The sequence below is a fragment of the Bufo gargarizans genome, chromosome 4 (assembly GCF_014858855.1).
Source record: "Bufo gargarizans isolate SCDJY-AF-19 chromosome 4, ASM1485885v1, whole genome shotgun sequence".
Classification (NCBI taxonomy): Eukaryota; Metazoa; Chordata; class Amphibia; order Anura; family Bufonidae; genus Bufo; species Bufo gargarizans.
Window position 1 is genome coordinate 270243001 of NC_058083.1, and position 144179 is coordinate 270387179.

The window sequence follows — 144179 nt, forward strand, 5'->3', positions numbered from 1 at the left end:
CCAGTAACTCAGGCAAATTGGAGTAAGTTTTGAGAAAACGCTGAACCACAAGGTTGAACACGTGGGCTAGGCATGGGATGTGTCTGAGCTTGCCGAGCTCCTAAGCCACCACCTAGTTAAAGCCATTATCAGACACAACCATGCTTGGTTCTAGGTTGAGTGGCGAGAGCCACAGCTCAGTCTGGTCTCTTTTTCCCTGCCACAGCTATGCGGCGGTGTGCCGTTTGTCCCCCAAGCATATCAGCTTCAGCACGGCCTGTTTCCGCTTCCCCACTGCAGTGCTACACTGCTTCCAGCTACCAACTGATGACTGACTGCATGCAGAAAATTCAGAGGTGAATTTGGTGGAGGAGGAGAAGTGGGGGTTAGAGCCACTAACGTAGGTGCTGGCGGAAACCATTGATCGACATAGGGCCCACAATCCTTGACGTTGTTAGCACCTGTGCCATCCCAGGGTACGACTCACTCCCGGTCTCCACAAAGTTCACCCAGTGTGCCGTCAGGGAAATGTAGCGTCCCTGGCCGAATGCACTTGTCCATGTGTCCGTGGTTAAGTGGACCTTCCCAGTAACTGCATTGGTCAGGGCACGTGTGATGTTACAGGACACATGTTGGTGTAAGGCCACGAGGGACTGCACACCATGAAAAATAGTGGCGTCTGGGGACTGCGTAACGAGGGACGGCCGCAGACATCAGGTCCACAAGCCTAAATGGCAACATTTCAGGGCCAGTAATTTGGAAAGTTGCGCATTTAGTGCTATGGCCTGTGGGTGAGTGGCTCGGGATTTGCGATTGCGTTCAAAAGCCTCGGGTAAGGACATTTGTACGCTGCGCTGGGACACAGAAGTGGATGTGGTCACTGATGGTTCTTGCAAAGGTCCAGGTGCAAGGCAGGATGCATCCGGTCCTGCGCCTTCGACAGGCGATTGGCCAGCACGTAAAATAGGGGAAGAGGAGGCAGTGGTGTGACCTGCAGACACAGATTGTGGACCCAGGCGTTCGTCCCACTTATTACAGTGCTTGGATGCCATGTGGCGGATCATGCTGGTGATGGTGAGGTTACTAGTGTTCGCGCCCCGGCTCATTTTCGTACGGCACAGGTTGCAAACTACTATTCTTGTGTCGTCTGCACTTTCCTCAAAAAAGCGCCATACTCTGGAACATCTACCTCTTGGCAAGGGAGATTTACGCAAGGGGTTGCTCCTTGGAACAGTTGCGGTTCTGTGTGGTATGGCCTGGCTTCTCCCTTTGCAATCCCACTGCCTCTTCCAGCCTGTTGCGGTGCTGCAGATCCCTCCCCCTCTGTACTGCTGTCCTTGCTCGGCTTGCCACCTTCCCAGGTTGGGTCAGTGACCTCTTCCACTTCCTCACTCTGATCATCCTCCTGATTTGTTGACCTAACCACAACCTCAGTGATTGACAACTGTGCCTCATCCTCTTCATCAACCCCTCGAGACAGTAATTGTGGTTGACTTATTGACAACTGTGTCTCATCATCATCCACCTCATTAAACACTAATTGCCTTTCCCCACAGTCATGTTCTTGTGACTGTGGATGTTCAAGAGGTTGGGAATCAGGGCACAAGATCTCATGTCTCTCTTCAAGCGTGCTTGGCGAGAGGGCCAAATCAAGTAATAGCGATGAAAAGAGGTCCTCGGAATATCTAAGTGTGGGATCACTTGTTTTTGCCAGACTGTAAATGGTGGGAGGTAGGAGGATCACGGTGAGGATTGTGTTGACCACACTCCTGGCTACTGAGACTGGACTTGGTGGAAGACAGGGTGGTGCTTAACCGACTAGAAGCATTAGCTGCGGCAATCCAACCAACCACCTAGTTGCACTGGTCTGACTTCAAGAGTGGTGTCCTGCACCGCCCTGCAAACTGGGACATGAAGCTAGGTATCTTGGATGATTGTTTTTCTTGTGCTCTGGCAGCAGGCACTGTTCTCTGCGCCCAGGGCCACGGCCTCTGTGTGCACCATCAGCATCATGGCCACTTTCCTGTCCCTTACTGCTCCCCTTCTTAATTTTAAATGTGTTATATGCTTGAAAGTATGTGACATGTACAGTAGCGTAGGATTTGGAAGTGTATGTGCAAAAAAAAAAATTTACAAAGGTATTTGTGATGAGTAAACGTTATACAGGACAGGTAATGTCACAGTTCGCAGTGTCTAGGGAAAAAGTGTACTGATGTCACTAAGTGTAATGTCACTGATATTTTAGGGATGCGCACACTTTAAACAGGAGATGTGGCGCGGATAATAACTGTTTGCAGCGGACCTCATCTACGGAAAAAGTGCACTGGATGTCACTGATATTTTAGAAATGCGCACAATTTACACAGGAGATGTGGCACGGATAATTTAACTGTCCACAGCAGCCTATTATGCGGGATTTTGTGCAGGATGCACTCAAAATATACACTCACCTAAAGAATTATTAGGAACACCATACTAATACGGTGTTGGACCCCATTTTGCCTTCAGAACTGCCTTAATTCTACGTGGCATTGATTCAACAAGGTGCTGATAGCATTCTTTAGAAATGTTGACCCATATTGATAGGATAGCATCCAGGAGTTGATGGAGATTTGAGGGATGCACATCCAGGGCATGAAGCTCCCGTTCCACCACATCCCAAAGATGCTCTATTGGGTTAAGATCTGGTGACTGTGGGGGCCATTTTAGTACAGTGAACTCATTGTCATGTTCAAGAAACCAATTTGAAATGATTTGAGCTTTGTGACATGGTGCATTATCCTGCTGCAAGTAGCCATCAGTGGATGGGTACATGGTGGTCATGAAGGGATGGACTTGGTCAGAAACAATGCTCAGGTAGCCCGTGGCATTTAAACGATGGCCAATTGGCACTAAGGGGCATAAAGTGTGCCCAGAAAACATCCCCCACACCATTATATCACCACCACCAGCCTGCACAGTGGTAACAAGGCATGATGGATACATGTTCTCATTCTGTTTACGCCAAATTCGGACCATTTGAATGTCTCAACAAAAATCGAGACTCAGACTAGGCAACATTTTTCCAGTCTTCAACAGTCCAATTTTGGTGAGCTCGTGCAAATTGTAGCCTCTTTTTCCTATTTGTAGTGGAGATGAGTGGTACCCGGTGGGGTCTTCTGCTGTTGTAGCCCATCCGCCTCAAGGTTGTGCGTGTTGTGGCTTCACAAATGCTTTGCTGCATACCTCTGTTGTAACGATTGGTTATTTCAGTCAACGTTGCTCTTCTATCAGCTTGAATCAGTCGGCCCATTCTCCTCTGACCTCTAGCATCAACAAGGCATTTTCGCCCACAGGACTGCCGCATACTGGATGTTTTTCCCTTTTCACACCATTCTTTGTAAACCCTAGAAATGGTTGTGCGTGAAAATCACAGTAACTGAGCAGATTGTGAAATACACAGACCGGCCCGTCTGGCACCAACAACCATGCCACTCTCAAAATTGCTTAAATCACCTTTCTTTCCCTCTCTGACAATCAGTTTGGAGTTCAGGAGATTGTCTTGACCAGGACCACAACCCTACATGCATTGAAGCAACTGCCATGTGATTGGTTGACTAGATAATCGCATTATTGAGAAATAGAACAGGTGTTCCTAATAATTCTTTAGGTGAGTGTATATTGCTGCTGTCACATACAATAGTCCTTAAAAGGACTTTTGGGTCTCTGAAAAGTTTTTTGTATAAAAATCTTCCTATTACACTCCCTACACTGTCTTTCCCTTCCTATGCACTGCTCTCTCTAACACTGAGCAATTTAGCGCAAGTTGCACTAGAAACATATTGTAACAATCCTACAGGCTCACCTGAGTCAGAGGACAGCTGGCTGGAGGTAGGAGCCCAGTGGCAAGGACCGCCGGCAGGTAGTAGGTGCAGAAAGTCGGGCAGAGGCGTAGTCGGTTGGCAGGCGGTGGGTCAGGGCAGGCGGCAGTAAGCATAGTCAGACAATCCGGATAGGGAACGGTGGTAGCAGTTAAGTAGGTAGGGACAAGCAGAAGAGTAGTCGGTAGTCAATTCCTGGTCAGCAGTGGACATATGGTAGTAGCAAGAGCAGCAGATGAGGAGAAGCTTGATCAAGGCTCAGGAGCTCAATAATCAGTAAGCTGGAGTGCAAGGGGCTGGACTTATATAGGGAAGTACCAGGTGTGGGGAATCAAGGGTGATGAGCAAGGCTTGGCAAGACTAAGGTTAAATAATAGGCTTCAGGGTGGAATGTCCAGAGAGGACGGTAGCCTAGTAAGCAGGGCTACCGCCTGGGATATGGCTGGTCACGGGTTCGAATCCTGACAGTACTCCCCCTGTTCCAAGGTGACCTCCGGGCACCGCAGGGGCAGGCTTACTGGGGTGCCGTTGGTGGAACTCTTTTACCAGTCTGGGGGCGTGGACGTTTTCTTCTGGCTACCAGGAGTTATCCTCGGGAGGGTAGCCCTCCCACCCAATTAGGTATTGTAGTCTTCCCCGGTGGATCCTGGAGTCGAGGATCTTTGCGACATCGTATTCTTCTTCACCCTATACCCTCATGAGTGGTGGAGGGGGCGAGTGGCAGCCTGTGAAGGTGTTCTCCACGTATGGCTTGAGGAGGGAGCAATGGAAGACAGGGTGCACCCTAATGGAGTCCGGAAGGTCGAGCCGGAACGGGACCTCATTGATTTGTGCGGTGATCCGGAACGGACCCATGTATCTTTGGGCCAACTTTTTGGAGGGGACCTTCAATCTGAGGTTCTGTCACGGAAGGTGTTACAGAAAACTAGAAGACACAAATGAAGATCCGACTGACTTGATCCAAAACTAAGGAACCAAAGGGTAAGCCCTGTAACAGCCCTAGCTCTCTCCCTTACTGCTCAGCCTATGCAAAAATCTCTATGGAAGATAATTGCATACCCTCATTCCTCAACTGTATGACACCTGAACACCCTATAATAGTAAGGGGACACGACCACCGGCTCCCTACACTTAATACGGAGGGAGTCAGGGTCACCTAGGATCAAGCAAACAGGAAAACACAAATAAATGAACAGACTTATCTGTAGAAGCATCAGTTGTAGCATCCAGCATGCACACACTCCAGGAAGATGTATAAACCGCAAAGTGATGCAGTATGGGAGGGGATTTAAAGGGATGCAATCAGTGCAACTAGATGACAGCTGAGAGAGGGAAACGAGATGACAAAACGAAAGCAAAACAAAAGAACCTCAAGCAGGAGGTTCTGAAGAACGTCTGTCAGAGCTTCTCAGATGTCTGGCGGTGACAGGTTCCTGGTGGACAGCCACACCTTGTCTCCCACATGGAAGCCCGGGGTAGGTTTGCGGCGTCTGTCTGCTCCCTGTTTAAAGCGCCTCTGGGCGAGCTGGAGGTTGTCTATAATGTTCTTTTGTGCCTCCTGTAGGGTTGTTAGGCGTTCGGCCACTGCTGGCAGGGTGGAGGCGACGGGTAGGTGGGGAATGAACACCGGGTGCGAGCCTGTGTTAGCAAAGAAGGGGCTGTGCTTGGTTGAGCTGTGCTCAGCATTGTTGTAGGCGAACTCGGCCGTGGGGAGATGGTCAAACCAGTCATCCTGCAGGTGGGAGCTGAAACAGCGTAGGTACTGCTCTAGGGTCTGATTAGTTCTCTCCTTCTGCCCATTTGACTGAGGGTGGAAAGCGGAGGACAGGTCCACTTTAACCCCGAGCGCTAGGCAGAAGTTCTTCCAGAACTTTGAGGCAAATTGTACACCTCGGTCGGAGACCACGTCGTCCGGGATCCCATGCAGCCTGAAGACCTCTTTGAGAATAAGATCATCCGTCTGTTTGGCGGTGGGTAGGTCTTTGTAGGGGATGAAATGGGCCATCTTGGTGAGGCGGTCGACCACAACCAGGATGGTGTTCATCCCTTTAGAAGGAGGAAGGTCTACCACAAAGTCCATGGAGATCGAGCCCCAGGGGCAGGAGGGAATCGGGAGCGGTTGTAACAGACCCACGGGAGAGGAACCAGGAGTCTTATTGCGGGCACAGACCGTGCACAAGGAGATGTACCTCTTGATGTCCTCCTTGTATGTTGGCCACCAGAAGGAGCGGGAGAAAAGCTCCTGGGTCTTTCTAGTGCCCAAATGGCCGGCCAGCTTAGAGTCATGGTTGAGTTTGAGCACTTCGAGCCGTGCGATTTGTGGTACATATAGTTGTAGGTCCTGATGAAACCAATGACTGTTCTAAAACGTAAGGTTGACATTCCTTGTGGGGTGGGCGAGGAAGGGGTCATTTTCGTATCCTTCTTTGATTGTGCCCAGGAGTTCTTTAGAGTAGGTGGCCCCTACGACCCTTCTCTCGGGTAGGATGTTGTTTTGGCCCTTGTTACTCTGTGAGAGCTCGGAAAACGTTCTGGAGAGGGCGTTAGCCTTGCTGTTTTTTGATCCGGGGCAATAGGTAATGAGAAAGTGGAAGCAGGAAAAAAATAGGCTCCATCTGGCCTGTCTGACTGAGAGTCTCTTAACGCTGTGGATGAACTCGAGGTTCTTGTGGTCAGTTAGTACGATTATGGGGTTGGTGTCTCCACTTAGGGAAGGCATCCTTGATCGCCAGTAGTTCTTTGTTCCCAATGTCATAGTTCTTCTCGGAGGGGGACATCTGGCGGGAGAAATATGCGCATGGGTGTAGTAGCATCTTCTCCCCTGTCCATTGTGACAGAACTGCCCCCACCGCGGAGTCTGATGCATCCACTTCGACTGTAAATGGCAGCTCGGGGTTCGGGTGGATTAGGATTGGAGCAGAAGTGAAGAGGAGTTTCAACTTGGTGAAGGCCTCCTGGGCCTCGGGTGTCCAGGAGAAGGGGACTGCCTTCTTGGTGAGTTGGGTGATTGGTGCTATGACCTTGGAGAAGTTCCGGATAAACTTCCGATAGAAGTTGACGAAGCCAATGAATCTTTGTATCTCCTTCTCGTTTCTCGGAATGGACCAGTTCATCACGGCTTGGACCTTCCCCGGCTCCATACTTAGGAGATGATGTATCCAAGGAACTGAGTGGTGGTTCGCTCAAACTCGCATTTCTCTAGCTTGATATAGAGAGAGTTCTGTCTGAGTCTCTGCAGTACCCTGCGGACATGTTCGCGGTGCTGCTCGAGGTCTTCAGAGAAGATCAAGATGTCGTCCAGATAAACGACTACAAACAGATCCAGCATGTCCCTAAGGACGTCGTTAATGAAGTGCTGGAAGGTGGCGGGAGCATTGCAGAGTCCGAAAGGCATGACCAGGTACTCAAAGTGACCATAACATGTCCGGAAGGCGGTCTTCCATTCGTCCCCAGGGCGGATTAGGACGCGGTTTTAGGCCCCTCGAAGGTCGAGTTTAGTGAATATCTTCGCTGCCCGGAGTCTCTCGAGGAGTTCCGAAATCAGTGGGCGCGGGTACCGGTTCTTTACGGTTATGTTGTTAAGCTTTCTGTAGTTTATGCAAGGACGCAGGGAGGAGTCTTTTTTCTCTATGAAGAAAAAGGGGGATCCCTCGGGGGAGGTAGAGGGCCGGATGAACCCCTTCCTCAGGTCCTCGTCCAGGTACTCTTTCAGAGCCTTGAGTTCAGGCTCTGAGAGGGGGTAGATACTGCCAAAGGGTATTTCGGCCCCGGGCAACAGTTCTATAGGGCAGTCGTAGGGTCGGTGTGGTGGCGTTTTTCTTGTCGCAGACATCCTGGAACTCGCGGTATTGAGGTGGTAGCAAATCCTTGACGGATAGTTTTGAGATGGTGGTGTCTTCGGGTGGAAGGACGGGTTTGTGGGAGCAATTTAGCGAGCAGAACTCGGACGGGAACCGTATGCAGCGGTTTTCCCAGTCTACTGAGGGGTTGTGGGTGGCCAACCATGGGATGCCCAAGATCACCGGGAACTTCAGGGAGGCGATCAGCGAGAAGTGGATCTTTTCGCGGTGATCGGGTTTTATGAGGAGTTGTAATTTGGTGGTCTCGTGAGTGGCCGGCCCCGAGGAGAGTGGGGATCCATCGACGGTTTCCAGGTCAACGGGGGCTGCCTTGATTGTCAGTTAAATGTTCTTTTCGCGGGCGAAGGTTAGGTCCATGAAGTTGCCTCCCGCTCCAGAGTCTAACATTGCTGAACAGGGGAGTTGTAGCCCCTCAATGTCGATGAGGATGGGGACGAAGAATTGGGATCCATGAGCCGCCATGTAGTTATTTTCAGGGGCTGCTGGCGGGGTTGGAGTCTGTGGTTGCTCCTTTAGTCCCGTGACGGCAATAGTTTTTCGGATCGTATTAGGACATTTGATGGCAAAATGACCCGGCTCCCCACAGTAGATGCAGAGGTTTTCGGCCAACCGTCTCTCCTTCTCAGCTGTGGATAGTGACCTACGTAGTGCGTCAACCTGCATAGGTTCAGTTGCTGACTGGGGGTCGCGCTGGGCGGTAGAGGAAAAGGAGCAAGTGGGTCTGTTGTCTTTGATCTATCCAGATGCATAACTGAATGAAGTCATCCAGACCGTCCGGGGCCTCAACTCTGGCAAGTTCGTCTTTTATTCATTCGGACAGGCCTCGCCAGAATTGGCTCCTCTGTGCTGCTGGGTTCCAGATAGTGTCGGTGACCCAACGGCGAAATTTGGCGGTGTATTCGGTGACGGAGCGTCTCCCTTGCCGCAGACTATGTATTCACGCCTCGGCTGTCGCACAGCAGTTGGGGTCATCGAAGACTTGGCTCATGGCGGTGATGAAGTTGTTTAAGTCGTCCAGGAGCTGACTGTTAGTCTCCACGTATAGTGATGCCCATGCTAATGCTTCATCCGTCAGGAGATTGACCATGAATAGCACCTTCTTTTTCTCGGTGGTGAAGGGGGCCGGGTACATCTGAAAATAGATGCGGCATTGGTTTAGAAACCCCCGATACTGGCGTCTGTCGCCGCCGAATCTTGATGGGAGTGGCGTGTGGGTGTCTGCGGCCGCGCCGCGAACGTCCAGGAGTTGCCTCTGAAGTTCAATAATCTCCCCCTGTTAGCTTTGGAGCCTTGGAGTTGGGCAAATTTCTCCTAATACGTAGTACCAAATTCTTGAAGTTCGGTGACCTGCTTACGCAGAGTGGCCATTGCGGACTCCATAGTGATGCTGATTATTCTGTAACAATCCTACAGGCTTACCTGAGTCAGAGGACAGCTGGCTGGAGGTAGGAGCCCAGTGGCAAGGACCACAGGCAGGTAGTAGGTGCAGAAGGTCTGGCAGAGGCGTAGTCGGTTGGCAGGCGGTGGGTCAGGGCAGGTGGCAGTAAGCGTGGTCAGACAATCCGGATCGGGAGCGGTGGTAACAGTTCAGTAGGTAGGGACAAGCAGAAGAGTAGTCGGCAGTGACGTCCCAAGCTTTCAAATTTTGGGGGGGCACACTGGGGGCCAGGACAAAAGTAGGGGGGGCAGCTATAACAACAATACATTTACACAAGTACGCTTAGAAATGCTGCGATACTTTACCCGATACCTAAAACCGCAACAGGGAAGAAAAGTCCTGCTGTCCGTGGTTTAAAAAAAAAAAAATCACTCAGATTTCAACATGTCCTAGCTGCCTGTGGATGACATTTTTATAGGGAGGGGGATCTGTGGATGACACTGCTATGGGGGGGGAATCTGTGGATGCCACATACCGTATATAGCATCTTATGCTATATGTGTCATCCACAGATCCCCCTCCATAACAGTGTCATCCACAGATCTCCCTCCCCGCCTCTCACAGGAGTGTACATTTGACATTTCCAAACTGTGGCGGATCCAGAGCCTGGTCTCGGGAGGGGCACTTCCATATTACTTTCTGTCCGCCGCCACAGAACAAGGGTGCTTATAGAACAGACTACACAGTGTAGAGGTATACTGTACATTGTGTGGCACAGTGTAGAGGTATACTGTACATTGTGGGGCACAGTGTAGAGGTATACTGTATATTGTGTGGCACAGTGTAGAGGTATACTGTATATTGTGTGGCACAGTGTAGAGGTATACTGTATATTGTGTGGCACAGTGTAGCGGTATACTGTATATTGTGTGGCACAGTGTATGTTATATGTGTATAACAAACATATTTCACATGAAAACTTCACAGTTGGCTTGGCCCTTGGGGATCTCGGACGCCACTTCAACACTTTGGCCGGGGGCTCTGCGGAGCTGATGTTGTGCTTTATCCTAATGAGAAAGATTTCATAAGAAGAAGAAGGGGCAGAGGGAGAGCAGAGCAGGGAAAGGCTGGTGCTGCTACTAGGGGGTCATACCATGGGGGAGTAATAAAGCCCACCATTATGCCCCCCCCCCAGTAGAAATAATTCTCCTTATAATGTGACAATGCAAAAAATACCCCCTTGTAATGCCCCCAATTGAGCTAATGTCCCCATAGTGCCCCCATAATTTGCAAGTATAAAATACCCCTTCTTAGTGCCCCCCATAGATGACTCCATAGTACTCCTCTCCCCGTTCCCCATTGTACCCACCATGTGTCCCAGTATAAAATGCTACTGTACAGAGCCCCCCATATAAAATACCCCTTCTTAGTGCCCCCCGTAGATGACTCCATAGTACTCCTCTCCCCCCTCCCCATAGTACCCACCATGTGTCCCAGTACAAAATGCTTCTGTACAAAGCCCCCCATATAAAATACCCATTCTTTGTGGCCTCAGTAGATGCCCCTATAGTGCCCACCAATAACGTGCCAGTAACAAGAGCCCCCATCACGTGCCAGTAATAAGAGCCCCCCAATGTTCTAGTAACAAGAGCCCCCATCATGTGCCAGTATTGTAATTAGCCCCCCATCATGTGCCAGTAATAAGCCCCCAAATGTGCCAGTAATAAGCCCCCCCAATGTGCCAATAATAAGCCCCCCCAATGTGCCAGTAATAAGCCCCCCCAATGTGCCAGTAATAAGACCCCCAAAATGTGCCAGTAATAAGCCCCCCCAAAATGTGCCAGTAATAAGCCCCCCCAAAATGTACCAGTAATAAGCCCCCCCAATGTGCCAGTAATAAGCCCCCCCAATGTGCCAGTAATAAGCCCCCCCAATGTGCCAGTAATAAGCCCCCCTAATGTGCCAGTAATAAGCCCCCCAACATGCCAGTAATAAGCCCCCCAATGTGCCAGTAACAAGAGCCCCCCTTATTGTGCCTGTAAATATATTGTAAAAAAAAAAAAAAACACTTATACTTACCTCCATGTCAGCGATGCGATGCAGGCCTCTTCCGGCCTGTGTCCCGCTCTGTATGGCTCAGGCGGCGCGATGACGTCATCGCACTGTCTGCGCCGGCCTCTGATAGGCTGCCGGCCTAGTGCCTGCAGCCTATCAGAGGAAGGGGAAGGGACACACCTCTCCCTCCCCTGCACCGCCGCTGGCACAGGCAGATTACTATGGAGATGAGCGCAATGGAAGCGATCATCTCCCTGTGCCCGGCTGCAGCAGTGCGGCGGCAATGGTGGTGGCTCACTTGGGAGGGGGGCATTTTAGTTGGGGGGGCACATAGGGGGGCACAGCGTGATGTAGGGGGGGCCATGGCCCCCTCTGTCCCCCCCCCCCCCGCGACGCCACTGGTATTAGGTAGTCAATTCCTGGTCAGCAGTGGACATACGGTAGTAGCAAGAGCAGCAGATGAGGAGAAGCTTGATCAAGGCTCAGGAGCTCAATAATCAGCAAGCTGGAGTGCAAGGGGCTGGACTTATATAGGGAAGTACCAGGTGTGGGGAATCAAGGGTGATGAGCAAGGCTTGGCAAGACTAAGGTTAAATAATAGGCTTCAGGGTGGAATGTCCAGAGAGGATGGTAGCCTAGTAAGCAGGGCTACTGCCTGGGATATGGCTGGTCACGGGTTCGAATCCTGACACATATATTGCTGCTGTCACACACAATAGTCCTTACAAGGATTTGTACAGAAATAATATTCACACTCCCTACATTCTCTGTCCCTTCCTATGCTCAGCTCTCCCTGACTTAGAATAAGCCGAACACGAGTCATCGGGTGCTATATAGCACTCTATGACGCGTTTTGGCCAGCCAATCACTGTAATGCCAGTAGCCAACACGGCTACTGGCATTACAGTGAGGGCAGTACTTGCCTGCACGTTTATTGGCTACTTAGCCGTCGCGAAACGTGTGGGAAGGAGATTCGAGCATTTCGCTCGAGCACATGCGGTACTCGGCCGAATTCCGCCATGTGCTGAGCATAGCGATGCTCGAGTCGAACTGGTATTCGTCCAAGCATGCTCGCTCAACACTAGTTAGTACTAAAATGCAATCACTTAACTCACAAGGACCTTTGCTATAAACTATATGCAGCTATTTGCAATCACTCCCGCAAAATCACACTCAGCACCAGCACTCCGGTTCTTTAAACTCCACTTATTCACAAGCCCACTTAGTACAGCAAGCCCAGGTAGAGCGGGTACAGCAAGTCCATGGTCACCATAACTTGAGTTCCAGAGCACAAAAGATAGACAATACTTTTTGGTGGAGTAGTTGTAAGATGTAACATGTCACAGTGTGATAACAGTCACTCTAACACTTCATGCTTGCAAGGAACACCTCCTAGATCCTCCTCTGTGGAGTGCCCGCCTTCTGTAAATGAAATGAATTTTATGTTAGTCAACTCGAGCAGTGCAGAAGAAGGCTTCAGACGTGCACTTGCTAGCCTGTGGTAATGCAGCTTGTGCCTGTGCTGTGGCTGCTCTGCAGTGAGCTTTTCACTCTTTCAGCATCCTTCGAGATTACTATCCTGCACACCAACGATGTCCATGCTCGTATAGAGCAGACCAACAGGGACTCTGGTAAATGTGGCGACCCTACGAACTGCTACGGAGGGGTGGCCAGGAGACTCACCAAGATCAAGGAGATCCGCGCCAGCCATAAGAATGTTCTTCTATTGGATGGAGGCGACCAGTTTCAGGGGACTATTTGGTTCAATGTTTATAAAGGAGAGGAGGCTGCATATTTCATGAACCACCTAAAGTACGATGCCATGGTGAGTGACGGACGTTCATCTCTAATCACCAAGCGAACGCAGCTTAAGGATTTATACTACTTTTACCTTTGGAACTGCATGCAAAAGCTGTGTCCATATAGCAGATATGAAGTTGTGTACGTGTATGTCTCTGGAAAGAACATACAGGTGAAACTCGAAAAATTTGAATATCGTGAAAAGTTAATTTATTTCAGTAATGCAACTTATAAGGTAAACTAATATATGAGATAGACTCATTACATGCAAAGCGAGATATTTCAAGCCTTTATGTGTTATAATTTGGATGATTATGGTTTACAGCTTATGAAAACCCCAAAGTCACCATTTTGAGGTCCCCTTTGCTCAGGGGATATGGATTAATTCGCTGACTAGAGTGTGACCCTAGAATATTAAACCTTTTCACAAAATTCGAATTTTAAGCTGCATTAATGCAATTCCTTTTCATTTGCATTACTGAAATAAATGGACTTTTGCACGATATTCTAATTTTTCGAGTTTCACCTGTAGTTTGACCCTGGGGCCAGTGCATTGCTTTCCAAATTTCCTCTTACAGAACAATATCTGTGTTAAGACGGTGTGTGCTCCTACTGTATGCAGTCACAAAAAGTATACATTTCCAGACAGGCTTAAATAAACAAGAGTAGCACAAAATTTCTTGTAACGTAAGCCAGATGTGCAAGTAGAGGTATGTGTATTTGTAACAAGTAGTATAAAATCTTCCTATAGTGCACAACGGACCCCATGTAAGCAGTGTACAGAGATGACTTCTTGTGGTCAGCTGCTAGCCACATGGCAAACTCAGCTCTGCTGCATTCAGCCTGCTTCATCTGTATAAAGTCACACTGAGCACATGCATGGTGCTACTCCTTTCAGCGAAACAGCATTCCTTTGTAAGTGTGATGTACAGAAGGACTTCAGCCTCCCATATCACTTTAGTCTCTACATACATTCATTAAGCTGTGGCATTTGCGCTTGATAACAAATGACAATGGCTGGACTGTTTCACAGGATCAAAGATGATAGACCCTGAGTTGAAAGATACAGATGTAGTAAAGCTGAGTTTGCCATGTAGCACAGATTACATTTGCTAACATTTTGACATCGGTTTTTGGCATTAAAAAGTTGCATGACTCCTTTTTGCGACTTCTGAAACGTCTGTAAGAGAATATTTTGTTGCCTGAGGGTTTTTAGGCTGTCCTCTCCTCGCCACTTGGGAGTGGTGGTCGGGGGTTTCAGCTCCTGCAAATTTACTATCCTTTATGCCTGAAAACAGGCGTAAAAGAGGAGTGAGAACTAATCCAGTCAGGAGCTGGAGAAGCTTTTACTCCAGGTACACGAACTGCTGGAGCTGCGCCTATTTTAGGATAAGGCACACGCCTCATCATAAATTAGGCGAATCCTCTGGCAGTGCAGGGGGGTAACACAGACCGTCTTTGTAAATGACCCCCAATGTTTTCTCTGTAGTTCCACATAGGAAAATGGGTAAATCTTACAAAGTACAAACGAAAATGAATTTCTGCTTCAGTACAGCAGTGTGGGGACCTCATGCATGGAGGCAGCATGCCTTGCCTGTTCCCTACTTTGCTTCCGAATAGTAAATTTCTAAGGCATCCATAACCCTGTAATACCACAGAGAGCAGCCTTATGGTCATCTAGAGCTGTGATGGCTAACCTCCGGCACTCCAGCTGTGGCAAAACTACAACTCCCAAGATGCACACTTGCTGGGCTGTTCTCACAACTCCATAGAAAGGAATGGAGTATGCTGGGAGTCGTAGTTTCACCAAAGCTGGAGTGCCGGAGGTTAGTCATCACTGATTTCTATATAGTCTAGATCAGGCACGCCCAACCTGTGGACCTCCAGCTATTGCAAAACTACAACTCTACAACTCCCAGCATGCCTGGATAGCCTACAGCTATTAGGGCATGCTGGGAGTTGAGCATCCCTGGTCAAGATAATACGACTGTGTGCCCATGAAGGAGCAGCGCTATGACTTATGTTGGGGTCCCTTCACATACACCCAGCGATCCGGATCACTTTCCCTTAGACCTGAGCATACTTGAACGTACGCTCTGTATGCGCGATTGTACGGGCGTTTGCAATCGCACATACAGAGACAAGCGAATGCCCATTGTCGCGCGTTCCCACTGAAGTCTATGTACGGGAACGCGCGACAAGATGCCCCAAAGAAGCTCATGTACTTCTTGGGGGCGTCGGGCGTTTTACAGCGAGATCGTACGCGCTGTAAAACGCCTTAGGTGAGAACCATTCCCATAGGGAATCATTGGTTCTTGCCTGTTGAGCGTTTTACAGCGCGTAGGAACGCGCTGTAAAACGCTCAGGTGTGAACCCAGCCTTAGGCGTGGTGTAGAGAACTCCAGAGGAAAACTGAAGCTAGAACTGACCCCCTAGTTTTCTATGGGATCATTCACATACATATGATGTATTGTATCTGATGTTGGATGTCATATAGCCCAGGGCAGAAAAATGCTGCATGTGCAACTTGAATGGGTCCATGATCCCTCCGCACCACCACAAAATAGAGCATGTTCTATTTTTTTGCAGTGCGGAGGCACAGACCGAAATGCCACGGAAGCACTCTGGATTGCAGACCCATTCAAGGGACCGCAATACAGGCAGGGCTGGCACACGGTTATTTGCATGAGGCCTTAGTAAGGGTATGACTGCAGTACGCCGACCTGCAGGGTATTGCGATGTGAGGTCACGGTTAATGGGAAAACGAGGGTTACTCACAGTTTGTAGGGGGACCCTGGGCAGGCATACATCAGTGATGGAGAGGCTGGCACAGAAGTCCTCTGGGGCACTCTCTGTATGTAGGGACCAGGCCTGATGGTGGATGAGGTGCCCTGGATGTTGCAGGTGTTTAATGTGCCTGGGGCAAGGTCTCTTTAAGATTTGTGACGCCAGTGCCTGTAACGGTGGCACACTGATTTATAGTAATAAGAAGTGAGGAACACGGTGTAGTGGTGAACCAAACTTTCTTTACTGGAAACAGTTCAACTTTATACAGTTTGAGTTCAGTTCTACTTTGCAGCAGCAATCAATAGCAGATTTTTATATCAATGGCAGGTACACTGTTCTTTGCAAGATACTCAGAGGGTAAGAACAACACTCACAGACCAGGCTGCACTCTTCCTTAGAAATCCTGTGCACTATTCCTCAGAACTCCTGGCTGTCTCAATCCCAAGGCCCGTATGCCCTAATGCTTGTTTTTTTCCTTGGTAACAAACTTCCTCAGGTATATATCCCTTAATGATCCTTCTGCCCTTCAACTTACTTGTCTGGCTAGAATACTCTTCTGCTCTGCTCTTTGCACTGTGGGAACTGCAGGTATCTCCCAGGAGGCAACCCCTTCTCCTGGGGTGAATCTTCTGAGCTAACTCTGGCTCAAGAACTTCAGGCAGGCTAGACTGCACTTACTAGCCTCCTGGACTACACTGACTCCTTCCTGTCTGGGCCTAACTATATATACTAAGGGTTCCCTAGCTCCCTCTAGTGTCTAGGAGGCTGAACTACACCGTAATAGGCCTGCTACCCAGATAACACAGGGAAATGAACATAAAACATCATATCAATACAATAGACATATTAACCCTTGTGTAGTGCCCACATTTACCTAGTGGGAGACTACATGACCACTTGCAACATGACCCTGCTGCCTTCGATTACTGTGCAGCTGTGGCGGGTTCTAATTAAACTAATTATGACCGCACTGTTTAGCCGGTCTATATTGGCAGTGGTCACGTAGTATTGTGGGTGCCGTTCGGTCATGAACAATACAGACCGACTAAATAGTGCAGTCATAATTAGTTAATTAGACCTGGCTGTGGCTCATAAGGCTGCACAGTACTTGAACACAGCATTGCCGTGTGACAACAGTGACATGACCACCCTGTGTGGTCGTACCGTAAGTGACAACCCGCCCAGTTCTCCACTACTGCTTTGTATGTATGTGTCAGTTCTGAGTTCTGCCATTGTATTCATGAATCAATATACTGCTAAAGAGCAGAGTCGTACGGTAGTTTCCTTCACCTAGTATACTGTAGATAACTGCATGCATACTATACTGAGCCATAGATTAGGTTTTAGTTATAGGCAAGGCTGGGTAGATTTTTGCTGTCATTCGCCTCTTCTAATCTGTATGCATCTCATGCCTTTGGCTGACTGGAATGTATGTCAGTATATTTTCTTTGTATGTGAATACTGTACAAAGTGCTGCATGAAAGCATCCTAGTGTATCATATAAGACTGGCTAATAAAGGGAAGGCATATTACTAGTAAATAGGCTCATCATATTTAAAGTGACATGATAGAATTTTTCACACAGGAGGCATCTTGAGAATAACTGAGCTGGCAAATGAACATAGATTTGTACAGACATTTTTTTCAAAACTGATTGCCCATAAGTGGGACCATCCAATGACTTCTCCCCTTCACTCACGTATCTGTAAAAGGGACCCGTCAGACATGTCTATTATAGTACCTATTTATGCTCTTCTTAAAAAAAAAAAAAAGCATATTTTTTTTCTTAGATCTCTAGATCTCTGCATTGTACCCTTCCTCTGTTATTCCTCCCAGAAATGTATGAATAAATTGAAAACTGTGTGTACTAGTTGGAGGTGTGTCCCTTCACACGAGTGAGTCCCATGCATTGGACTCCAAGGAAAATTCCAAGGAAAATCATAATTTTATCAGAATTTGATTCATCACTCCTTGTAAATCACATATTTCACATTCCTTTACCCTTAGGCCCCTTGCAGGTGAGCGTTCCTCCCGCAGCGAGTCCGCATCGCAGCACGCGGCCTGAATTCCCAGCACTGATGGGATTCACATAGCATTATATTGATTTATGATGCAATGTAACCCTTACAGTTCTGTAATGTATTAGATGACACTGACATAATGCTGCCAGTGTTATCCAATACATTCCAGAACTGTAAGGGTTACATAGCATCATAAATCAATATAATGCCAAGTGAATCCCGTCAGTACTGGGAGGTCAGGCCGGTGCGGACTCGCTGCAGGAGGAACGCTTGTCTGCAAGGGGCCTTAGAGGTGCTTATCCCCTCCATTAAAGAGGTATTCCCATCTTGCTATTTCATCCTCACCTGCAGCCAGCTCTGCCGTTCACTTCCTGGTTTCCTGCTGCTAAGGCTGGGCGGGCTTAGGCAGTTTGAGTGAAGGCCTGCCACGCCTCCTTATGACATCACTCTGAGAACTCAATCCTTGCGTAGTCGTTCATGGGGATTGTATGAGTCATCAGCAACCTGCAGACTGCTTTTCCATGTGCCCCTCAAATGTACAATGTCCTCCTATTCCCTAAATGTGGACCCTTTGTTCTATCCACTCCATATTTGTCTTCCCCCTATGTTCCTATATTCCATAATGGAGTTCCTCAATTCCTGTTGATTCCCTTTATCATCATATATTGTTATATCGTTGGGGTATTTGGTAGTGCATATAGTATTTTAAAATTAATACTTCTTTTGAACTTGCCTCCGGTCCTCCGATCCTTCTTCGGCAAGTCCTCCCGCTCCTCTGTAGTTTCGGCAGTCTTCGGGCAGCCGCGCATGCGCAGATATATATTCTTTTGTGCCGCTGCTAAAATTGAGCTCTGTTTAAGCTGCGGCACTAAGGAATAAACATCAGCGCATGCGCGACCGCCCTGCGCCGTGCTCATTCGCGATGAGAAGCCGGGCACTGGATGGAGATAGTTCTTCTGCGCAAGCGTGGCCCATGGATGCGGCAGCCAAGAGGTGGCCATATCCATGGGATACCAAACATATACAATGAAGTAGGAGGCAACAAATTTTAGGGGAAATGCTTGGAAATTTTTAATAAGATAGATTTACAAAAATGCTCAATGGAACATATTTATTAACTTAAACTATGATCACTGAGATGGGAATACCCCTTTAATTTTCTCAAAATCCTCACAGAATTGTAATGATGTTGGGTCAATCATTACAGACAAATTTGTCAATGCAAATCAGTGAATGATCTGCAAAACCTAAGAGAGATCTGAGCACTCTATAATTTCACTGGAGTATGTGGTAAGCCCTAAGGATAGAATCACAACAGAAATTGGTGTCAATTGTCGTGCACATCCGTGCCTGCTTATATCTGGTGTATATTTGCTTTTATGACATATAGACAACCAAACAACATGTCACATTTAGGCGCCCTGCACATGACCATATCCATTTTGCAGTCCACAAAATACCGGTCTGGTCCGTGTGCATCCCACAATTTTCGTGGGACCTACTGTAAAAAAGCCTATTCTTGTCTGGAAAATGGACAGGAATAGGACAGGTTCTATAATTTGAGGAACAGCCGCACAGATGCAGATGGCACACGGATGACAAAGGACCTTTGGTGACGTCACTGCGCTCATCACATTGTCATGTGATGGACCATGTGATGAGCGCAGTGACGTCACCAAAGATCCTTTTCCTCCAGGTCATCAAAGAAGAAGACAGAAGAGAAGTCAGGCTGCGCGAACAAGTGGATGAGGTGAGTTAAATTATTTTTAATTTTTTTTTAACCTCTCCATCCCTATTTTACTAAGCATTCTGTATTAAGAATGCTATTATTTTCCCTTATAACCATGTTATAAGGGAAAATAATAATGATCGGGTCCCCATCTCGATCATCTTCTAGCAACCGTGCGTTAAAATCGCACCGCACTTGCTTGCGGATGCTTGCGATTTTCACGCAGCCCCATTCACTTCTATGGGGCCTGCGTGAAAAACACACAATATAGAGCATGCTGCCATTTTCACACAACGCACAAGTGATGTGTTAAAATCACCGCTCATGTGCACAGCCCCATAGAAATTAATAGGTCCGGATTCAGTGCAGGTGCAATGCGTTCACCTCACGCATTGCACCTGCGTGGAAAACTCGTCTGTGTGAAAGGAGCCTAAATGCTGACTACGTGAAAGTGGCCTAATTAAGAAGGGTATGCTAGGGTGTGTAAGTTTGGTACATTTTACTGTAGCTTACTTTTGATTAAGACCGATGTATGAAATGCTGGTCTTAGTAAATTGCCTCCTGTAGTCCTTGCAGATACCTAAACACTGTTAAATGAACTGAGTAAATAAAAACCATCAAATATAAGAGTTGACATCAGCATGAGCTTTAGTGAAGTCCACATGCCTAAAAAAGCCTGCAGTCCTATGTCACAAACTCATCAGCCTAGATTGGGGTTGAAACAGTAAGGCCTCTTTCACACGGGCGTCACGTGTGAGGGCTGGATAGGATGCGGATGCGTCACGGGCAAATGCACGATTTTTCCACATGAGTGCAAAGCGTTTTAATGTGTTTTGCACTCGCGGGAGAAAAATCGGCATGTTTGGTACCCAGACTCGAACCTGGACTTCTTCACAGAAGTTCGGGTTTGGGTTAGGTGTTCAGTAGATTTTATTATTTTCCCTTATAACATGATTTGAGCCATTATTGAAGATGCCGGCTGCACGAACAAGTGGATGAGGTGAGTTAATTATTATTATTATTTTTAACCCCTTATGCCACATTTTAGTAAGCATTGCACTCGCGCGGAAAAAACTGAGCAACGCAACGCAATCGCAGTCAAAACTGACTGAAATTGCGTACGCACATGGTTATAAGGGAAAAAAATAGCATTCTTAATACAGAATGCTTAGTAAAATGTCCATTGAGAGGTTAAAAATAATAAACAAATTTAACTCACCCCATCCACTTGGTCGCGTAGCAGATCTCCTCTTCTTTCTTAAGGACCTGGCTAAAAAACTAGCCTGTGCCAGTCACTTCACTGGTTGCCCATCCACCACAGAATACAGTTCAAACTTCTCACCCACAAAGCTCTCCACAGTGCCGCACCTCCATATATCTCATCCCTCATCTCCATCTACCATACTACTCGTACTCTCCGTTCTGTTAGCGACCTAAAATTAATAACCTCTATAATTCGTACCTCTCACTCTCGTCTTCAAGACTTTTCTCGAGCTGCACCTACTCTCTGGAATACTCTGCCCCGGAATATTAGGTCAATTCACAACTTCTCCACCTTCAAACGTGCCTTAAAAACACATTTTTTCAGGCAGGCTTATCAAGCTACCTAAACTGACTATTCCCCGACTAAACCTCCCCCACAAACTGCTCTGGCCTAAACACGATCCTCTAGTAGTCCCAAACCCGAAGCAGATCAGCCAGCACCATTCCTTTAATAATGGCTTGAATCCTACTTATCACAATCAACTACCTTATGTGTCACCCCCAATTCTCATAGCTTGTAAGCTCTTTGCGAGCAGGGCCCTGACTCCTAGTGTTTCAGTTGCATATTATCCAGTTATTTTTGTTTTGTATATGAACCCTATGAACTTTTTAAGCGCTGCGGAATATGGTGGTGCTATAAAAAATGTTTTTATTATTATTAAAGGACCTTTGATGACGTCACTGGGCTCATCACATGGTCCATCACCATGGTGATGGACCATGTGATGGATTATGTAATGGATCATGTTATTCTATCTTCATTCAGCGGGACCTGCACTGACGCCACCCCACTCACCACGTGGTGAGCGCGACTACGTCATCAAAGGTCCTTTGGCAGGTCCTGAAAGAAGAAGAAAGTAGAAGATGGCGGCTGCACGAACAAGTGGATGAGGTGAGTTAATTTTTTTTATTTTTTAACTCCTCATGCCACATTTTAGTAAGCATTGCACTGGCGTGGAAAAAACTGAGCATTGCAATTGCAGTCAAAACTGACTGAAATTGCGTACGCACTCGCACGATTTTCCCTGATCGCAGACGCAATGCATCCGGACCTAATCCGGACACGCTCGTCTGCAAGGGGCCTAAACCTTCTGTCTCTGTGCATCACTGAGGTGTTTCTGACACACGATTTTTGTCAGTGTCGAAGGCTCCATTAGGATATATATTGGCACAGGCGCGGGAATTGGTACTCGATACTGAGAAGTTTCAGGTCAATCAACAGGAGCGGGGCGGGCTGGAGGGACGCAATGGGCGGCTGAAATGGTTAGTGAACGGAGCCCTCTAGGTGCTAATGACGCCCACATAGCACCTAGAGGCTCATTAGCATATCTATAAAAGTACGTTTTTAACAAAAACGGCTGCAGGAACTACTGTTAGAAACATACTGTTATGTAGTGCTGACATTAGCGCATCGCTAATGTCAGTCAGCTACATAACAGTATTTCTGGTGGTAGAAACCCTTTAACAGTTGTTCTAGAGATGTGTCTGCTGCTAGAACTCTGTGTGGCATTGACCTGGTCTCTAATCTGAGCTGCTGTTAACCTGCGATTTCTGAGGCTGGTGACTTGGATGAACTTATCCTCCTCCGCAGAGGTCACTCTTGGTCTTCCTTTCCTGGGGTGGTCCGCATGTGAGACAGTTTCTTTATAGCGCTTGATGGTTTCTGTGACTGCACTTGGGGACACTTTCAAAGTTTTCCCAATTTTTCAGACTGACTGACCTTCATTTCTTAAAGTAATGATGGCCACTAGTTCTTCTTTACTTAGCTGCTTTTTTCTTGCCATAATACAAATTCTAACAGTCTATTCAGTAGGACTATCAGCAGTGTATCCACCTGACTTCTCCACAACGCAACTGATGGCCCCAACCCCATTTATAAGGCAAGAAATCCCACTTATTAAACCTGACAGGGCACACCTGTGAAGTGAAAACCATTTCAGGTGACTACCTCTTGAAGCTCATCAAGAGAATGCCAAGAGTGTGCAAAGCAGTAATCAAAGCAAAAGGTGGCTACTTTGAAGAACCTAGAATATGACATATTTTCAGTTGTTTCACACTTTTTTGTTATGTATATAATTCCACATGTGTTAATTCATAGTTTTGATGCCTTCAGTGTGAATCTACAATTTTCATAGTCATGAAAATCAAGAAAACTCTTTGAATGAGAAGGTCTGTCCAAACTTTTGGTCTGTACTGTATGTATAGAACATAGAAACATAGAATGTGTCGGCAGATAAGAACCATTTGGCCCATCTAGTCTGCCCAATATATCTGAATCCTATGAATAGTCCCTGGCCCTATCTTATATGAAGGATAGCCTTATGCCTATCCCATGCATGCTTAAACTCCTTCACTGTATTTGCAGCTACCACTTCTGCAGGAAGGCTATTCCATGCATCCACTACTCTCTCAGTAAAGTAATACTTCCTTATATTACTTTTAAACCTTTGCCCCTCTAATTTAAAACTGTGTCCTCTTGTGGTAGTTTTTCTTCTTTTAAATATGCTCTCCTCCTTTACCGAGTTGATTCCCTTTATGTATTTAAAAGTTTCTATCATATGTTGTAGTAAAATGAAAGCTGTGTTGTGACTGTTCTATATGGTCAAAAAATGAAAGCTGTGGTGTCATTGGACACTATGGGCAGCAAACAGATTGTATTTTAGATGGTACATGCAGTGAGATGAGGGGCAGAGTGAAATGCTGGGAAAATGTAATCTCCAACAGGTTCTACACATAGGGGCACTCCCAAAACAGGTGCAAAGATGTTTCATCCTTGAATGAGCACCTGAGGCACTAGCACATTTTGCAAAGTTTTCAGACATGACCAAAGTGTTAAGTTGGCCATACACATTTAATAGCTGTTGGCCGAACAATAATCTGTCTCTCATTTCTCCCTCCCAGCTCCCCCATACACATCGGCTTGGCTGAACATGTACAGGTCCTTCTCAGAAAATTAGCATATTGTGATAAAGTTCATTATTATCTGTAATGTACTGATAAACATTAGACTTTCATATATTTTAGATTCATTACACACCAACTGAAGTAGTTCAAGCCTTTTATTGTTTTAATATTGATGATTTTGGCATACAGCTCATGAAAACCTAAAATTCCTATCTAAAAAATTAGCATATCATGAAAAGGTTCTCTAAACGAGCTATTAACCTAATCATCTGAATCAACTAATTAACTCTAAACACCTGCAAAAGATTCCTGAGGCTTTTAAAAACTCCCAGCCTGGTTCATTACTCAAAACCGCAATCATGGGTAAGACTGCCGACCTGACTGCTGTCCAGAAGGCCATCATTGACACCCTCAAGCAAGAGGGTAAGACACAGAAAGAAATTTCTGAACGAATAGGCTGTTCCCAGAGTGCTGTATCAAGGCACCTCAGTGGGAAGTAGAAACATCCAGAGCCACCGTGTACAGGCGTGTGCAGGAAATGGGCTACAGGTGCCGCATTCCCCAGGTCAAGCCACTTTTGAACCAGAAACAGCGGCAGAAGCACCTGACCTGGGCTACAGAGAAGCAGCACTGGACTGTCTGCTCAGTGGTCATTCGGAAATCAAGGTGCCAGAGTCTGGAGGAAGACTGGGGAGAGGGAAATGCCAAAATGCCTGAAGTCCAGTGTCAAGTACCCACAGTCAGTGATGGTCTGGGGTGCCATGTCAGCTGCTGGTGTTGGTCCACTGTGTTTTATCAAGGGCAGGGTCAATGCAGCTAGCTATCAGGAGATTTTGGAGCACTTCATGCCTCCATCTGCTGAAAAGCTTTATGGAGATGAAGATTTCATTTTTCAGCACGACCTGGCACCTGCTCACAGTGCCAAAACCACTGGTAAATGGTTTACTGACCATGGTATTATTGTGCTCAATTGGCCTGCCAACTCTCCTGACCTGAACCCCATAGAGAATCTGTGGGATATTGGGAAGAGAAAGTTGAGAGACGCAAGACCCAACACTCTGGATGAGCTTAAGGCCGCTATCGAAGCCTCCTGGGCCTCCATAACACCTCAGCAGTGCCACAGGCTGATTGCCTCCATGCCACGCCGCATTGAAGCAGTCATTTCTGCAAAAGGATTCCCGACCAAGTATTGAGTGCATAACTGAACATCATTTTTTGAAGGTTGACTTTTTTTGTATTAAAAACACTTTTCTTTTATTGGTCGGATGAAATATGCTAATTTTTTGAGATAGGAAATTTGGGTTTTCATCAGCTGTATGCCAAAATCATCAATATTAAAACAATAAAAGGCTTGAACTACTTTAGTTGGTGTGTAATGAATCTAAAATATATGAAAGTCTAATGTTTATCAGTACATTACAGAAAATAATGAACTTTATCACAATATGCTAATTTTTTGAGAAGGACCTGTATGTGTATTTAATGGGGGAGAGGAAAAACTTGGTGCCAGAGACTTCTGGCAGTGGCTTATCTCCCAGGGGGACATAAGGATTGGGAGCTCCCCATAAACATTAAACTATTGGGCATACCCGCCAAGAGCAGCAGGTACAGCCAACATTACTCTAATGTGTATGGGGCCCTATGAAGAAAAAAATAAATGATCTAAAAAAACATAAATTAATTATTTAAAAAATTGTGATATTTCCTGAACTCTAATTGCGCCAAAGGCTAAAAACCAAAATAAGGTCTATCAGGCACCGCTGACATATCACGGCTGCGGCATGAATGGCAGAGCAAAATGGGAAAGATATGCAGATGTGAACGTAGCCTAATTCTTGCAAAGTTTGGCATCTGCCAACAGTCTGTCTTTTGAACCTGTCAGCTTTGCTCCTGAAGGATTTGGGCATGGGAAATTAATTTCTGCTTTGTTTCTCTCAGGATTCTATTAGATTTACATGCTATGTTAACAGGTCATGGGGGATACGTGGCTGCCAGACATGCATGTTAAAGAGAGAATCAGAACTGAATGTGTCTTTGTCTATGGTCATCTTGTCTGGTATAAATCTCGGGTATAGCATATTCCCTATAGACCTATGTAAAGGAGTTGTGAGGATTCACTGTAAAAGAACCCCAAATCTTCCTGTTCCTTTTTGTGTTTAATTTTTACAAATATTCCATTTCATTAATATTACATTTATTTCTTGATGAATGCTGCACCCATTTACAATAAATTATCATTAAGCTGGCCATACGCAGGAGAATTGCCTTTCGAGTAGAAGCTTTATTCATTAAGGAGTCTCTTCATGATGCCACTTGTATTATTGAACTCATAACTCCATTAGGCCTCTTGCACACGAACGTTGTGCATCCGTTCTGTGCATTGGGGACTGCAATTTGCAGTCCATGCGGCGGCCGGGATGGATCAAGATTCATTCGACTTCAATGAGTCCGTGATCCACCTGCACCACAAAAAAAATAGAAAGTTCTATTTATTTTTTTTGCGATGCAGAGGCAACGACATAAAGACCACGGAAGCACTCCAAAGTGCTTCTGTGGGGCTCCTATCCGTGCTTCCGTTCTGCATCTCCATGATGCAGAGTGCACACAACGTTTGTGTGCAAGAGGCCTAATAACAAGGATCTGCAATTTCTGGAGATATATTGTATCAATGGACAAACGGTCCAAGAGATCTGAGACCAGTGATGAGAACAGGGGTCTACAGTCCAAGGCAGTGAGACATTTAATCTAAGATACAACCAAACACTGGGGCAGAAGTCTCCAATATTTTATTTTATTTTTTAAATAGTTAAAACATCCTGTCTCTGCTGTTCAGCTGCTTCAGTGTCTGCTTCTCTCCACTTCCTGGTCTCAGATTCAACCCACAAGAAAGGGTGTTGACTGCCCTTTCAGCCAATAACTAACTGAGGTGGATTACCATTGTTGGAACCAAAACTGATCACAAAAACAAGTCCTCCCTGACCTACAGTACATCTTGGTTTAAGGGAGAGGTTTCTGAAACTCCCATGCATTTTAATTAAGACAAAATGTGCACCATGTTCACATCCCCACTGCAAAGTGCAATGGAATAAGTACATTAGTGGAATTTGAGGTCAAGCTACTGAGCTCCACACATCCTATTTTTGGGTAAATTTCTTTTTTTTACATGTCATTAAAGAGTTTTCTGGGACTACCCTTTTAAGATGGACTGTAGTCCATTTTCTAGATCATGAACACATGTTATAAGTAAGTTAAGTAAAACAAACTGTCAGTGTACACACAGCCTGTATGGTGTCAAATAAAGGTCCTGTAGCTCTACTTAATGAAGCCATAGGCACTTTGGGGGTCATTTATCAAACCAATCAGATTCCAACTTTCATTTTGGAAAGCTACTTTTGAAAATGAAAGGAGTTTTACTTTACACCAGTTTGATAAATGACCCCCTGTGTGTTCTGGACATATGGTGTCACTTTACTGCACCATATAACGTAGATGCTCTACCTTCCTCTTCCTGTGCAGAACGACCCTGTAATACGACCGTACAGAAGGGACTCATTGACTTCTATGGGTGCTGCATTACTGCTCTAAAAGATGGTTATTTATACAATTACAACTATTATACATATAGGTTAATATACAGGGACACCTATAGTGTTATGGTAGATTTAGACACAAAAATAACAGCAAACAAAAAATTCAAGATGGGGAAAATACTTCCAACAGTCTAACTGAATATATCAAGGAACCCCAGCCAGGGCAGATAAAGGAAGTATAAACTACGATATAACTTTTATTGTGATCGTTAAAAAGTCTGGGAATACCCGCTATCAAAAGGACAAACATACAAAAACTAAACAAAAACTAAAAACTAAAACACTAAAGTCCCAGGGGGACAAAATAGTACCAGAGGTTCTAATCAAGAACAGGTAAGATAATAAGTAATTCTAAAACAAAGGAATAGTTATACTAATTGATGCACTTGAGGACCATCCTGTAACTGTACAGCCCGAGGGATGAATGGCAATTGATTGTAAGTCACTCTGTGCGAGGCAGCTATGGCAAGTATCTATCCCTAAAATAAACCCTGAAAAACTAAAGCCAGGGGAGGGTAACTGTGAAAGGCATGTCTTACTGCACAAAGAAATGCCCCAAACAGGGCAACACTATCTGTATGTCTGACCCTATTAGGTGCAATATCCCTCAAAATGCCTTATTATCTAGTTTGCAGTCACTTGGGGACCATAAGAGCAATAGAATATTATAGAGGATGCGTAGGTAGTGGTCGGGGACAGCTGTCCCTAGACACCCCTATATAGCGGGATGGGGGATAATTTGACCCTACCTATCTGTCCCTAGTCCGGACGGAATCCCTGAAAGACCCTATTGGAAGGTTCCCAACGTGCCACGTTTCATATAATACTCATCAGGAGAAATATACCAAGGGCTTGGTGTACAAATCCCCTGTGCCCCATCATATGCAAATCTGTTCCTTGGCTGGCGGGAGGCTACACATGTTTTTGGTGATGACTGCATGGGACCTCTGGATTCGATTGGGCTGTGGGCGCGGTACATTGATGATATCTTCATCATCTAGCATGGGACCAAGAACACCTTTGAAACATTTGTTAAGGGGCTCAATCACAACCAGATAGGGCTACGTTTCACTTTTGAGTCTGACTCCATATCTCTACCCTTTCTGAACGTCTTTATCACTAAAAATGAGAAGGGTGAACTGGACACTACTGTATATAGGAAACCAAATTCTACCAATTCCCTTCCGAGGTGGGAGAGTGGACATCCGCTCCCACTCAAAAGAGGTATCCCTAAATGGCAGTATCTGTGCCTCAGAAGGAATTGTTCCTCAAAAAAATAATTCCTTTCTCAGGCTGCAGACCTACGGTAAAGGTTTCAACAGAGAGGTTACCCTGATAAGGTCCTCAGAACGGCCTTTAGGTCAGCCTTACAGGCTGATCGAACTTCTCTGCTTACACCAAAACCTAAATGTGCACAAACAAATCAAACTATTCGTCTCATAACGACCTATGGCGAAGTTGCCAAGCCAATACGTGATATTGTGGGGAAAATACTGGCGGATCCTCACGATGGATCCTGATCTTAAGGAAGTTGTAGGTGATCACCCACATATCACATATAGACGAGGCAGGAGCCTGCAGGACAGACTTGTGCATAGCCAGTTTACTCCCGTGCTCAAGTCCGTTAGTACATGGCTCCGTAGTATCATTCAGGGATGCTACAGATGTAGTGGGTGCATCGCCTGCAAGTATATCCAAACTGTTAAGATGTTCTGGAGTAATGTGACTGGGAAGAGGTATACCATCCGTGATTTTATCAATTGTAGATCTCATGGGGAGAGGAGGCGATTGGGACAGAAGGATCTTGCAAAGGGAAGCTCACTGGATTTACTATCTAAAAATGGTGGCTCCATTAGGACTTAATGAGCAGCTGAATTTCAGTTGCTACGTATAAGCCATGGAATTCCACTGTCACATACGTTTCCCTGTTGCATTTTGGCACGCTCGTCTCCCCCACACCCCTTCGCTTGAGGGCGGTACCCAACTCACTGCTTGAACCCATTGTTTATCCATTTATTAAAATTGTAGCCTATTGACTCCTTATTGAGTCTACCGAATCCATATATGTGCACCCCTCTGAACCCCACTTCTTCCCCTCCTTTTTATATAATAGGTGTCCGCCAGCCATTGTCTTGCTTATTTATACTTTGATTTCCTTGTGTTCCTGCCAATAAGCCCTTCATTCCCCTTGATAGCTGGGTCTGTTTACACTTACAGCCCTCGCTGCAACCTATCTGGAGCGTCCTCTGTTGCTAGGTACCGCACGATCCTTCTTCCTATGGTTATCCTTTGTACACCAAGCCCTTGGTATATTTCTCCTGATGAGTATTTGAAACGTGGCATGTCGGGAACTTTCCTATAGGGTCTTTCAGGTATTCCGTCCGGACTAGGGACAGGCATCCGGACGGGGTCGCCCCTTTTGGGGAGGGTGCTCTGTGTAGATATGTAGGGTCAACTTACCGTAGCCCCCTTCCCGCTATATAGGGGTGCCTGAAGACAGCTGTCCATCATCAGGATCCGACAGTATTTCCCCACAATATCACGTATCAGCTTGGCAGCTTCGTCATAGGTCGTTATGAGACAAAAAGTTTGATTCGTTTGTGCACATTTAGGTTTTGATCTAAGCAGAGAAATTCGATCAGCCTGTAAGGTTGACCTAAAGGCCGCTCTGAGGACCTTATCAGGGTAACCTCTCTGTTGAAACCTTTGCCGTAGGTCTGCAGCCTGAGAAAGGAATTCTTTTTTGGAGGAACAATTCCTTCTGAGGCACAGATACTGTCCTTTAGGGATACCTCTTCTGAGTGGGAGCGGATGTCCACTCTCCCACTTCAGAAGGGAATTGGTAGAATTTGGTTTCCTATATACAGTAGTGTCCAGTTCACCCTTCTCATTTTTTGTGATAAAGACGTTCAGAAAGGGTAGAGATGTGGAGTCAGACTCAAAAGTGAAACATAGCCCTATCTGGTTGTGATTGAGCCCCATAACAAATGTTACAAAGGTGTTCTTGGTCCCATGCTAGATGATGAAGATATCATCAATGTACCGCGCCCACAGCCCAATCAAATCCAGAGGTCCCATGCAGTCATCACCAAAAACATGTGTAGCCTCCCACCAGTCAAGGAACAGATTTGCATACGATGGGGCACAGGGGATTTGCACACCAAGCCCTTGGTATATTTCTCCCGATTAGTATTATATGAAATGTGGCACATCGGGAACTTTCCAATAGGGTCTTTCAGGGATTCCGCCCAGACTAGGGACAGGCATCCGGATGGGGTTGCCCCTTTTCAGGGCAGATGCTCTCTGTAGATAGGTAGGGTCAAATTATCCCCCTTCCCGCTATATAGGGGTGTCTAGGGACAGCTGTCCCCAACCGCTACCTACGCACAGCATCCTCTATAATATTTTGGAAGTACGATTACTATTACCCTTATGGTCCCCAAGTGACTGCAAACAAGGTTATAGGCATTTTGAGGGATAGTGCACCTAATTGGGTCAGACATCCAGATAGTGTGGCCCTGTTTGGGGCATTTCTTTGTGCAGTAAGGCATGGCTTTCACAGTTTCCCTCCCCTGGCTTTAGTTTTTCAGGGTTTATTTTAGGGATAGATACTTGCCATAGCTGCCTCGCACAGAGTGACTTACAATCAATTTCCATTCATCCCTCGGGCTGTACGGTTCCAGGATGGTCCTCAAGTGCATCAATTGGTATGACTATTCCTTTGTTTTAGACTTGCTTATTATCTTACCTGTTCTTGATTGGAACCTCTGGTACTATTTTGTCCCCCCTGGGACTTTAGTGTTTTAGTTGTTTTTGTATGTTTGTCCTTTTATTAGCTGGTACTCCCAGACTTTTTAACGATCACAATAAAAGTTATATCTTAGTTTAAACTTCCTTTATCTGCCCTGGCTGGGGTTCCTGGCTTTAGACACACCAATAATCGTTTAGATTATCGGACCGACCGTGAACGGTCATTCTCGATCATCCAGACGTCTTTATGAGCCACTGATCACCACATGAACCAGCAAAATGCACATTCAACGGGAATCCTGTCATTCATGCAGGCACTACCGATCATGGCTTCTGAACAGCAGATTGTGTGGTCTAAACAGTAATCTGGTGCTCAGAAGCCGTGATTCTGTATGAGGATGAGGGATCACTATAGATATTCCCCCGTCCTCATACACTGAAGGAGATTGCCACATGTAAATGCGCTGTCTCCTTCACTTCATTGGCCGCTCAGTCGGCCCATCTAAATCCCCCTTTAGACATGATTTAAAGTTTATATACTATAGTCTCTCTTACTTCTCATCTATGGCCCGTTAGTGCTTGCAGTATTTTGATAATGGTCTCTGCCACTGCAGCCTGATATACAATATTAGGAGTTAGAATATGACCCAATAACAGCAGCTAAAAAGCTTGGGTAGCAGTCTGAGATAAATTTATGGGGGCATCTTAGATTTCTATCAGTGAGCAGTGGTGTAACTACTGGTGTAAAAATGGCAGCATTGTGCACTAGAATGGCTGCTAATTGAGCTCAATGCGCTTTTATGCCCCTGGTATATGGAGCATGTCATCAGGAGTGCATATACATATATTAAGCTACCTAGAGCTCCAAGAAAAATACCTGAAATAAGGTGGCCTAAATGGGAGGAAATGCTCAAAAAATCCCAAACACTGTGTCGTGTTTATAACCAAGGGAGCAATTCCTCCGCATGTGATCCGTTGCTAATGCCAATCCACAGCAAAAATGCATACAATGGAGGATGTCAGCAGTGGACCACATGCACCACAATGGCATCCTACACACGATGGGATAATGTGTGGATGCAAATATAAAAATATATAAATCACTGCGAAAGGTGCACCACAATTATATGCAACTGACAACACTGGTTAATCCCTCAAGCTGATATTAAGAACTGAGAATTTAGCCAATGTATTCCTGTCATCGGAGCCCTTTTGAACCACTGTCAAGGTATCTCAGTGTGGCATGGGTTCCTACCACTAGACTACCTACGGTGTGTGAACACGGTCTGAGAGGTGCTAAGATACAACTTACAGCCAAGCTCCAACATACCTCCATAGTGAAATCACTCAGGTAGTGGGAGGAATTTCTCCCCGGTTATAAACACGCCACAGTGTTTGTTTTTTTTTGAGCATTTCCTCCCATTTAGGCCACTTTATTTCAGTTATTTTTCTTGATATGTTCAGAATGTGCCATTGCGTATTGCTGGTAGTATTCTGTTGCACCTAGTAGCCTGTGTTACATGGCCTGTTATAGGTGAGTGATATCACTATGGAGGTATGTAGGAGCTTGGCTGTAATTTGTATCTTAGCACCTCTCAAACCGTGTTCACACACCGTAGGTAGTCTAGTGGTAGGAACCCATGCCACACTGAGATACCTTGACGGTGGTGCAAAAGGGCTCTGATGTGTTCCTGACAGTAATACATTGGCTAAAGTCTCAGTTCCTAACATCAGCTTGAGGGATTAGCCAGTGTTGTCAGTTGCATATCATTGTGGTGCACCTTTCGCAGTGATTTATGTACCTAGAGCTCCAACCTGTAATAGCTGCAGGTAATGGTTACTATTTTCTACCTAAAGCCTCCTACCACCTAGGTTGAACAGAAGGTTTGAAATATGCTAGCTAGATGACAAGCTAAAATGGTGTTTGACGTCTGACTTTCCCCATGGGTCAAAGTAAGAATGAGTTTCAGATACATTGTGTTAGCTAAATCACATAGACAAAGAAAATCACCCCTCAGTAACAGATCAGCTGTTGGCTCAATGGTACGTTTCATGTCTCACACATTGTAAGTTCTGGGTTCACGACCTGCTAGCAGACAAAAAAGGAAGGAAATGTTTCAAATAAGTAGATGACAAATTCAAATGATGTTTGACTTTGATTTCTGACTTTCGTCACCTGTCATGGTCAGAATGAGTTTCAGATACACTATCTATTTGCATGTTAAATCATACAGCCTAAGAAAACCCCAACTAGCAATGTCTGAGCCTATGGCTCAATGATAAGGTCTCGTATCAGAGACGGCAGATTTTAGGCTGAAGACCTGGTAGGAAACAAGAAGAGCAGTAAAGCTTTTTTTAATACCCTAGCTAGACGACATGTAAATGAATGTGTGACTTTCCTCTCTGGTCAGGATTAAGATCAGAATGAGTTTCAAATATACTGCATATGTGCTAGGGAGAAGATATAACCAAAGAAAATCTAACAGTTGAGCCTGTGGCTCAATGGTAAGGTGTCTGTCGCATATGTTGTAAGTTTTGGTTCCAAGACTCGCTAGCAGACAAAAAAATTTTTTTTTTAATAAGCTAGGTAGATGGGAAATTCAAATGATGTTTGACTTTGATATCTGACTTCCCTCACCGATCAGGGTCAAATGAGTTTCAGATACACTGTATATTTGCATAAATCACATAGCCAAAGAAAACCCCTAAAGTATGTAAACCCATTTTATACCCTTAAGTATCTGAACCCCTTATTGCACCCTAATGTAAGTGAACTCCCTATTCCAACCTAAAGTGAACCCCTTATTGCACCCTAATGTAAGTGAACCCCCTATTCCAACCTAAAGCGAACCCCTTATTGCACCCTAATGTAAGTGAACCCCCTATTCCAACCTAAAGCAAATCCCTTATTGCATCCTAAAGTAAATGAACATCTTATTGCATTGTAAATTAAGCAAATTTCTCTTTTTTGTTTGCTAGTGGGTCTTAAACACAAAACTTAGAACATATAAGACAGAGGCTATATAATTGAGCTACAGACTAAGGCTACTTTCACCCTGGCGTTTCTGGGTCCGCTTGTGGGATCTGTTTCAGGGCTCTCACAAGCAGCCCAAAACGGATCAGTTCAGCCCCAATGCATTCTGAATGGATAAGGATCCGTCCGCTCAGAATGCATCATATTGGCTCAGTTGTGCCTCCATTCCGCTCTTGAAGCGTTTTGGTGTCCGCCTGACGATGCAGAGCCAAATGGATCTGTCCTGACTTACAATGTAAGTCAATGGGGACGGATCTGTTTTCACTGACACAATATGGTGCAATTGAAAACTGATCCGTCCCCCATTGAGTTTCAATGTAAGTCAGGACGGATCCGTTTTGACTTAGACTTGTTTTTTAAAGAATAATGCAAACGGATCCGTTCTGAATGGATACAAGTGTTTGCTTCATAGGTGCGGATCTGTCTGTGCAGATACAAGACGGATCCACACCGAACGCAGGTGTGAAAGTAGCCTAATCTGCTACTGCACTGGGATTCCCTAGCACATACACAGTGTATGTGAAACTCATTCTGATCTTAATCTTGACCAGAGAGGAAAGTCACACATCATTTGCATTGGTTGTCTAGCTAGGCTATTTAAAAAGGCTTTAAAGCTCTTCTTGTTTGCTATCCTGCTGTCTGTGATACAGAGACCTTACCTTTGAACCATAGGCTCAGCCATAGCTTGGTTTTGGCTATATAATTTAGCATACAAATAGATAGGGTATCTGAAACTCATGCTGACCTTGACAGGTGAGGAAAGTCAGACATCAAAGTCAAACATCATTTGAATTTGTCATCTACTAAGCTTATTTAAAAAATCTCCCTTCCTTATTTTCTGCTAGCAGGTCATGAACCCAGAACTTACATGTGTGAGACATAACACTTACCATTGAGCCAACAGCTCATCTGTTACTGAGAGGTGATTTTCCTTGTCTATGTGATTCAGATAGCACATACACAATGGGCCAGATTTATCATTAGCTCAAGTCAGAATAATGGAGTGAAAAAGTCACAAATTTTTGCGCAATCACTAAAACTGCGCAAAAATTTGCGACTTTTTTCTGCTCTGCACTATGTTCGCCAGTTTTCTGAAAGTGGGCGTGTTTTCTTATGTAAATTAATCTCTAGACAGATTTACTATTGTGACTATTTAAAAAGTCGCAAAAAAGTCGCAAAAAATTGCGCAATTTCACTCCAGTGAGGACCTGTCACAACCAGACAGCTGAGAAGCTCTGACAGAGGCCTTTCAGAACCTCCTCCTTGAGTTCTCTTTGTTGTGCTGTTCAGTTCCTCATCTCGTTAGCCTCTCTCAGCTGTCATGGAGTTGGACTGATTGCTTCCCTTTAAATCCCTCCCCATGGTGCATTGCTGGGCGGCTTATACTTCCTCCTGGAGTGTGTGTGCATGCTGATCTTGTTTTCCAGTCTGCTACAAAGTTAAGTGCTGAACATTTATCTGTTATTTTCTGTTTGCTGGATCCCAGGTGACCCTGACTCCCTCCGTGTCTGGTGTAGGGAGCCGGTGGTCGTGTCCCCTCACTATTGTAGGGTGTTCAGGGGTTATATAGTCGAGGTACGTGGCTATGCAACCTTCCACCTCTGGGATCTTTGCATAGGCTGAGCAGCCAGGGAAAGTCTCAGGTCTTGTGCAGGGGTCTCCCTTTTGGTTCATTAGCTTTGGATCCACTCAGTCATATATGCATGTTGCTTTGTCTTGTTTCCTGTACACCGTCCGTGACATTATAAGCCGCCAAAACCGTCTCAAGCATGGATCCGGTTTCACTTTTGGCTGAACGCTTCCAGGGTCTTTCATTGGAGGTAGCTGATCTCCGTAAGACTTTTTCTCAGCTTCAAGTGACCGGTTCAGCTTGCGTTCATGGAGTTTGTTCTGAGCCTAAGATCTCGCTCCCGGATACGTTCTCCGGGGGTAGTGAGAATTTTGTGCGTTTTAAAGAGGCTTGCAAACTCCATTTTCGCCTTCTTCCCCATTCCTCTGGTGATGAGGAACGGAGGGTGGGGATCATTATATCGCTGCTCAGGGGTAACGCTCAGTCCTGGGCCTTTTCGCTGCCGGAGGGGGCACGGCCTCTCCGTTCAGTGGATGAATTCTTTTTAGCCCTGGGTCAGATATATGATGATCCGGATCGTATTGCTCTGGCTGAGTCTAGACTACGTCTATTATGCCAGGGTAAACAATCCGCAGAAATATACTGCTCAGAATTTCGGAGATGGGCAGTTGATACTGGTTGGAATGATGCTGCACTCCGAAGTCAATTTTGCCATGGTCTTTCAGAGGGATTGAAAGATGCATTTGCCTTTCATGAGAGGCCTATTTCTTTGGACTCTGCTATGTCTCAGGCCGTTCGTATTGACAGGCGTCTTAGAGAGAGAGGAGAGATGTCCCCTTCCTGTCATACTCAGTCCCAGGACAGTGCAGCGGTCCCATTCTGTGCGCAGGGGTCTCAGTCACTGTCAGCCCCTTCTGAGCAGGAGCCCATGCAGCTGGGGTTGATTGCTTCTGACAATAGAAGATTCAGCTCGCATGGGAGGGTTTGTTTTTGTTGTGGAGGTATAAATAATTTGGCAAATATTTGTACCTCTAGGAGATTCAGGCAGTTTTCTGGGAGTAATAAAGAAACAAACAGGAAAAAATCTTTTAAAAATGTTCCGTCTGTTACTATTGGTAGGGTTGAGGCGGAAATTGAAGGTTTTCCGTTTGCTTGTAGTTCCTGTTTTGTCCTGCCGGCTAGGGTGGCGCTAGAGAGCAAGAACATTTTTTGTGAGATTTTTGTGGATAGTGGAGCAGCGGTCAATCTCATTGATAATCAATTTGCGATAACTCATGGTTTCTAGGTGCGCACTTTGGGAAAGGATATTCCGGTTTCTGCTATTGATTCCGCTCCACTTTCTCAGAAATCATTAAAGGGCATAGTTCACAATATCCGTTTAATTGTGAGTGATGGTCATGTTGAGGATGTGTCATGTTTCGTCCTTAGCGGTTTGCCTACTCCTCTAGTGTTGGGGCTACCCTGGCTCACTAAACATAACCCCACCATTGATTGGCAAGCGAGGCAAATAAATGGTTGGAGTGACTTTTGCAAAGAGAATTGCCTCATGACATCTGTTTCTGAGGTTGCTACTAAGATTGTACCATCTTTTCTCTCTGAATTTTCGGATGTCTTCTCTGAGAGTGGAGTTCAGGATTTGCCCCCGCACAGGGCGTACGATTGCCCTCGTTTATACAACCTCTCCCAACCTGAAACGGTCGCTATGCGTGCTTATATCTCGGAGAGTCTGAGAAAAGGACACATACGACCCTCGAAGTCACCTGTTGCCGCTGGTTTTTTCTTTGTTAAGAAAAAAGATGGTTCTTTAAGACCTTGTCTGGATTTCAGGGAGCTGAACAGTATCACTATTCGTGACCCTTATCCGCTTCCTCTGATCCCGGACCTGTTTAACCAGGTTGTTGGGGCTAAAGTCTTTTCCAAATTAGATCTAAGAGGGGCATACAACCTGGTCAGGGTCAGAGAAGGAGACGAATGGAAGACGGCCTTCAATACCCCTGAGGGCCATTTTGAGAATTTGGTTATGCCTTTTGGTTTGATGAATGCCCCAGCCGTTTTTCAGCATTTTGTGAAGAGCATTTTTTATCATTTGATGGGAAAATTTGTATTAGTGTATTTGGATGACATTTTGATTTTTTCTCCTGATTTCAAAACTCATAAGGAACATTTACGTCAAGTCTTGCTCATCCTACGGGAGAATAAATTATATGCGAAACTGGAAAAATGTGTGTTTGCGGTTCCAGAAATTCAATTTCTGGGGTTTCTTCTCTCCGCTTCTGGTTTTCGCATGGACCCCGAGAAGGTCCGCACTGTGCTTGAGTGGGAGCTTCCTGAGAATCAGAAGGCGCTGATGTGGTTTTTGGGCTTTGCCAATTATTACAGGAAGTTTATTTTGAATTATTCCTCTATTGTTAAACCACTCACTGATATGACCAGAAAGGGGGTAGATTTTTCTTCTTGGTCAGTAGAGGCGCGTAAGGCTTTTTCTAATATCAAGGAGAGTTTTGCTTCCGCTCCCATCTTGGTGCAACCTGATATTTCTTTACCCTTCATAGTCGAGGTTGATGCTTCTGAAGTGGGTGTGGGGGCGGTCTTGTCTCAGGGTTCCTCTCCTGCCAAATGGCGACCGTGTGCCTTTTTCTCGAAAAAACTCTCCTCCGCAGAGAGAAATTACGATGTGGGAGATAGGGAATTGTTGGCCATCAAGTTGGCTTTTGAGGAATGGCGCCATTGGCTAGAGGGAGCCAGACACCCTATTACCGTATTTACTGACCATAAAAATCTGGCCTACTTGGAGTCAGCCAAGCGTCTGAACCCGAGACAGGCCAGATGGTCTTTGTTCTTTTCTAGGTTTAATTTTGTGGTCACGTTCCGCCCTGGAGTTAAGAATGTGAAGGCAGATGCCCTGTCACGTTGTTTTCCGGGAGGCGGGAATTTTGAAGACCCGGGTCCCATTTTGGCTGAAGGTGTGGTGGTCTCTGCTCTCTTTTCTGAATTGGAGGCAGAGGTGCAGGCAGCCCAGTCAGAGGCTCCTGATCTTTGTCCTCCTGGGAGGTTGTTTGTGCCTCTCGCTTTAAGACAAGATTTTTAAGGAACACCACAATATGGTCCTTGCTGGGCACCCGGGGGCAAGAGCCACACTGGATCTCATCACTCTGAGATTCTGGTGGCCTGCGCTTCGTAAGTCGGTTGAGGGTTTTGTGGCAGCCTGCGAGACTTGCGCTCGTGCCAAAGTCCCTCATTCACGGCCATCAGGTCCTCTCCTTCCCTTACCCATTCCTTCCCGTCCTTGGACACATCTGTCCATGGACTTTATAACGGACCTGCCTCGTTCCTCGGGGAAGACTGTGATTCTGGTGGTGGTGGACCGTTTTAGCAAAATGGTGCATTTCATCCCTTTTCCTGGTTTGCCCAATGCTAAGACGCTGGCGCAGGCATTTATTGATCACATTGTCAAATTGCACGGTATTCCTTCAGACATAGTCTCTGATAGGGGCACGCAGTTTGTTTCCAGATTCTGGAAGGCTTTCTGTTCTCGCTTGGGGGGTTCGGTTGTCATTCTCTTCTGCTTTCCACCCGCAGTCGAATGGCCAGACAGAACGCGTCAATCAGAATCTGGAGACATATCTGCGCTGTTTTGTGGCAGAGAATCAAGAGGATTGGTGTTCTTTTTTGTCCCTTGCTGAGTTTGCTTTAAATAACCGTCGTCAGGAGTCCTCTGATAAGTCACCATTTTTTGGTGCATATGGGTTTCATCCGCAGTTTGGGACTTTCTCGGGAGAGGGGTCTTCTGGTTTACCTGATGAGGACAGATTCTCCTCGTCTTTGTCATCTATTTGGCAAAAGATTCAGGATAATCTAAAGAGCATGAGTGAGAGATATAAGCGTGTAGCAGATAAGAGACGTGTGCTTGGTCCGGACCTGAATGTTGGTGATCTGGTGTGGTTGTCTACCAAGAATATCAAATTGAAGGTTCCCTCCTGGAAGTTGGGTCCTAGGTTTATTGGGCCTTACAAAATCCTGTCTGTCATCAATCCTGTTGCCTACCGTCTTGATCTTCCTCAGACTTGGAAGATCCATAATGTTTTTCATAAGTCCTTATTGAAACCTTATGTTCAACCCATTGTACCCTCACCTTTGCCTCCTCCTCCGATTATGGTTGATGGGAATCTTGAATTTCAGGTCTCTAGGATTGTGGATTCTCGTCTTGTCCGCGGTTCTCTTCAGTACCTTGTTCATTGGGAGGATTATGGTCCTGAGGAGAGGATGTGGGTCCCAGTGACGGACATTAAGGCCTCTCGTCTCATCAGGGCTTTCCATAGGTCCCATCCTGAGAAGGTGGGCTCTGAGTGTCCGGAGTCCACTCGTAGAGGGAGGGGTACTGTCACAACCAGACACCTGAGAAGCTCTGACAGAGGCCTTTCAGAACCTCCTCCTTGAGTTCTCTTTGTTGTGCTGTTCAGTTCCTCATCTTGTTAGCCTCTCTCAGCTGTCATGGAGTTGGACTGATTGCATCCCTTTAAATTCCGCCCCATAATGCATTACTGGGCGGCTTATACTACTTCCTGGAGTGTGTGTGCATGCTGATCTTGTTTTCCAGTCTGCTACAAAGAACCTTTATCTGTTATTTTCTGTTTGCTGGATCCCAGGTAACCCTGACTCCCTCCGTGTCTGGTGTAGGGAGCAGGTGGTCGTGTCCCCTCACTATTGTAGGGTGTTCAGGGGTTATATAGTCGAGGTACGTGGATATGCAGCCTTCCACCTCTGGGATCTTTGCATAGGCTGAGCAGTCAGGGAAAGTCTCAGGTCTTGTGCAGGGGTCTCCCTTTTGGTTCCCTAGCTTTGGATCCACTCAGTCATATATGCATGTTGCTTTGTCTTGTTTCCTGTACACCGTCCGTGACAGGACCATGTTTATCTTATGAGACTTTTTAATAGAACATGCGACTTTTTCGTAAAGATGTGCGACTTTTGTAAAGCTGCTTACTGACGGATAAACTTCTACCGTCAAACTACATTTATTACAGTCTTAAAGGGCCGATCATAAATCTGACTTGGCTAAAACTGACTTTAGCCATATGTGAAAGTGGAGTGAGCTGTCAGAGTCGTGATAAATCTGGCCCAATGTATCTGAAACTCATTCCCGCTTTCACCCATGAGGAAAGTCAGACGTCAATCACCATTTGAGCTTGTCATCCAGCTAGCATATTTCAAACCTTCTATTCAACGTTTACTGCTTATTTGATTAGATATTCAGGCAAAAAAACATATGTTTGGGTATTGAGCAGTCAGATTTCAAAGTGAGATATCAAAGTCAGAGTCAGATATCAATGTCAGATATCAAAGTCAGATGTCAGTCAGATATCAAGGTATTACGTCAAATATTAAAGTCAGGTGTCAGAGTCAGATATCAAAGTCAAACGTCAGTGAGCAAAGTCAGACATCACAGTCAGATGTCAGGTGTCATAGTCAGATATCAGTCAGATTTAAGTCAGTTATCAGGAGGAGTATTTTGCCTCAAACTGACATTATTCTTATATTTGAGTCTGATATCTGATCATGTTCTTAAATAAGCACTGTAAGCCAGTAAATGATCAAATTTACTAGTCAATGATCAACTTTCTGTAACTTTAACTCATACCTCTCATTTGTGATTGATTGTTTTGTGCATTTACACATAGTAATTATCATTAATAATGAAACCTTTAAACTCATAATGATAATTGCTGTGTATAAACTGGCTTCAACTCAATGTCAAAGTTGATATTTTCAAGGGTGTTGTTAAAGTACACAAGGTTTCCTGTATTCTGAGAAGACTGCAACTGTTTTCCATGATGAAATGGGCAGTTATCAGAAATTTGATGACAAATGGATTTTATTTCCTGCCTCTTGCCATAAACAAAATGAGCAGAAGAATATCCTACATAAAGATTTCCTTAAATAGAAAAAGTCTACAAGAAAATCGTAAGTATCATGGCTAACCTGAAGTATGTCTAAACACACGTCTACATAATCCAGTGATAACAATAAATCATTTTTTGTTTAGTGTTCCTAATTCCATTTACATTCACTTATTTATGCTATATAATCCAGTTAATAACTCAGAACATATATACAGGTTTATCAGTTCAAGCCACAGAAAAGGCTCATAAAACATCTAGGATGGCCCAAAATATTTGTCAAGAAGTACACTCGCATTTATGTGCACTATCCTACAATAATGATTCCAAATTCACATGACAAAAAATTTCTTATGTACTTTTTGGGTGCAAGTCTACTTTTGTTAAATCAATTGTCATTTTATTAAAGTTTATATGTCACCAGTGACCACCCTGATTAAAAAATGTTTTTTCTATTGCCGATCTGAGGCTGTTCCTGAGTTATGATATTTTTTCTTTAAAAAAAAAACATACTTCTTTCCCACTGCCTGGCCCTATCGATCAAAGCAGCAAGAGAGGATCTGGCCAAGCAAAGGAGCAGATTTTTGGTGCAGAGAGAGCAATGATGCCCTCGTTGCAACAAAGGCCTAATTTGCTTTTTTTTAAAAAAATATAATTGTGTTTTTATTAAAGTATTTTTGAAAAGCATAATACAATAGTATCATTATACTGAGTATTTTTAATTATATTTCTGCAAATAATGCAAATATCTATACATTAAGGAAGAAGAGAAAAGATGCGAACAACTAGATGCTGGTAGCAATGTCATCGAAACAGTAACAAAGGATCTAAACGATAGAACAACAACTATCTGGCACATTAAAATATTACATCATATCTCTTGACCAGTATATAAATGGCATTGCGACGTTTTATCCACAAGGCAATGAGAAACACATACTAGTGAAATACAACAAGACTGGACACAAAAGGGATAGACACGTAGGGGGAGGGATAAGAAAAAACTTCTAGAGAAGTGTGTCAGCATAATCATCCCAGAGTTGCCATATTCGGTTACAATTTTCAATCTGATCAGTTATGGAAGCTGTAAGATATTCCATTCTTCTGACCTCTAATATACTGGCCAATATACACTGGCCAGTAAGTCTAAGTGAGTAGGTGAGTCTGTCCTCTTCCAGAAACTAGCTATCAGGTATCTAGCTGCATTAATATATGTAAAATCAATGTCAAAACGTGTTTTTTCAGAAGTGTAGGAGGCATATTCAATAGGTAGAATAAGGGATCTAAGGGGAACCTAATGTCCAATAGCTGGAATAAGAGATTCTGAGTCGATTTCCAAAATGGAACCAGTAGTGCACATTCCCAAAAAATATGTATATGGGAGCCCACCCCTATTTCACATCTCCAGCACCTATCCGAAATATTGGAGTCAAAGTGTCTCAGTAATTGTGGAGTATGATACCAAAACATTAGTATCTTGTACGAATTTGTGGGTAGTGCAAGTGGAGGATAGTGCAGCTCTCCTCCAAATCAGCCCCCATTCTTTTAAGGAAATAGGACAGTCTAAAATCGACTCCCACCTGGACATATATGAATGTTTATTGGTTGTGGAAGGAGAGGATGAAGACAGTATTACACAGATCTCAGAAATGAGTCCTCTAGTTGAATTTGAAAGTTTGCATAGTTTTTCAAATGCCGTCGGTGTGGAGACCTGTGATGAGCCAAATAGGCTAGTAAGCAAATGTCGTATTTGCAGGTATTGATAGTTGGCAGAATCTGGCAACTGAAATGAGGACCTGAGTGTTTCAAATGGCAGCATTTGCAGGTTTCCATAATCTACCACATCGGCAAATCTGAACAACTTATTATAGAACCATGGTTTGAAAAAAGATGCACGCATACCTGTCGGAAATAAGGGGTTAAACAAAAAAGAGGTCATGGAGGAGTTATCAGAGGCTAAGTGAAACCGTGTTTTGCACCTGCACCATAAATCATGTGTAAAAGACATTGTCCCTAACAACTGTGGTAGTAAAGTAGATGGGATAGGTGACCACAAAACAGAGTTGGGATGTATAGGCACCATCCACAGCTTCTCTATCTCCATCCACCTAGAATATGCATATAAAGCTGACCATGCCGGCAACCGATGAGTAGCCCAATAATAACGAATGATATCTGATGCTGCCAGCCCCCCTTGTGTCTTACTACATGCTATTCTGTGTCTTTTCCCATTCCATATAAATTTTAATATTGCGGACTGAAGTGCACTCAATTCCTTCCTAGGTACTGGGACTGGAAGGGTTTCAAATAAATATAGTATCTTGGGCAAAATAGACATTTTGACAGTGGCTATAAGACCTAAAAGGGAAATAGGCAAAGACATCCACTTATTTAAAAGGGCCTTAAGTTCTCTAAAAAGGGCCAGGAAATTTTGAGTGTATGAAGTAGAGTAGGAGGGAGTCAGCTGCACTCCTAAATAGCGTAAAACCTTATCATTCCATCTGAAGTGAAAGTTAGTCTGAAAAGTAGACAGCCTTTCCGGAGGGACGTTAAGTTGGAGTGCTTCTGTTTGTGTGGTGTTTATTTTATATCCTGACAATTTACTATAGGAATCTAGTAGTTTAAATATGTCTGTGAAGGTTCTCATTTATCCAGGTCATGGTATATCTGTAAAGAATAAATCAAGGCAACTGGACTTACTGTAGATTTCTTGAAAACATTTCACTTGTTCTTCCAACGAGCTTTCTCAATTCTGAGTGTTTAGAGTCTAGAAGTTTAAAGAGATTAGGAAAAGTGACATGTAGGTCATTCAAAGTGAGCAAAATGACATCTGCGAATAGGGATATTTTAAATTCTACCTGATTGACCTTAACTCCATGTATATCAGGGTGGGATCTAATGGCAGCTGCCAGAGGTTCAATGCACAACATGAAAAGAAGAGGTGAAAGTGGGCATCCCTGACGTGTACCATTGTAGATAGAAAACGGCTGAGATTGGATATGTGGCATTTTAATGGTAGCCGTTGGCTGAGTATACAGAGTGTGCAGAGCAGTAATAAAGGGTCCTGAGATACCATAAGCTCCTAATGCAGAGAACAAAAAAGGCCAGCTCAGGCGATCAAATGCCTTCTCAGCGTCAAGGCTAAACAAAAGAGCCTGGTGGTTATGTTTATTGATAACACCTATAAGGTCTATAGTTCTCCTCATGTTATCCCCACCCTGACGACCCATCACTAACCCCACCTGATCTTTATGCACTAGTTGCAGTAGCCAATACGCTAGCCTAATGGCCAGGATCTTGGTGAATATTTTCAAATCTGAGTTGAGAAGGGCTATAGGCCTATAATTTGAACAGTCTAATGGGTCTTTACTCTGTTTTGGGATAAGGGTAATATATGAATGTAAAATAGAAGTAAGAATTGGCAAACCCTGCAGAAAAGAATTAAAAAGCGATAGCATATGTGGAAAAAGGATAGAGGAGAAGGTCTTATAATAGGGCAGACCATGTGGACCAGGGGATTTGATGTTGGGTAATTGGCTTACTACCTCTTGGATTTCTTCTATCGTTATCTGAGCATTGAGTGATTAATTTGTTACCTTTGGGAGATTGCATTTATTCAAAAATGAGGCAAGGGTGCTATTTCTTCCCACCTGGTCAAATGACACTTGTTGTGGAAGGGAATATAAAAAGGCATAGAAATCCTAGAAGATCCTCGATATTTCTCCAGGGTCATAAACCTTAGTCCCATCAGGACGACTCAGGACTGTAGGGGATCCCAAAATGTTAGAATCCCGGAGTTAACTTTCTAACATAGTGTGAGGTTTATTGCCCCAAGCATAAAAACGTTGTCTCGAGTATAATAAGAGTTTTTCTGTTTTTGCAAAGGCTATGTCACGTAATCTAGCTCAAAGGAGCACTATGCGGCGTAGCATGTGATAAGAACGCCGCTTCTGTAACTGGGACTCTAGTCTAGCTCTTTCAACTGAGTTTTATTTGTTTCGTGGAGTAAAGCACGATCTTTCTTCAGCCTCGAACCCAAAGCAATACAGCTACCCCTAAACACTGCCTTATGCGCTTCCCATAACACAGAAACAGAGGAGACAGAAGGCTGATTAATAGAAAAGTATTTAGAAAGAGTAGTTTGAAGTTCTTGTCTGAATATTGGCCTAGTGAGTAAAGTCTCATTTAACCTCCAGTGACATACCCTAGTGCGCATTTCAGATGTTTTTATGGAGATTGAGATTGGGGCATGATCTGACCAAGTGATATCATTGACTTTTGCGTCACCTAGCAACCTAAGGTTTGGGATATTACCCAAAAAATAATCAATACGGGTATGCGTGCAATGCGGATGAGAATAAAAAGTATATGTTCTGGCCGTGGTATAATTTACTCTCCACAGATCATATAGTGCAAACTTCCGGATAAACTGTCTGAATAATCGTGAAAGTCTACGTTGAGAGTGTGGGACTGTATTTCCACTAAGGGAGTTTCTATCCATATGATCTAAAAAAGCGAGGTTAAAATCCCCCCCTACGATTAACACAGCAGGAAGATAATAAGGCAGCTTTAGTAATACTTTGTTTAGGAAGGGTATTTGAGCCGAGTTAGGAGCATAGATATTGCACTATATGAGTGGACTACCATTAAGAGTTGTTTTAAGTATAACATATCTGCCATTTACATCTGAAACTGATTATTCAACTTGCAAAGGGCAGTTTGTAGATAAAAGAATAGCTACTCCTGCTTTCTTTTTGTCAGTTGATGACTAGTATATTCGAGGGTACAACCTGGAAGCAAACTTAAAGGAGCCATTTTGATCAAAGTGAGTCTCCTGAAGGAAAACCACATCTGCCTTTTGAGAACGGCATTCGTTAAGGGCTAATCTTCGTTTGACATTGGAGTTAAGACCCTTTACATTCAGTGAAACGCATTTAATCATTTATGTGTGTGTATAGAGAACCATACTTGCTGTTTAGGACATGCATAGAGTAATCCTCCAGAAGAACCCAAATCCAGAAATTTGATCCAGAGCTGTCACCTCGACTACAATATGGCCAGGATATCTGAAAGTAGAAATACAGAAGAAAAGACACAGAAGGAAGTAGGGAAACACACAGTACAATACACATAAGAGAATTTAACTGTATTATCGTTGGGTATAAATACCCAGATAGGGGTTTGAAGGGTATAAAAAACAACCCCAACTTTCCCTCATACCTCTCCCCATCCATCAACAACCGTAACGAAGGGGGAGGGGCAAGAGAGTAAACCCCATCCGTTGGAGCGTGACTGAACGCCCACAAAGGCTGAGGTTGCAACAACAAAAGAGATGAAATAGCAAAAAAAAACACAGAATGATGAATAAAACCATCATACAGTTTCTTCAGGTGTTGTAACTGCTGCTTAGTAATAAAGCATCAAGCGGGGGACTTGTAATAGATGCATTCCCAATGGTGATCATTTTCACTGAGGCGCATCCCGAATTCCAGGCCTGGATAAATCTCCCTGTGGAGGGGAACGATGTCGTTTCTGATGAGCGGAGTGCCATACCGGGGCAACTTCTGGAATCTCCCAATCATCAATAGGCGGAATAGGAATGTCCAAAGCAGAACAAAAAAGTTGCAAATCCGCATGACTGCTTAAGACTTAAGAATGTTCTGCCATTCTTAGAGGCCAGCAAGGTGAACGGAAATCCCCAGCGGTATAGTATTTTCTTATCACGCAGACATGCTAGTAGGGGTTGCAGGGCTCTCCTTTTCTGAAGTGTTAGTCGGGAACTGTCTTGGTAAAGCTGGATGACAGTACCCTGGAATTTAATAGAGCGCAGGGAACGAGCCTTAGTCATAATGGATTCCCTTAAGTTGAAAGTCATGTAGGCAACAAATCACATCACGTGGTAATGCTGAGATACCTTTATATATCCAATTTAATAGCTATTGGCGGTTGAGAGCCTAAAATCATATTAAAAAGTTCTCCTAGTAAGTTCTCCGTTTCTGGTAGGCCCTTAATACTGATATTGTTCCTGCGCCCCCTGGTATCTAATTCTTCTAAATGGCGAGAGTGATCTTTAACAGCCTGAGATTGACTAGTAACAATTAACTGCAAGTGAGTCACATAGCGACCTGTATAGTCATGATCAGATTCTATAGAGTCAATGCGAGCAGACATTTGTTTAAAATCTTGACGCAATGAAGATATTTCGGATTTACAAGCACTTCTTGCTGTGCTCGCAACATGGCGGTACTCTGCCGAGTACCGCATGTGCTCGAGCGCATTGCTCGAGTCTCCTCCCCGCTTGTTTTACAGCTGCTAAGCAGCCAATAAACGTGCAGGTAAGTACTGCAGATTCTATAGAGTCAATGCGAGAAGACATTTGTTTAAAATCTTGACGCAATGAAGATATTTCTGATTTACAAGCACTCCTCACCTCGGCTATCAGTGCCTTGAAGTCTTTTTTGGTAGGCAAATGTTTCAGAGACTGGTGAAGTAGCAAGGAGGACTGTGTGGACGGTACAGTATTCTCTTCCCCCTCATCCACAGACTCTGAGAGTTGATCCCAGCATACATTTGCACCCTCGCTTCTCCCCAGGGTCCGTGCTAGCTCTGTAAGGTCTCCTGCAGCATCACCCCAATCTCTCCTTCTCTGAGACGGGGTTGCTGCTTGCCTCGTCTGCTTCTGTGCCGTTTTAGGTGGCAATTCAAGTGTTAAAAGGGCCTTAGCGGAGGGCTCTGCCGTTATATATGCCGGCTTATCAGCCCAGTATTCACCTTGACCGGGCACAAACTCCCCTGCTGCAGGCGAGAGGACGGACCGCCTAATCTGTGGCCTGATGGTGCGCTCCTGTCTTTGTGGCAGGCAGAGTGTCGGAGTGGTCACACTGTTGTACTCCACAGAGGCCTCGGGCTGAGGTAGGCCGTAAATCGGAGCCGCGAGTGTTGGGCCCCCTGTAAAGTAATTATCCAGCGTGTAGCCGGCCGGGATGGTGATGGGAGCGTTACCTGCGTTCTTAGGGGGTAATTTTTTTCCCCCATCGGATGCATTGTTTCCGCTTCAAAGTCCCCCTTTGCTTCTTTCAGCGGTAAAGCTCAGTGTTTACACCGCCATCTGCTTAGACGCCCAGGCCATGCCCCCCTAATTTGCATATTAATAAAAAAGTATCAGAACTTGAGAATGGAGCTTTGGGATCAACAAAAGAAAAACTGTGTTTATATCAGGTAAACCACAGCTATGTATCTTTGCAAACTGTTTGATATGTAGATCGTTGTTGACAGATTCTCTTTAAAGGGGTATTCCGGTTACATTAAGTTATCCCCTATCCACAGGATAAGAGATGACTATAAGATCGGTGGGGGTCCTGGGTGAAGGGGGCACTGTACCCCCTGCAATCCGCTGAAATTAACAGAGTTCCTGGTCAGGCATGCGTGTGGCAGCTCCATTCATTTTCATAGGAGTTCCGAAGATAGCCAAGTGCTGTTCTCGACTATCTCCTGAATTCCCATAGAAATGAATGGAGTAATAGTACGCATGCCCAATTGGATGCCCTGTTCATTTCAAGGGTCTGCAGGAACTACCTGACCCCCACTTATGATCCCCTATCCACAGGATAAGGGATAACAATAAGATCGGTGGGGGTCCCGGCAGTAGGGGGCACTCTACCCTCTGCAATCCCCTGAAATTAAGAGTGGCCGGTCTGGAATGGTGGTATGCATTAGTGTTGATTGCGAATATTCGAATCGCAAATTTTCATTGCGAATATTGGCACTTCGAGAATTCGCGAAGGTGTAGAATATAGTGCTATATCTTCGTAATCGCAAATATTCTAGATTTTTTTTTCATCAGTACCCTCACTGCTTCTTGCTTGTAGGTCAATGAGAAGGCTGCAATATCTTTGTCTGAGCTTAGCAACATCCCTAGCAACCAATAGGAAAGTTGCCTACCTCTTACTATTTCAGAAACTCCCCAGCAGCCATTTTCTGCAGTTTTTTTGCAGTTCTGAGAGAGAGAGCAGTGTCATTACTGTGCTCTGTGCTTTCATCTGGATCCTATTCCTTATCCAATTACATTAGATAGTTAGCTCATATATATTATACAGATAGTTGGTGGGAGTCAGTGTAGGTTAAATAGTGATATAGTGTAGCTGATAGGTAACAGTGCAGGGTGTTAGGTAGTGTGATAGGAATTAGTGTTGAGTAAGCATGATTGGCCGAATACCAGTTTGGCTCGAGCATCGCTATGTTCGGCACATGGCGGTACTCGGCCGAGTACCGCATGTGCTCGAGCGCATTGCTCGAGTCTCCTCCCCACACGTTTTACAGCTGCTAAGCAGCTAATAAACATGCAGGTAAGTACTGCCTTCAATGTAATGCCAGTACTGGCATTACAGTGATTGGCTGGCCGGAATGCATCATCGGGTGCTATATAGCACCCGATGACCTGTGTTCGGGTCATTCTAAGTCAGGGAGAGCTGAGCATAAGAAGGGACAGACAGTGTAGGGAGTGTAATTGAATATTATTTTATGTACAAAAACGTTTCAGAGACCCAAAAGTCCTTGTAAGGACTATTGTGTGTGACAGCAGCAATATATGTTTGTAGCGCAACCTGCGCTAAATTGCTTAGTGTTAGGGAGAGCTGTGCATAGGAAGGGACAGTGTAGGGAGTGTAATAGGAAGATTTTATACAAAAAACTTTTCAGAGACCCAAAAGTCCTTTTAAGGACTATTGTGTGTGACAGCAGCAATATATATTTTTAGCGCATCATTCGCAAAATACTGTGTGATAGGCTGCTGCGGACAGTTAAATTATTTGCGCCACATCTCCTGTGTAAATTGTGCGCATCCCTAAGGCTGAGTTCACACGAGCGTGACAGATTTGGTCCGGATGTGTTCAGGGTGCGTTCAGTTAAACTCGCACCATTTTGCAAGCAAGTTCAGTCAGTTTTGGCTGCAATTGCGTTTAGTTGTTTAGTTTTTTCCGCGCGGGTGCAATGCGTTTTGATGCTTTTTTCACGCGCGTGATAAAAAACTGAAGGTTTACAAACAACATCTCCTAGCAACCATCAGTGAAAAACGCATTGCATCCGCACTTGCTTGCAGATGCAATGCGTTATTAACGCAGCCCCATTCACTTCTATGGAGCCAGGGCTGCGTGAAAAACACAGAATATAGAACATGCTGCGATTTTAAAGCATTGCAGAAGTGATGCATGAAAAAAAAATGCTCATGTGCACAGCCCCATTGAAATGAATGGGTCAGGATTCAGTGCAGGTGCAGGTGCAATGCGTTCACCTACTGCATTGCACCCGCGCGGAAATCTCGCCCGTGTGAACTCAGCCTAAAATATCAGTGACATCCAGTGTAGTTTTTCCATACACGCGTCCACTGCGGACAGTTAAATTATTTGCGCCACATCTCCTGTGTAAATTTTGCACATCCCTAAAATATTAGTAACATCCAGTGCACTTTTTTCGTAGACACTGCGAACAGTGACATTACCTGCGGGATATCACCTGTATAACGTTTCCTCATCACAAATATCTTTGTAAATTTTTTTTGCACATACACTTCCTAATCCTACGCTACTGTACGTGTGACATACTTTTAAGCATATATAACATTTAAAATGAAGAAGGCGAGCAGTAAAGGACGGGGAAGTAGCCGTGATGCTGACGGTGCACGCAGAGGCCATGGCGAAAATGCGCCTGCTGCTAGAGCACAAGAAAAACAATCATCCAAGATACCTAGCTTCATGTCCCAGTTTGCAGGGCGGCGCAGGACACCACTCTTGATGTCAGCCCAGTGCGAGCAGGTGGTCGGTTGGATTGCAGCAGATAATGCTTCCAGTCGGTTAAGCACCACCCTGTCTTCCACTAAGTCCAGTCTCAGTAGCCAGGAGTCTGGTCAACACAATCCTCACCCTGATCCTCCTTCCTCCCACCATTTACAGTCTGGCCAAACAAGTGATCCCACACACGGATATTCTGACCTCTTTGTATCGCTATTACTTGATTTAGCCCTCTCCCCAATCACGCTTGAAGAGGGACATGAGATCGTGTGCCCCAATTCTCAAACTCTTGAGCATCCACAGTCACAAGAACATGATGGTGGGGAACAGCAATTAGTGTTTAATGAGGTGGATGATGATGAGACACAGTTGCCAATGAGTCAACTGCAATTTCTGTCTCAAGAGGTTGATAAAGAGAATGAAACACAGTTGTCAATCACTGAGGTTGTGGTTAGGTCAACAAATCAGGAGGATGATCAGAGTGAGGAAGTGGAGAAGGAGCTGGTGGACAATGAGGTCACTGACCCAACCTGGTAAGGTGGCAAGCCGAGCGAGGACAGTAGTACAGAGGGGGAGGGATTTGCAGCATCGCAACAGGCTGGAAGAGGCAGTGGGGTGCCAAAGGGAGAAGGCGGGCCACATCAAACAGGCCCACAACTGTTCCACGGAGCACCCCCTTGCGTAAATCTCCCTTTTTTTTTTTTATAAAGCAAGGTGCGGACTAGTTGAACTATCTATACTCAGTTTTGGGTGATATATCGATTTTTCATCTTGTACATCTAAGACTTATAGTTATTTTAACCACTTCCCATCTGGGCCATTTGCCCCCTTCCTGACCAGGGCTAATTTTGCAAATCTGACATATCTCACTTTATGTGGTAATAACTTTGGAACGCCTTTAATTATCCAAGTCATTTAGATATTGTTTTCTCGTGACACATTGTACTTCATGATAGTCATAAATTTGAGTCAATATATTTCACCTTTATTTATGAAAAAATCCCAAATTTACAAAAAATTTAGAAAAATGTGCAATTTTCTAAATTTCCATTTCTCTGCTTTTAAAACAGAAAGTGATACCTCATAAAATATTTATTACTTAACATTCCTCATATGTCTACTTTATGTTGGGATCATTTTGGAAATATCATTTTATTTTTTTAGGATGTTAGAAAGTTTAGAAGTTTAGAAGCAATTCTTTAAGAAAATTGCCAAACACCTTTTTTTAAAGTATAAATATATATATAGAGAGAGAGAGAGAGAGAGAGTATTGGATTGTGGTGATTAATATCACCTTGGTGGCCCTATTTCAACTTTTCACTGTGCATTCAATTACCCCTTAATTCCATATTTTTGTTCCCTGTACTGCCTACTTTTACCTGTGCTTAAAATAGGGTTGCTAGGCATGGTTGGTCTATCTGTTGAAGGACGGAGCATGCAGAAGCAGGCTGCGTGCAGGCTCACATTACTGACAGCCAGGGACTGTAAGTAAATGATTAAAGCCAGGTCCTCCCCAGCAGCTGATAACAGTGCCTGGCCTGTGTGCACTTCTCCTTGTCCCTGCGCTTGGCAGATGCTCCCTCACTCAGCAGAGCTGGAGGATGCACAGTTGAACCAGCGCACAACAGGGAAGGGAGATCTGCCATCTTCTCAGTGTATAAGTGAAAGCAACATGTGGTAAGAGGACCCCTTTGTGCTGCAGGAGATTAACCCTTTAGGGGGGAGGGCTCTGGTTACTGAAACTTTTGGGGGGCTATTGTTACTGGCAGTGGCGGCCATCTTAACTGAATAGTGAAATTGCAGTTTTATGCAGACTGGTTGCTAAGGGCTGAATCTTATTAAATATGGGGTAAGTCAGTCTAATAGTAACTGATTCTGGAATATCATGTTATTAGTAACTACAGATATGAAAATTGAAATTAGGGTCTAAATGTGACAGTTATCCTTTAAGGACCAGTTCAGGACTGAAGTCACTTTGTGACGACACCCCTCAGTTACTTAAAACCGATTTTACAAACTTTGTTAACCCTTTAGGCGTTCCACAAGAATTAAAGGAAAATGGAGATCAAATTTTAAATTTCACTTTTTGGGCAGATTTTCCATTTTAATCCAATTATTTCTTTAACACATCAATGGTTAACAGCCAAACAAAACTTAATAATTATTACCCAGATTCTGTGGTTTACAGAAACACCCCACATGTGGTCATAAACTGCTGTATGGGCACACGGCAGGGCACAGAAGAAAAGGAACTCCACATGGTTTTTAGATGCCATGTCCCATTTAAAGCCCCCCTGATGCACCCTTATAGTAGAAACTCCTAAAAGTGACCTTATTTTGGAAACTAAAAGGTGGGATGAGGTGCCAGTTTTATTGGTACTTTTTTTGGGTACATATGATTTTTTTTTATCATTCATTATAACACTTTATGGGGCAAGGTGACCAAAAAATTGGTTGTTTTAGCACAGTTTTTATTTATTTATTTTTACAGCGTTCACCTGAGGGGTTAGGTCATGTGACATTTTTATAGAGCAGATCGTTACAGATGCGGCGATACCTAATATGTATACTTTTTCTTATTTATTTAAGTTTTACACAATAATAGCATTTTTGAAACAAAAAAATATGTTTTAATGTGTCCATGTTCTGAGAGCTATAGTTTGTTTGTTTTTTAGAGATTTTCTTATGTAGGGGCTCATTTTTTGCGTGATGAGGTGATGGTTTTATTGGTACCATTTTGTGTGACATATGCCTTTTTGATCACTTGGTGTTGCACTTTTTTGTGATGTAAGGTGACAAAAATAGCTTGTTTTGACACCCTTTTTTTTTATTTTTTTTGGTGTTCACCCGAGGGGTTAGGGCATGTGATATGTATACTTTTTTAATTTATTTCACTTTATTTCACACAATAATAGCATTTTTTAAACCCCAAAAAATTATGTTTTAGTGTCTCCATGTTCTGAGAGCTATAGTTTTTTTTTTTTTGGAGAGATTTTCTTATGTAGAGGCTAATTTTTTGCAGGATGAGGTGACAGCTTTATTGGCACCATTTCATGGGACATACGCCTTTTTGATCACTTGGTGTTGCACTTTTTTTTGACAGTTATATATATTTTTATGGCGTTTATCGGACTGGGTTGATCATGTGATATATTTATAGAGCCGACCGTTACAGACGCGACAATACCAAATATGTCTATTTTATTTTTTCTATTAAAAATTTTTTTTTATTCCTTACTTGGGGATTTTTAATATTTTTTTACATGTGAAACCTTTTTTTTTATTTTTTTTAACACTTTATTTAGCTCATACAAGACCTCTGGGGGACATTTACTTCACTTTTTCTTTTTTTCACTGTTGATTTCTCCTATAACTGGGGCTGACATAGTAATACAGCGCTGTACAGCCTCAGTGCAGGGCTGATAGTGGTCTTTAAAAGACCTGACACAGCTCCTGCACTCTCTGGTCCCGGCGATCACATGACCGCCGAAACAGGAAGCGCATAGCGCTTCCTGCTTTGCATACACAGCGCTCGGTGAGCACTGTGTATGCAGCAATCCAGAAGGTAGGGACATCCCGGACGTTTTTAGTCTATATGCGGACGGGAGGTGGTTAAGTTGTGTTTTGTTTCTTTACCCATTATCTCTCCCCTAATGCGTTGGGCGGTTTTAGTTTTTTAGGGAAAGTTAGGGCAGGTACGAGACCACAGGCCATCCATCAGGGTGTTCCCGTGGGTTGAGGCATTAGTGAGGGTCCTTGTAGGGATGGTGTGGCCCCTCACGTGTCTTTTCTATCAGCCTTTCCCCTCAGATTTCATCAAGGTGATAAAAAGCTATGATGTCATGAAAATATTTGTCTATATCTATTTTTTGAAGTGGTTGGATTTATTAACATTAAATATTAAAAGTTACGTTTTATTCATGCCTACTGTGATCCAATCAGCTCACCAGCCGACCCGCTTCTCAAATCTTTTACAGGGTTAGCTCACCAGCATGCCTTCACCTACAATCTTTTACTGGGTCAGCTCACCAGCAGGCCCGCACCTCAAATTTTTTACAGGGTCAACTCACCAGCAGGCCATCGCATATAATCTTTTACTGGGTCAGCTCACCAGCAGACCCGCATGTAAAAACTTCTACAGGGTCAGCTCACCAGCAGGCCCGCATGTAAAATCTTTTACAGGGTCAGCTCACCTGCAGGCCCTCACCTAATTATACCTAATAGGTAATTTGCACGTATGATGCCTTGCTTGGATGCGGTAGAAATAGCCGTTTCTCCAGAATCAAACCCAGATTCCCTGCTACGAGTAGTCACCATGGTTTGCGCTGACAATAACATCAAAAGTTTATAGGCCATACATCCAAATGGATCATCGAGGTCACGGGGACGTGCGATCGGCCCCAGGTTAACTAGAGTCAACAAAGCGGCAGCAGGCCCTCACCCATAATGTTTTAGATGGTCGGATCAGCAGGCCAAATGTTTTTAAGGGGTCACCAGCAGGCCATCAATCATAATTTTTCAAGGCTGCGTATGATGTCCTCCTTGTAATTTTTGGCAACCCTTTCACTTAGTGCATAGGCTTTATGAGTGTAGGAGTCCCATTACATAAACAATTGTACCACAATGTGAATGAGGCCCTCCTTTATGTGATATACAGGTTGTATCGGAGTGCCTTTTCCTTGTAATTTTTGGGCAGCACTTGCACTTTATAAGTAAATATACATGAAAGAATGTTTCCGAACAATTGTTCCTGCGAATTATTGTCAGTCTATAATAGTGGCATACTATTCGGACAACATTGTTCCCAGCAGCGACCTGGGAGTTCAAGATGCATCCAGACATCCTCCCCATGCTGTTCCTGAACCATTTCAGTGGTGTTTCCATCAATTTCTGACTTTTTACTATGAACCAGGCACCCTCCCCTCTTCAGAGCAGGGGGTGCCTGGTTTAATGCTCGGGTTCTCCCATTGAGTTCCATTATACTCTACCGAGCACCCGAGCATCCCAATGTATTCGGCCCAAGCAACTGCAGTGCTCGATCAACACTAGGGCTGCACGATATGGGAATTTTGTGCGATTGGGATTAGGGCTCTAAAAATTGAGATAACGATATGCGATGCAATATTTTAAGGGAATTGTGCTAGAGGTCTATTTGCTTGGATTTTCAAGGCAAAAGCACACACAAATTACTGATAATGCCGAAATGTAGTTATGCTCAACTCAAGAACTGAAATGCACAGTGTTTTTCAAAATAAATTATCTTTTACTAAAGTAAATAACATATTTGCATTACTGCAAAAGTACAAAATACAAAACTTGCCATTTTCTTAATAGCACTGCACAGAACAGATAAATAAAATAGATATAAGAACATGTGTTCATTAAAATAAGATTTTCCGAATACTGAACAAACAGGAACTTTTTAAAGAACACCATAGTCAGCAGCAGCAATATAAGGTAATATACAGTATTTTTTGCCCTCCCATCCCCCATCATTGGTGGCAGCGGAGTTCCGATCGGAGTCCCAGTTTAATCGCTGGGGCTCCCATCGGTAACCATGGCAACCAGGACGCTACTGCAGTCCTGGTTGCCATGGTTACTTAGCAATAGTACAATAGTAGAAGATTCATAGTTACCTGCTTGCTGCTGCGATGTCTGTGTCCGGCCGGGAGCTCCACCTACTGGTGACAGGTCTGTGCGGCGCATTGCTAAAGAACTGTCACTTACCAGTAGGAGGAGCTCCCGGCCGGTCACAGACATCGCAGCAGCAAGCAGGTAAGTATGATTCTTCTACTGTTGTACTATTGCTAAGTAACCATGGCAACCAGGACTGCAGTAGCTTCCTGGTTGCCATGGTTACCGATCGGAGCCCCAGTGATTAAACTGGGACTCCGATCGGAACTCCGCTGCCACCAATGATCGGGGGGGGGGGGGAGATGGGAGGCCGCACACTGCCACCAATGTTGTTACTGCTATAGAGGGAGGGGGGCCGATGGGGGTGCACACTGTGCCACCAACGATTTATAACAATAGAGGGAGGAAGGGGGGGCCCGATGGGGGGCGCACACTGTGCCACCAACGATTTATAACAATAGAGGGAGGAAGGGGGGGCCCGATGGGGGGCGCACACTGTGCCACCAACGATTTATTACACTAGAGGGAGGAAGGGGGGCCCGATGGGGGCGCACACTGTGCCACCAACGATATTCAAACTGGGGAGGGGGGGTCTGCCCCCTGCTGCCTGGCAGCCCTGATCTCTTACAGGGGGATATGATAGTACAATTAACCCCTTCAGGTGCCGCACCTGAAGGGGTTAATTGTGCTATCATATCCCCCTGTAAGAGATCGGGTGCTGCCAGGCAGCAGGGGGCAGTCTTGTACAAAGTTTGTAGTGTATTCTAACTAGAAGCGTCCCCATCACCATGGGAACGCCTCTGTGTTAGAATATACTGTCGGATATGAGTTTTCACGAAGTGAAAACTTAGATCTGAAAAAGCTTTTATGCAGACGGATCTTCGGATCCGTCTGTATGAAAGCAACCTACGGCCACGGATCACTGACACGGATGCCAATCTTGTGTGCATCCGTGTTCTTTCACGGACCTATTGACTTGAATGGGTCCGTGAACCGTTGTCCGTCACAAAAATAGGACAGGTCATATTTTTTTGACGGACAGGATACACGGATCACGGCCTCGGCTGCAAAACGGTGTATTTTCCGATTTTTCCACGGACCCATTGAAAGTCAATGGGTCCGCGAAAAAAAACGGAAAACGGCACAACGGCCACGGATGCACACAACGGTCGTGTGCATGAGGCCTAAGGAGAACTCGCCGCCTGTCCACCCAAAATGTGGAGAAACTGACCTTTGTCAAGATGAATCAGGCATGGATCAGCCAGGATTTCCACCCACCAATGCCCGATGCATCAGATTAGATCATCCATGCTGCCTCACCCAAACCTTGACAAAAGAGACCGTTTTCTTCTGGCTACCTGCCTCAGCTACTATTCTGATGCTGCCACCCTCCTGATGCCACACATCTGATGCCAAGTGCTCCTTCTTACACGCACCATCGTCAGTGGGTACTGTTATTTCCACCCACCTCCCCCACTCTGTCACTGGGTCATTCTGTGGTCTCCTGATGCTGCTGCTGCCACTTCCTCACGATGTGATTGTGCCACTCTGTGGCCTCCTCATGCTGCTGATGTGACCTCCACATTATTTAATTGTGCCACTATGTGGCCTCCTCATGCTGCTGCCACCTCATCACTATGTCATTGTACCACTCTATGGCCTCCTCATGCTGTTTCCACCTCAACACTATGTCATCTTGCCACTCTGTGGCTTTCTCATGCTGCTGCTGCCACCTCCACACTTTTTCATTGTGCCACTCTGTGGCCTCCTCATGCTGTTGCCACCTCAACGCTATATCGCCTTGCCACCATGTGGCCTCCTCATTCTGCTGATGCCTACCTCAACACTACAGTTGCAAGTAAAAGTATGTGAACCCTTTGGAATGATATGGATTTCTGCACAAATTGGTCATAAAATGTGATCTGCTTTTCATCTAAGTCACAACAATAGACAATCAGTCTGCTTAAATTAATAACACAAATAATTAAATGTTACCATGTTTTTATTGAACACACCATGTAAACATTCACAGTGCAGGTGGAAAAAGTATGTGAACCCCTAGACTAATGACATCTCCAAGAGCTAATTGGAGTGAGGTGTCAGCCAACTGGAGTCCAATCAATGAGATGAGATTGGAGGTGTTGGTTACAGCTGCCCTATAAAAAACACACACCAGTTCTGGGTTTGCTTTTCACAAGAAGCATTGCCTGATGTGAATTATGCCTCGCACAAAAGAGCTCTCAGAAGATCTACGATAAAAAATTGTTGACTTTGATAAGGCTGAAAATGGTTATAAAGGTATCTCCAAAAGCCTTGCTGTTCATCAGTCCACAGTAAGACAAATTGTTTATAAATGGAGTAAGTTCACCACTGCTGCTACTCTCCCTAGGAGTGGCCGTCTGGTAAAGATGACTGCAAGAGCACAGCGCAGACTGCTCAATGAGGTGAAGAAGAATCCTAGAGTGTCAGCTAAAGACTTACAAAAGTCTCTGGCATATGCTAACATCCCTGTTAGCGAAGCTACGATACGCAAAACACAACAAGAATGGATTTCATGGGAGGATACCACAGAGTAAGCCACAGATGCGTCGCGTGTGCATTGCGGGAAACCCATGCGAGTGAGTGCACACGTAATTTCAGTCAGTTTTGACTGCAATTGCATTGCATTCAGTTTTTATCACGCGGGTGCAATGCGTGATAAGAAACTGAATGTGGTACCCAGACCCGAACACGGACTTCTTCACTGAAGTTTGGGTGAGATGTTCTGTAGATTTTATTATTTTCCCTTATAACACGGTTATAAGGGAAAATAATAGCATTCTTAATACAGAATGCTTACTAAAATGTCAATTGAGGGGTTAAATAATGAAAAAAAAAATTACTCACCTCATCCACTTGTTCGCACAGCCGGCATCTTCTTCTTTCTTCTTTTTTCAGGTCCTGCAAAAGGACTTTTGATGATGTAATCTACTATCTTCATTCAGCAGGACCTGCGCTGACGTCAACGCGCTCACCACGTGGTGAGCCTGATTACGTCATCAAAGTTCCTTTTGCTGGACCTGAAAGAAGATGAAAGAAGACAATGCCGGCTGCACGATCAAGTGGATGAGGTGAGTTATTTATTTATTTATTTAACCCCTCAAGCAACATTTTAGTAAGCATTCTGTATTAAGAATGCTATTATTTTCACTTATAACCATGTTATAAGGGAAAATAATACAGTAAATATTATTAATTTACTAACATCATCTCCTAGCAACCATGTGTGAAAATCGCATTGCATCCACACTTGCTTGCAGATGCTATCCGATTTTCACGCAGCCCCATTCATTTCTATGGGCCTGCATTGTGTGAAAAACGCAGAATATAGAACATGCTGCGATTATCACACAACGCACAAGTGATGAAACACTGGAGAAATGAAATGAAACACTGGAAGAATTGCTAATACAGTTACCTAAATTCTCATTTTTGACCAACAGATTGTGCTGCCCAGAAATGATTATTCTCTATAGTGACAAGTGATCACTCTAGCATACCTCACAATCATCCCAGATCCTGCGGGACAGTCCCGGATTTTAGTGGCTGTCCTGCTGTCCCGGTATGGGGGAGGTATGTCCCGCTTTATGGCAGCTGTCTCTGCGTCCATAGGAAGCAGAGACAGTTGCCTGTATTATCATGAAGCAGAGAGACGGCAACGGCTCCCTGCTTTATCATTCCTCACCCCTGCCAGCTCTCCACACCTCCGCGGGGGCGGCCAGCAGTAAGCCTTGGCTCCGCCTCCTTCACAGACTAAAGCAGCCAATGTCCTGCTGCTAGGAACAAGGTAAGAATGTGGTATTTATTGTTTTTACATTCTGTGAGGGGCACAATGTGGGCATATTACTGGGGAGCACAATGTGGGCATATTACTGGGGAGCACAATGTGGGCATATTACTGGGGAGCACAATGTGGGCATATTACTGGGGAGCACAATGTGGGCATATTACTGGGGGCACAATGTGGGCATATTACTGGGGAGCACAATGTGGGCATATTACTGGGGAGCACAATGTGGGCGTATTACTGGGGAGCACAATGTGGGCGTATTACTGGGGGGCACAATGTGGGCATATTACTGGGGGCACAATGTGGGCATATTACTGGGGAGCACAATGTAGGCATATTACTGGGGAGCACAATGTGGGCATATTACTGGGGAGCACAATGTGGGCGTATTACTGGGGAGCACAATGTGGGCGTATTACTGGGGGGCACAATGTGGGCGTAAAACTGGGGGCACAATGTGGGCATATTATTGGGGGGCACAATGTGGGCATATTACTGGGGGCACAATGTGGGCATATTACTGGGGGAACAATGTGGGCATATTACTGGGTGCACAATATGGGCATGTTACTGGTTGCACAGCTGGGCATGTTACTGGTTGCACAGCTGGGCATATTACCGGGGGCACATCTGGGCATATTACTGGGGGCACAATGTGTGCATAAATACAGTGCAGTGGCATGAAGGGATAATTACTATGTGGGTATTAAGGGGACTGGGTGGGATTAGATGTATAGTTATGTTTTGTCAGAGTTAGAGGCGTGACCTAGTGCGGAAAAAATTTGCTGCTTTGGGCGTCGCACAATATGTTCCTCTTTGTTAGTTTACAAAGTTGGGAGGTATGCTCTAGTGATTACTTATCCCTATACAGTGGAGGTCATTGCAGCATTGAAATGCAGCTTTCACCTCCTCTGATGAGCAGGCAATTATTGGGAATGATTGGAATGTTCCCAATAAATGTCTAATGTTGGACCAAGTAAAGGTGCCTTTATTTTGGCTTTATCACATAATTTTGGCAGTAGAAAACCAGTATCTTTGATGTTCATTGCAATGTGTTATTTTATTATTTTTCCCCACTAATTCAGCCTCAAGTTCAATGTTTTCTGGCATTTATTTCCTGTGCATGCACAATAAATGGATTTCAAATGGACTGTGTGCTATCATTCATTTTCCATCAATCCCCTAAAATGTTATGAGGTCCGATGGGGTTATTACATTGAAGTTTCATAAGAACTGCAGCATATAAATATGTTATAGAGAACAGGTTTAAAACTGGATTGAAAAAGCACATCTTGGCACATAACCAGTGGCTCCAAGCCTCCGGTACAGACTCCATTATTTAGTTGATGTGAGCAAAGACACTGAACAGCTAAAGATGCTATCTACTAGTGGGTAATATGTACACAGGAATTACTTAGATGCAGATGTGTTTTTCACTCTACCCAGAACAATCTAAGGAAATTTGCTGTTGTGTTCTGAGGATTCTAGGAATATATTTAAAGTACTGTAACTAAAACTTTATTTGGAGAATAAGGGGGCCATTTACTAAACTGAAATACGCCTAACTTAGGCATATTTCAGGCGCAGATGGCGGCACAACGGTCTAAAATTGTGGGCGTGACATGGGTGGGGAAGGGGGCAGGCCGGCAATCCCGTCTCATTCACTGTTTTCTACACCTGTTTCAGATGTAGAAAATGGTATAAATGTAAGCAAGCTTGGAAGCTGTCTTACATTTAGAACTGCCGCATGATCCACTAAAGTTAAGGAGAGGCCAGCACCTCTTCATAACTTCAGCGGATCCTCCGCCAGCTATGAGCCTTTATTAAGACCAGCGTCTAAAATGCCGGTCTTAATAAATGTGCCCCTAAAATGTTATTTCTCAAATACAGTTATTGGGTAATCCCATGTGGTGCAATACTGGACTTCCAACAGTACACCTGAACCAGACTTAGATCACCATAAGATCCATGTGAGTACAGTGCAATGGTAATATGGAAAGTAAATGGTTCCATAGTACATACATCTAAGCAGACATTCATATGTGCACCCAGCCCCACCTGACATGTCTCTCATATTGGATCCCTGCTTTCTTTTTTTATAATTTTTATTTTCAAAAAGTACATTTTATTTTCAAAAGTACATTTTACAATATTCCCATTCAATATAAATAACAGTGTGGTACAACATAATTTCATCTTATATCAAATCTCCCTCTTCACCCTCCCATCCCCCCCCCCAACCCCCTTTTTCCACGGAGCTACCCTCATTACCTAGTGTTGTCATTTCCAATCAGAGATTGATCAGAGCACTGAATCAATACAGGCTATGAAGACACTCCAAAGTGGTGCGGACAATGGGCCCCTACACAGAGGAATGGGGGAGTATACTTATTTAAAATATAACTTTTAATGTGGTCTGGGAAATTACATAATAATTAGACTCACTACATAAAAAAGACATACATACATGAATAGGACTAAATGAATGGTGCCTTGCTGGTATAGACAGAAAAAATATTCTGCTCCGTCCGGGGGGACGCGAACAGTCTTACCAGACCCTTTGTAGATAGTGGGACGGGATCCTTGATGACAGGAGGCAGGAAACACTGGGTGTACGCCAGGCGGGAGTGTATAGCCGGGTAGATCTGGTGGTACGATTGATCCTGTATGACCCTAACAAGGTGAAAGGGGCTATTATGCCTCTACCTATCTACACGGAGCACTCGCCTTTGAAAAGGCGACCCCGTCCGGTAGCCTGTCCCTGTAATGCACCTAACCCTAGAACTACAAGATTTACCAGTGGTAGATGGATAATGATACTTCCAGTGGTCTCCCGACGTATGTATGTCTTTTTTATGTAGTGAGTCTTATTATTCTGTAATTTCCCAGACCACATTAAAAGTTATATTTTAAATAAGTATACTCCCTCATTTCCAATCACCCCAAATCCGCAGCCAAGCTGCTTTCTTTCCCACCATTTGGGCAAGACTATATTCGTACTGCTTTACTTTATTCATATACTCCGTCCACTCCCGGATATTTGGATACTTCGCAGAGCCCCAATACTTAACTATTATTATTTTGGTCAAGGCTATGCCCCGTAGCCACAGTAATTGCTCGGTTTTATTTTTATCTATCTCTGGGAGCATACCTAGGATCACGTACTCAACACGTGCTTCATATTTCATAGTAGCACTGTTCTGCAGTTTCCGAAATATTTTGATCCAATAGTCTTTTATCCCCGGGCACTCCCACAACAGATGTTTGTAATCTCCTCTATCTTTATTACATTTATAGCAATTCTGTTCTCTGTCTTTGTAGATCGTGTGCAGTAATACTGGTGATTAGTAGAGGCGGTGTATAATTTTCAAAAGAATCCATGTATGGGCCAGGGAGACCGAGGACTTTTTAATATTTCTATAAACCGTGTTCCACGGGATCGATTCCGCATTCTGCAAATCTTTTTCCCATTTAACCTCACCTCTAAATGTGATCGATTTTGTGTATTCATATTTTAACTTTGTATAGATGTGCGATATAGCAAGTATAGTTAATGTTATATCGTAACAAAAATCAAAAAAAGTGTTCTGTGCGATATTTAAATAATTCCTATTTTCCGTGTAATGTAAAGCATGTCGTAACTGTTCATATCGGAATTTATCAATAAATCCTAGTGTGGTGTCCAGTAAAATTTCATTTAAGGGCTTAATCTGTCCTTTGTGAAAAACCTGTGCGATTAGGTGTATCCCCTGTCTTTCCCAATATTCAACATCAGCTAATTGCATAACTTGTGGTAAGTGAGCGTTCCTCCATAAGGGAGTGAACTGAACCGCCTGGGATACTCCAACCATTAGCCTGACTTGTTGTCAAATATACCCGAGAATTATACTGAACGGGTTTGTTATTGTTTCCTTCTTGATGATGCCTGTTTCAAGAATATAAAATAGGTCCTCCCAAGGTCCACAGTGCTCCCCAAAGATCTACCGTATACATTTATTCCTTCGGTTTCTAACATACCATCTCAATTGTGCAGCTACATAATATCCTTTTAAAAAGGGAACAGAGATTCCACCCTCTTCTTTGTACAGATATTGTATTTTAATTCTAACTCGTTTGCGCCCCCATATTAATTCATTAAAAAGGGTCTCTAATTTATAAAAAAAAACATATCTTCTATCATTATTGGGCTCGCATTTAACACATATAATAACATTGGTAATAATGTCATTTTTATAAGGGCTATGCGATTGATTTGAGACAGGGGAAGTTTTAACCATGTTCGAATTTTTTCCTTTACTTTAGCCATTATTGGGAGTATATTCAATTTCATAGAGTTTTCCAGTTTGGTCCCTATATGAATGCCGAGGTATAATAAGGAGTCTGATGGGGTCAGTATACTAACCCGAGAATTATAACCCGATGGCACGGGGCGTCTTAATGGAAGAAATTTCGATTTTTCCCAGTTTATTTAGTATCCAGACAAACATCCAAATTCGTCCACGCTTTCCATAACCCTGGGCAGATTCTTATATCCCCTCCCTATAAAAAGCAGAATATCGTCCGCATATAGACTTATTTTGTCAGCTTCTCCCTCACACCTGAAGCCCTGTATTTCCTCATCTGCTCTGATTTTACATGCCAATGGCTCCAGAAACAGAGAGAAAAGCAAGGGGGAGAGGGGGCATCCCTGACGCGTTCCTCGAGTCAGGGGGAAAAGGGTGGAATACTCCCCGTTGATTCGGACTCCGGACACCGGATTTTTATACAGAATGCGAACCCATCTGGAGAAATATTCACCCACTTTTACCCGTGACAACACTCTCCAGAGAAAGGACCACTCCACCCTGTCAAATGCTTTAGCCGCGTCCAGAAACAGGATGGAGCAGTTCACTCCATCTCCCATCTGAATGTTCAAAAAAGCCCTCCTTACATTATCCTGAATATTCCTTTTGGCAATGAACCCGGTTTGGTCTGCGTGGACGACTTTGTGAATAACACTTTTTAATCGGTTAGCTAACAATTTAGCGAGGATTTTATAATCTGTGTTCAACAGAGAAATAGGACGGTAAGATGTAACTAACAATGGGTCTTTCCCCTTTTTGGGGATTAATGTGATGGTAGCTTCCATCCATGAGGGGGGTAAAGAACCCAATATCCATGATTGGTTTAGTACTTCCAACATTTGGGGAAGAATAATTCCTTCATGTTTTCAGTATAGTTCGAATGGAAAACCGTCCAGCCCTGGGGACGTATTGCCCTTAATAGACATCCGAGTAGTTTCTAACTCGCTCAGTTCGATAGGTCTGTTCAGCCAATCAATATCTTGTTTGTCAAACTCCGGGATATTAATATTGTCTAGGTATTGATCTATTTTTTCTCCCTGTTCTATGGGCCCGGCCTGGTATAACATGGAAAAGTATTGAGTAAATTCCCCTAAGATATCTTCAGGGTCTCGTAGAATATTTCCTGCCTCTGTCCTAATTCCCATGATATTATTACTCCTCCTTTGATTTTTTACTATTGTGGATAACAATCTACTTGGTTTACCAGATTCATTAAAGGTCCTCTGCCCCGAAAAAAAACATTTTATTCTGTGCTTTTCTATATAGGTATTGTTTAAATTCGTCTCGATCCCTGCTTTCTTAGTAACTATCTGCACTTTGAAGTTTGTAGCCAGCATCCTTCCCCAGTTTTGGCTATGAAAACCATTTATCAGTACAAAGTAAGATTCTGACTGGCTTAGTGAGATGACTTGGACACAACTTAAGGAGACAAGGGTAATACCTGATGGGAAAATAATATGCAAAGAAGTATCTTCCAGAAAGAGAGAGTATATTCTCAATAATGACACCTTCTAGAAGTGGTTTTTAACAACCGTTTGAGCTCGACAAGGGAAAATAGCCAAGCCAAAAAAACATCTGAAAACATCTGTTTTGAGGTGTTTGCTCTCATCATTATGGAGCGGGAATCTGACTAGCTAAATTAGATGCCTTAGCCGCTGCTTAAGAAGACCAGCAGTGTATTGAGATTTAAAGGGGTTGTACAGTATTTTTATATCGATAGTCCACTCTCTGGGTAGGCCGCCAATATCTAATCGTCCGCACCTGACACCCCAATTGATCAGCTGTTCTGTGCCAGAACTACACAGTCCTGTCCATTTTGTAGTGGATAAAGCTAGTTTCATTTCAAGGTAGCAACACCGCATTAAACAGCTTGTTCACTAAGCAATAATAGAGATAAAGCAAGTTGTTATGAAAGTGTAAAAAAACTTCTGGAAGCCATAAATCACTTTCTATGTAGAAGATATAAGCTTCTTTAGGGTCCTATACAGAACAAACAGTGTAACAGAAAAATAACATGGAGCGGCTCATCCCAGCAGAGAGAAAGAGAGTGAAAATGAGTGAACTAGTTCGGGTTTGGACCAAAGTTAGCTTTTTTTTCGGATGGCCAACGAACCCAAGTCTTTTCAGGTCTGTTTTGGATGAATCCTTTAAAACTTCACATTGCGCCGTTTTAGTGTGCATGTCGGTGGGAAAAAAGCACTGGGGTTCTCACATGACCTTCAGAAGAAGAGGGAGAGGGCTTGCCCTGATTGGCTCCCAGGATGACAGACAGCTTAGAAAGAGAGGAGGGAAAAATCATAAAAAATAAAAGAAAACAGATATAAAGTTTTCCTAAAAATTCAGAATCCTAGGAGGCTAGAGGGGGTTATATACTAGCTTTCACAGCAATTGGAGCAACTGTGGTTCTGCCCAAATCGATTTGGGTCTGAATCGAACTTTTTAAAAAAAATCTTGAGAGGTTCATCTCTAATAGAGAGCAGTACAGAACAATGTAATAGCTCACTGTACTGTAGAGAAGCACTACTAGACAACCATACAGTACATGCAATTCATTAATACAAGCATTTTAACAGTGACGTGTTCATGCTGATTGGCTTGATCTTCCAGTAATTCACTGATAACAGGTGTTGCATGTTGGCAGTACCTGTGGTATGGTATGTTAACAGGAATTGTGATTGGGGTGGGCCTTAACTTTGGGACTCCTACCAATCTTGAGGATAAAGGGCCCACAGCCCTGCTTTAGCATTACATAACCTTCTAAATTCTCCAACCTCCCGACCACTGACTGGGCCATGCAGCAGTTGCCTACACAGGAGCACTGCTTTGCATGCAACCCGTTCACCATTTTGTATCAGCAGTTTGAGCTCTTCATTATCAAGATTGTGTGGGTCCCAGAGGTGGGGCACCCTACTGATATGCCATACCTTTGCAATATGGGAATACCTAATTTAGTCTCACCAGGTGGCAAACGAGTATTCATATTTTGTTAGAAGAACACTTTCGTACACAGTCACCTACCAGTGGGAACTTATAGCCAGGATGTCACGGTAACTCCCAGGCTAGGTGTTAGAAGATCGGAGAGGCTGTTTGCATGTGATGTCATGTGACAGCCTCTTTTGGTTTCACTTTGTTGTTGATGGTAATGACCACACCTCTAGTCAGGTGCTGCATAGTGGTCATTACTCCTTGCGGTGTATAGCTTCATTTGCTAGTGGAAAAGCTGCTGTGTGTTTTCCCCTTTGGTGTTCCTGCTCTTTCTTCTACTTCAGAAAGTTTAGTGTCTCATTCCTTTGTATTTGTATTGTGTGTTTACCTTTTGGTATCTGGTCTAAAGTTAAGACCCCTGTTCCTTCTGCTTAAGGAACTTGTTGTCTTTGGGCCCTATCACTACCTTAGGGCATTACAGGGTTCTCAGGCTTTAGGTTCCAGTGAATGAACAGTCCTACCACTGAGGTCCGTTCATTTGGTTAGCAGTCAGAGCTAGGGTTAGGTTTCATTAGGTGGTGACCTTTTTCCCCTCTCTAACTTCTAGGCCATGAATAGTAGAGCAAAGAAGGCAGCACTCCAGATGATAATAAAAAAAAGTGGATGGTTTATTCACTCATCAGCAGCTGATGAGTGAATAAACCATCCACTTTTTCATTATCATCTGGAGTGCTGCCTTCTTTGCTCTACTATTCATACCTAGGGCCTTGGTCGCAGGTCCCCCAGGAGGATTTTTTTGCACCTGCACCTTTTTGTGTGCTGCTTTTCTCTTTTTTAACTTCTAGGCCAGATACCCCCCCCCCCCCCTCTTGTGTTTGGTGTGGTGTTCCCTCCCACACCTTATCGTGTCACAGGATGAGCGCGATGAGCAATCACTGAATAATTATTTCCCTTTTAATGCTGTGTGCATGATCATAACCGTGGATTATGCATGGCATAGCATTCTGCCACTAGTGCTAAACTAGAGCACTAGAAATTGTGTGTTACTGATCCCCTGCTTGGTAGTATGTATGAAGTTTCCTGGCACCAGTTAGAAATAACAGAGCTCTGCTGAACTGCTTTTGCAGATTTTTCTTAACTAGCTTAGTAGAGCAATTTGCAGTATGTTTCTGGAAGAATCAGTAGCAATTCATTCAACTTAGTGATTACTATGTTTCTTCAAAGATTTATGCTGTTATGCATTTTCTATCTGTGACATATTTTCTTTTTATTATCATTATGGTCTAATTGGCTGTTATATGGTTCATTGGCATTATGTGCAAGTAAAGTATAAAGTCTACTGAAGCAAGATAAATATTAGCTCATTTATAATGTGGCCATAGACTGTCTGATATTTCCTTCCTCTTGAAATAACAATTATCTCACAACAAGCATGTTAAGACCGTTTTTACACAGGCCGATCAGGGCAATTATCCGGAAACAGCGCTCCTGGGAACAGACGATCCACATAACTGCCCTGTGTAAAGGTCCCTGTACACGGGCCGAGAATCGAATAGATCATTGCTAACGAGCGTTCATAGGAACACTCGTTAGCCATTATCTGGCGGTGTAAATGTACCGACGATTACCCGATGAACAAGCAAAATGCTCGTTCATCAAGTAATTGGATAGTTTCTGCGAACACAAAAATCCTTATTTCCCGAGAGCCGGCAAACAACAAGTCATTATGGGGAAGAGCTATGGCATTAGCGATTGTTCCTTCACATCTCTGGAGGAGATCACTGCATGTAAATGCATCAGTCTCCTCCGCTAGCGAGCAGCAGATTGTTAGGAAGGAATGCTTCCCTCCTGACAATCTGCTAGTACATTGTCCCGTGTAAAGGGACCTTAAGTGTGCCACTGATCACACCAGGAATAAGTAAACACTCGTTCACAGGGTGCTCATATGCTTTGTTCGGCACCCAGAATCATCCATTCTGGAAAGCACATCGCTCTGTGTAAACAGAGATTTGCTGCCCACAAACAATGAATCTGTAGAGGGACAAGTGGTAGCAGAAGTAATCATTGATCCCCACACAGAGGAGATCATTGCTGCATGTAAATGCTCCTTTGCTCAACAATCAGGCAATGATCGGGAAGCAGCCTGTCTAAAAGGATCTTTAGTCTAGGAATGGGAAAAGATAGCAAAGAAATAATTTAAAGTACATCTTATGTCTACCTAAGGCTACGTTCACACTTGCGTTGTTAATTCCGGTATTGAAATCTGTCAGAGGATCTCAATACCGGATACTAAATGATTTTGCACATAATGATGCATCCGTTTCATTAGGATGTGGTTGTGTGAAATCAAAATGGAAAAGAATGGATCAGTTTTTTAGCGTTTTTATGACAGGACACAAAACTGCAGATTGCAGCGGTTTCTGCCGGAACGGAAGACATCCTGATGCATCCTCTGCCGGATCTCAATACCAAGTGCGAAAATGCAAGTGTGAAAGTAGCCTAACAGCTATATTCAGAGGCATAACTTGAAGTTCCTGGGCAAAATGCTAAATCTGACACAAATGTTACATGTTGTTTGTTGTACTAGTCTCCTCAGTGTTGGGAATGCAACTATAAGGCTACTTTCACACTTGCCTTCAGAGCGGATCCGTCTGAGACGGATCCGCTCATATAATGCAGACGGTGGATCCGTTCAGAACGGATCCGTCTGCATTATATTGTAAAAAAATTTCTAAGTGTGAAAGTAGCCTCAGACGGATCCGTCCAGACTTTACATTGAAAGTGAATGGGGGGCGGATCCGTTTGAAAATTGAGCCATAGTGTGTCATATTCAAACGGATCCGTCCCCATTGACTTACATTGTAAGTCTGGACGGATCCGTTTGCCTCCGCACGGCCAGGTGGACACCCGAACGCTGCAAGCAGCGTTCAGGTGTCCGTCTGCAGAATGCATTAGGGCAGTACGGAAGCGTTTGGGGCCGCTTGTGAGAGCCTTTGAACGGAACTCACAAGCGGAGCCCCGAACGCTAGTGTGAAAGTAGCCTAACTTCTATACATTCTGGAGTTTAACCTCTGAACATAAAGGTGAAACTCAAAAGATTAGAATATCGTGTAAAGTTCATTTATTTCAGTAATGCAACTTAAAAGGTGAAACTAACATAGGAGATAGACTTATTACATGCAAAGCGAGATATTCCAAGCCTTTATTTGTTATAATTTGGATGATTATGGCTTACAGCTTATGTAACCCCAAAGTCACAATCTCAGGGGGTATGGATTTATTAGCTGACTGGAGTGTGACACTGAGCCTAGAATATGGAACCTTTTCACCGTATTCAAATTTTAAGCTGCATTAATGCAATTCCTTTAAAGTTGCATTACTGAAATAAATTGACTTTTGCACAATATTCTAATTTTTCGAGTTTTACCTGTACCTCCATCTTCCTAAAATGCAAACTATTATCCACAATTCCACATGATTTTCTAATTCTAAGGTTTGACTATAAAGTGTAACTATAACTTAAAATTGAATTCTAAATGCTTCATTTTTCATTAAATAAGTTCTCATTGTATCCATTATATGCCCCAATGAATTGAATAACTCCAACTATCTATCAAGTTTATGTAAACCTAGACCTAAACCTGTACCTAGAACATCAGGTACAAGCCAACCCTATGCAGCTTGACATCTGCTTTGTTTTATTGCTAGCTGTACATAAAAGCATTTTAGGTGCATAAAAAAGTTCTGTTCTTTTGAAATCCACAGCATGTCAATTCTTTGTGCAATTTTTTTTTTTTGCACGCGTGCGGACTTCACCTTTTCAATGCAAAGGTGACATCTGCATCAAATCTGCACCAAAAACTGCAAGTAACACAGGTGGTTTTTGGTGTGGACCTGGACTGGAGACATGCATGAAAAGCTGCACAGATTTTCAGTTTTGAAACCTATACCCGTAAGTACCCAGAATGGAGCAAATACACCTTCCGTTGCTTTCAGCCCACATACACGAGTCAGCCAAGCACACATGGGTTTTCAAGGGGAAAAGAGGAGAGCCACTGATAGACACTTCACCGCAGCCCAAACACCTCCATACACAAGGTCCCAGACATCAATGTTTTTCTTCATTATTTTTTCGGTATTTCTCAGAATGAGCAGAACTGGTGACTTTACTTCCTTTGCTTTCTAAACATAAAATCTGTGATCATTATAATCTGCATTATATTAATAGAGAAGCAGTAATGATTCTAGTTACTGTACATTATATTACAGAAGTCTAATATATAAAGCTGAGTGTATGTGTGTATGTCCGCTAAAGGAATCCGCACCGTCACATTTACAATTACGAAATTTGGCACACAGGTACATCTGTGTCTGGGAAGGTTTTATACCTGTCTCAGTTCTCTAGGGCGTACCGTTCCTGAGATATCCCAAAAATGCAAATATGTGACATCACATGATCTATTAGCCAATAGAAGCCTGCAGGTCTTTCTCTCCATATCCTAACTGCCATACACATGGTTACATGTCCCTTATCAGTCAATAGAAGCTTCCACATATACACAGTTTTACACCAGGTTTCCAAAACAAGCCAGCAATTTTTCATCACTGCTGTAGGTCACTGTTAAGGGAGCGGGGTACTGTGGCAGTCACTGTTAAAGGGGCAGTCGCTGTGGAGGTCTCTGTTAAGGGGGCGGGAATGGTGGAGGTCACAGTTAAGGGGACGGCGTGCTGTAGATGTCACTGTTATAGGGGATACTGTCGATATCTTTGGACGACACACACAAACATTAAATGAAATAGATTAAATATACCCGTGCGAAGCCGGGTCCTTCTGCTAGTCCTGAATAAAATACACAGGCCCTGGTGTGTGGTATGTCAGTCTTGACAGGGCCTGCATCACCGGAGGAGCCATTTAATTTATGACAAGGCACAGGTCTTGTCTTAAATTAAATGCCTCCTTCGGCAGTGTGTGCGCCAGACTGAAATCTACTCCAGCGTGTAGCTGGTGTAGATTTCAGTTGTCATTTATATTCGTTTCTGGTGTAAATGATAAATGGGCCAGGGCCAATGGTCCTGCCCTTGCCATGCCCCCCTTTTTAGGAAATTGGTGAGGGCAGTGTAAAAATACTCGCTACCAAAACTAGTCGCAATGGTATTAAAAAAGGTGTAAGGGGATGATAAATCTCCTACAAAGTTTTTAACATGTTCTAGGAGGCCCCACATTTGCCATTTTATTACATTACCGCAATATTAATCTTCTTTTCCATTTAGGCTCTGGGAAATCATGAATTTGACAATGGAGTTTCTGGGCTTTTGAGCCCATTCCTGATGGACGTAAACTTTCCTGTTCTGAGTGCCAACATAAAATCAGACAACCACCTTGCATCTAACATCACTGGATATTTCCTCCCATTTAAGATTCTGGATGTTGGTGGTGAAAAGATTGCAATTGTTGGATATACCTCAAAAGAAACCCCAGTATTATCTGACCCAGGTAAACACATTCTTTTCTGACTAAGCTACAACACTTTCTTTGCCTAATGTGCTTTCAAATGAACACTTGCAAATAATAAGGAAAGAACATATACAGAAATATCTTAAATGGGTTATTGCAATATATACATAAGCTAAGCAATTTTTAAGCAATATATATATATATATATATATATACTCTCATGTACCTAATTTTGTTCTGGCCCTTTGTTGACATGCAGTTGCAGAGCTGTGGGGGCATGTAACAGCAATCTCTGAGGTTTTCCTAATAAATATTTGTGGATGTTAACAAATACTGCCTTTCCCTTCCCCTGCTCTGAAAAGGGAGTGAATAAAAGTGCTGCCCCACCTGCAGTCTAACTGTTGGAAAACTCATGTTGTATGTGTGGGACTACAAGTTCCAACTATACAGTACAATGACATTGCTCATACACATTACTGATACACTTCCCCCTACCTGTTTTTGTGCAATGCTCTGCAGAACTCCTCTGGTCTTTGTCAGCTCTGTATTTGAAGGATGAGGAGGGAGGGAAGATCCTGTGCACAACATTTATCTTCCCAGTGCCTGGAGAAGATGAAACCCTGCAGCTGCTCAGTACCTGAGGCAGAGCCTTCATCCCTGAGTCTGTACTGGTGATGGTAGAAGGGGTTAAACTGCTGAAGAATCCACTGGGAAGGGAGACACAGCGCAGACAGCACAGCCAGCAGATTGAGCAGTGCAGGGGGCGTGGCTTGTCACTCCCACCAGCACAGCCTTCTCAGTGATGTTCAGTGCACAGAGGCAAACATGCTCCCTCAGGCTTGTGCACCGAATGTCATCACAGCAGGGAAAGAAGCCGACATCACTGGTCATGTGACACTAACTAGGGGAACAAAGCCACTGTAGATGACGTAAATGAACACCCCTTACATTTGCTTAGTTAGAAACATACAAAGAAAAAAAAAAACTCGGATAACCCCTTTAATTTTCTAAAATTACCATGCATTAGAGAAAGCAGTAGTAGGGAACTCAAATCCCCTATAGTTGTTCTTCCTTGCTCCTAATATGAAGTAAAGGATGAACATTTATTTGGCATTTCTAAAATCTGAGAAAGTCTGTGTGAATTCATAAATGCAATATTATGTATGTAATTCATGAGATAAAAGATGATATTATCAGCTAATGCTTATGGACATGAGCATATCAAGGCTACATACACACTCTAAATTGTACAGATCCATAATACAGTACCCATGTCAGTCAATGAGGCCCATTTTGACCTCTGTATAGGAAGTGTCCCACTGCAAATGTTAGTGATTGTATTTAATGCACTGTATGTCTCTTAGACTGTATATGGAGATAGCAGTGGGCCCCTAGCTACTGTTGCTAGGTAGGGCTGGCTCCACCCCTTCATCTCTAGGAAGACGTGAGTCAGTCTAATGTGAGCTGTGGATGTGTAAACAGCTAAGGAGCAAAGCTGTGCCAAGTGACACACTATGTGCCAGCCCTCCAGAGAAGATCTTACTGGATCCTACAGAGAGTGTAGGGGTTCTACAAGTGGGAGTGGAAAGGTAAATGCCTGCATCTTGGCTACAGACTTCCATAAATGTGGTGGGACCTAATAAGCTTCACGTTCCTCATCATACTGAAAGAACAGCCTGATCACTGTTTAGAGATGGTGCTATATTGAGTAGATACCGATAAAGTGAGAGTAAGAGGAACAAGTTGCACCCCTTAGTCGAGCTGTAAAAGATTGAGCAGATTATAAAAGAGACAGCCCAATGCCTCCTATACATTGTTTTAGGACACTGCACATGGCAACTGTAAAGACCGTGCTTGACTTAATCAGCGCCTGTGTGAACCATCTGCAAATGTGCCTCAGTAAAGTACAGTGAGCTTGTGTCACTAAAATCCTCCATATTGTTCCACGATGCCCCTGCATCACCAGCACATTGCATTATCAGCCTGTCTGCGGGACCTCTGCCTTGCACCCATAGAACCAGTTACCCCAAGGGCACCTACACTACAATCAGGCAGAGGGCCCCAAAGCCCAAATGTGCCCCAAGAGAAGAAAGGGTGCACCCTCCTATCATTGCATGGCCAAAGGATCACCAGAGTGAAAGCTGCCACATTGAGAATGACTACTCCCATCCTGTCCATTGTCTCTGTGGCTCATTGCATATACCTCTGTCTTCATGCAGAAGAATATTTTTTTCTTTATTGTCAGATTTTATATGACTTGTACTCTGTTCCATTGGATCGTGCCATGCTCTATTGGATGCCATGTTACGGAAGTATTTCCCATTGGAAGTACTGATTTTAGGGGAGAATATCTCCATAATATGGCATCATACAAAGATACAGCTGCAACACTTGCAGTAACTAGGATTTATGCACAAGACTCTACCATCAAGGGTGGCCTTGCTATTTTTGCTTCATATAATTCTGCCCGAAGTGTAGGTAAGCAGGGGTGCACCTAGCCTTTCTGCTGCCTGAGGCGAAAACTGAAACAGGCCCCCCATGCCAATTTCTTAACCTAACCCCTTTGCCAAAATGAAAGCACTCATTGCCCATGGCCTCTCCGCTGCCCCCCTCTTGCCCCTACCTGGTGCTGCCTCACCTGTCCTCATTGGTGGTGCACCCCTGCAGGTAGACCTCCATTGTTATAGATTATTCCAAAGATATTTGTTTTATTAGGATGCTGCATTCTGTATCGCCGTCTGACAGTCTTAGTTTTCTGCACGGCACTGCACCCATTAAAACTAATGGATGCCTGCATTACTTTGTCAGTGAGCTGTCTATTATACTGTAGCTGGGACCATTCTCGGTGGGACTGTTGGGAGATAGCTGATTTCTGTACTTGGCAATAAAAGGGACAGCAGCATACATGGTCAACCAATGCTCGAGTCAAACTTACAAATTTACTCACTGTGAGATGCTGAGAAATATAAAAGTCCTATTACCTAAGCCCATTTTAGTCGGAAAGAAGCGGCAATCAGTGACATAGCATATCCTGTGGATATATCATAAATAATTATGAAGGGATCAGCCCTCTAATTTATAATTATGTAAGGTTTGATTGATTGCCCTTATCGTATTACACAGGAGGTGGACTTTGAGCATGCAAGCACACACATGTAAGAACCGGCTCTTTCGCTACTGTGAGCTGCCAGTCCTGAGATGACCTTTTCCCATAAGGTATAGCAACGAAACATCAAGGAGACTGCATTGTGTCTGTTTCACTTATTTCTTTTTCTATATTTTGTGTTTCAGGCCCACATTTGATATTTGAAGATGAAATTTCTGTGCTGCAACAAGAAGTTTCTAAAGTGCTAACTCTTGGTGTAAATAAAGTTATAGCGCTGGGACACTCAGGCTTTGAAACCGATAAGCTCATTGCTCAGAAAGTGAGAGGAGTAGATGTAGTAGTGGGAGGACACACAAATACTTTTCTTTATACAGGTTAGTACCTATTTTTAACACAAAGAACTCTTGGAACTTTAGAAAGCCGAGATATTCGGATCTCTGGGTATTTTGGGGGATTTCCTGAACCATCCAGTATAAATAGAGCTATGTTCACATTTTAGTGCAATTTTTTTCAGCTGTGTTTTTTTTTTTTTTTTACATGTGGTTTTAACAGTCAGTGATTATGGACCTTTTTTTTAATTATTTTTTGAAAATTCTCATATGGAAAATTGCATTACCTTACAACTAGAGACAAAGAAACAGATAAAGAGATGGATAGGAGATGAATAGATATCGACATATATACATGCAGTGTTTTTGTAATCCTTGATGACCCCATTTACACGGAAGATACATTTGTGCAGTCCTTGAACCCTTACAGAGTAGCTTTATGGTTTTACATATTTATTGCATTACATATTATTGCATTAACCTTTTTTCCAGATTCTTCTTTACAATGGTAAATGTCAATGTGATTGCAGGCACGCCACCCTCCAACGAGGTACCTGTCGGGAAATATCCTTTTATAGTAAATTCTGATGATGGTCGATCAGTGCCAGTTGTCCAAGCATATGCATTTGGAAAATATCTTGGCAACTTAAGTATTACATTTGATGAACAAGGAAATGTTTTACATTCTTCTGGAAATCCAATTCTTCTGGACAGCAGCATTCCTGAAGGTTAGCAAAATATCTGTTCCTTAACTCAACTATAGACTGTGAAGACAACTAAGGTCAATCATTGAACTTTTTGAAACTGGTGAAGTAACTACATCTGCTTGGTTAATTTAGAACTGCAAACCAAGAAATGACTTGGCAATATACACTTTTGTGTTGAGGTGTCATACACAATAAGTTTATTTGTACAGGAACATTTTACAATAAAATGGGACCAGTGAAATTGAAGAAGCTTTTAAAGATGCCAAGCATTAAAAACTACCAATTCTACAAATTAGAAGGTGTAAATCTTAACAGTCATTATCTGCCTTGATGTACTCCCTCTTATCCTGTCCTTATACTGTACCATGATTCCTTGCTGGGGAAAAATGTCAGTCAAGACAAGAATGTGGATTTGCATCCATGCACTTAGACTGCAGTCTTCTAAGAAGGCTTTCCAACAGATTTTGAATATGGCTGAGATTCCCATCTATTCATCAGTGTTAATGAGGTTGGGCACAGGCAGAGGCTAAAGAGCTTTGGCTTACAGTAGGTATTCAAGTTCATGCCAAAGGTTATTGATAGTGTAACGGTCTGGTTTCTGTGCAGGTCAGTCAAGTTCACTAAAAAGAGCAACCATTTTATATGGATCTCAGTTGTATATGGGGGTATTGTCATGTTGAATTGTTGACACAAAGTTTGGCCTACAGACCTTTATGATATTGTGTATTGTAGCACTCAGGTTATCTTTCACTGTAACTAAAGGACCCGACCCAAATAAGGAAAAAATATTAGGGAAGCAGCATGAGAGCGGTGACATAGTGTGCCGTGATGTCAGGCTGTCTGGCTGATACCCGGAGAAAGTTGTTGCACACCACACTGATTCTCGGTCTTGTGCTTGAGACAAATTTCCCGTGAGCTTGAATCGGCCAGATAATAACTAACATGTGTTTGTAGGAACTCTCATTAGCGATTATCTGCAGGTGTAAAGGTGTCGCCGATTACCCGATGAACAAGTGAAACACTCGTTCATCAAGTAATCGCATAATTCATGCGGTCACCTAAATCATTGTTTAGCAAACAATGCTTCTATACGGAGACTAGTGATGGCATTAGCGATCGTTCCTCCCCATATTGTGGAAGGGATCGCTGCATGTAAATACGGCGGTCTCCTTCACTAATGAGCAGGTGATTGTCGGCAAGTGATGATTTAGGTGACTGCATGAATTATGTTATTACCTGATGAATGAGCTTTTCACTTGTTCATCGGGTAATTGTAATCTTTCAGGAGGATTAAAAATTGTTGGCCGGTGGCTGATCGCTGTGTCTAATCACTATCTGCTGCCGGCAAACAATGATTCAGTATGTGGGCGAGCGTTGGCATTAGCTATCGCTCCTCCTTATACTCTGGAGGAGATCATTGCATGTAATAGCAGCGCTCTGCTCCACTGGCAAGCAGTAGATTGCCGGGAAGGAACTCTTTCCTCCCGACATTCTTCTGTGTGATCTGCCCGTCCAATATAAGCTTAAGCAGGGCAGTTATATCTGATTCTGTAAAACAGGAGTTTGCTACAAGTGTTTGGAGAAAAGGATAAGTACTGTGCTGATTCGTCTTACAATTTACAATTGACTGCTCTTCTCAGGCCTAAAGGCCCCTTTACATTGTTCAATTGAGCAGGAAGGAAGAGTTTCTTCCCAGCAGTCACCTACTCGTCAGTGAAGGAGACCGCTGCTATTACATGTAGCGATCGCCTCCACAGTATGGAGAAGAGTCATCACTAATGCCATCGCTCGTCACCAAACTAACACCTCCCAACCGTCCCAGATCTGGTGGGACAGTCCCAGATTTTCACGGTCCTGGAACAGGAGAGGTATGTCCCGCTCTCAGACAGCTGTCTCTGTATCCATAGGATGTAGAGACAGTTGTCTGTAATGATGAAGCAGAGAGCCGTCTGCTCCCTGCTTCATCATTCCTCCCTCTGTCGGCGCTCCACACTGCTGGTCTGTGCAGGGGGCGGGGCCGGACAGGAGTCAGCTGTGCTCCTCCTCCTCCTCCTACACAGACCAGCAGCTCTCTGTATCCTCTGCTGCTGGGGAGATTATTGGAGGAACAAGGTGTAGAGTTTTTTTTACTTCCTGTGAAGGGGCACATAACTGGGCATAATACTGTGAGGGGGCACAACTGGGCATATAACTGTGAATGGTCACATAACTGGGCATATTACTGTGAGGGGGCACTAACTTGGTATATTACTGTGATGCGGCATATATCTCTACATAACTACTGTGTGAGGGCACATATCAGGGCATAACTACTGTGAGGGGGCCCAAATTTGGTATAACTACTGTGAGGGGACACATATCTGGTATAACTACTGTGAGGGGGCACATGTTTGGGCATTGCTACTGTGAGGGGCAGTGGCGTGCAAAAGGAGGGGCATGGGGGGTGGTCCACCCCAGGTGACGTTTCTCACCGGGGTGCCAGAAGCAATGAGCGCTTCCACCAATACAGATGGAAGCGCTCATTGCTGGAGCGCAGGGAGCTGGGTCTTGTCACTCACCTCTCAGCTCCCCGCTCTTTCCCCCTCCTTCAGGCCGGCGGCGCTCTGAATGGTAGAGCAGGAAGACTTCTCCCCGCTCCATCATTCAGCCTCCAGGCACGGATCGTGGTGCCTCCCTGTGTGGGCGGAGCCTGCAGCCCAGGAGTCTGCATAAGCTCAGCCCAGTGCTGCAGAGTGATCTGTGCCTGCAGGGGAGAGAGGACTGTGAGCTTCAGGAACCAAACAAGGTGAGTAGTTACTGTGATTTTTTTTATTTATTTTTAACACAGAGGGGGCACAATGGTCATTGCTAATGTGAAGGGGGCACAATGGGCATTTCTTCTCTGGAGGGGGCACAATGGCATTGCTAATGTGAAGGGGGCACAATGGGCATTTCTACTATGGAGGGGGCACAATGGGCATTTCTACTCTGGAGGGGGCACAATGGGCATTTCTACTCTGGAGGGGGCACAGAGGGCATTGCTAATGTGAAGGGGGCACAATGGGCATTTCTTCTCTGGAGGGGGCACAATGGCATTGCTAATGTGAAGGGGGCACAATGGGCATTTCTTCTCTGGAGGGGGCACAATGGCATTGCAAATGTGAAGGGGGCACAATGGGCATTTCTACTATGGAGGGGGCACAATGGGCATTTCTACTCTGTAGGGGGCACAATGGGCATTTCTACTCTGGAGGGGGCACAGAGGGCATTGCTAATGTGAAGGGGACACAATAGGCATTTCTACTATGGAGGGGGCACAGTGCACAGAGGGCATTACTGCTATGAAGGGAGCACAGAGGGCATTATTACTGTGAAGGGGCACAATGGGCATTACTAGCACAGAGGGCATTACTACTATTAAGGGGGCACAATGGGGATTTCTACTATGAAGGGGACACATAGGGCATTATTACTGTGAAGGGGGCATAATGGGCATTATTACTATTAAGGGGCACAATGGGCATTATTACTGTGAAGGGGGACAATGGGCATGACTAATATTAAGGGGCATTATTACTGTGAAGAAGGCACAATGGGGGTTATTACTGTGAGGGGGGCACAAAGAGGGCATTACAACTGTGAAGGGGCACAGATAGGGCATCAGTACTGTGAAAGGGCCACAGAGAGGGCATAACTACTGTGAGAGGATCACAATAAGGGTGTAACTACTATGAAGGGGCAAAATGAAGGGATAAGTACTTTAAGGGGCACAATGTGGGCATAACGACTGTTAGGGTGCACAATGTGGGCATAACTACTGTTAGGGGGCACACATCTGTACAAAACTACTGTGAAGGTTGTACAATGAGGGAAATAATACTGTGAGGGGGTACGATTTTTTTTAAGTATTGGGGGATGCCAGAGAAAGGACCCACCCAGGGTGCCAAACAACCTAGGCACACCACTGGTGAGGGGGCACATATTTAGGCATAACTACAAGTGAGAGGGCACATACCTGGCCATAATACAGTGAAAAGGGCACATATCTGCACATAATAATATGAAAGGGGCACATATCTGGACACAACTAGTGTGAGGGGGCACATATCTGGACATAACTACTGTCAGGGGGCACATATCTGGGCTTAATTACTGTAAAGGAGGCATATATCTGGGCATAATCTGTGAAGGGGCACAATGTGGGCATAAATACTGTGTGGTGGCAAATTTTGTGGGGGCATTTAGGGGACTGGGTGGGATTAGGTGGCCTAGTGTGGAAAAAAATTGCTCGGTGCGCTTTGCACGATGCACATATCCGTATCCCTCTTCCTTCTCTTCAAAAGTTGGGAGGTATGCTACTGAATCAATATTTGCCGGCAGCAGAGTGTGTTTAGACAGCATGATATGCAGCAGGCAAACAATGATTTAGATGTCTACTCCAATGATCCTATTATCTGATGAACAAGCATCAGGTAATCGGCAGCACCTTTACACCAGCAGATCATCGTTAACTAATGTTTGTGCGAATGTTTGTTGGCGATAATCTGCATAATGTTTGGGCAGTGTAAAAGGGCCTTGAGTGAAGGAGTCAGTGCTGATTCTGTGATATAGGGGTCTGCTACAAGTGTTTGGGAAAAAAAGATAAGTACTGTGCTGATTCATCTTACAATTTATATCTGACTGCTATGCTAGGGCCTATGCAAAGGAGTCAAATCTGATTCTGTGATATAGGCATTTGCTACAAGTGTTTGTAGAAAAAGATAAGTACTGTGCTGATTCATCTTATATAGCAGATGTTCACACAATTGCTTACGTTGTTTCTTTTTTGATCCTCTTCTGTGAAATGATGACAAGAGGCGGTTATGGTTCACATAAGCAGAATTAATAATTGAAAAGCCTATATAGTAACAGAAATATGGCTCCTAAACCAGACCGTCTCTCAATATTATCAGCACAACTGGTTAAAAAACATAAATGCTTGGATATGAAAGCAATTGAAAAATGGTGTATTAAAAACTGAAATGTCTTTTTTCAGAGAATATATACAGAAAATTCATGAAAGGCAAGAGGTTGATGTGAGGAATATGGATTATTATTTTATGTCAGCCATGTTCCCACACCAGCCATCAGCTGTCAGATAGCAGAGGCAGTGAACTCCACATGGGGGGCCCTGCTTCAAAGCCCAGCCAAATTGCAGAGAACCTCTAGCAGGTCACCGTTGTTTACAATTTCTCACCTCCATTCAGCCAGCCAAGAACCCAGCTAATGGAACAGGAAAAACCTCTCTGCAGGGGGTCTAGGCCATTGCTCAGTTCAATGAACATTATCAGACATCATGGAACTGGCGATTCATAAGGAATTATGAATCGCCCGTCCATCAACGACATAAATCAGATATTTATGTCCCTGTGGCCACGATGAACAGGCCCGTGGTCATAGTTTGATCGTGGGATGCCAGGGAGGTGAGATATACATATCTCCCCACAGAAATGAAATAACGGTACCATGTTCGGACTCTACTGGTAGCCGTAACCCAGGCGGATCTATTGGTCCCAGAACCACCTCACTGCGACATTCTGGTCTGGAACCATGAGCTCTAATCGTTTTGTGGCTCATGTGCTGCCAGCCCAGCAGAGGGGGAGTGGACCCCTCTCAGAGGCCAGGAGGGGAGGGGCCAGCTACAGGTTAAAAGGCTTGTGCCAGCAAGCGGGCAAGTCTTTTCTCTGAAGGGAGGTCACATTGTGCCATGTGTTTAGAGGGACCTGCAACCTGCTGACATCACTGCCTCCCATAGTACAAACAGGTAATGGCAGCACCTCCAGCGACTTCTTTATTGAACAGACTTCACAGAAAGTTTGCCATAAAAATAATATTCTTATGGCACACTTTCTGTAAAGTCTGTCCAATAAAGAAGTCGCTGGAGATGCTGCCATTATCTGTTTGTTTGTACTATTCGGTGGGCTGCTGAGGATTTGTGGACGTGGTTTGGCTGATGCATTCCGGTATGGTCATTTGACGGTCCGTGGGTGCTGCTCTACATTTACTATTTCCCATGTGACTACAACTAAGAATTCATACCACCCAAAGGACTCATCTTTCTGGTAAACTGACTTTTGTTCTGCTTAACCCTGTTCTACCACGCCATCTGTATTTACCACTCAGACCACTGTATATATTTTCTGTGTATATTGTGTTATGTCTAGTGAGCCCTTAAGGCAATTAAATATATAATTTAATCTTGTGCTGTTCTGGTATCTCATTCACGAATCCACACGTCCGTGTTTCGGCCTAGTAATACGCTACCGCGGGTTAGTTTCTTACCCTATATAATCCCATTAGCGGACTGGGCTTATATCAAACAAGAAACTGGTGGCAGTATACATGGGCTGAGGAAGCGCTGTTTCACTGGGGCAGTGAAAAGGCTCCCTCAGCTTGTTGCCTCTCTGTGCCTGTGTGGACAGGGGGAGTCTGTGAACACTGTACCAAGCTGACCTTACCTGCTACTCATGGAGGGCGTAATGTCATGCCTTGGTAACCAGTGACTATACCATATCTCTCTGGCTCTACGTATTTGACGTCCAACGTTAGTCGGGGTACGGTATTCGTCACAGTTGAAAATAACGTGGCTTCTCTTGAGCAATCAAATGATGAGATCAGGAAAGAATTAAAGAACCTGTTTGAGGCAGACTCCTTTATACACATACATTTTTTGGATAGAGCCCTATAGCATTCCATTTTGCTCTCCACCCTCAGGAAGTCTCCCAGGGCCAATTCTGGTTAAAATGTTGTCATCTAGGGTTAAAGAAATAGTGCTTTGCAGAAATAGAAACAACTTGGATTTGAAATCTGAATTTCCTGATTTTGCACCTCAAACACAAAGAGAAAGAAAGTCCTTTATGGACTACAGACGTGGACAAAATTGTTGGTACCCTTTGGTCAATGAAAGAAAAAGTCACAATGGTCACAGAAATAACTTTAATCTGACAAAAGTAATAATAAATTAAAATTCTATAAATGTTAACCAATGAAAGTCAGACATTGTTTTTCAACCATGCTTCAACAGAATTATGTAAAAAAATAAACTCATGAAACAGGCATGGACAAAAATGATGGTACCCCTAACTTAATATTTTGTTGCGCAACCTTTTGAGGCAATCACTGCAATCAAACGCTTCCTGTAACTGTCAATGAGACATCTGCACCTCTCAGCAGGTATTTTGGCCCACTCCTCATGAGCAAACTGCTCCAGTTGTGTCCGGTTTGAAGGGTGCCTTTTCCAGACTGCATGTTTCAGCTCCTTCCAAAGATGCTCAATAGGATTGAGGTCAGGGCTCATAGAAGGCCACTTTAGAATAGTCCAATTTTTTCCTCTTAGCCATACTTGGGTGTTTTTAGCGGTGTGTTTTGGGTCATTGTCCTGTTGCAAGACCCATGACCTGCGACTGAGACCAAGCTTTCTGACACTGGCTAGTACATTTCTCTCTAGAATTCCTTGATAGTCTTGAGATTTCATTGTACCCTGCACAGATTCAAGACACCCTGTGCCAGACGCAGCAAAGCAGCCCCAGAACATAACAGAGCCTCCTCCATGTTTCACAGTAGGGACAGTGTTCTTTTCTTGATATGCTTCATTTTTTCGTCTGTGAACATACAGCTGATGTGCCTTGGCAAAAACTTCGATTTTTGTCTCATCTGTCCACAGGACATTCTCCCAGAAGCTTTGTGGCTTGTCAACATGTAGTTTGGCATATTCCAGTCTTGCTTTTTTATGATTCGTTTTCAACAATGGTGTCCTCCTTGGTCGTCTCCCATGTAGTCCACTTTGGCTCAAACAACGACGGATGGTGCGATCTGACACTGATGTTCCTTGAGCATGAAGTTCACCTTGAATCTCTTTAGAAGTCTTTCTAGGCTCTTTTGTTACCATTCGGATTATCCGTCTCTTAGATTTGTCATCAATTTTCCTCCTGCGGCCACGTCCAGGGAGGTTGGCTACAGTCCCATGGATCTTAAACTTATGAATAATATGTGCAACTGTACTCACAGGAACATCTAGTTGCTTGGAGATGGTCTTATAGCCTTTACCTTTAACATGCTTGTCTATAATTTTCTTTCTGATCTCTTGAGACAGCTCTTTCCTTTGCTTCCTCTGGTCCATGTCGAGTGTGGTACACACCATATCACCAAACAACACAGTGATTACCTGGAGCCATATATATAGGCCCAATGGCTGATTACAAGGTTGTAGACACCTGTGATGCTAATTAGTGGACACACCTTGAATTAACATGTCCCTTTGGTCACATTATGTTCTGTGTTTTCTAGGGGTACCATCATTTTTGTCCATGCCTGTTTCATGAGTTTATTTTTTTACATAATTCTGTTGAAGCATGGTTGAAAAACAATGTCTGACTTTCATTGGTTAACATTTATAGAATTTTAATTTATTATTACTTTTGTCAGATTAAAGTTATTTCTGTGACCATTGTGACTTTTTCTTTCATTGACCAAAGGGTACCAACAATTTTGTCCACGTCTGTATAAGAAGCTCCTCAGGGAAAATAATGTTCAGTAGAACTGAGGATTGTTTTTGATGGGACTTTTTCGCCAAAAAGGCAATAAAGTGGATAGAGAGACATCCTAAAGGTTTGTTGAGGCTTGGAACATTTGAATTACGTGAGGTGGGATTGTTCTTTCTTCTATTACTGTACTACATATACTCCAGATACAGGCTAGCGGTGGGCATCAGGGTTGAAGGGGACCTCTGGATTGTATAATAATATATGAGGGAGTTTGTTGAGTTTGGGGTGGGAAGGAGGGGGCAACTCCAAGGGTTTAGGGCAGTGTGTTTTTTCTTTTTTTAAATGGGTAAAATAATTTAATGGAATGTTAGAGGGATGAGGAACCAGTTGAAAAGGTTGGTTGTGTTTATCTTACTAAATACATATTATCCAGATATAATATGCTTACAGGGAGCCATTTGGTAATAACTGACTAAATAAAAGATAGCTGGAATTGATGTTCAATTCCTGCTACTCCACTTACTCAAGAGGGTACACTAGTTAAAAAGAAATTACAATTTTGCTGACATGCACATTTGGGATGCTGATACTCCACTGTAAAATATATTTTTTTGGAATATATATTGGTTACAATGTATATTCCGCCACCATTTAAAGCAGAGGTCCTAGAAAAGAATGTCCATATATGTTTTAGTAACCACTCGTAAGATTTACAACTCAATTGGTGATTTTAATGATGTCACAGATATAAAAAGAGATAGATTTAGGAAGCGGGGCAAAAAATGTGAGTCTGAATATAACTGAATATATATTACTATTAATATAAATAAATGGTGTATGGTATTAGGCTGGATTGATATCTGGCGGATTAAGTACTCCAAACCATATGGGACTTTTTCAAGAATATATTTGACAAAGTTAGCTATGTATAATTTGGTGAATACATTTGATTATGGATCAAGGGGAATCTTGAACTATGTCCCTATTATAGTGAAACTAGTGGCTAAAACTGATAAACAGAGGATAAGTTGGAAAACTCATTCTTATTAGATTAAGGCAGTATATTCTAATAAAAAATTATGGAAGGGATAACTCTTTTTTCAGATAAATAATAACTCAGCCTTAACTGTGGTTTCAGATGCCTTTAAGGCCCACTTAAAGGGGTTATGTCATGATTAATGTAAAAAAATGAAAATCGGACATCATATAGTACCTGATATTACCTTTATAACAAAGCTAGATTAGCGCCGTACCTCACATGGGTCCAGAGATCCGCACATTCACTGGTCCAATTGCTCTGCTAGATTATCTTCAGGGTGTGTGTCCTTTCTGCTGCAGCTCTCTCCCGGTAACTGCCACAGGTTCTTACAGAACAGTTCGACTAGCTCATTGAGATGGACAAAATTAAGGGTAAGAACAACAGCAGGTTGCACTATACAGATACATTTTATTGAATACCTCAGTGGCTATCATAAATTTTTTATTGCAACATGCAATCACAAAAGTATTTAGATCCAGGTGCTGGTTTGTAAAATGTAGAATATGTTCCATGACACAACCCTATTCCTATTCAGAATGGTCCCGGGTTATAAGTGGTGTACCCCAAGGTTCAGTGCTGGGTCCCCTATTATTTAATGTATTTATTAATGATATTGAAGACAGGATTAATGGCACCATTTCTATTCTACAGATGACACTAAGCTATGTAGTACTGGGCAGTCTATGGAAGCTGACTTGGGCATCAAGTTGGCAAATCAGGTTCAATGTGGATAACTGTAAAGTTACACATCTGGGTAGAGAAGTATTTGGGTGTCCTTGTAGATCGTAGATTAAATATCAGCATACATGCTTCGAAGGCTACCAGGATATTGTCATGTATTAAGTGAAGCAGGGATGTAATATTGCCACTTTATAAAGTTTTGGTGCGGCCTCATCTGGAATATGCAGTTCCGTTGCAGGCACCAGTACATAGAAAGGATGTCCTTGAGCTGTAAAAAGTACAGAGGAGAGCAACTAAACTGATAAGGGGCAGGGAGGGTTATGAAGAAAGATTAAAAGAACTGGATTTATTTAGTCTTGAGAAGAGAAGTCTAAGGGGGACATGATAAACCTATACAAATATATAAATGGACCATACCAAAAATACGGCGAAAAGCTGTTCCATGTCAAATGCCCTCAAAAGGCAAGGGGGCAGTGCCTCCGATTGGAGAAGAAAAAGTTCAGTCTCCAAAAGCGTCAAAGCTTCTTTACTGTAAGAACTGTGAATCTGTGGAATAGACTACCTCCAGACGTGGTCACAGCAGAAACAGTGGACAGTTTTAGAAAGGGTTTAGATGAATTCTTAAAAGTAAATGACATAAATAATTATTACTTTTTCTAAAAATGACATCCCCACCTATCCCATGGTTGAACTTGATGGACTTCCAACCATATTAACTGTGTAACTACAGTATATAACCCCTTTAATTTGTGGTGTTGAAAAGCAGGTTCTCAATGTTCCTGCACAAAATATGATATTAGAGAGTATTTCAAGGGAATTAATTTCAAATCTATTAAAATGGATCAACGTGATAGTTTGGATGCTCTAATTACATATGATGAAATTAGTAAGGCAATTAATAGTCTTTCGAAAAATAAATCACCTGTACCAGACGGGTTACCCTATGAAATATATCAGCTGTGCGAGTCAGGCGACTTTCACACTTGCGGCAGAGCGATCCGACAAGCAGTTCCATCACCAGAACTGCTTGCCGGATCCGGAAATCTGTATGCAAACAGACAGCATTTGTAGACGGATCCGCATGTGGATCCGTCTTACAAATGCATTGCAAGAACGGATCCGTTTCTCCGCATGTCATCCGGAGAAACGGATCCGTTATATATTTTTAAAATTTTTACTGGTCTGCGCATGCACAGACCGTAAGGACGGATCCGGCATTGCGGTATTTTTTATGCCAGATCCAGCACTAATACATTTCAATGTAAATGAATGCCGGATCTGGAATTCCGGCAACTGATCCGGAATTTTGGACAGAGATAATACCGCAGCATGCTGTGGTATTTCCTCCGTCCAAAACGCCGTTCAGTGACTGAACTGAAGACATCCTGATGCATCCTGAACGGATTTCTCTCCATTCAGAATGCATGGGGATGAAACTGATCAGTTCTTTTCTGGTATTGAGCCCCTATGACGGAACTCAGTGCCGGAAAAGAAAAACGGTAGCGTGAAAGTACCCTGAGATTCAAAATCTGAATTACTCTGAATTCATTTGAGGAATCCTATAAATTGGGTGAGCTACTAAAGTCAATGTATGAAGCAGATATTGTATGGATATGTAAACCAGGAAAGAATCCGATGGAGCTTGATTCATACAGACTCAATGCTGATGTTAAGATTTTTGCAAAGGTATTGGCAGGGACATTGGAGTCGTTCATTGGTTTAGTTGTATCAACAGATCAAAATGTGGATTTATGCTCTAAGAACAATAACGGATAATATATGGGGACTTTGGGCTAATATGGTTGAAGCAGAGGATGGGGATGGAGGTAGTTCAGTCCTATGCCGTGATGCAACCAAAGCATTTGATAGGATAGAATGCAGGTCCAGTGGAATCACAGGTTAGCGTTTAACAGCCGTCGCCTTCTCCATGCATCTCGCATCCTGTTAGCTTTCCTGTTATTTTAATTTAAAGAGGTTGTGTCACTTCAGCAAATAGCATTTATGTAGAGAAAGTTAACTCTTAGAGGACGGTGCAATTTTCAGTTTTTGCATTTTTGCTTTTCACTCCTTGCCTTCCCAGACTCATAACTTTTTTTTGTTCACATAGCCTTATGAGGGCTTATTTTTCACGGGACAAGTTTTACTTTCTAATGGCACCATTTGTGAGATCTCACAGTCCCAGCCACCAAAGAGGCCAGCACTTTTTACTATAGCGTACAAACACAGCCACCACTGATGGATTGCAGGGTGGTCTGTAACCATGGAAACGAGCAGTGTATAATGTGATGGAAAAATTAATCCAGCCAGCAAAGGAAGCAATATGGATATTCACAATACATTAGTAAGTGCCTTGTATTAACTTTCTCTACATAATAAATGCTATTTGCTGAAGTAATGACAGAAAAAAGAAGATGTATTTTGTGAAAGTGGTGAGTACTGCAATCTTTTCACTTCTTGTATGGTAATTTCCCAGGTATTGTATATGGTGCCTGTATAAGTGTTATACGATACAATGCGCATCAAATTATTAAACGCCTGTATATACTGACAATCTGTATATATCTCTTTTGTAGATCCTGCGCTTTTAGCAGAAATTAACAAATGGAGGGAGAAAATAAATAATTTCTCCTCTGAAGTAATTGGAAAAACCTTGGTGTTTTTAAATGGTTCTTCTCTGGAGTGTCGATTTCGAGAGTGCAACTTGGGAAATCTGATATGTGATGCTATGGTAGGGGCTGTAACATACTGATATCTGTTTGTTCACCTTATCTAAAATCCTGCATTGAATTATGAATGTCACACAGTAGGCATGGTTCTTATTTACTCCCCACTGATGATAACCTATGATGTTTGGTTAAATCACAGATGTTTAGGTAAATCACAGGTACAGTACTCTTTAACCCCCTGGCAACATATGACGTACTAGTACGTCACAGCGGGAAGTATGTCATGATGATCAGGCGGGCACTGGAGCTGGGCACGTCCCAATCAATGCTGGGCCCCTGCTGTATCCACTGGCATTGTTGTAAATGCCAATGCAAGCGGATTAACCCCTTATATGCTGCAATCAACGCTGACTGCAGCATATAAGAGGATAGCAGAGGGAGGGGGCCCTCCACGCTGCAGACGTGACAAGGGGCTGATGGCTGCCAAGTCAACCCCCTAGGCCACGCAAAGGCCTCGGGGTCTGCCAAGCACGGAAGTGTTTTATAAAAATAAAAGTTCACAGTAAAAAAAAAAGTGGCCCTTTCCCTTCATCAAATGTAAAAAATAAATAAAAAAATAAATAGACATATTAGATATTGCTGCGTCCATAACAAGCGGCTCTATAAAAATATCACATGATTTACTCCCTCAGGTGAACACCATAAAAATAATCAATAAAAACTGCCAAAACTGCCATTTTTTTGGGGTCACCTTGCCTACAAAAAAGTGTAATATTGAACAATCAAAAAATCATATGCACCTAAAAATGGTACCAATAAAAATGTGAACTCTTCCCGCAAAAAATGAGCCCCTACACAAGAAGATAGGCAGGAAATTGTAAAAAAAAATAATATGGCTTTCAGAAATGGAGACACAAAAACATGATTTTTTTAAAAAAAATTCAAAAATGCTTTTATAGTGTAAAACTGAAATAAATGTTAAAAACTAGACATATTAGGTATTGCTGCATCTATAACAACATGCTCTATAAAAAATAACACAGGGTCTACCCCCTCATATGAATGCTGTAAAAAAAAAAATATATATATATAAACTGTGCCAAAACAACAATTTTTTGTCCCCAAAAAAGTGTAATATTGAATGATCAAAAAAATCATATGTAGCCAAAAATGGTACCAATGAAAACTTCAAATCTTCCTACAAAAAAATGAGCTCCTACACAGGATGATAGGCGAAAAATAAAAAAAATATGGTTTTCAGAAAATGGAGCCACAAAAGATATATTTTCTTTTTCAAAAATGCTTTCTTATGTAACACTGAAGCAAAAAAGTTAAATACACATATTTGGTATTGCCACGTCTGTATCAATCTGCTCTATAAAAATAACACATGATTTATTCTGTCAGGTGAATGCAGTAAAAAACTGAAAATAAAAATGGTGCAAGAACAGCAATTTTTGAATACCTTGCCTCGCAAAAAGCGTAATATCGAGCTATCAAAAATCATATGTACATGAAAATAGTACCAATAAAACTGTCACCTTATCCCGTAGTTTCCAAAATGGGTTCAGTTTTTGTTAGTTTCTACTGTACAGGTGCATAAAGGCGACATGACAATTTAAAGGGGTTTTCACATCACAGACAATTAGGGCATTTCGCTGGAATATGCCCCCATTGTCTGATAGGTGCAGGTCCCATCTCTGGGACCTGCACCTACACTAAGAACGGAGCATGGAAAGGTGGTGGAGGGTGCACTGCACTGGCTTGGCTATTTCTGTCGGCCCCATAGAAATGAATGGGTTTGCGGTTTGCTCCCATTTACTTGTATGGGGAGAGCGCTTGGGGTAACCAAACCCTGGGTAACCCTAGGTCCTCCAGCCACAGCTCTCCCCGCTCCGTTCTCGACATAGGTGGGGGTCCCAGAGGTGGGACATGTATCTATAAGACAATGGGGGCATATCCTAGCGATATGCCCCCATTGTCTGTGATGGGAATACCCCTTTAAACTTTTCTTCTCCTTTGGGTGCAGACTGCCATGATGACATCTTTCAGCCAAGTTTTGTCTCTGCAGTTTGCCACGCAGACATCTTAGATTCCTCACTTTAACATAGTCTTCCCCCTCCTGGTTCCCTAACAGTGTTATCTTGCTGCTACCCCCAATACTGTGTCTGCTGTGCGCCCAATGCCCCAAATACTATACTGAAGAAATGGCAGTGCCATATAGATAGTCTCCCACATATTAATAGTTCTCCAAAAAGTCCCACCAATTCTAATTAGCTTCCAGGGTGCTCTTATTATTGATAATGCTCCCTGAGACTGCCCCATTTAGTAGTAGTCCCCTCCATAATGTGCCCAATAATAATAATGCCCCCCACAGTACCCCCATTAGTAATAATCTTCCATAGTGCCCTAAGTAGTAATAAAGCTCCCCAAAGTGCCAACCAGTAGTAATAAGGCCCATAAGGTGCCCCCCTAAAGTACCCTCAGTGGAAATAAGTCTCCCAAAAATGCCCCAGTAGTAATAATTAGTGTATCAATTTTGACCTAGATAAATGAGGGGTATTAGTTCCTTCTACTTCTTATTTACAACCCATTGGCTAATATTACCCTTTTCTTATTTACCATTATAAAGTGTAATTCTTAAAACTCTCAATTTTATTAACACATTTAAAATCTTGGTGCTCTTTAAAAGCCTAGCAGGCTTGTTCCTGTGTAATTCAATTAGCTCCAGTATCTATAAATGGAAGCCGGGATCGTGGCGATGTGCACTCCCACCACTGATGCCTAGCAAGCTGCCTCATATGATTTACTTGCAATTGAGAGTTTTAAGAATTACAGTTTATTAGGGTAAGTGAGAAAAGGGTAATATAAATAAGAGCCAGTAGTAATAAGGTCCCCTAAAGTGCTCCCAGTGATAATAGGGTCCCCTAAAATGTTCCCAATAGTAATAATGCCCATCCATAAGGAGCCCCCAGTAGTTATAATGCCCTCTATAGGGCCTCAGTACTTTATAATGCACCATTTTATTACCCATAGTAGTTGTAAGGTCCCCAGTAGTTATAATGCCCCTAGTGGTTATATTACCATACTATATTGTCCCAGAAGTGACAAAAAACTACAAAATATTGATGCTTCATTCTGTGAGTTGCCCATGTGCAGTAGGTCACAATGAAGAACTGGTGGACGCGATTACGTCATCACCCCATGACTCCCTGCATTGCCTCATAGTCCTCAGGCATACAGTTTAATAGGCGATGTTCGCATGGCATAATTTTCAAGCGGACAGATACAAAACTGATTTCAAGAGAAATCGGTCTTTGAAATCCAGGCCCTTTTTTTGGAGCATTTTTTAAGCAGCATTTTCAGTTGTTTAAACGTCTGCTAAACACATACCATGTGCCAAACAAACGCATCTGGAATATATTTTTCCAAAATCAGCTTCTTAAATGTCACATCTTGTTTGAAAGTAGCAGTGTTTTTGAAGCATAAAATGGTGTGTAAGGCCGAGTTCACATTTCAGTTATTTGATCAGTTATTTCCATTAGTGATTTTGAGCCAAAACCCAGTACAGGTCAGAAACACACAACAGGAGGAAATCTTTCCATTATACCTTATCTCTGTGTAGGCTTCACTACTGGTTTTGGCTCATAAAAATTGATGGAAATAACTGACTAAATAACTGAAGTGTAAACTTGGCCTAAAATGGGTGTTTTATGTGCCAAAATACACTGCGTATTGTGCCATATGAACACAGCCTGACAGCTGAAAACTGCACTCTCCTTTTACATTTGCTCTCTCTCAGTCTTGTGTCCCGGTGGCTTCATTAGAAATTATAGGTAGGCTTGAGAGAATCGAGCTTCAGACCATAGATCCAAAATCAATTTGTTAAAAAACTTAATTGGTAATGCTGTTGCCATACAGCATTAAAATGTATGGGCTCCGTGTAGCAAAACTTCGTTTCGGACGAAGTTAAGCAAGACTTTGGTGAATGACTTTGGTATTCGTATCTGCGTCTTTAAAAACATTTTGAATAGTAATCCAGTCGGCTTTGGTACAGAGGTACCAGCCAGTGCCAAAGCAGACTTCAGATTCCTATTTTAAAATGTTTTTAAAGACGCAGATACGAATACCAAAGTCATTTACTAAAGTCTTGCGCAACTTCGCCTGAGACGAAGTTTCGCTACACAGTGCCCATACATTTTTATGCTGGATGGAAACAGCATTACCAACAAAGTTTTTTTAACTAATCGACTTCAGATCTATGATCCGAAGCTCGATTGGCTCAAGCATAACATTTTGGAGGTCATTTATCATTTAACCGCCTCCGGACCGTCTAACGCACAGATGCGTCCGGGAGGCGGTCGATTCATTCCTCCTTGACACAAAAAATTATTTCTATGAACTCGCCATGCCCCTCATTGAATACCTTGGGGTGTCTTCTTTCCAAAATGGGGTCACATGTGGGGTATTTATACTGCCCTGGCTTTTTAGGGGACCTAAAGCGTGAGAAGAAGTCTGGGATCCAAATGTCTAAAAATGCCCTCCTAAAAGGAATTTGGGCCCCTTTGCGCATCTAGGCTGCAAAAAAGTGTCACACATGTGGTATCACCGTACTCAGGAGAAGTTGGGGAATGTGTTTTGGGGTGTCATTTTACATATACCCATGCTGGGTGAGATAAATATCTTGGTCAAATGCCAACTTTGTATAAAAAAATGGGAAAAGTTGTCTTTTGCCGAGATATTTCTCTCACCCAGCATGGGTATATGTAAAAAAACACCCCAAAACACATTGCCCAACTTCTCCTGAGTACGGCGATACCACATGTGTGACACTTTCTTGCAGCCTAGGTGGGCAAATGGGCCCACATTCCAAAGAGCACCTTTTGGATTTCACAGGGCATTTTTTACAGATTTTGATTTCAAACTACTTCTCACGCATTTGGGCCCCTAACATGCCAGGGCAGTATAACTACCACACAAGTGACCCCATTTTGGAAAGAAGACACCCCAAGGTATTCTGTGAGGGGCATGGCGAGTTCTTAGAATTTTTTATTTTTTGTCACAAGTTAGCGGAAAATTATGATTTTTTTTTTTTTTTTTCCTTACAAAGTCTCATATTCCACTAACTTGTGACAAAAAATAAAAACTTCCATGAACTCACTATGCCCATCATGAAATACCTTGGGGTGTCTTCTTTCCCAAATGGGGTCACTTGTGGGGTAGTTATATGCCCTGGCATTTTAGGGGCCCAAATGCTTGCAAAGTAGTTTGAAATCAAAATCTGTAAAAAATGGCCGGTGAAATCCGAAAAGTGCTCTTTGGAATGTGGGCCCCTTTGCCCACCTACATGTGGTATCTCCGTACTCAGGAGAAGTTGGGGAATATGTTTTGGGGTGTCATTTTACATATACCCATGCTGGGTGAGAGAAATATCTCAGCAAAATACAACTTTTCCCTTTTTTTTTATACAAAGTTGGCATTTGACCAAGATATTTATCTCACCCAGCATGGGTATATGTAAAATGACACCCCAAAACACATTGCCCAACTTCTCCTGAGTACGGCGATACCACATGTGTGACACTTTTTTGCAGCCTAGGTGGGCAAAGGGGCCCACATTCCAAAGAGCACCTTTAGGATTTCACAAGACATTTTTTACACATTTGGATTTCAAACTACTTCGCACGCATTTGGGCCCCTAAAATGCCAGGGCAGTATAACTACCCCACAAGTGACCCCATTTTGGAAAGAAGACACCCCAAGGTATTTCATGATGGGCATAGTGAGTTCATGGAAGTTTTTATTTTTTGTCACAAGTTAGTGGAATATGAGACTTTGTAAGGAAAAAAAAAATCAGCATTTTCCGCTAACTTGTGACAAAAAATAAAAAGTTCTATGAACTCACTATGCACATCAGCGAATACCTTAGGGTGTCTACTTTCCGAAATGGGGTCATTTGTGTGGTTTTTCTACTGTCTGGGCATTGTAGAACCTCAGGAAACATGACAGGTGCTCACAAAGTCAGAGCTGCTTCAAAAAATGGAAATTCACATTTTGTACCATAGTTTGTAAACGCTATAACTTTTACCCAAACCATTTTTTTTTTACCCAAACATTTTTTTATATCAAAGACATGTAGAAAAATAAATTTAGAGAAAAAATTTATATATAGATGTCGTTTTTTTAGAAAAACTTTACAGCTGAAAGTGAAAAATGTCATTTTTTTGCAAAGATTTAGTTAAATTTCGATTAATAACAAAAAAAGTAAAAATGTCAGCAGCAATGAAATACCACCAAATGAAAGCTCTATTAGTGAGAAGAAAATAAGGTAAAATTCATTTGGGTGGTAAGTTGCATGACCGAGCAATAAACGGTGAAAGTAGTGTAGTGCAGAAGTGTAAAAAGTGGTCTGGTCATTAAGGGTGTTTAAGCTAGGGGGGCTGAAGTGGTTAAGGTTGTTTTTATGTTAAGACCATTCACCACTCCTGATAGCTTCATGCATTCCCCATGTAACAGCATCTATTCTTATGACTGTATGTTGTGCCATTCCTGTATTATTCCTGCTAGAAGTTATGACTGAACTGCTAGCACTCTGCAGTAAGGCTACAGAGGGGTGGTAACCATCAGTGCTGCCATTTTCGGACTGTGCAGGTACACCCCCCCAACTGGTTACCACCCCTCTGTACCCTTACCGCAGACTGCTGGCAGTTCATTCTAGTAGAAATAATAAAGCAATGGCACAACATATAGCCATAAGAATAGATGCTCCAGAATTGTTATTACATGGGGAATGCATGAAGCTATAAAAACGGGCATGTCAGGAGTGGTGAAAGGTCCTCTTTAAGTAAGGCTTTGCTTTGTGTGCCTGCACCAAGCATTAATAATATATGTGGTGTGGGTGTAAAAGTCGAACAGGGGGTTGCCTGGCGTGGGTTGCAACATTTTTGCGACTTTTGCAACAGAAAATGAGCCACAATCCAGGTCTAATCTTACTTTTAGCTCTTAAACATAGACCACTGTAAAAAGCAGCGAGGATCACAAAATGTCGCAGTTGCCATGACTTGCAACTTTTTTACACCACAAAACCTATGTATCTGATTTCATAAATGATCCCTATGATTTTGTTTTCTCTATTTAAGATATATAACAATATCCGGAATCCTGATGAAGTGAGATGGAACCATGTATCCCTCTGCATCATGAATGGCGGTGGAATAAGAGGATCAATTGACGAGAAAACTTCCAATGGTATGTGTGACGGATCACTGTAACATGTCCTTGCCATATGTCCAACTCATCTATGGCACACAAGAAACACATACAGTACACAAGTGGTCCCTAACATCACTTTCCTTATATAACTCTACAAAGGGTCACTATAAGGCACTGCTTTCTTCATCATCTACCAGCCTGTGTGTAACTTTGTGTTCTTCACTTGATCTACTTGGCATAATGTACATTAACGCTGAGAATTTGTATCCTCTCAATGCTCTCCAACAGCGAACAAAGAAACCACTGTTCAAACGTGTCACATTAATATCTTCATAAAGGAAAACGTGTATTTAACACAACACAGCAATATTAAGCTGGCAAGTCAGTGCTTTATACAATTGTGCAGCCCTTTAGACATCCCAAAACCAAGGTTATTTTCAGTGAAATGCATGCAGTTCTGCAGAATGGTTCTTGGTCCTGTGGCACAATGCCACCAAAGGCACGCCTACACATGCTGACTGAGCTGGCAATTATCAGGAAGGTACTGTTCTTTCCCAATAATTGCCCTCTTGTCAGTGAAGGTGAAGAGTTGCATTTTCATGCAGTGATCACTTCCACTCTATGGGGACATGGAAATGTTACTACAGTCGCTTATCCCCAAACAGATTTATTGTTTCTGAGTTATACATACCCAGATCTCATAGAGCAAAACCTAGTAAGGGCCCCCTGCACCTAGTTTCCCAGTGTACATGCACCAATCACTCCCTGGCAATGCAGAACATGCACAACGTCCCAGATTTCTGACGAATTTACTTCAAGTGGCACAAATTTTAAAAACATACAGACTGTTATTAAAAAAAAAAAAGTTGCCTTTGGCCTCACCTTCTTTATCCAACTTTTATGCTGGAAAAAGTGGAACAGGTGGTTCAAATATATGGCGCCCATTCTGAACACCATCTCTCTCTCAATGTATTTATACCAGAAAAAATACACTGATAAATCTCCTTCTATTCTATTACAACTCTAGCTGGCTGTCTGCAGCCACCACTAGGGGGAGCTGCGTAAATAGGAATTAGTACAACTACCATGGAAGCTGTAACAATCTCTTTGCATTCAGCTCCCCCTAGTGGCAGCTGTGTTAAAATCCAGGGAAGAGAAGAGCAAGTTTCCTGCAGATCCCTCCCCCTGGGCCCCATAGCAGGCTCCTGGTCTGCCTGTATTGCAGATACGCAACTAGAGAGGGGGTCTTCTGTTCAGGGTTCTCCTCTTTTGTCCTGAGAGGAGAATGGTTATAAAGCACATTTCTCACTGGTAAGAGCTGTCCTAACTTACATAGACGACTCAGTGATTTGAATGGGTAATGTGTAATACTCAGTTTCACCTATCATTAAAGAGTAATTGAACACATACTGCACATAACATCCGAACACAGGAGGACATGATGTGGTCAGTCTGTTGTCCATAGACACTGAGGAAACCCCCTTTAAGTTCCTTTAATTTTAATTGTTTAAATTGTGTAGACTCCCTTCTCCCTTTCTTATGAGAATACTGGAGGCTACATTAGGTATAATATTTACACTTGTAGATATCTACCTGCATTTTACTTATTGGATGCTTTCAGAAGTTGGGTTTTGACTACACAATGGATGTCTATCTGTTTAGTACACTAAAAACCAATGCAAACTGATTGACTTTTTCCTCTTCGTCTATTAGTATCTAGAGGTCCTTTAATGAGATGGATATTTTCTGTTCATTCCAACAGTTGTTTTTGATGTGTTTAATAGTCTCCCCAATAGATGGTAATTTATTAGATCTCTAGCATTTAGCCATTTTAGTCCTCCCCACAGTAAAAGAATGTAGAATAATAGTCTCCTGGGAGTAGGAGAAACTGTCATCTTATTTTCAGAAGTGCCAGGGAAGAATCTAAAATGATTGAAAACCCACTTATGGAAAGCAAGAAATCTCTCTATAAGACATCCCTATATGCCCACCACACGTAAATCAAGATGCCAACTTCACAACACCTCCAGCATTTGTTGGACACATGGCAAAAATGAGCAACATTTGATGCAACCATATACAGACAGTATAAGAGCTTATACAGTCAGTATATCATGTATTGGAAAACTGGAGAAAAAAAATCTTTGTGGGGTGGAATTTATAAAAAAAAAAAAATATATACCGTATTTTTCGCCCTATAGGACGCACCGGCCCATAAGACGCACCTAGGTTTTTGGGGAGGAAAATAAGAAAAAAATTATTTTTAACCAAAAGGTGTGCTTTTGGTGGGTTTGGAACTAATGGTGGTCTGTGGGTGGCACTATTACTGGGGATCTGTGAAGGACACTGTTATGGGGGGATCTGTGGATGACAGACACTGTTATGGGGGGGATCTGTGGATGACGGACACTGTTATGGGGGGGATCTGTGGATGACGGACACTGTTATGGGGGGGATCTGTGGATGACGGACACTGTTATGGGGGGGATCTGTGGATGACGGACACTGTTATGGGGGGATCTGTGGATGACGGACACTGTTATGGGGGGGGATCTGTGGATGACGGACACTGTTATAGGGGGATCTGTGGATGACGGACACTGTTATGGGGGGGATCTGTGGATGACGGACACTGTTATGGGGGGATCTGTGGATGACGGACACTGTTATGGGGGATCTGTGGATGACGGACACTGTTATGGGGGGATCTGTGGATGACGGACACTGTTATGGGGGGATCTGTGGATGACGGACACTGTTATGGGGGGATCTGTGGATGACGGACACTGTTATGGGGGGGATCTGTGGATGACTGACACACTGTTATGGGGGGGATCTGTGGATGACTGACACACTGTTACAGGGGGGGATCTGTGAATGGCACTGTTACAGGGGGGGGGATCTGTGGATAGCACTGTACAGGGGGGATCTGTGGGTGGCACTGTTACATATGTGCCATCCACAGACCCCCCCACCCCATAACAGTGCCATCCACAGACCCCCAGCCCATAACAGTACCATCCACAGCCCCCCAGCCCATAACAGTGGCATCCACAGACCCCCCCCCTCCTTAACTGTGCCATCCACGGATCAGCTCGATCATCCAATAGCCCCCGCCGCCTGTATACTAATATTAAATGTCTTATTCAATTAAATTGTATTAGATATGCCCCCTCACTCCTATATTGCTAATCGAACCTTAAATCCTTTTCCTAGGTGCTGTAATGCAGGCCGGGCGGCCGGCGCGTCACTCGCTGACGTCACTTGCCTGCGCCGCCTGCTTCATTCATAAAGTAGGCGGCGCAGGCTCGTGACATCAAGGAGTTACGCTGCCGCCCGCCCAGCCTGCATTACAGCACCTAGGAATAGGATTTAAGGTACGATTAGCAATATAGGAGTGAGGGGGCATATATAATACATTTTAATCGAATAAGACATTTAATATTAGTATACCGGAGCGGCGGGGCTATAGTACATTGATTGCACCGCCCCGCCGCTATTCCCGGCCCCCAGCTCCTCCTCCCAGTCCCTCCCCCGGCCCCAGCTCATGCTACATCGCATCCAGCGATGTTAAATTGTCAGCATTCGCCCCATAAGACGCAGGGGCATTTCCCCCCGATTTTTTGGGGGGGAAAAGTGCGTCTTATGGGGCGAAAAATACGGTATATATATATTTTTTGTTGTTTTGTTTTTATGGTGCATTAAAAATGATTTGACAACCTTATTCTGTGGATCAGTATGCTTACGAAATTTACATATATATTTTGCTTTGTATTACTATTTAAAAAAAAACCTTTTTATTGGCCGTTTCAGAGTATATACAACATTTTTTTATATTGTATGATTTCGGGCATTTTCAAATGCAGCAATATCAATTATGTTTATTTTTTATTGTTTCTTTTATATGTAAAATTGGAAAAGAAAGTGATTTGAATTTTCAATATTTTTCAGCTTTTTTTATATTTTTTAAAATATTTTACTGTAATCATTAGCCCTTTCAGGGGACTTTAACAAGCATTCCAGACTACCCGTAGAATTCAAGGGCATCTGTCAGCAGATTTGAACCTATCACAAGTTTCAATATATGCAATTGTGCCGCTGGAGCAACGAAGGCTCAGCTCTCTTGGCAATCAGGTTTACATTGCCTGGCCCTGTCAATCAAAGTGCAGAAGATGCAGCAGTTGCAGAGAGAGCTGAGCCTATAGGAGTAATGGCAATGCCCCTGTTGCTTCTAGAGGCTCATTTGCATATATTTACATTTTAATTATTTTTCAGCAATGGGACCAACACAGATGTCTTCAGCTGCCAAGCACACATTCAACAGGTCAGCCAGTTTCATAGGGACAAATCTGCTGACAGTTTGTCATGGCAGACTTGGTATTCCCCTATGTGGGATCCAATCGGAGGACAGAGGGTTCCCCCCCACCTATGTCTAACCCTTCACATACTGTGTATCTGAGAGGTTAAATGACTGGATGAAAAAAACTTTAGGAGATAAAGCAGGGGAAAAAGTCTCAAAAACACCTCAAACACCTCAGTAAAATGCTAAAAAAAAAGCTGATGAAGTCAGGCTTATTTGAGGCAGGTTTTTGAGCAAAAAAAAAAAAATGCCAGGGACAAAACTGTCTTAAAAAGTCTTCATAGACATTGCTAGCTATTTTTATCTATGCCTAAGTAATACCAACTACTTCGCCAACCAGGCATATCCTTGGGTAAACAATCCACTGAGGTCATAGTTTATATAATCTTCTGAGTCAGTCTTTTAGGAAATTAGAGGTATAAAAACTAGTACAAAATAAAGTAATACTGCTGCCCTTCAGTTTCCATAAAAAAATGTTTTTATGAATTGGCGATTTTCCTTTGTACTCTTGCAGCGAGCCCCCTTGGGAGCTGGTCTAAAGGATGGGAGTGGCGGTGGCCATGATGTAGTGTTGGAGTGTCACGGTGTCCTACCTCAGGCCGTCGCTCCCTGTTCCTGCCAACTTTTGCCTTACCTTCCTTGCTGGTAGTAATAGCCAGGAAACAAACAGTAAAATATAATGCATAACAATAAATAGTTTATAGAACCCCCAGGTCTGAGATACTACACTTTCCCCGGAGTTTGTTTTTATACAAGATGATTTTTTTTTACCTAAAGTAACAATAAAACATATTCTGCATGCGATTAGCATGGACAGATATTTACCTAGTTATGTACCTGTATGCTTGCTCAGGCAAAAGAAAGCCTATTATTTATATGTATTTTTACATTCACTGCCAATAAAAAAAATACAATTTGTTTTGGAGACTATATAGACAAAATGGTACTAGAAAACTTAAATATCACAAAGCGGGCATGAAAAGTAAAACTGTTCAACCATCATGTTCTAGTGGATATATAATTCATTACTTTTCTTATTATAAGTTACAGCCTGTACTGTAGCCCAGAGCTTGTGACTAGAGCAGGTATGACAGGCATACTAATAATGCAATGCTGTCTGCTACATTTTGGAAAAGTAAGGGTTCAGTCAGATTTTCCTGTCTGACTGCTGCCCAGGTTTGGACCGAACACTGACCTGTTTAAAATCAATGGGTATACTGAAATGTCAGAGGAAATCATAGCATGTTCAGTCTTCATGATTATTTTGTATAAGGGCTTGTTCATCTGTGTTGGAGGACATGTAACGGCCTCCATTGCAGATTTCATCAAAAAGAGTGGACAAGCAAAAGAAAAAGCTGACACCTGAATGGAGGCAGAACAGATTATAATAAATGGCATCCATTGGCTTTCTTCACGTTAATTATGTGCCGGTTCTAGCACTTCCGTTATTTTCATTGAATGGAAATAACTAGCTAGATGTGAATGTATTCTCAGATTTGCCTATTGAAGTCAATTGGTCAGTAAAACTATTTGAAGCACATTGACATCACCAGTTAGCAGTCTGTTTTTCACTGATGGTTCTTAAGGTTTTTAGGAGATGCTGAGTAGGCATTCCTCCATTTTTAAGGACTCCGACACGAGACTATTTTTCTTCAGTGTGTTATCTGTGTTATTTTTGCAGAGAGCACACTGACCCATTCATTCCTAAGGGACCCCGCACACAGCTCCCTTGCTGCTCCTCCGACTGTACAGGAACTGGAAGGTACACATAAGCTCCCTTTGGCAACTCACATGCATCTTCCAGGTCCTACAGTGTAGTGAAAGTGAACATGCTGCCATGAAATCCAGCTTTTTACTCTCTACATAAGACAGATATGGCTGTAATTGCTCATTTTTATTTTTCTGCATCGGCCAGAAACAAACATTTCTATGCCCTTATGGCTGTGAGTCACAAAGAATGAAATTCTGCAACACATCTGCTGTAAGTGAACATACCCTTGTTACGTGTTATCTTAAGCAACAGGTCATTTTTTTTATGACAAAACACTAGAAAAATGTTGCCGAACTTATAATAATTGTCTAAACTGTGTTACAGGAACCATAACTCGTGAAGACTTGTTATCAGTGCTACCGTTTGGGGGTACTTTTGATCTAATTGAAATTAAAGGATCGACCCTCGAAAAAGCATTCGAGCACAGCGTGCACCGTTATGGGGCCAGTAGTGGGGAGTTTTTACAAGTTGGCGGTATGTTGAATTTCTCATTTCTTATTTTATTGAACACTAGTATACATTTAAAAAAAAAGCTGGAAATCACCATTTCAGTGCAGCAACAATAAATGTGTAAGCAACTCTGCAAGCAGAGAAACTTCCACCATATTGTATATGCAGATGTATGTGACCTATAATGGAGGAAAAATTTAATACACAGTCCAGAATATCAACATACTCTAAAATATTCACATATTGAGTTATCATATCTATAGCCTTTATTGGGCCCATGTAAGCCGTTATTGTATTGAAAAGCAGTCGGCTACACTTTCCAGTACAGTACTCATTTGGCATAAATGGGCCCTGTAAAGGCTATGGACTCTCACAATGAAGCATGTATTGTGTGGTATACAATTTTACATTATCCAACTGTACGGCAAAGTGTTGCACACATTTGGGAACATCCACAAATGTTTAATGCTAACTTTTTCTAACAATGCTTAAGATAAGAAATGTCATTTATAAAAAAAAAATGTGTGAAAGTTCAAAAGAGCAAAGAAAGTACAGAAAAGATAATACGACTGAAACAACAAGCGATATAACTGTGTATGTCTTGGCACTCCATGGCTTTTCCTACTTTTTGTCTTTACTAATTCAAGGATGGAATTTGGATATATTTATTATATGGATATAATTAATCTCTATGGGAATACTGATATAAATGACAGAAACATGTGGAGGGAACTGAATATTGTTCATCTTGACTATTTTGTTGTACGTGTGTCCAAGCATTATATTACTCTCTAGGGCCATTGATACTTGACAGTAATTATATGTACTGTGTATTGTCAGGCCCAACAGATTTGTTGCAAAAGTTTCTGCAACTGAAAATCTTTTCCATAAATCAGAATGAGGTTGTTTCTGCAATAGGTACAAGGATTTCTACAATCCCCCCCCCTTTCAGAAATGTCTGCAATAAATCTGTCATGTGTGAATAAACTCTAAATATCATAGGAATGGAAGATTTGGGGAAATAAATGTCATTTTGGGAAGTAAAATTGATGTCTGTCCTGTCAACAATACTTCATATAATGGTATACTTACGTATTCCGTACTTTTGTAGGAATTAAAGTGGTTTACAACCTCAATAATAAACCTGGAGAAAGAGTTGTCAAATTACACGTTATATGCACCAAATGTCGAGTACCAAAATATGTTCCAGTGCAGATGGATGAAGTGTATAAAGTTGTTCTTCCTGCTTACCTTACTGAAGGGGGAGATGGTTTTAGTATGCTAAAAAATGAGAGTCTGAAGCATGATAGCGGTAAGTTGTGAACAATTCCTCCATGTGTGTAGAAGAGAAGTAAAAAGTAGTAAAACAGTGTTGTTAAGACATTAACACTCATGAGAATGTGTATTCATGTCTATTTATCCTATGGATATAAATGTGTGACTAGAGGGGCAGGTTTTTAAAGCCAGTGGCTAGACACGCACTCGGACTAACTCTTGGGTGGTTTTACATATGTTTTTGGTAAAACTCTACTGCAGTTTTTCATTGAGTTTTTCAGCCAAAGCCAGGTGTGGACCAGAAGTAATGGGAAATATAAGGGAAGGTCTTACACTTCTCCCTCCTGCTGGATCCACTTCTGGCTTTGACTCGAAAGCTGCATCAAAAACTCAAAATATGGAACCTTACAGATTTCAAGGGGGTTGGTGGCTCCCATATTTATGGGTGTCTGTAATTTCTTGTTAAGTTGCTAAACATGTTATAATCAAATGTAGATAGTAAAGTACTTGGCTTTTATGAAAATGATTACATATTATAATGTATTCTAAAACAAAAATAGTGCCCTTAAAAGTTAATTCCATTACAGATTATATCCATATAACTTTTAACTGCTAAACATCATGCTGTACTAGGTTTCATGAACATCATATATGACTTATGTATGATCACTGGGACTTCTAAGTTCAGCACTCGGCTATCTCCAGAAGTCCCACAGAAGTTCATTTTCACAGGAGACTTGAGGGTCCCTGTTCTTGTGATCAGTGGGAATTCCAGTGGTTGGATCTCCAACAAGCATACAAATAGGTGATACAGTTGTTTGTGGGACAATAGTGCTAACTTTTAGTTCTGGTTATTGGAAAATGTATGTGGCAATAAAAGGCAGCATGCGCTAGCTTACCATTCTAGCAGTCAGACCAATGACCCTGCTAAAGATTTTTTTTTTGTGCTTAACCACTGTGCCCACCCCCGGATGATATTACTATTGCAATATCCTTCAGGCTGGCCACCACAAAGCTCAGCCTGCTCACCACCAGGAGGTTTAGCATCCTCTATTAGGCTACTTTCACACTCGCGTTTGGTGCGGATCTGTCATGGATCTGCACAGACGGATCCGTTCAGATAATACAACCGCATGCATCCGTTCAGATAATACAACTGTCTGCATCCGTTCAGAACGGATCCGTTTGTATTATCTTTAACATAGCCAAGACGTATCCGTCTTGAACACCATTGAAAGTCAATGGAGGACGGATCTGTTTTCTATTGTGTCATAGAAAATTGATCTGTCCCCATTGACTTACATTGTGTGTCAGAACGGATCCGTTTGGCTCAGTTTTGCAAGCAGCGTTTTGGTGTCCTCCTCCAAAGCGGAATGGAGACGGAGGCAAACTGAGGCAAACTGATGCATTCTGAGCGGATACTTTTCCATTCAGAATGTATTAGGGCAAAACTGATCAGTTTTGGACCGCTTGTGAGAGCCCTGAACGGACCTCACAAACGGAAAGCCAAAACGCCAGTGTGAAAGTAGCCTTAGTTAAATTTAGTCCACCGTAACTTGCCTGCAATTTTCACCCAGCTCCTCAAAATTAAAGCTATGACAATTTCCATGCACGTGTAACACTTTCCCAAATAAGATTGACTCCAAATAATTTTTATTCAGTTTTTGTTATACTTTTATTATTATTCATTATTTCATTTTATAAACTGGAAAATGAAAAAATGGGTGAAAGAGACAACCCCCTGACTTCTGAAGAGTAATTCTACAGCACTTAAGAGGGGAAACACCCCCTGTAGATAAAATCTCTACGGAACCGCGGCTGATGGACTGGACTTCCCATGGGCTTAGAAAGATAATGCCAATATGTATCTTATCATTGTCATAAATGAATTGTGCATGGTATCAGATATACAATGGCAATATCAAACAAACAATACTGGGTGATTAAAACAGGGTGGGGAGGAAATGTGTTCTCCAGCTCTTCTGGCAGGAGAACAAGGAAGAGAGATAAAGCTATATCTATTCCAAAACCCTACATGTTCCTTCCTCTAAATACAGGTTATAGGACCTCTATAGGTTCCCCATTTGGTTTGTGTGCTGGGGTGTACTTTTAAACCAGTGAGCAGTTAGTTGTGACTTGTTGCTTATTACCTTAAATTGTAGCTGGATCATGGGTAAAAGCAAGATGACTGGACATCATTATGATGTCACCAAACAGGTTTTAGAAATATATACATCTTTACTAATATACATATTTTTTTATCTTCTAGGTGATCTTGATATAGCAGTGGTTGGGAATTATATTCAAAAAATGTTAAGAGTCTACCCTGCGGTGGAAGGGAGGATTCAGTTTTCAGAAGATGACACTAGCCATTCTTCTTCAAACAGCATTCAGATGAACTTTTCATTCTTTCCCTTGATGACATTACTTGTATTAATACATGCAATACTCTGAAAGTCATCATCAAAGATGTGAAGCAAAGATTTATTCTTGGTATAAAATGTTGTCTCTACTTGTCTTTTCTAGCAAATATTGTATATACCGTGATAATGGTTTAGGAGTTAAGGAGCCAGGGTGGCACAGCAAGCTATGCTGGTTCCACATCACACAAACTATGTAAATAGCAAAGCTTGCAGTTCTACTTTTTTTTCCTTAACTTGAAACCACAAAGAGCTGCCCACTAGGCTGTTTCCATAGTCTTGACCAACCAATCCAGTCCAGATGCGGTCAGCAGTGGCATGTGTTGTGGATAAATCTCTGAAATAGGAATAACACTTTAATAAAACATATAAAACGGGGATAAAAATAGGGATACATTTATGATCACTTTGGGTTCAACTGCTGGGAGCGCATAATCATCAGATCTGGAGCATGGATTAGGCTGTAGTGCACATGCACTGTGTATAGAGCTGATGGAGATAGCTGAGCACTGTACTCAGCCATCTCCGTCAGCCCAGCAAACAGTGAATGGAGCGGTGCTCATGCATGTTGTTTATTGCAAAAGTAAAAATCATTTAAGTATTATGGGGGGAATTTACCATTACTTTTTACACTGGAGTTGCTACGGGCACTTGCGCCAAATTTTTGAAGATGGCAGACAGTAATAATACATTTGGTGCAATTGCTATGCGGTTGCACCCGTTTCAGTAAAACTAAGACTGGGGGATGCCTGGCATGGAGTTGCAACTTTTCAAAAATTTGCACTTCATAAATATGTCAAAAAAGTTATCTACTTTGAAATTCTGACCAAGGTTTTAATCTGTAGATGAGCAAAAGAAAAAGCCAGCACTCAATGTCTCCAAATAAAATCAAGTATTTAATGAAAATCCACAGAAGCCCCTTTTACCTCCCCTTCTCTTCCCCTATACCCCCTTCATAATCCCCACCCACAGCTAAATCTGACTTTTTAGGTGACTCTCAAACTGAGAACCTTATTTGTTCTCTAGAGAGACAGACTACATATTATTCTGGATGTGAATTCCTTTACATTAGTAGTTGATCTGTTATATTCAAATAAAGAAAAATATTCCAGCTCACTATGAAATCCCTCTGCACGGAACAGACTGGACAGGTCCTTGGCGTATGAACAGAAGAAAAAGTTCCAGCATCCAGGATAAAATGTTGCCAACTTCTTTATTAAACTGTTATATTCCAATTAAACAGACAATGTAAATGAAGTTTAATAAAGAAATTGGCAACATTTTATCCTGGATGCTGGAACTTTTCCTTGTGTTCATAGTTGATCAATGTTAATGTTACTTCCTTTCCTGTATATACATAACATTTTCAAAAAAAGATAAACGAAAAAAGCATTAGAACATACTACATAACTGGTCAACGAGTTTTGAACAGAAAGTTCTTAATCGTGACCGACAAACTTTCAGCTTGAAGCGCAATAACCAGTTATGCGGTATGTGGTCACGCGCGTTTTAATGTATTTTTATTAAGTACTGGATTGGGAGGCATTGAGTGCTGGAATTTTCTTTTGCTCCTGGCTCCATGCACAGATCTCTTCAAATCAAGGGGTTTTCTTTTATACCTGTAGGTGGAGCTGGACGGTGTAGTGCTCAAAAAGTTGTACAATTTGTGTACAACCCCCCCCTGCAACTTTTTGAAGCCAGAATTCTAGTGTGCAGAGCTTGATAAATCCCCTCTTAGAGTTTACAGTAAATAGCTGCTATATACAAATGCACAATTTGGTATAAAAGCCACATGGAAATATGCTGCTCTGTTTTTCATGTAAGGAACTTGTATTTGTATTCCATAGTGGAGGAAAAAGTGGTAATCTATATTTTGTAATAAATTGTTGGGTTTAGGGCGGTGATGGCTGACCTCCAGCACTCCAGCTGTGGGGAAACTAGGACTCCCAGCACACGCCATTCATTTCTATGGAGTTCTGAGAACAGCCAAGCAACTGGAGTGCTGGAGGTTAGCCATCACAGGTTTAGGGTTTCTGTCACGTATCGTTTATTTGTGTCACCTTTTATGTTGTCACTTTCTAGAGCATACAACCATCACTGGGTCTGTGCTGTGCTGCAGTTCTGTGTGCATAACTGAAAGGCGTGTACATACTTTGGAGCCATTTTAGCAGCTGTCCATAAGGCAGGCAGCCCCTTTCCTCTGTACACTGAAGAATAGTGTACTGGCAGTATGCTTATGCCATACATGCTCACCATCTTATTCCAATGTACCAATGTAGTAAAGAATAAAGAAACCATGGATAAGGCGTGCTGTTTTTTGTTTTGTTTTTAAGTTTTTTTCTGGTGTTTTCTCCCGCTTTTAAAATCTTGCAGCCAGAAGTCCGCTATACTTTAATAGGCAAATGTGAATCATTTTAAAAAGAGTGCTTTTTTGGGGTGGTTTCCCTCACTTTGGAAGTGTTATGAGGTCCATGCATTATTTTTTTTAAGCACCACATCCTCTAAATATAATAATTTGCTCAGTGTTTTTTCCTCCATAGGTTTCTCTATCGAAAAAAAAAAAAAAAATGGAAAAAAGCAGGATAAAATATGTAAATAAAAAAATCCACTTGTAAAAAAATGTCAAAAAATAAATAAAATAAAAAACCCTGTGATTGAAGGAAACCTTAAAGAGGACCTTTCATGGGTATAGACTTTATAAACGAAGTATCAGCGCTTATTTATTTATTTCTGGGCGCCGCTCCGTCCATCCGCTAAATTCTCCCGCCCTGTAAGCTAATTTTTGCATCGGTACAGGGAGGAGGAGACTGTCCTGTTTCTCAATAGGTGTCTCCTTCTCCCTGGCTGTAGCACTGTCCAATCGCAGCGGAGAGCGTCACAGCCAGGGAGAAGGTGAAGTTTTTTTTCTCCCTGGCTATGACGCTCTCCACTGCGATTGGACAGTGCTACAGCCAGGGAGAAGGAGACGCCTATTGAGAAACAGGGCAGTCTCCTCCTCCCTGTACCGATGCGAAAATTAGCATACAGGGCGGGAGAATTTTACGGAAGCCACAGCGGGCGAACGGAGCGGCTTCCAGAAAAAATTCTAAGCGCTATTAGATCCCTGCTGTATGCCCTACACAGGGCCGGCCTTTGGGGTGTGCGGGCTGTGCGGCCGCACAGGGCGCCATAGCAACAGGGGCGCCGGGCGGCCGACAGCCCGCAATGTAATATGGGCAGGCGAGGCGGCACTTATGTTTTCCCACGGGGCGGGCCCCCGCCCCCTCCATCTCCCCCTCCCCTGTATTCAGCAGGGGGCGCACGTTGCAGTTTAAAAAAAACAAACTTGCTTATATAAGTTCGGGCGGCTGGCGGCGCCGCCTGAGTGGCTGAGGCTGAGCGCCTGCCTGCGCCTGCTGTGTGCTGTTAGTGTAGCGTGGCCGAGCTCTGTTCGATCCGCGGTACAGGAGCTTTTGTTTCCTGTACCCGGCCGGACTGACAGGAAGTGCTCACTTAGTGTGCACTTCCTGTCAGTCCGGCCGGGTACAGGAAACAAATGCTCCTGTACCTCGGATCGAACAGAGCTCGGCCACGCTACACTAGAGGTGGAAAAGAGAGTGAAGAGGGGGGGAGGGGGAGGGGGAGGGGGGGGGGGGAGGAAATAATGAGAGTGAAGGGGGGGGGGGGAGGAAATAATGAGAGTGAAGAGAGGGGGGGGGGGAGGAAATAATGAGAGTGAAGAGGGGGGGGGGGGGAGGAAATAATGAGAGTGAAGAGGGGGGGGGGGAGGAAATAATGAGAGTGATGGGGGGGGAGAAATAATGAGAGTGATGGGGGGGGGGAGAAATAATGAGAGTGATGGGGGGGAGAGAAATAATGAGAGTGATGGGGGGGGGGAGAAATAATGAGAGTGATGGGGGGGGGAGAAATAATGAGAGTGATGGGGGGGGGGAGAAATAATGAGAGTGATGGGGGGGGGGAGAAATAATGAGAGTGATGGGGGGGGGGGGAGAAATAATGAGAGTGATGGGGGGGGGGGGGAGAAATAATGAGAGTGATGGGGGGGGGGAGAAATAATGAGAGTGATGGGGGGGGGGAGAAATAATGAGAGTGATGGGGGGGGGGAGAAATAATGAGAGTGATGGGGGGGGGGAGAAATAATGAGAGTGATGGGGGGGGGGAGAAATAATGAGAGTGATGGGGGGGGGGGAGAATAATGAAAGTGATGGGGGGGGGGAAGAAATAATGAGAGTGATGGGGGGGGGGAGAAATAATGAGAGTGATGGGGGGGGGGAGAAATAATGAGAGTGATGGGGGGGGGAGAAATAATGAGAGTGATGGGGGGGGGGGAGAAATAATGAGAGTGATGGGGGGGGGAGAAATAATGAGAGTGATGGGGGGGGGAGAAATAATGAGAGTGATGGGGGGGGGGGAGAAATAATGAGAGTGATGGGGGGGGGAGAAATAATGAGAGTGATGGGGGGGGGAGAAATAATGAGAGTGATGGGGGGGGGGGAGAAATAATGAGAGTGATGGGGGGGGGAGAAATAATGAGAGTGATGGAGGGGGGGGAGAAATAATGAGAGTGATGGGGGGGAGGGGAGAAATAATGAGAGTGATGGGGGGGGGAGGGGAGAAATAATGAGAGTGATGGGGAGGGGAGAAATAATGAGAGTGATGGGGGGGGGGGAGAAATAATGAGAGTGATGGGGGGGGGAGAAATAATGAGAGTGATGGGGGGGAGGGGAGAAATAATGAGAGTGATGGGGGGGAGGGGAGAAATAATGAGAGTGATGGGGGGGGGGAAATAATGAGAGTGATGGCAGGGGGGGAAATAATGAGAGTGATGGCGGGGGGGGAAATAATGAGAGTGATGGCGGGGGGGGAAATAATGAGAGTGATGGCGGGGGGGGAAATAATGAGAGTGATTGGGGGGGGGAAATAATGAGAGTGATTGGGGGGGGGGGGGGAGAGAGTGACAAGAAGTCCCCAGAGCCAGACTGCAGCCAGAGTCCAGATCATCTTATTGTCCTGGTGGTAAGTAGACAATGCAATATGTTTATTATTTAATTGTTTAGTTATTAATACTACATGGAAACTAATTTTCTCAGCTGGACACCGGCCGACATGCGCTGGGGGCCTCACCAGCGGTTAGGGTAGGGAAAAAGCACTGGCCCGTACGTAAATTTTTCCCTTCCCTAACCGCTGGTGAGGCTCCCGGTGCATGCGCAGTGTCGGCCGGTGTTCAGCTGAAAACATCCATCCGATCACTGCGCATTGGCCCATAGTTTTTCCCTGCCCTAACCGCCGGCGAGGCTCCTGGCGCATGCGCATTCTGCTGTGAAATTTCCCTAACCTGTCGTTGTGCGCCTGCGCGATGCTGCACACCTCCTCATGTCATGTCCGGTGCGACCGGAAGTGACGAGGGTAGGGAAATCTCACGAACTAGGGAAGTATAACATTACACCGGCCTTTGGGGTGTGAGGGCTGGTAACTACTTGGTTGGATAGTCAGCCAGCCTATGCCATGATGCCAGCAACAAGCAGTTTTTTTTTTTGTTTTTTTTTTTTGGGGGGGGGGCGCCACAAGGTTAGCTCGCACAGGGCGCCTGAACACCTAAGGCCGGCCCTGGCCCTACATACCCTGATACTTCGTTTATAAAGTCTGGACCCATGAAAGGTCCTCTTTAACGTGCTATTTTATGTTTCTTCATGGTCTCTATATACAGTACCTCGTGTATATAAAGTTACCATAGAAACATTAACTGAAATAAAGGTGCATTGGTGTTATATCACGTTAGAGGGTGAGAATTTTTTTCTTATTTCTGTTGATTCCCAAAAGATGGCAAAAATATAATTTGTGTATACCCAGTGTTTTAGAAGCCACACAGCATCTTTCAAAATACCATGTACAGGAAACACTGACTGTTTTTTCTGATGCATGGCTTGAAGCAAAATATTCATGTCAAGAACCAGTACTGTCCATAAAGCACAATAAGACAGTAAATAACAGGACATACCGAATTTTATTGCACACATTTGTAAATTGATACAATGGAACCTGCAATTGTTATGGGTAACATATTGTTGATGCTGTGGATGAAGAAATCTGAACAGACTTTCTGTTGCTTAATTTGACAACTGTATTGGTCATGGGGAAAAAACATAATTTGTACTTATAACGGTTTAAATGGCAGTATGACCTTCACATAGTCTTTTCCTGCTTCTTTTATATTCAAAGCAGAGAAGGAAAATAACTAAAAAATAAAAAATATTGGACATCACTACTCAACCATATAAAGAATATACTGTGTATAGTGGTGAAGGTAGATGAAACTTACTTGAAAGAATGCAAGTTCACTGACTAAGAGGGTGAGTTTGTGTAGTGGACTACCATCTGTCAAATGCACTCACACCTACTGACCAGGTCCACAAATCACTCATTCATGTTGAAGCAACACTGAAATCAATATTAACAATTGGTCCAGAAGTAAAAACTCAGATGTGTGCAGAGATTCATGCATGCAAAATCAAGGAAAGATCACTCAATATACCTCATATTAAGGCAGATGAAAGGGCAATAGAGTTGTCACAATAGACACAAATGACTTTACATCATAGTTGGGGGTAAATACACTACGTTTTTACTGGATCCGGCAGGGTTTAGAAAAAACGCTTCCATTACTGATAATACAACCATCTGCATCCGTTATGAACGGATCCGGTTGTATTATCTTTAACATTGCCAAGACAGATCCATCATGAACTCCACTGAAAGTCAATGGAGGACGGATCAGTTTTCTATTGTGGCAGGATGGAAAGGAAACTACAACATGTTGCGGTTTGCTCTCCAGTATGGGAACGCAACTAAACGGAACGGAATGTATTTTGGAGCATTCCGTTCTGTTCAGTTCAGTTTTGTCCCCATTGACGGAACTCAATACCGTAAAACTAAAACGCTAGTGTGAAAGTAGCCTGTCACTTCCTGTTCAGCTTCTCAAAAACAATCACTACCACAATTGTTTTCTATATCAAGTTAATGAGATCATAGATAAACTTTGACCAAGGTCCCATAAACTTAATATAGAGAGCAAAAGTGGCAGAAATTGTGTATGAGGAGCTGACCACAAAAGTGGTTAATGTACATTAATGTGAATCTGTGAACAAGCTCCTAACCCCTGAAGACGCCACATCTGTGGTGAAACATGTCGGGGGAGCTTTGCTCGTTATTTTAAATACAAAAAGCATTAGTGTCTGTGAAAAGCTAGGGGGTCGACCTGCAGGCGTTCCCCAGCATTGTCAGTGAGAAACAGATTCGAGGAAAAGGATGGATGATGGTTGGGAAGGGAACTATTAGAAAGAAGCTAGCTCCAAATGAGCAGGAAAGGTTATTTGAATGGTTGCTAATACTAAGAGCTAGTTGCAACAAAGTAAATGGAATATGGAAACAAATTATATTGGAAACATGAATGCTGTTAATGATAAGCGAATAACTCTCAGCTTATCACAGCAATTGCTATTTGATACCATTGTATCGGTGGTGTGTGTGTGAGTTAACACAAGCACCGTTATTATATATCCATACCCAGCTATCAGCACCACCAATATATAGAAAAGATTTGAAAATAACACACTAATAGTTTTTTAGTTTTTTTTATATCACCAAAGGCTTTTGAAAACCTATAAACACAGAGAAAAATATATACAGTTGCAAGAAAAAGTATGTGAACCCTTTGGAATTATATGGATTTCTGCACAAATTGGTCATAAAATGTGATCTGATCTTCATCTAAGTCACAACAATAGACAATCAGATAAGTAGATAGGATAGACGGCTCTACCACTTAGGCAAATGTTAGAGGTGCAAAAACTGCTTTATCTGACTCACCCAGTCAGGAGCATATAGTTACAGGAAAAGTAAGGGTAAGCAGGCACACTCAATTTGGGTACAAGTCAATAATTTATTAGTATATTAATAGTTAGTAGTTGTATGTTGGGTAAATAGTTGTTTTAATAAATAACTTGAAGGGATAGTGTTTAATGTAATAGTGGGAGATCACCTACTTAGTAGTAAGTACTTTAAAAACAACAAGATTATGTATCAAGGAAAAAAATATAAAATGTATCAGGAAAAAAAAATATATAATAGATTATCAAGTAGGAAAAACAAGTAAAAAATCTGGTAAAAAATCCGGAATAAAAAATGCAGTCTGTAAAGCCTTTCAAACACTATTTTCCATATACTGGTGGCCACTATTTAGAGGAAAAAGTTAATAAAATGGATAAAATTGATGAAGGTATCTTGAATGATGAGGTAGTCCTTTGTGGAGGTAAAATAAATTCTGAGCAGAGAATGACTACGCCTAATCCAGGATAAGTATTGTGCTGTTTCAATATATTTCACATAGAGTAGTAGGCATAGGTATATACTTATAATTCTTTAGGCAGTCTAATAAGTTGTTGTAATAATGTGCCAAGCTGTGGAGGGAAGCGGAGCTCTGTGCCCGAGTGCGGCGTCCCGCACTGTCTCTGGCTTCAGAGATCACTTACCCCTCCTAGCGCTGGTTGTATTACGTCCTCCGGCAGTAGTCGGCAGTTCCTGGAAGGCTGTGTAGTTGATAGCGTCCCTCGTGTTGCCTAGGACGCTGGGGGCGTGGTTCGCGCATCTGGTAAGTGACGTCAGCGGTCTCGTGATCGGGATCCTATTCAGAGTTTGTTCTCCGTATTCCTCCTGCTCTGTTTCAGGGTGACCAATAGACAATCACACTCTGCTTAAACTAATAGCACACAAATAATTAAATGTTACCATGTTTTTATTGAACACACCATGTAAACATTCACAGTGCAGGTGGAAAAAGTATGTGAACCCTTGGATTTAATAACTGGTTGAACCTCCTTTGGCAGCAATAACTTCCTGTAGTTGCAGATCAGACGTGCACAACGGTCAGGAGTAATTCTTGACCATTCCTCTTTACAGAACTGTTTCAGTTCAGCAATATTCTTGGGATGTCTGGTGTGAATCGCTTTCTTGAGGTCATGCCACAGCATCTCAATCGGGTTGAGGTCAGGACTCTGACTGGGCCACTCCAGAAGGTGTATTTTCTTCTGTTTAAGCTATTCTGTTGTGGATTTACTTCTATACTTTGGGTCGTTGTCCTGTTGCAACACCCATCTTCTGTTGAGCTTCAGCTGGTAGACCGATGGCTTTACGCGCTCCTGCAAAATGTCTTGATAAACTTGGGAATTCATTTTTCCTTTGATGATAGCAATCCGTCCAGGCCCTGACGCAGCAAAGCATTTCCAAACCATGATGCCCCCACCACCATACTTCACAGTTGGGATGAGGTTTTGATGTTGGTGTGCTGTGCCTCTTTTTCTCCACACATAGTGTTGTGTGTTTCTTCCAAGCAACTCAACTGTGGTTTCATCTGTCCACAGAATATTTTGCCAGTACTGCTGTGGAACATCCAGGTGCTCTTGTGCAAACTGTAAACGTTGCAGCAATATATATTTTTTGGACCGCAGTGGCTTCCTCTGTGGTATCCCCCCATTAAATCCATTCTTGTTTAGTGTTTTACGTATCGTAGATTCGCTAACAGGGATGTTAGCATATGCAAAATACTTTTATAAGTCTTTAGCTGACACTCTAGGATTCTTCTTCACCTCATTGAGCAGTCTGTGCTGTGCTCTTGCAGTCATCTTTACAGGACGGCCACTCCTAGGGAGAGTAGCAGCAGTGCTGAACTTTCTCCATTTATAAACAATTTGTCTTACTGTGGACTGATGAACAGCAAGGCTTTTGGAGATACTTTTATAACCCTTTTCAGCCTTATGCAAGTCAACAATTCTTAATCGTAGGTCTTCTGAGAGCTCTTTTGTGCGAGGCATCATTCACATTAGGCAATGCTTCTTGTGAAAAGCAAACCCAGAACTTGTGTGCGTTTTTTTTTTATAGGGCAGGGCAGCTGAAACCAACACCTCCAATCTCATCTCATTGATTAGACTCCAGTTGGCTGACACCTCACTCCAATTAGCTCTTGGAGATGTCATTAGTCTAGGGGTTCACATACTTTTTCCACCTGCACTGTGAATGTTTACATGGTGTGTTCAATAAAAACATGGTAACATTTAATTCTTGGTGTGTTATTAGTTTAAGCAGACTGTGATTGTCTATTGTTGTGACTTAGATGAAGATCAGATCACATTTTATGACCAATTTGTGCAGAAATCCATATCATATATCATTCCAAAAGGGTTCACATACTTTTTCTTGCAACTGTATATGTAATATAAAAGAGACACCAATCCACTGTGTTTATTTTTAAATTAATATAATAAAGGTTATTTTTTCACCTTTTATGAAAAGAGAACAAATAATTTAGGCCTAAAACAGAATTGGTATAGCTACTGGCTATTGATTTGTGTTCATTTTTGAAAAATATTCTGAGCCAATAAGGGTCAACTTTTTTCAAAAATGAATGTACATCTGACACTAATCATTTGCATCCTTTGGGACACCTCTACTGTAATCACATTTGTTTTTATAATGCATATGCTGAGTGAATTTTTGCACACATTAGTCTGATATTTTCAAGAGCTGCTTTCTCTAATATAGTGGTTTGTGTAGCTTCAAGTTCAGAGCTTAGCTGATACGCTCTGCTCTTTCACAATCTCATGTCCTAATGCTCCATGAAGTGTTTCCGAACCAGGGTTCCCCATATGGCCAAACTAATCGCGGCTTGAACAAAGCTTCTCGGCATGGGTTGCAATACATGAATGAACATTAGTACTTACTGTAGAGAAATGTCAGCTGCAAACCATTGATTTTGAGAGGATCAGATGACCATCTAATGTGTATGGAGATGGCTCAACTCTCTCTGACAGCAGATGTCAAGGAAAAGAAAAATCAGGCAGTTCGATTTCAACATATCTAATCAATTTGTTGAAGGGAGAAAAGTCATACCCAGATGTATCTGACAACAACTTATTCCATACTCCCTTTTGAGAACACTTGTACGTTGAGATGAGCCGAATGTAAATGTGTATAGGAAGTTGGAAGGAATAGCTATCAGCTGAGCAAGCTGGTTAAGATGTATGGCCATCTTGAGGTAGAACATAAGAGGGAGATTTAGCAAAACTTGTGTAAAGGGAAATTGGCCCATGGCAGCCAATCAGATTCCACCTTTCATTTTTCAGAGCTCCTTTGGAAAATGAACGGTGGAAACCGATTGGTTGCTATGGACAACTAAGACAGTCACCAGTTTTGATCAATCCATCCCAAAATCTATTGCGATAGGAATGAGATTACGGCAATGGGAAAAAAAATAGGATAGTAAAGCTGAATTAGTTTGGATGCACCTAAGTAGTCTGTTAAATAATTATCTTGTAATTATTATATAACTGCATTCTCATAACAGAAACTAAACCATTCTTGTTGATAAATCATAGCAATGAAGAGATGAGAGATAAGTATTCTAACAGATGCCTATTTCTTCAATGGAGAAATGCAATTGATAGACCATAAAAAAAATTTGATGCCAAGTCTGTAGTACACAAGAAATACATAAAAAAGATATACTTTCATAAGCATGGTCTGTCTTGGGCATACAGTTTTCGGTGATGTCATGATAATGCCCCGAATGTAGCACACACAGATTTTTGTTCATTGTCAGCACTGCAACATCAGTACTTAAAGGGGTTGTCCGGGTTCAGGGCTAAACCCGGACATACCCATAATTTCACCCAGGAAGCCCCCCTGACAGTTCATGCTCCGATGCTCTCCCTTGCCCTGCGCAGGTCAAGGGCTCTTTTATTTACTATAATACACTGTCGGGCGGAGGCTTCCGCCCAGAAGTGTGTTGGGTGACGTCACCAGCTCTGATGGGCGGGCTTTAGCAGGCTAGGGCAGCGCTAAAGCCTGGCCATCAGTGTCGGTAACGTCATCGGCTCCGCCTGGCAGCCGGAACGAGATTCCGATTAGTCACCGGAACTCCACAAAATGCCTTTTCCCTGTGCGATTCAGCGCAGGGCAAAGGAGAGCATCAGAGCATGGGGGGCTTCCTGGGTGAAATTCTGGGTATGTCAGGGTTCATCTCTGAACCCGGACAACCCCTTTAATAGTGGCCCTTGACAGTGACATTCGTCTGCTACAATATTACACAAAAGGTTACTTACTGTATGTGATATGTGCTTTTATCACTATCTTTTTCTCCCCAACATATATGCTAAAAGTGAGACAAAAACCTGTATCATGATGGGAACTACTCCCTGGTGAATATCACTGATTAGGAGGCATCAAACAGAATAAAGTTGATTTAGGGAAGAAAAATAGCTTAGGATGCTGAGCAGCTGCAGTCTGGCCCAGCTCCTTTTGGTATTGGGTGCTACTAGTGTCCCTAGCAAGGGATTGGGTGCAGAAATTGGAGACTGCAGATTACAGAAAGCCCAATATGACCTTATCAATAGGCAAAATATACTTGTGTGGTGGGCACTGACTAGTTGTGCAGTGTAAAAATAGTAATATATATGAGATTGGCAGGGGTCTGACTCCAAGCACCTCCACCATTCAGCTGTTTGAAGGTGTAGTGGTGCATATGCGAGCACTGCTTCCGTTTCAAGAGGACCCATGTGCCGTCTCTCTCTTGCAGCAGCACAGTGTAATTACAGACTACTTGAATAGAACAAGCAGTTGTTAGTACACTGCGCTGCCTCTACAAGCGAGACGATGGGCAGGTAATTTTGAAGTAGAAGCAGAGCCTGCACAAGCGCCAATTACACCTTCAAACTGCTGATCGGCAGGGGCGTCGAGAGTCGGACATCAATATTTTAGCAGTGCAAAACCCCTTTAAATGTCACATAGCTGCACATGAACGTCAATGAAGTATTGTCTTGCATAAATCCCATGGCCAAATTTTAAGAATTTGCAGATGCTTGTATTATCTAAATATCTAAATTCTGTTTAATTTTGTGCTAGGCGACGACAGTATCCTCCCTAGAACACAGCAGACATAGCCATTATAACAGTATCTATAGAAATCGGTCTCAAGTATAAATTAGTTTGTTTGAATAAGGTTTTAGGTTAAACAGATGGTGACACTACAGGTCAAATATAACCTCATCCGTTACAATAGATTATAAATAAATACATTTACAGATTCCAAGTAATTACAAATTATTGCCAGACTTCACAAATATATTGCATACATATATGATGAAACTGGAAATCCAATGCTACAGGCTCTGCTTTCCAAGATTGAGAATTTAAGGTCCGTAGGGACAAGTTGAATCGGTATCAGAGTGCAAATATGTACTCCACCCAGCAAATCAAATCTCCTTTTGGTCCTCTTCAATCCTTGACAGAATCCCCTTTCCAGGCCTCCGTATGCAACAACAGCAAGATACATAGTAAAAAAAATCGGAGAGCAGAAACCATAAAATCAGGGTCACATTGCAAACCACCCTCTTTTCCAGAAACACTGGGGCCCATTTACTAAGAGCAGCTTTTTACTCCGGTCTCAGTTCCCCCTTGCGCTGTAATAAAGTTTGTCTAATTTATGATGAGTTGTGCGTCTCTTCGTAAATTCGGCGCATCTATGGCAGCCCTTGTGCATGGCGAAAAAAATATGCCAGCCCGACTGGCGTAGTTTTTCGGGAACATTTACGCCTGTTTCCAGGTATAAATGTTACTACATTTGCCTGGACCGAGGTCTCAGCCCTGGTCCCGACATGGCCCTCGCCCTGCCCCCATCATGCCTAACAAAGAAACATAGAAGGCTGACCGCAGAAAAAGACCACCTGGTCCATCTAGTCTTTTCCTAACTGCTGAACACAGCGTGAAACCAGTTGTGAGACTAAATATTGTCGTACAACCAGTTGAAAAAGAAACTGGCGACTATTTTAGTCAAAAAAGTAGTCACAAGTCTTAATAAATGACCCCCACTGAGTCTCATCCACATAAGGTCAACATATCCTCCGCTGACCAAGCAGTTCATGATATTTAAAGCCAATACAGATTTATTCCAACAATAAAACCAGGTATTTGCATTCCATGCTTTCCTGGGTGTCATCCATCATCAGGAAGAATTACAATTCCTTACATACCTTCCTCTATCAAGTTCCTGGCACCTTTACTACTCCTTCTTCTGCGTCTGTTTCCCAAATACCAGAAGTGACGTACCAAACTTCTCTAATTGGTTTTACACAATCACTTCTAAAGAAACGATATTACAACTAATATAATCCCAATCCAATAATAGTGGTAATATTGTTTCTTTAGGAGTGATTGCTTGAATGGGTGAGTTACTACAGAAGTTCAATACGCCACTTCTGGTCCTTCGGAAACAGACATAGAAGGTGGAGTGGTAAATGTGCAAGTAACTTAGATGAAGATAGCTAATGAAGAATTATTATTCCTGAGATTCAGGGTACACCCGCTCGTTCAGGAAGCCAAAATCATAAGTGGATCATAAAAAGAGAGAAATTATAAAGGATAGATAAGACTTATCTTTTTTTTTTTATTTTTTTATTCACTCCTGCTTTTGGCTTCCAAAAACGTATGCAGAAACCTGACCGTATGGTTCCACCCTTACTGTTCCTGTAATGGAGGAGGGTTTGTGATGAGCCCTCTTTGGGTGTGTGAGTAAATTTGGCTGCTCTATACTAACGTGCTGCATCTTGTTTGGTGGTTTTTCCGCTCTAATTTTTATTGTTTTGTATCTAGCCGACGTTAAAAGGGTTGTGTCACTTCAGCAAATCTTGTAGAGAAAGCTAATACAAACCACTTACTAATGTATTGTTATTGTCCATACTGCGTCCTTTGCCGGCTCGATTCATTTTTCCAGCACATTACACACTGCTCATTTCCATGGCTATGACCACCCTGCAATCCATCAGTGGTGGTCGTGCTTGCACACTATAGGAAAAAGCTCTGGCTTCTCTAGTGACCAGGACTGCGGGTGTGCACAAAAGCTAGTGCTTTTTCTTATAGTGTGCAAGCATGGCCACCACTGATGGATTGCATGATGGTCGTAACCATGGAAATGAGAAGTGTATAATGTGATGGAAAAATTAATCCAGCCAGCAAAGGAGGCAATATGGGCAATCACAATACATTAGTAAGTGCTTTGTATTAACTTTCTCTACATAATAAATGCTGAAGTGAGACAGCCCCTCTAAATGAATAGATGGGGTGAAGAGATCAGATTAAACCATGATAATAGCTCAGTAGTTTTCAACTAATATATACAGTACCTTTAATTAATCCATGTGGATATAACTAGTTAGGCTTCTTATGCTTGTCATGGAGAATGTTTCAATTATTTGGATTCTATCAATTTAAAATCAATTTCATTTGCCTCTAGGATCTACCAAACACTATTCTGCCAGTGAATTGATCATACAGAACAAATTGCAAGATGTATAATAAAGTAGTGAGAATGGTAGACGGAGCTGAAAAACTGCTTTGTGCAGGACTAGCACATGGTCACACAACCACAGGGGAGAGCAGCAAGGAGACAGAAAAGAAGCTGTTCTATATAAAAGTGTATAGGGTCTTGTGTGATTTATTTAGGGGGACTGGATTAGTTTAGGGGGCCAGCCCTGATCTGTATTTAAGGGGGTCTATTAATTTTGATGGGTCTGGTTAGAGATCTTTTCTTGGGCCTGTATTTGTCAGGAGTAGGGGGGCCTCTGGTCTGGGAACTGTGAGGGTACTTCCACACAACCTGTATACCCTGTGGATTTTTTTTACCAAGAAACTGATGGCAGAAAATAGGCAGCATTTCACAGTAGCCGCAATGTGAAACAATTGTTATGTAGTATATTGCTTTTGCAGAATGTCAAATTATGCGGTGCTGCAATTTCACCCTTTGCAACTGATCAGGAGGAATCTGGCACCACATCTTCCTAGTCACTTTGTAGAACTGGGAAATACATAGCTGCAGTTCATAAGTTATCTATTCTTCTCCTCCCCGTATTTTGGGATGTACCCTAGCTAGATATTCCCCCTCTTTTTACATGTATCACTGTTTGGTTAAAACTAACTAACTAACTATCTTGGTAACCACTTAACATCATTACAATTGATGCTAAGCTTTTCTTCTTTCTTCTGCTTTGGTGCATTAGGCAGCTGTCTAGAAATGGGAGCATGCCACCTAACACATGGTGAATCCAGCCCCTGGATAGGACATCAGCTCTGATGTTTCTGAATGGAGGAGCTTGCAAGTGGTGCCAGCCCCAATACCAGCCTTTAGATACTATATACATTGTGTGGTACCAGTGCAATAGTTCTTATTTGTGTAAAAGGTCTTACTCTCCTTATCAGTTGACAATGATAGGAAGACATATAGGATTATTTTAAGACATCCATTAGAGTCAGCCACTTGGATGAATTACCTTTTTCAGGGCAGTAGCCGTGTAAACCACTTTTCAGTAGGGTAGGTTTGAAGGGTGAAGTAGGGAGCATGCTAAAATCCCTACCTACAATTCCAATGAACACGTTTCAACCCCACAAACAAAGAAAATGTTACAATGAGAGGTGGTACTCCTGGAGCACCGCTGCCTTCTCAAACAGCTGATCAGCGGGGGTCCCGGGGGGTTGGACCCCTGCCGATCAGATGCTGATGATCTTTCCAGAGGATAGATCATCAGTTTAAACAAACTGCAGAACCCCTTTAAAGGATATCTGTCACCACAATGTTAGGCTATTAACTTCAAATAGCACTCCCGCATGCACCTTTCTAATAGGTCAGAGAATAAACATTTGTGTGGTAGTGCTACTTACATCAGCAGTACATACTGTAGATAAGGAGTCTAGATTGCTGGTTTTAGTTTTCCTTCTGCTCCCCTCATTCCCCCCGTTGAGCGCTCACGAGCTGTATTGAAATACATTGCCAGGACTGCAGTGCATGAGGTTATGTTAGCAGCGCACAGTAGCCCTGACTGTGTATTTCAGTGCAGCTTTGAGTGCTGACAGCAGGGGAACGGGGGCCAGTAGGGTAATAAAAAACTGATCTGGACTCCTTATCTGCAGTACTACTCCCATAGGCGTGCGCAGCCTATTGCATTAGAGTGTGCACCCTAAAACACAAACACACCGCACGTGTGTGTGTGTGTATATATATATATATATATATATATATATATATATATCCTTTAGGCCATTATCCCCCATTATGGCTCATTAGCCCCCATTATCAGCCCTTATGCCTCATTAGCCCCCATTATCAGCCCTTATGCCTCATTAGCCCCCATTTTCAGCCTGTATGCCTGTCATTAGCCCCTATATGCCTCATTAGCTCCCATTTTCAGCCCTTATGCCTGTCATTAGCCCCCATATGCCTCTCATCAGCCCCCATTTTCAGCCCTTATGCCTGTCATTTGCCCCTATATGCCTCATTAGCCTTCACATGCCTCTCATTATACCTCATTATCCCCCATATGCCTCCCATTAGCCTCTATTATGCCCACAGCACCCTAATTTTTTATTTAAAAAAAAACAAAAAAAACAAAAAAAAAACCTCTCTGCTCCTGGACGCCGCCGCTCCTCGGCGCCCGCGATCCTTTTCCCCCTGCTGTGCTCTGAACTGGCGCGCACAGCGTGATGTCACAAAGCGCCTCACGCTGTGTGTAGCCCTGCACAGCCGAGGACCAGGAAGCGATAAGTACATAGCGTTTACCGCTTCCTGGTCCTCAGGTACTAATGAACGCTTCCAAAATGGAAGCTCTTCGTTAGTATTCGCCGGCCAGCAGGCTTGATTAGGGTGTGACCAGGCACACCCCATGCGCACGCCGATGACTACTCATGTATTACTGTAGATAGTTCAGAATTGTGATGACAGATTCTCTTTAAGGTTCACATTACTGCTTAGTTTTCCATTCTTCTGATCCATCAGAAGAATATTTTAGCATCCATTTTAGCTATTTTCATCTGATCCGTTATTTTTGCTGGGAGGAAAAGTCCTCCATGAAGGATAGATCTATAAACCACATAGCTTTAAAATAGAGACACCTTCTGTGTGCACTCAGCCTTTTTCTCACTCCCATCAGTAGAAATAGCTATTCTCATCCACAATACAGACAAGAACAGGATGCTCTATAATTCGTGAAATGGACATAAGGATGTTGTTTTGTGGACCCATAGGAATGAATGGGCCCATTTGCTATCTGCAAAAAAAAAAAAAAAAAAAAAATGGGAATAACACACGGATGGAAAATATGGTCATCTTATATACAAATGATACTCAGACATGTGCTTCAGTTTCCTAATCGTAGCCCTAAACTACACAGTATCCTTTTTTTTTAAATCTTTCCTGATCTCTTGGATGAAAAATAACAGAGTCTTTCTTTCCACTGTCTAAACCCTCTTACTAACTCCACAATGACCTAGTCTCCTCTGCCTGCTGAAAAAGGATTAGACTCATTTCTTGTTCCAACATTTACATCGTGAAAATATTTCTCTCATCCACCCCATCCTTACTCCTGACACTACTAGCATGCCAGCACATGCCCTCATTTCCTCACTCCTACTCCTTCCTCTTTTGCCTGCCACCGAACAGACTGGCAACACTTCAATACATTCCTAACTGACAAGCAACTTTCTCGCTCAACATGACTTTGTCATAACCTGCACTGACTGCTAACTAATCAGCAAATCAAATTCAAAATCTTAAAAAGTGCTTATAAAGTTGACTTCTACTTGGTCTCCCCATTCATTAGGTACAAAGCCTTTCCTTCCCTCTATTTTTTTTGTTTAACATTCTCACCTTCATTACTCCTCATGTGCATTTCTTTAAGGAAGTTGAGTATGATAGCTGTCAGTCTAACAAGAGTTCGTCTGACGGTTGTATGGCCAGCTCCTGCATCTGTCAAACCTTTTACAGATATCTTGTTTGTATGGTCTATATTTTACCCTTGTTTTGTAAAGTGTTATGGAATAAATTAGCATTATACAAGTCAATAACAAAAAATATTTTGGCTGCCAAAGTTATGGTGGAATCAAATTTACATTCTATAACTATAGCTTTCATACATCGTTACCACAATGAAAAGGTGAAAAGGCACATGTCCATCAAGTTCAACCAAAAGATGGGAGAACCTGAAGGGAAGGAGAGGAGAAACACAAATTCTATACATTTTCAAATTTTGTTGTAAGAGATCATCTAAACCTTTTCAAAGCCATCAACTGTTCCTGTTGTGGCCAACTCCTGAGGTAGACTACTCCACCGATTCACAGTTTTTATGGCGAAGAAGATCTGTAGCCTCTGGAGATGTAATCTTATTTTCACAAGGTGGGGGGGGGGGGGGAGTGCCCAAGTGTCTTTTGAGATGTCTATTCTCATGACTAAATAAATTGAATTCCTTTAATCTTTCTTCATAAGTTATATATTCATGACCCTTTTTAGTTTAGTAGCGGTCCTCTGTAATTCCAGGGCATCATTTCTGTGAACTGGTGCCTAAAACGGAACTGCATATTCCAGATGAGGATGAGGCCACACCAATGCCTGTGGTATATTACTTCCCTATCCCATGAGTCTATGTCTCTTAATACATGACCTTATTCTGCTGGCCTTATTTAGCCTATGACCTGATCCTTTGCAATAAGAGACTGAGTCTTACACTCCCTTGGACATATGTTGCATGTACAGTTTAAGCATTCAGATGCATAACTTTATATTCATCCACACTAAGTGGATGTCCAAACACTCAAGTCGGCTTGTAGTTTATGGACATCTTCCATAGATTGTACTATACTACAAAGCCTGCTGTCACCTTAAAAACAGAAACAGGATTGTTAATCCCATCTTGTATATCATAAAGGGTCCATTCACATGTCCGTAGTGTATTGCGGATCCGCAATACACCCGGCAGGCACCCCCATAGAACTGCCTATTCTTGTCCGCAATTGCAGACAAGAATAGAACATGTTCTATTGTTTTCGGGAGCCGCGGACCGGAAGATTGTGGCCGTGCTCCGGAAATGCGGATGCGGACAGCACACTGTGTGCTGTCCACATTTCTTCTGGCCCAATAGAGAATGAATGGGTCCGGATTTGTTCCACAACATTGCGGAACGGATCCGGACCCAATCTACGGACGTGTGAATGGACCCTAAGGGAGTTTTCCAGGACCACCAAAAATGTGAGAAAAGCCAGAAATGTTATATAATAAGAAAATAAAGCATGTGTTTGTGCAGTAACCCGGAATAGGATACTTGCAAATTATGTATTGACATTTAATGCTATTTTTTTTCCAATGTAATATAATGTTCTGTTGCATTATACGTGTATAGTCTTGTACGGATCTGATAGGGTTGCCTTTACCCTCGTAGCAGAGGTGTATCTAGGGGTTCAGATCAGGGTGGGCCCCCAATGCATGTTTACAACTACAGCTGTGCATCCTAAGGCTAGGTTTCCAGGTTTTGTCCAGGTTTTTTCGTTGACTTTTTTTAAAAGTCAAAAATCAGGTGTGGATCATAAAGGGGGGAAAGTATTGTTTATAGAACAGGTGCTATTACTCCTCTTATTCAATGCAGTCCTAGTTAAGGCAGTCAAAGTTTAGTTGAGGAAGTGAGAACTACATGTGTATGGAGAAAGCCATAAACCTCAGCATAGCTTTTTAGTTCATTTAGAATCTCTATTACCCACTGTGAAGACACCATTCAGTTTGTACCCACCTGCTACAGCAGAAAAATGCCTAGGTTTATTATTATTGTGTTGTGCATATGCCTTAACCCTTCTCTTGCAGCAAAAGTCAAGAGAAAGGAGGAAGCTCAGTTCTGCATCTTTATGTAGTAGAAATTCGCTTGCATCAGACTTTGTGTAAGGAAAGGTAAACCTCTTCAAGACTCAGACAAAGGTGTTTTCATGTTGAGTTCTTGCTGAGCACTGCCTCACTCCTGCCCAGTCTCTTCACTTTTATTTCTTAGCCACAAAAGGGTGTAACAATAGAAAGGGGCAGGCCCGTCACCCGACCACTTCATTCATGTAACAAACATACAGGAAGATAAGAAACCACCATCATTTAAAATAACATAGCCAGCTCACAAACACATGTATACAATAACCACTGGAGTGAACTTTATCCAGCCTTGCTCAGTGATCAATGCCAAATAAAATTACTATGATCCTCATGCATGTTTATTTACAGGACAACGTCATTATCTCCAGCGGCTGATCAGGCACACTAGAGAAAACAAACTTTTGCCCTAACCAGCGTCCATACATCAGCCAACAAAACACTGCTCTGCTGAACACATCAGTCTCCCCCGGCCCACAGCCCAGTGCTTAGCACATGGACCATTCGCCGACGGAGACCTCTTCGCCCAGCAGCTGTGACAGGACATACACGGGAAGATGTCTACTCCAATGGTTTACCCCGACACTGAGAGACAAGATTACAATACACAATATATTAAATACACATCCTAATAAAATTTCCACAACATTTCACTGTATGCATCCTGTACTGCAGAGTAACTCTGCATAAAGAATGCAGAGGATAGCTTGTTTCACAATAGGGGGTGCAGTATACTAGAATAGGTTACTTGCAAATTGTTTATTGGCATTTAATTCTTTGTTTCCACGTAATTTTATATTCTGCTGTATTATACCCATATGGTCTTATATGGATCAGTTGGGGTTAACGATTCTGACTTAACTCTTGTAGGAGGCTAGGGGATCAACATATGTTCGCCCCTAGTGAAGTCTAGTGTTAGCTAAGGAGCTACATTTGCTCACTCCTCAGAAGACTAGGTCCAAGTCCAAGAAAACCATTATCTCTTGAGATATTTCCATCAAGAAAGCCATCTCTACTTTACAGTACTCCAGAGATAAAAGCAAGAACTATAAGGTCCATAATCTGTATGGCCGGGCATTTGAGTCAGTCAATAAAAAAAGTAATTCAAAACTCGTAAGAAATATTCTGCACCTTCATACATATTCTATCTCAGCTACATCCACCATCTACACATGCTCTACCATTTTCAAATTATCTGTAGCTAAATGTCCTTTGTTTTGACTTGGACCATCAGTCTAATCATTAGATGATTGTTCTCTGAAGCCAACAATTTTGGACATGAGGGTCTCTTGACAGATGGAAGATGTTGGAAGATTAAAAAATGCCTGACCATTTATATCCACAGGGCTTATTTCCCTCTCTTCATCAAAATACATCAACAGTAACTGCAGAGATGTTCGACAGAAGAAGGGCGCTCCCTCTGTCCTCCGATTTTACTGCAGGGGGTACAATCATGGGGTTCCGATTGGTTACTTTGGCAGCCCGGAGGCTTGTTAAGGGTCCTAGGCTGGTCTGCTAAAGAGCATCTGTCAACCTTGGCCAAACATATAAATGCAGGCATAAACCCTTATCATGGTGAATAAAATTAGACTTTTGCTGATCCCATCATTGTCTATATCCATACATTGTTATTGGGAAGATTTGCACTGTGAAATGTTTGGAACTGTGTTTTGATACCGCTTGATGTACTACAACTCCCATTCTGCTCTTAAGTAAAGAGAGACTTGTCTATTGTCTACAATTCATCTGGTTCTGACAATATCACTGAAGCCAACTACCTAAAACTTAACTTTTAATAAACCATATTTAAATAAAGGTCCCTAACATGGGGACTAATAAGGACATAGACAAACACAGAAAAAGAGAGCAACTGTGGATCGGGTGGGGGATTGATGCTGCTAAGGTGAGGGGGGCAGAACCATATGGGTCCCTAGCGTGTCCCTCAGGTATTCTCAGCCCAGAGATGCACCCAGATGGTAGGAGCACTCTGTCCCCGTACCTAACTTACCTGTCCTTATAGTGCCCTTACTATAGGTGAAATAGACCCATATGGATGTCTGGGTCGTTTCAATTTGCAAAATACACTTAATAAATTACATTCCTTGTCCCGACGCGTTTCCCCTTATATTTCAAAAGTTTGTCAGGAGACAAAAGGTAGACAAAAAGAGCATGTCACCACAGATATACAGTGACGGCAAAGCAAAACCAAAATCAAACTAAAAAACTGGAGCACCCCAAGTCAGCACTCCACTTTAAGGGAATCACATAATGTAGTATAGAGGTTAATCACATGATATAATTAATATACTACACACAAGGAGAAGAACCAGCACGATACTCATCTGGTGGTGTGGCTCCTTTCAGACCAGCGGTATCCGGCTTGGGGGGCTCCAGGGGGCACTTAAGAGGAGCCTCATCTCTCTTTTTCTGTGTTTGTCTATGTCCTTATTAGTCCCCATGTTAGGGACCTTTATTTAAATATGGTTTATTAAAAGTTAAGTTTTAGGTAGTAGGCTTCAGTGATATGGTCTTCTTTATACAACTACCAATTGAGTATATTTTTTGTACGAGAAAAATTATTCATCTGGTTATGGACTCGGCAACTCCATCTCCTGCCTTGCACCCATATCAAACTCATAACACCAAGGGCAGCCCAACTAACATCAGGCAGGAGCACCAAGGGAAGAAAGAGTTCAGCCTCCTGTCACTGTGATTTATGTGAATAGATGCCAGAGCCACTACCACTCCCATCCTCCCGGGCCATGGCAAAATATTAGCATCCACATAAAGAAGCAAGCTGGCTCTGTGATGTAATGAGGATCAAAGGGAAAGAAGAGTAAAAGGAAGAGGTCAAGTGACAATAGTGGCTAGTTGTTTGGTAGAAAACAATCATAAAATAAATAGGAAATACGATATGTGTCTTTAATGCTTTAAGAGGAATATCTCGCTTTCCATCTAAGGAACATTAATGAATCTTGATTACAGAACTTTGCCAAAAATATTTTTTGTAGTTTAATAGGATTGATGGGTCATTACCAACACTTGGATAGATCACATTAATGAGTTGGGCACAAAAGCCGGAGAGATGAAAATGCTTACAGGACGGTGTACAATTGCATGCTAGAACAAAGTTCATAATTGCTTTCTATGACGTCTTTGCATCTGAAACATAATCTTACTGACAAGTTCAGTGGTTTCAGTATGCTCCTTCACCAATGTGCAAATCCTTTTCAAATTAATGTTTTGGTTGATAGGATCCATTCAGATATCAAGGAAGAACAAATTGTGCTCTATTATAACATGGGTTCAACATTACTAGACACAATGGAGGGAATTTATCATTCCCCCACACCAGTTTTTTTTTACGTAAAAGTCACAAACCTAGTGTTTGCAACTTTTTAAATCTCATTGTGCCTAAATCCTAGGTACAAATGTCATTTCTATGCTGTCCTCGCCACTTTCCCAAAAAATAAGGGGTGGGAGGATGTGTCATCATAAATTAGGCGCATCCTCTGGCAGCACAGGGGATATCTGACTGGCAGAAAATGCTGCTTTGTAAATTCCCCCCAATATTATCACAATGCGAACAGGAATAACGTAGCGAGAGGTTATCTTACATGTTTTAAGAAGGATTTGATAATAGTTAGTTATGGAATTCTGAAGAAACTGTGCCCAGTGATCTGCAGCCAGTACTGGGCATGTGCCGAATGCATTGCCGCAAGATTTTAGAGTCTGGTCAAAGTAGTGTGGGCGTGACTGGCAAGTATAGGAGTGGAGCCTCTGTGCAACAGCAACGCTCTTGTTGCACCAAGGAGCTAATTAGCATAAATTTAAAAGGCTTATTTCTCTAAATAGGGACCACGGATGAAGATGGCATTAAGTGTACTGAAATTAGCGGAGAAGTGCACATCTATACAGGGAGGTTTTCGTTGGAAGGTATGTGGTGAAAGACTGCCTCTAAAACACAAAGGAGGACATTTACTATTCTGAAATACGCCTAAATTAGGCGTAATTCAGGCATCGCTATCTGCGACTTTGCCAGGTCTAAAATTGTGGGCGTGATATGGGCAGTCAGAGGGCGGTCCAGTTGACCCGTCTAATTCATCATTTTCTACGCCTGGTTTAGGTGTAGAAAATGGTCTAAATGTAAGACAGCTTAAAAGCGGTCTTACATTTAGAACTGGTGATGGACGCATTGAAGTTATGTAGAGGCCTGCACCTCTTCATAACTTCGGTCAAACCCCTGCCAGCTATGGGCCTTCTAAACCGCCGGTCTTAATACATGTGCACCAAATTCTACGTCTAAAATATAAAAAGTGACTGTGAAGGGTTTTCCATTTTTAATATGATTGTTACAGATTAAATTGTACTGAAAAGCAAGCTCCTTTGCCTGCACCATCCTGCGCCATATACTTACGCCACTGTGAGTTATCTACATAAATGTATGATGTTTGGAGTTAAAGGAACAATCCAGCAAGGATAGATTGAGGTACACCTATTTATATGATGATGAATCTGAGTCATGCACCACCCTCTCAGGCCCCACACTTGGCATAACTGTGTATCATTCTTTCATGGAATATTTCTTTAACAAATGAAAGATGTCCACAACAGGCTTGGCAATGTTGCAGAGCTTTCTGGTCTGGCAAAGGCCTACATAATCAAATATAATTCACAGACAGGAACTGCTTAGAACACAAGATCAAACCACACTCTGGAAATGGAACAGAAATAACAGGAGACTATTCTGCTATTCTGTAACGTAGGTGTACGTATAGCATCTTTACTGAAGAATACCAACGGTGCACAAGACATGAAGAGTGAGTAACAGAACATAAGGAAATCCACAAACCTACATGCTGATGAAGACATTCAACCATACATATCCCTTAATGAAAAGGTATCCTACTGAGTGTAAGTTGTCTCCGCTATAATGTTCTCTTGATACCTCGACCCACCTTGCCTGTTTATATTTGTCTGTAATACTAACTAGGGATGAGAGAATCTTCTTCGGATTAAACATCTGAAGTCGATTCGCATAAAACTTCGTACAGTAATAGAAAGTATTGGCTCAGATCAGCCAAAGTTATTGCTTTGGGAAGTCTCGTGAAACTTCGGGTAATAACTTCATAAATTCATTTGTACTGTAAAAAAACATTTCCCGAACTCAGGTTTGGTTCCAAGGTACCACTCGCTCATCCCTAATACTAACACAAAGATTGCAGTGGTGTAGTTACACTAGATTCAGATTGGTCTTTTAAAAATATTTTCTAGGTCCTCTTTGAAGGAAATGTGGTTTACTGGTGTTTTACTGAAGTGGAGGGGTCAAGGTCAGTAACTTTAGGGTGTAGCATTGGGGGGGATTGGATTATTTTAGTAAACTCCTGTTAAATATATTCCCTTAACACTTGTTATTAGTTATAATGGCTCCTTTTGTCTAGGGAGCACAGATTTGGAGGAATAAATTGGCCGCCGTCCTATTAGTGCACACAAAACCTGTCCTAATCACACAGGACGACAAGTTACTTCATAGCACTGAACTAAAGAGCTGCCTCATCCTCCTCTCTGCTCGTCAGGAATTATGATCCTGAATACAGATGATATTTAGCTGAATCTCTGTAGGAATGGCGTTCATGAGAAGACACGAAGTACAGAAAGGATGGACAGAACAGACTGCATACAAGTGCTGCTGCTCATTAGCCTTATCCTCACCTCCTCTGTCTCCTCATGAACTCCATTCCTACAGAGATTCAGCTGAAGATATTAGCAGCTGTATTCAGGATCATAATCCCTGACAAGCAGAGCAGAGAGGAGGATGAGGCATCTCTTTAGCTAAGTGTTGTGAAGTAACTTGTCCTCCTGTGTGATTAGGACAGGTTTTGTGTGTACTAATAAGACAGTGGCCATTTTATTTCTCTTGACGATTGCTCACCAGACAAAATGAGCCATTATAACTAATGAAAGGTATTTGGGAATATATTTATAATAAAGTAATATTTAAAGTATTTTCATTTTCTTAATGCCCAGAGAACCCCTTTAAGCTGTACTTGGAATTTTTATTTACTTTCAGTACAGCTGTAGGACCTTCCTCCCCCTGCTGCCGCTGATTATACAGATTACAGTTGGCAGGGAGAGAGAAGTGTGTGCAGATAAACAGATCTCCCACTGATTCGGCAAATCACTGTATTCCCGCTCTGCCGGATCATTAAAGAAGCAGTCAGGGGTCTAGCCATGTTGGATCTCCCTGACTGCCGTGTAAAAGACACAGGCACTTTTAGCAGGATTTTTTTCTTGTTAAAAAGTGTGTCTACTAAAACGAAAAATATATAAAGTTTTAGTGCACGGTGAATGCTGTAAAAACAAAATCCTTAGCGAATGGTAAATGCTGTAAAAACAAAATCCAAAAATCAAAATGGTACCCCACAACAATTTTTTCTAATTTTTCAGTACAAGATGCTGATAAACTAAATGGTGCCACTTATGTGAATGGATAAGAAACAAAGTTATGGCTCCTGGAAAGTGCATTGTTAAAAATGAAGACACAAAAGGTAAAATAATTCTGAATTTTTATATTTGTTGTTAATTGTATTTATTTTGTAGCTATGAACAGCTGGATATAAAATACAAGTAATTCTAATGATCTACTAGTCAGAGAGGATGGGATATTTGGGTGATGTCAAAGCTGCCCCAAAACTTTCTTGTGATGAGTCATGAAGTAAAGCTGGAACATCCTAGTTCAATAGACCACAGATGCAAAGAACAGAACAAGCCACAGCAATCCCACTCTGATGGATAATCCTTTATTCATATGAATATGTGAAGAAAGGATCATACATTAAAATGGGAGTGCTGCAACTTGTTCTGTTCTTTGTACTGCAAATGTTCATAGATTATACCTGTCAAGAATATGCAGACAATAGGAAAATGTTATGTAGACAACATAATCCCGAGCATTAATTAATGCTCAGGATTATGTTGTCTACATAACATCTTCTACTACAAGATTAAAGGGGCTGTTTCATAAAGGGACCATTGTCCATATGGCTCAATAGGGGTGGTTTGGGACCTCGAGAATGGGTCCCAAAGTCATGCACCTGTGCTGACACTCTACTTAACTCTATAGGAATGTAGAAGAAAAGCCGAGTACAGTACTCAGCAGTCCCATAGACATGAAAAGAGGAGCAGCAGCGTGCATGCATGACTGTCACTCCGTTCAGTCGGGGAACTCAGGGACCCGTTTTCATGACTGGTTCCAGCACTGGTAGCTAGATACGCATCACCAATCCTATTAAAAGGTGATAATCTGCTATGGTGAAACAAGCCATTTAACCACTTCACATCCGGGCCATTTCCCCTTTCCCAACAGAGCCTAATTTTGCTAATCCAACATGTGTCAATTCATGTGGTAATAACTTTGGAACGCTTTTACTTCTCCAAGACATTCTGAGATTATTTTCTAATGACACATTGTACTTCATGACAGTGGTAAATTTGAGTCAATATATTTCACCTTTATTTATAAAATAATCAAAAATGTACCAAAAATGTAAAAAAAAAAAAAAAAAAAAAATTGAATTTAAAAAATTAAATTTCTCTGCTTTTAAAACAGAAAGTGATACATCAAAATATTTATTACTTAACATTCCCCATAGGTCTACTTTATGTTGGCATCATTTTGGAACTGTCATTTTATTTTTTTAGGACATTAGAAGGCTTAGAATTGTAGAATCAATTCTTAACATATTTAAGAAAATTTCCAAAACCCACTTTTTAAAGGACCAGTTCATGTCTGAAGTCACTTTGTGGGGTTTACATAGTGGAAACCCCACATAAGTTACCCCATTGTATAAAATACACCCCTTAAGTTACTCAAAACTGATTTTACAAACTTTGTTAACCCTTTAGGTGTCCTACAAGAATTGAAGGAAAATGGAGATGACATTTCAAAATTTCACTTTTTGGGCAGATTTTCCATTTTAATCAATTTTTTTTTCTTTAACACATCGAGGGTTAACAGCCAAACAAAACTCAATATTTATTACCCTTCTGATTCTGCGGTTTACAGAAACACCCCACATGTGTTTGTAAACTGATGTAAGGGCACACGGCAGGGCGCAGAAGGAAAGGAACGCCGTTTGGTTTTTGGAAGGCAGATTTACATGAACTGGTTTTTAGATGCCATGTCCCATTTGAAGCTCTCCTGATGCACCCTTACAGTAGAAACTCCCAAAAAGTGAACCCATTTTGGAAACTAGGGGATAAGGTGCCAGTTTTATTGTTACTATTTTGGGGTACATATAATTTTTAATTGCTCTATATTACATTTTTTGTGAGGCAAGGTAACCAAAAAATTGCTGTTTTGGCACTGTTTAAATTTTTTACAACATTCATTTGACAGGGTAGATCAGGTGCTATTTTTATAGAACAAGTAGTTACGGATGCAACGTAATATAGAAATATATCTACTTTGGTTTGTTTTAGTTTTACATAATAAAGCAAAATTCTCTAGCAGGGGCTAATTTTTTGCAGGAAGAGTTGACGTTTTTATTGGTACCATGTTTGGGTACATATAATTTTTTGATCATTCATTATTTCACTTTATGGGTCAAGGTGACAAAAAAATTGGTTGTTTTAGCAGTTTTTATTTATTTATTTTTAAAGTGTTCACCTCAGGGGTTAGATCGTGTGAAATTTTTATAGAGCAGATTGTTACGGACGTAGCAATACCTAAGGCTCCTTTCACATGGGCGAGAATTTCGCGCGGGTGCAATGCATGAGGTGAATGCATTGCATCCGCACTGAATCCGGACCCTTTCACTTCAATGGGGCTGTGCACATGAGCGGTGATTTTCACGCATCACTTGTGCATTGCGTGAAAAATCGCAGCATGTACTATATTCAGCATTTTTCACGCAACGCAGGCCCCATAGAAATGAATGGGCATCCGTCAAAATCGCAAGCATCTGCAAGCAAATGCGGATGCAATGCGATTTTCACGCATGGTTGCTAAGGAGACGGGGATGAGTTACCTGGGACCCCATTTACCGTATTTTTCGCTTTATAAAGACGCACCTGATAAGACGCAACTAGGTTTTTTGAGGAGGAAAATAAGAAAAAAAAAATTGAACAAAAAGGTGTGCTTTTGGTAGGTTTTGAACTAATGGTGGTCTGTAGATGACGCACTGTTATAGGGGATCTGTGGATGACGCACTATTATGGGGGATCTGTGGATGACGCACTGTCATGGGGGATCTGTGGATGACGCACTGTCATGGGGGATCTGTGGATGACGCACTGTCATGGGGGATCTGTGGATGACGCACTGTCATGGGGGATCTGTGGATGACGCACTGTCATGGGGGATCTGTGGATGACGCACTGTCATGGGGGATCTGTGGATGACGCACTGTCATGGGGGATCTGTGGATGACGCACTGTCATGGGGGATCTGTGGATGACGCACTGTCATGGGGGATCTGTGGATGACGCACTGTCATGGGGGATCTGTGGATGACGCACTGTCATGGGGGATCTGTGGATGACGCACTGTCATGGGGGATCTGTGGATGACGCACTGTCATGGGGATCTGTGGATGACGCACTGTCATGGGGGATCTGTGGATGACGCACTGTCATGGGGGATCTGTGGATGACGCACTGTCATGGGGGATCTGTGGATGACGCACTGTCATGGGGGATCTGTGGATGACGCACTGTCATGGGGAATCTGTGGATGACACACTGTTATGGGGAATCTGTGGATGATGCACTGTTATGGGGAATCTGTGGGGAAGGAAGCCTCCAACCTAAACACCATTCTGTCTGGAAATACCAAGAGAAATAGCTCTACTATCTTCAGAGCCTGAATCTCAAATTCTGCGAGCTGATGTGATGGCCACTAAAAACAAAGCCTTCATTGTGATGCATCTTAACGACACATCCGACAGTGGCTCAAAGGGTGTTATTATTAACCCTGAAAGGAACTATTTAAGATCCCAAGGAGAGACACAAGGTCTAAAAAAAGGGTCTCAATCTATCTGCCCCTTTTAAAAACCTAATAATCCAAGGGTGGTCCGCGATTTTAGTATCAAAGACCTAGCTTAGTGCTGATACATGTACCCTTAAGGTATTAGGACGCAATCCTTTATCAAAACCGGATTGTAGGAACCCTAATACCGCCTGAATGGAAAAAAACTGGCAAGAATTTTTAGATTGAGAACACCAAGCACAAAACTTTGACCAAACTCTGGAATTTTAGAGGTCACCACCTTCCTGCTAGCTGCCATTGTATTTATATAATCTGAAAGACCTTTGGATTTTAAGGTTAGCCTTTCAGATTCCAGGCAGCCAGGTGTAGTTTTTCTACTTGAGGGTGACAAATTGGACGGTCAACACTCTCTGTCCAGGGGAGGATCCATGGACTCACTAATGACAGGGTTTTCAGAAGAGGGAACCATGATTTTTTCGGCCATAGTGGGGCTATCAGAATTACATGAGCCCTTTCTTGCCTGATCTTCCTCAATACTCTGGGAATTAATGCTAGGGGAGGAAATGCATATGCTAGGCGAAAATCCCACTTTTGTGCTAGCACACCTACCCCTATATTTCCGTCGAATGGATTTAAAGAGAAGAACTTCTTGAGTTTTGAATTTTGTGCTGTGGCGAATAGGTCCACCTGCGGAATCCCCCACATTGAGGTTATATGGGAAGAGACCTTTTCCTCCAGACTCCACTCTGTGGATTTTAGAGGAACCCAACTTAAGAAGTCTGCTTTTACATTTAAGGATCCCTTGAGATGTACCGCTGAAAGGGAATTTACGTGATTTTCCGCCCATGAAAAAAAATGTTTTCCGCTAATTGGCCCAGACTCTCGCTCCTTGTTCCTCCCTGATGATTCAGGTAGGCTACTACCGTAGTATTGTCGGATCTTACTTGTATATCCTTCCCTATTGTCTCCTGAGACAGAGCTTTTAATGCTTCCCAAACCGCCCAGAGTTCTCTCTGGTTTGAGTATTGACTCCTCCGATCCACAAACCATCATCCTTGGTAGGTATGGGGAGAGCAGCAAGCTCCCCACCCCCACAGACTTGCGTCGGTGGTGATTGTCTAAATCTGATTGGGAAACCACTGTACACCTTCTCTTAGATGATCCGGGTTTAACCACCACTGGAGGGAGTTTTTTTTACCCAAGGAGGAAAAGGAATTATCAGATCTAAGGCCTCTTGCCTTCTGTCCCAACCTCCGAGAATCCACTGCTGCAAGGTGCGAGTGTGGAATTGGGCCCACTTCACTGCCGGGATGCACGATGTTAGGGAGCCTAACAATCTCATGCTTTCCCTGACAGAATAGCTTTCTATCTCCGAGAACCTTGATACTGTTTTTATTTCTGATACGGCTAGAAGAAATGTCTTTTGAAGTATGGAGTCCAGACACACTCCTAAAAAAACTAGTTTTTGTGAAGGAGAGTTTTGATTTCTCCCCGTTTACGATCCACCCTAATTGGGACAGGATCTGACAAGTTTTTGATATTTTTAACTCTAGGTCCTTTTCTGAGTTCCCTACCAAAAGAAGGTCGTCTAAGTAGGGTATTAAGATATTTCTTCTTCTTAGATGAGCCAAGACTTCTATCATCACTTTCGTGAACACTCTCGGGAGGTGATCCCGAAAGGGAGAATCTGAAACCGAAAATGAAACTGAAGGAGGCATGTCCTCTGAATGGGCGTTACCCTGAAAAGGTTTTCTGTGGGAAGAAGACGGAATGAGATATCTAAACCTTCCGCTATGATGTTTAACACCCATGAATTCTGGGTGATATTTTCCCAGTTTTCTAGAAAAAAAAATGTAGTCTTCCCCCCACTTGAATCTTGGCGTCATTGTTTAGAAGCTTCCGTATTTTTGGGGGCGAACATGAAACCTCTGTTCCTTCCCATACAGATTTTTTTCCTTTTTACCACTGTCCTCCTCTATCTGTTCTTTTAGACTGAAAGGGACCCCTTTTCTTTGCTTTAGAAAACGGAAATTGTCTTATTTGTTTCCTTCGGAAATGATTTTTTCGAATCCGCCGCTTTCTCTTATATGGATTCTAAGTCCTGCCCGAACATTAAATTGCCATGAAAATGTAAATTTACATAATTTTACATCAGATGCCACATCCCCATTCCAGAATTTTAACCATAGGGCTCTTCTAGCTACTACTGCATCCGATAAAAAGTCTACCGCTTTTAATAAAAGGGGGAAAGAATCCTTTAGAGTATCATAGGGACTCCCTTCTTTAAGTAGGACCTCCCACTGCTATAACCACTTTTTTTAAAGACCTTGAAACTGAAGTTGCAGCTAAATTGGGTTTAAACACGGCCCAGGCAGCCTCCCAGACTTTTTTTTTTTAAGTGGAATCTACTTTCTTAGGCCTCATGCACATGACCGTTGTGTGCATCCGTGGCCGTTGTGCCGTTTTCCGGAAAATGCACCGTTTGGCAGCCGCATCCGTGATCCGTGTTTCCTGGCCGTGAAAAAAATAGGACCTGTCCTATTTTTTTCACGGCCAACGGTTCACGGACCCATTCAAGTCAATGGGTCCGTGAAAAATCACGGATGCACACAGGATTGTCATCCGTGTCCGTGATCCGTGTCCGTTTTTTCCTATCATTTCAATGGCAAACTTGACTTAGATTTTTTTTTTCATTTTTCATGTCCGTGGATCCTCCAAAAAACAAGGAAGACCCACGGACGAAAAAACGGTCACGGATCACGGACTCCGTTTTTGCGGACCTTAAAAAAAAACGGTCGTGTGCATGAGGCCTTATCCATAGGATCCTTTAGTGATCCCATATCTTCAAAGGGAAGCGAATTGGATCCCTTAACTAATTTTGAAAGGGAAACATCTACTTTAGGGAAAGAGGTTAACAGGGTTTCATCCTCAATAAAGGGAAACCTACTCCTCATGGTTCTGGAAATAAAGATTTTTCTATCAGGAGATTTCCATTCTCTTTTAATCATATTTAACATATTTTTATGGACTGGAAAGACCCGTTTTTTTCTGTGCTCGAGTCCCCCATACATTTCGTCCTGACAGGTTCATCGTTGTCCTAACTGCTTTTATCGTTTGTATCTTCTGAAGAAAATAAAAAATTTCTGACTTCTGTGTCTGAGCCTGAAGAACCGATGGAATCATCACTATCTGAATCGGAGTCCTGACCTGAGTTTGAGGAACCCGATTCGTAATTTTTACCTCGCGACTTAGTTTTATGTACAGTCGGGTTAGGGTTAGATGTGGACTGTTCCGCAAACACTGACCACATCTCCTCTCTAATCACATCTCTTAGTTCATCTCTAATGGATGGAACTAAATCTCTGGCCATGCTCGCCGTGCAAGTTTTACAGAGCTTATTTGACCCCTCTGTTAATTTTGTCAGACAACTAACACATTTCTTGGTGTTGAGAGGATTTGGTCTTTTTAACCCCCTCTTTTTCACTCTATCATACACACATGAAGAGAGGGAGAGAGGGGAAGGGATAGAGAGAGTGGGGGGAGAGAGTAAGGGAGGAAGACATTAATAAGGTAACAAAATGCCATAGTCTTCCCTCCCCTTGGAATAGACTTACTGCGGCAGCACCCTCAAGAGTCTCCATCTGTCCTGTCGCTATGTCTGACATTTTGCTGCTCTGCATCCCTACTTTTCAATCTCTCCTTACCTTCAGACCTCAGATCAGTGGAAGACCTCAGTCTTGATCTGTCGCGCCGAATTAGGTTCCGCCCCCAACGGCCATCACACTGATCTAGGCTCCGCCCCAACAGAAGTTCTTCGTGGAATGCATCGCACTTCCGGTGACGTCATCACTAGGCGCCAGAGGAAGCGCTGTGATGAGGAGCGTCTTGCTGAGACCGGAGGAACTAAGTAAGTGTCTGGTCAGCACATGGCCCCTCCAAGCCGGCGCAAGCAAGGAGGTAAGGAGCAGGATACATACTTACACTTCCCAGCACCAATACAACTCCAATATAGGAGGTTGGTGCTGCCTGCCCCCTCATGTGCAAAAAAGGCATTCCTCGATTTCCCCCACCTCTGCCTGCCTACACAGAGGTGGACCCACAGCAAATGCCATGAGTGTTGACCCATCTCCCACCTGGAGGGACAGGAAGACACTGAGGAGATGCTGGAGGAGGGTCTATTTTATACTTCCTGTCCCTACCTGGTTGGAGGCGGGTCATCTCTCATGGTATGCCGTCATGGAGTATGAAAGGGAAAACACTTTATAGTTTTATTTTACACTTTGCATCCCCCATAAGGTCATAAAAGACCTCTGGGGGACATTTACCTTCACTTTTTTTCACCATTGATTTCTCCTATAACGGGCTGACACCCCCCAAAGAGGCTGTACAGCAGAATACAACGCTGTACAGCCTCAGTGCTGGGCTGACTGAGGTCTATAGAAGACCCGACAGCTCGTGCACTCTCCCGACGGTCACATGATCTGATCTGTATAAACAGTGCTCGTTGAGCGCTGAGTATACAGCGATCTAGAAGGCAGGGACACCTAGAAACGGTCCCTGCCTTCTCTCTGGGATGCCCTGCTGTCACTGACAGTAGGCCACCCGCTCGGCAGCTGCACGATTAGCATGCAGCTGCCATCTCTGAATGGACGTTCCAGAACGTCCACTCAGAGATAAACATCCACCCATATCCTATGGGCGGAAGTGAAGTGGTTAAAATGGTTTTCTGGTTTGCATCAACATCCTTTGAAATTGTCATTTATAAAAGGTAGCTGTAATTTGGTATTGTACTTCTTTTACCTTTAATGCTCCTATGTTCTGTTCTGGGCTGTGGTCACATGACCATGCAGCTCTTTCTTATTTCCTGTGATGTTATGTCCATGGATGTGTCAAAGCAGTAACAGGGGCAGTGATAGGGGAGTGTGTATGTAACAAGCTGGGTGTTAGGGGAGGTGCCAGGACTGCGTCTGAGAAAGGAGAAGTGCATCATGGGAATGGTTATATACAGCAGGATACAAGAAGTGCTGCCTACAGAATGGAAACAATTCAGAGTGATGTGGTTACATGGTAAAAACACGTCAGGAGAGTCCAGATTGAGAAAAAAATTAAATAATCATGAGGAAGATGATATAAAGTAAGCAATTACATGAGCATATCTGCTAAAAATCAAAGTAATCCCAGAAAACCAGAAGGACATAACTCAAATAATAATAGTAAATGATAATTGCCACGACTGTATTTTTGCTCCAAATACTATCCGGACTGTGAGCTGACTGCATCCGTATATGTCCGTTGCTCAGTCCCGCAAAAAAGCTAGAACATTCCCTATTATTGTCTGTTTTGCGTACAAGAGGTATTGTTACAATGGGTCTGCCAAAAAAGGATGCAACACGGATACCATCTGTATTTTTGGCAGATCTGAGTTTTGCAGACCGCAAAATACATATGGTCGTGTG

The 144179-nt window shown here is 42.9% G+C and overlaps 1 protein-coding gene across 1 annotated transcript; it reads left to right on the plus strand.

Moving 5' to 3' along the window:
- The first annotated feature begins 12591 nt into the window (after window positions 1-12591).
- NT5E (5'-nucleotidase ecto) lies at window positions 12592-110271 on the plus strand. The gene is made up of 9 exons (XM_044289354.1): window positions 12592-12957; window positions 73265-73487; window positions 76740-76928; window positions 77414-77611; window positions 90385-90539; window positions 97617-97725; window positions 104145-104294; window positions 105382-105582; window positions 107815-110271. Exons 1-9 carry the CDS (start codon window positions 12637-12639, stop codon window positions 107997-107999), a joined length of 1731 nt encoding a protein of 576 aa, XP_044145289.1. The 5' UTR covers window positions 12592-12636; the 3' UTR covers window positions 108000-110271.
- The last annotated feature ends 33908 nt before the right edge of the window (window positions 110272-144179 follow it).

What these genes read in the sequence shown, in the direction of transcription:
- NT5E (XM_044289354.1), top strand. Translation starts at nt 12,637, where the DNA reads ATGCAGCTTGTGCCTGTGCTGTGGCTGCTCTGCAGTGAGCTTTTCACT. An exon ending in ACCTAAAGTACGATGCCATG is followed by an intron (nt 12,958 to 73,264) that starts GTGAGTGACGGA and finishes TTTTCCATTTAG; the next exon opens with GCTCTGGGAAATCATGAATT. An exon ending in GAGTCTGAAGCATGATAGCG is followed by an intron (nt 105,583 to 107,814) that starts GTAAGTTGTGAA and finishes TTTATCTTCTAG; the next exon opens with GTGATCTTGATATAGCAGTG.